The sequence below is a fragment of the Cyprinodon tularosa genome, unplaced genomic scaffold (genome assembly GCF_016077235.1).
Source record: "Cyprinodon tularosa strain WSP-4 unplaced genomic scaffold, ASM1607723v1 ctg81, whole genome shotgun sequence".
Classification (NCBI taxonomy): domain Eukaryota; kingdom Metazoa; phylum Chordata; class Actinopteri; order Cyprinodontiformes; family Cyprinodontidae; genus Cyprinodon; species Cyprinodon tularosa.
Window position 1 is genome coordinate 472,759 of NW_024039574.1, and position 129,338 is coordinate 602,096.

A 129,338-nucleotide genomic window follows, 5' to 3' on the forward strand; every position below is an offset into this window, starting at 1 on the left:
TCTTACAGCAAAGGTTGTTTGGGTGCACTGCAAAAAGCTTTGATCGCAATTACTATTTTAAACAGTTTTCAATGATATATTATTAGACTTTGTGGAGTTTAAATCCTACTTTACATTTAAAATATAATAAACAATCCTTTATTGATTCAGAGTGGGGGAGTTACAGCTACAGTTAGGAGCAAGGAGCATCCTCAGACAAAGGCGGCCTTCTTGAATACCTTATCTAACTGCCTTCTCTCAGTTGATAAGCTACTGGCCCCTAAATAAACGCAGGGTCAAAAAAGTGTACAGAAGTATCCCCTGGACTCCAAAACATTACAGCCCTCTTAGGAGGTAGATTCTGCTACAACGCTTCCTGAAAGACCTTCCTTTTTGTGTCTCCTGTTTATTGTTCAGGTGAAAACCCAGCTGGATTTATTAATAAGGCTCAGAGGTCAAAAAGGCTGGTTAGTGGATTCCACAAACATTGAGTCCCACTAAAAACATTATTACAGTGACATGGCTCAATGGCTAAAGGAAAGCCAACATGTCCTTAACTAGTTTTTTTAAGAACCACTGCTAGTGAAAGAACTGGTTCTGGTTTTGGTTTAGCTTTGAAACCAACGTAGAGAAAAAGCCTTTTTGTTTTTTTTTTGACGTAAGCGTGTACATATATGTTGGATTAGTTTTGACAACAATTGCTCAATGGGACCATTTTTTACCTCTCTTTTTCTTTTAGAAGTGTTCAAAAGGATCTAAAAAGTCTATACAGCCATATTTTCTCCATCTGACTGCACCGTTTCTTAACTTTCCGCCCTCTTCAAGGAAAGACACAAAGAGAAAGGTGCCAAGCCAAATACAACCACAAACTTCACCTAACCTTATACCTCAACTTACACCAAGTAGCTGCACAACAAAGATCCCCTTGCCAATCCGGATGTTTTGCTTACCTCATTCAAATTAGCTCGGCACATCGGGAAGAGGATTTTTGTAAACAATGTGTTTTCTGTGATTCAAACTGACTCCAGAGACATTTTTACTCAGTGAAAAGTTCACTTGCCAAAACCTCACATGACCAGTGTTGAGAATTTCCCTTTTCTTTTACCTCCTTTTTAAACACTGCGCAAAGGCAGATGACTGTCAAACTATTCAAGTTTATAATGTAGCAGATTCTCTGTACTTTTCACTCTTAAATCTTCATTTTCCTTTTGAAGGCATGCAGACACCTGCAGTTTATGAGAACTAACCTTCTCTGTTTTAATGAGCCAGACTCTTCCTATAATTAGATTATGCAAGGACTCACTGTGAGTTAGGTTGGATGTAAGGAGGGGAATGATGGATCAAAAAGTCTTCCTAAATCTTTATTTTAAAGGTACAGCTGCCCTTCCCTGATTCATGGACACACTTCCAAAGAATATTAAATGTCTAAAGTGAATGTCACTTTTATTTTGTGAAAGTACATGTTTTCATATTGATAGTTGAAACATGTGGCATAAAAGTCTAAATATGTGTCAAATAAAACTGTTTCATCACATTCTTTAATAATCCTGTGTTTTCTTATATATATATAATATATATATATATATATATATATATATATATATACTCAACAAAAATATATATATACTCAACAAAAATATAAATACAACACTTTTTTTTTAATAAGATGAACTCGAAGGTCTAAAACTATTTCCACATACAAAATTTTCCTGCAAATATGGTAAGTGGCCTGCTCTCATATATTGCCTTTTCAATTCATTAGACTTGACCACTTTACACTGCTTTCAGTCATTCACCCACTGATGATTGCAAGCTATATTGTAGCCACAGCTGCCCTAAGGCTCACAGACAGAAGCAAGGCTGCCGTACACTGGCGCCACCAGGCCCTCTGACTACCATCAGTAGACAATGTGGATGAAGTGTCTTACCCAAGGACACAATGACATTAAAAGCCAGAGCCGGGGCTTGAACTCTCGATCCTTTCGATTTCAGGGCCAACTCCTACATCTGACATCACTGTCATCCTGAGAATATTGTTCACAAATGAGTCTAAACCTGTGATATTGAGCACTTCTCCTTTGCTTAGATAATCCATCTCACCTCACTGGTGTGCCATATCAAGATGCTGATTACACACCATTGCTCTGTTCGAAAACCTAGGAGGCGTCCTTAGAAGGCCAGATTTGAAGGGCGATTACATCATAGCACGGCGCCGAGGTCTGGTCGGATTCTAAGAGTCCTCGTTATGCGGTCTTAAAATGCGTCCTTCTTTTTGCCCGATTTGAAGGACTGGTCTGATGTATCCTCGGTATCCTTGGATATCCCAGGATTCATTGCGAGACCAAGCAAGCCGGCTGTTCCGTGATCAGAGGAAAGGTTACTTGGCGCCGAACAGTGGTGAAAATTGGAAGTTCAGTTTAATATAATACAAGTCAGTGAATAGTTCCGTCTGAAATTAATGAAAATAGCTGTTTTAATGGTTAATGAGTCAGATATGTGGCGGTAATGTTTGATTTATCTAAAGGTTTTTATCTGTTACTGTGTAAATTTGTTTGGCTGTAATTTAAGGACAGATTCTAATATATCTGCAGGGTGGGGACTATAAATCTGATAGGATTTTTTATCTTTTTATTGCTGTTTTGCACAATATGCTTAACTAAGTATTTTTTGTTGTTGAATATTAGAGATTTTGCAGATATATTTTTTATACATACATTGTTTAGATTTACTTATATCTTTCTACCCCTTTTATAGAATAGAAAATCTCTTTATTGTTCCACAACGGGCAAATTTACTGTAGAAGAAAGATTATTGAAAATGGTCACACAAATGTGGACCTTAGAAAAATGTATAAGAATAACATAAAAGGGAAGAGTTAAAAAAACAAACAAAAAAAAACAATACAATTCTGTAAAGTGCTTTGACAATTTAAAACTGGAGAATAAATAACCAATATGCAGCTATGGACATTTTTACAGTGATGGATATTTGAAAATAGCAGCAACATCAGAGATGTGCAAAATGACAGCAGCAGGTTATTTAACTGACTAAGGTTTCTATCATTACATTTGATTTTATTTGTTCCTGCTAACGGTGGTTGGAACCTTTATTCCATTCTGGATTCTTGTGAGTGTAGTCTTTGTTCACGTTACAATAAAAAAGAAATAAATAAACAAACAGTTTTGAAAACCTCGGTTTTCATTCTTTTCCTGTTTTGTGTTTCAACTTTCACGGTTGCTAAGCAACAGAGCTTACAGCGGTAAAACCCGCCGAAGGGTAGACCTGTTCGAATTCACAGCCAAATCTCTTCCGGCCTCCTTATTTTCAAGGACTTCGAAGGATCCAGTCTAGGTAGACCGCGTCCTTGGAGGATGCAGCCCAGGTTTTCCAACAGAGCCCATGATTAGTGCACAGGTGTGCCTTAGACTACCAACAGTCACTGAATGAAACTTAATCCAAACCCTAAAGTAATTATTTATTCCCTACACAATTAATTAATCTATTTCTGTGTAATCTGAAAATAATTTCTGTATGTTTTGTATGTACTGAAAAAAGTGAATAAATAGGCTAAATGATCTGCATCTCGCTCATATTCAACAAACCAAAACATATAAATCTAATATAAGGTCAACTGAGTTTTAGAATCCTCTGCCTATAAATATTTAATTCTCTGTGAATTAATGCTGATTCGTCTTTAATAAGATCCTCATCAAAAGGACATGCAATGTCTGTTTTTAAAACCTAATGTGTTTTACGGACCTATTGAAAGATTTCATTTACTGTATGCACAAAATTAAGAAAAAATATCCTGGACTAAATCAGGAAATAAAACAACTTCATGAGTTTACTCAAGAAAACCTGCTGCTGACCAGGTCGGCTCTGGGGAGAAATTTACTACAGGAACAGAATTGGGTTGAGTAAAATCTCTTTGTGAAACAGAAAACTCAGTTTCCCTGATTTCAGGTTGAGAAAACTTATTGTCAGTAAAACTGGTTTTTGAAACAAACCCCAGATCTGAGCAAGCACAGGGCATATGTGAAATAATTTGATCACTGAATAGTTACAAACAGGTCATCTTAAAATTAAAAAAAAAATAATAATAATAAAAAAAAAATAAATAATAGATAAAAACAAACAAACAAAAAAACAAGCAAGTTATTTTTCATTTAGTTTTTGAACCTTCAATTCAAAAGTTTGTTTACAGCACCCTGTGCTGGTTAAGATATTATAAATGTGAAAACCAACACCAGAGACAACCAACAAACTAAAATTCAACTACAATTTTTTATTTTTTTTGACTGTTGAGATTAGATTTTACCTTCTCTGGTGTTGACTGCAAGTCAGCATGCCTGATGGGGCTTATTGGCTGAGCTGGGCTCTTCCAAGGAAACACCTTTGTGCTCCATTCCCTTATAGAATCCATTTATATAATAACAATTAGAAGCTTTATTGGCTGAGATTGTGGCCACAAACAAAAAATTTAACTCTGATTTCATGCTTAGGATTTTTTCCTCATTTTTAACCAGTACGATTCCAGGATGGAGGGAATGTCAGCCCTGATGATCCCCCCTGAACGTCCCCAATTGTTGTCGTCTGAATCTGAACTGTTTTGTAGATAAGCCAAAGCAAAGTGTGATAAATTTGAGCAAAGAAGCTTGTGGTTGTATGGAAGATGATCATCAGCTCCCGTAGAAGCTTGTACCTCTCGAATTAAAACTGAAGTACAATTTCTGCAAAAATAGACCAAACACAAAAATGTGTGTATTTTTGCACAAAATTGTATTTCTTTTGAGGAAATATTATTTTTGTGATTTGCATATATGAATTACACAAAAAGTATAGGATAATAACGAAATCAAAACTTTCAACTATTTCTCTACCTCTACTCTGATTGTTTTACTTGTTGCCATCTGACTGAAGACTTTAAACCATTCAAAGAAACCAATTATTCCCCTCAACTGCATCTTTTTTTTAATACACAAATTATTTTCCATTTTAATCAAAACTTTTTAAATACTACTTTGAAAAATCAAAGATATGAATGGGTGTGTGAATGATTATGCCTGTATGATGTGTACTTGCCATGTATTTTGGTTAGTTTCTGTGTATTTTTGCAAGGTGATGGGAACTTTTATTCATACATATTCATTAAATGATAAAGAATCATCCTCTCATTCTTGCATGTCATAGTAAAGCTTATGATATCACTAATACTCATCACGTGTAAGTTCAAACAATCTGTTTTGTTATAATTCAGCACCCAGAAAAAATATATATATATATTTCCAATCCAAATGAGATGTTAGCAAAACGATACAGACTCTGCAAGGACTGTAGCCTGTTTTAGTAAGACATCACACCCACAGTGTTTACTCCCTTTTATTTATCAGCACCATGTCCATCTGTACATGCAAAAACATTTCTTTTTCAAATTCAAACTTTCAGCCATATTTTAGTAGCTGTCATATAATTATGACCCAATATTTACAAAACATCTGCTGTCTGGTTAAAACAATGTTACTGAAAATATTAAAATCATATTTTTTTTATCTATCTCTGTTTTTAGTGCATGCATAAAACACTTTCATGATGAAAATGCACAAGGAAAGACATCAAGAGTAATATCAGTAGTAATTAATGTTTCAATATTGAGCATTTGGTTTACTGATGGATACTTTTAAATACACATTTACCCTCCTCACATGCTTTGGTATCCTTAATCTGCAGAAAACTGTTGATACAAATTTCATTGTTGTTACATTTATGTCTACCTGACTTGTTACATTCCACCACCTCTTGAGGAAAGGACAGATCTCTGATAGCAGCTTCTGCATGCAGCCAACCCAGTCAAAACAAAACGGAAATACCCAGGTGGTCGGGCATCACGTCAAAGACCTTTTGGTCACTCTTTTCAGATGCTCTTTGATCCACACACATGGAGCTTGATGAAAACTGTTTTGTCAGTTCTCTTGCTGACAATTCTCACCTTAGGCCTCCCACTGCAAACAGTGTGATGACACACATAAATGAAAGTGTGTCACAATGGGGCGCATCAAGGATGGAGACTGAAGAACGGAGTCCGTAGTGAAATGGTGCTAGAGCTGCATGGATGGAGAGAGACAGCAGAAAGAGCAACAAATATGAAAGGGTGACAGTGAAAAATGCCATCAGCATGGAAGGGAGGGCAAAAAAAACAGGCCTTAAAGGCGAATGAGTTAATAAAGATACTCCATTCTGTATATGTGACTCACAGTAGCACAACCTATATAAATTGGATTTATGTGAGCAAGTAAGATACAGTATGTAAAGCAAAAGAAGCGCAAAAAGAACACAGTAATGAAGGTACATAGCCAAAAAATATCTGTAAGGTGGTGCATGCATTTGAATTTTGCTCCCTTTACTTAAAGAACCCTGCACAAAATCCACTTCAAACTGTCTACTTTGGAAGTCACCAAATAAAGGTGGAATCCATATTTAACTGTCAGTATAAAAACAGCTGTTCTTTGAAGGCATCAGACTTTTATTAGGGAACATTAGTGAACAAAGGACAGTAAAGATCGAGGAAGAGCACAGATTTAGGTTGTTAAAGTTGTAGAGAAGTTTGATGTAGGGATGAACAGTCAATAATCTCTCATTGAAAACTGTTCAGTCTGCTGTCTGAAAGCAGAAAGAATATGACTGAATTGCAAACCCACCAAGACATGATTAACCTAAACTGGTAAAGAAGTATATTTATCAGTCCTTGGTCATTTTTAAGCCCCTCTATGGCGCAGGTTGGAAAAAGTAGTTCACAAAAAAATTCTTAGCCAGGAAATGTATAAATCTGATCATTCACCACATGCCATGTAAGGGGACACACATATAGGAGATAATCTAAGGATACTATTAAGTTTTGGGACATGTCTAAAAATGCCTAATAAAAAACTAAACATTACGATCAATACCTTTTTCTGTGTAAGCCATTATTTATAAGATGTGATATTTTGGCCCATTTTCAGATCTAGACTGAAGCACTTTCTTAAAGAAGAAAGAGTCATGGTTAACAGCCAGCCCACGACAGTTCTACAACTACCCTTTTAGATTCATTGTTTTAGAACAGCTTTATTCATAAAAATCTTAACTTTTTCACTGTGCTATTTCTGGTCTTTTATTTTATTTTGTTAAGAATTTATTGCAGACACTCATCTTAGCTGTTCTGTGTTGAGTACTCTATTATAAATAAAGAAAGACTGTTGTTTCTCTGAAACTTGGTATTGAAAGCATTGTGCTATCGGGAGTATTTTTCTTCAGCAGAAACTAGTGAGAATTGATGAAAAGATAGATGGAGCTAATTGGAGAGTAATCAATTAAGGAAACTTTTTGGAGGATGCAAGAAAACTAAGATTAAGGCAGAGTTCATCTTCCAACAGGATAATAACAATACAACCAGAGATAAAAGCGAACAATTGAGATTGAAGCGTAAAAATGTGCAAAAATTGCCTAGTTAAAGTGCAAAAACATACTCAGATTGAACAACTGTGACAAGGCTTCAACATTAATGTTCCTAAACTCACTCCATCTGCGCTTGAAAAAAAAAATGTAAAGAATGGAACAGATTATTTAAGAGTTATGTAAAGCTGGTAAAATATGACAAAGCAAAGCATTGGGTCTAAGTAGAGAAGCCCTGCCACACTTTCCAGTTTCCACTTTGCTTGCTCATTAAAAAAGAAAACATTAATGTTTTCTTTTTAACCATTAAGTGCTACTTCTTGCTTATCTTAGACATAAAATTCCAATAAAAATATTTTTAGGTTTGTGGATGTAGCAAGACAAAAAGAGGTACTACAGGGTGTTAACAGACATTCAAGACTTCAAAAGGGCTTTCAAGGGAAGCCAGACAGACACACTGCTTTTCCATTAAATGAAAACCTGACCCAGCATAGTGAAGTAAAGCATTTATTAACAGTGTCTTTTAAACAGGTCTTTTAAGGCAATGAAACAAAAGGTTAGTAAAATAAAGAAAGTTAAAACAATAAGACTACTCATAGAGTAATGAACACAAGATTAAAAGCTTTAGGTCCATATTATCTGTATTCCAGCACAGCAACTGTTTATGGTTTTTCATGTGACTTCCCTCAAACACCTGCTGAAAAAAAATATAACGTAAACAGAAAACAAAACGATTTAGTTTCATATTAGAAAAAGATGCAACATTTAATATTGGCTTACCTGTACAACGCCCATTCTGGACAGTAAAGCCGTTCCCACACTGAAAGCAAAAAAAATAAAAAAAATTAACATTTAATTCAAAGTCATATAAAGGACAGTTTCTCACACTGTTTTAATTAGGTCGTTTTAGAAATGTACACAGTATGAATAAATACTGTGATTTGTTGGTTCATTCTTTTAATGCACTTACAGAGTTACTACATATGTTCACAATTCATGCCGTGAATCCGTGCTGTGTACCTGCGTGTTATTGGCAAGCACGGACATTTCTCCCTCTTTGGGGTAGGCTACTTCCACCACAGAGTTCATTTCTCCTGCCTCAACAGTTCGTGTTGTGGTGGTGCCATCTGGCCAGGAGACCTCCAGAACTTTCACCTCATCTGTTCCTGGAAGATACAGGTGTTAGAAAAGGTTGAATGTTGTTCAACCTGAAAATGGAACGATCAATTGCTGTTTTTTCTGGAAGGATTATGTTTTCTGGACTCCAAAATTAATACAAATATTAACCATTTTGGTGCACTTAATGCTTCCTTTTGCTGAAAATCTTTACAAAGAGGCTGGTTTCTTTCCAGAAGGCCTTGGCACTTAAGCTGGTTAAATTATCACAGTGTTTGCCTGCTTTATCGAGCAGGAAACTTTCCTGACTTGAAACACGCAGATAATCTATGGCGTATTGTCATGAAGATGATGAGAGACATTAGATCCGACAATGCAGATGACCCAAGGGCCTCTTTCCAGCATCCTGGGCCTACAATACTTATTTGCAGCTCTATATTTCAAATAAATAGTACAAAAACCATATATTGTGATTTCTGGGTTCTCTTTTTTGAATATGTCTCAGACACTGGGCACGCACCTACGATGACAATTCCAGACACCTACATGATTTTTAAAGGGCTGTGTATACACCTGCAGCAGTGTGTCGCAGTTAGCTTGTTGCAGGTATGACGCAGATATTTTTTGATTTATGCCCAATTTTTAAAGCGTGGTCTGCACTATGTCCCTCAACGCCACAATGCAAGAAGGACAATCACGAATTAGCTAGGATTGTGGGTGTCTGTGTGTCAGTTTGACAAGCTTGTTCTGCATCTACAACCCCTCATCCAACGCCAGACAACACACAGTTCACCCTTGTGTGTTCCCGAAGGACTGGCCGTGGCGCTGCGTGTTTTGGCTTTGGGTACAAACCAACAGACCGTCGCACAGAGCTAAAAACTAGTGTCCTGTACGGTGTCTGGGACAGTTTCAGTCCTTGGTGTTGTGGACGGCACTACAGCCCAAGTTTCTGCCATTAGGTACCAAGCAGGAATTACGCATAATGTAGAGCGGATGTAGATTTGACCAACCAGATGCCTCCTTTCTGTGGCATTGTCGGTGGTCACCCACAAATTTGGGGGCATTTCTGCGTTAACCATGACACGCACAGAGACACCCTGGTTTCTGAACATAAACCAGCCTTTAGTAGGCGAACTTGCAAAATAGCAGGTTGTTCAAATACTTATTTTCCTCCCGGTATACAACTCTGTGAAATGAACCTATAGAATAAAGTGTATGAATGTCAATATTTGAATCTAACAAAAAAGACCATTACTAGGATAAACTGTATGCGTTAAAAAGAACTGTACCACAACGGTATATTTGAGATTTGTCCCATTAAAGTCTAACATTAGATTCTGTACCTAATCCGAAATGGGCAACAGGTTCCATCTCACACAGATATCCAGAGCCACTATCGATGATACGTGTTAGTGCTCCACTCTGAGCGGTAAAGGCTGTTACTTTGGCACCGCGAGCGAAAGCTCCAAACTGGGTACGAGGAATGACCCGCAGCCAATTGTTGGATGAACCCTAATGAAAAGATGATTAAACATTATCCAGATGGTAATCAGGTTTAAGTCAAAGCCAAAAAAACCTGCAAACACACACCTGTGTGACCTTAAAGACAGAGATTGGCTGCTGGGCACTCTCCCCATGAGCCAAGAGAAGATCCAGCTGTCCATCCCCGTCAAGGTCTGTCACAGTTCCACCTGTTCAAAACACACACACTCTTCTTTATTGCCCTGACCCACTGTGTCATGTGGTTTAAACTGGTTTAAACTAACAGATTCACCACTACAGAAAGAGAAGCAGTTAGCGTTACATCAGCTCTGAAATTACAGTCAGCTTACCTGTTCCTCGACCCAGTGGCTCTGCAGCATCTCCTACATTAAGCTCCTCAATTAAAGGATCTGCATTAGCTCTTCTTGACACCCTGCAGACAATCAAAAACTTTTAATAAAGATCCTATTTATTAATAAATCCACAGTTTATATCTATAAAATTAGAGATTTTACCTGAACACCCTGTTTGGTGCAGTTCCTCTGTAGGCAATGTTGTTAAAAAACACCTCCAGCTCCTTGTCATTATCAAAGTCTGCAGCGATGACAGTGCGGATGGGGGATGGGGAAGCAAACCCACCAGTGGCAATGTCCTGTTCAAAAAAAAAAATGTATATAAAGTCTCAAAAAACCTTTAGTTAAGCCAAGATCATTTTATGTATTAGCCTTTATTCCCTTACACGGAATTTGGAATCACTGGTCTGGAGGTAGAGTCTGTGCTGGCCGTTCCAGTTGCCGTAGACAATGTCTGTTTTCCCATCGCCATTGAAGTCAGCCAGAGCTACTCCTCTTCCATGTTGGAACCGGTCCTCCACACCTTTTCTCAAGGAAACAGCAAAAATGTTCCAATGAAATATATATATATATATATTTTTTTATCTAAGATAATAAATTATATTAGGATAATTGTAAAATCTTTAATAATGCATAAGGTGATTAATAATAGTATTATTATCTGCAGGAACACAGCCAGTAATATCTATGAATACGTGATGAATATGTCCCACATGCTTCATCCTTATTGGGAGAATCCCTGACACAATCAGGAAAAGACTGCTCTAAACTGGAAAAGGCAGCTTGAATAATTTCATTTTCAAAATACAATGATCTTATCAATAAGTCAGAGTCATTGGCCAAAACCACACATAATAACAACATGTACATAAGATTTAAAATATACTGCTTTTGAAATCAAGATGCCTGTTAGCTGGCAACACATTATGGGTTACTAATCTAAATTGTATAAATGTTTGCCTGTATGACATTAATAATTCATTTACTCCTGGACCATTGTGTCTGAGGGCACTGTCTCGAATTGATCTCTACACTAGTAGAGTTGGTTGGTTGCACAAAGCCTGGGTCTGCATGGGACTTATTACAGAAGATGCTCAAGAGGAGAGATTATTCCCTTTGTGGAGTGAAAGTGGCACACGAGTGTTACGGCTGGCGTTGTAAATTTGTATGTAAATGTAAGTGTGCAGGTGTCAGTTGCTGATTGGTTCCAGGATGATAACGACATGACATCCCATTGGTGGCTTCCTGGAAGTGACAACTATAAAAAGGCAGCTCTTCCCAACTGACCATACTGTTAACATCTGAATATTCTTGAGCTTGTAAGAAGGAGCTGCCATTTCTGTTGCTTAAGTTTTCTCCTGTTTTCTTAGTTAAGGAGGTAAGGTGACTGTCATTTGTTTACTTATACTGCAGTAGGTATGTTGGTTCATTTCTTTGTTTTAGACAGTTGCCTTTTGTGTGTTATTTTCGGCACATAGCTCTCTCTGAAGTCATTTGCTCCATTTATGATGTAACTTTAGAACTATTTTCCTTTTTGTAAATAAATCACTTTCTAAAGATGTGCTACTTCGTATGTGTGAGCTGCTTGGGATGGGAAGAGGATGGATCCACTCTTATATTTATGTCTAATATTTTATGGTCTGGCAACCCTAGACAGGTCGTAAAACAACAAGGCACGGGTTTGTAGTGTTCTTAAGGAAGAACCTTCACAAGCCTTTCCTGGTGTTGGTGGACAGAGAGCCTCAGACTTGATAAAGTGCTATATAGTTAAAGGTATACCATTCAAAGTCTGGTACTCTATTATAGTAATATCAAAAACTACATGATTTGAGTTTATCTTATTTAAAAGGTAGTATTGTGATGATTTAAATGAACTTTATTAGCATTGGTCTTGTTTTGCAGCTAGTATAAGATGGTCTTTTATAAATAAATGAAATTGAATTGGTTTCCAATACTAGTAAGGGTTCACCAATTGCAGGTTCCTGGCTGATTATCAATTCCCAATCTTTAAAAAGCCTGACATGCCGATTGCGAATTAGGTCAATACACTATCGGTTGTTATAAGATCAAAAAACCTCTTAAATATTTCAATCTTATCTTACTAAAAGGCATTAATCAGTAACTATGAAACAATAGAATATCCTGAAATTACTTTTCTCAAATGTAAATCAAAGTTTAGAGTACTGTTTTTCAGACCTTTGCAGAGGTACCGGTACTTAAGATCTGCAGAAAGGATTAGTTTAATATTTCATTATCGGCTGATCCCTGATCTCCCAAAATGAAGGAAATCAAGGCCATTGAATCGATGCACCTCTAAATGCTGGACTTTAGTTAAATAAGAAAAACACAAAAGTAATGCATTATAGATTATTTTGAATGTAGATAATTTCTATGCTTGTCAAATAAAATTTCTTATCTTCTTCCATTTTTTTGTCTCACCTGCTTGTTGGGCCATGTCCACAAAAGTCCCATCTCCATTATTCTTAAACAAGAAGTTGGCACCGTTCTCATTGTCGCAGAACACATCAGACCTCATTTGGTTCAGGATTGGTCCAACAACCACACCACGACCACCTGGATAGCAGGTAGACCATGAAGCGTTTGTTCTAAAATGTGCATGCTGCTGCTCTAGAGCATTATCTCTGACCTGTCAACTTGTTGACCCCAGCCTGAGCGGCGACGTCAGAGAGGGCAATGACTCCTTTGGACAAATCGCTGGCGGTCTCATCCATTTCCAAAAGGGCATGTGGACCAACTCTTCCTTGAGCATAGTTTGCCAGATATATGGAATACCGGCCTGTTCCCTGGAAAACACCAACAAGTTCAGAGGAATATTCCTATAGATAAGCAAATGGAAACTACAGAAAAAAGCCTGAGCAAAGACCTTTCTATCCACACATGCAACTGAACGTCCAGCCATTTGATTTGCAACACCACGGGCGATATTGAGTTCATCGCTGAGCAGATCTTCATACCGACCATTACGGAACTTGAAAAGCTTGTCTGAATATGTTGCACGCCCTGAACAAACAGAGTCATTTAGCTACCCTAAAGATATTTGCATTGATGAATCTAACTGCTTAAATTAAAATTTACCAGAGTAGGCATTGTTTGTGTTGAGGAAATAGATCTCTTCACGTCCGTCCCCGTCTACATCACAGGCAGTCACTCCAATAGCATTTCCTGCTCTGTCCCTAAGTGCGTAGTATGGGGAATTTACATCATCGATGGCGATGTTTACCAGCTTTCTTTGGTTGGGGTCATATTTCAGCACCAGATTCGGACCATTGTATCTTTGAAAGAACATATCAGGGTTTGCTTTAGTCAGACGCTTAATCCTTCACACACCATATCTTTCCTTACACATATCAACCCTTACCCTGCTACCACCACTTCTAGGTCACCATCACCGTCTACATCGGTCACAGCCATGCCATAGTTGAGCTGTGTTGGATTGTGCACACTGTCAGGCGGCAACATGGTCTGAGTTACTACTTGGAAGAAAGCAGCAGAGTTCTGGCTATCGGTCCGATGCCACAGTGTTACCAGGAGGAGCAGTAATCCTGAGCCCAACATGATAAAACCTGTTGGTAAGGAGGAACAAAGGTGATTAATCCAGTTTTTAAAGCTACTTATTTTTATTGCTTAGTTACTGATACAAAGTAGGTTAAATAACAGAGTTTCTAGTAATTGTAATTTTTAATTTATAGTGTAACATTTGTGACACTATAAATTTATATATATTCAATTGTGATTATAGCTGAAAAATCATAAAAAGGTGCAAACTGTAAAGTAAAAAATATAAAGAGATATTTTGCACATTAAACAAATGTGTTGTGTATTTCCCTGAAGCTCCCTCTGATCTTCTGAATAACAAAAAAAGCCCAACTACTTGGCTTTAAAAATATAAGAATATGTGAACACTTTTGCAAGACACTGTTTATCTGTTATTTTGATCACAAGAATACTAAAGGATTTTACATCATCTTAGTTAGAAAAAACAAACAGAACACAAACAGCATATGTTTGCAACTTCCTCATGAGCACTGTAAGATGCTCTGCTGCATAATAATTTGGTGCATCCCTGCTAATTTCTAAAATAATCCAACGGATCTCAGATATAACATTTTAAAGGTGAAGACAAAAACTCCCCAATCTTAAGCAAATACTCCATCAAACTCTCTTACCGTGTCAGTTAACAGAGATGCACTAATGTGATCCCCTTGCAGGAAAGAAGCGCAAAGACGAACTCTGCGATTTAAACCTTATACAACTCGCACAGTTTACATTTATGAAACGTGTTGTGTAATGTTTAGAGAGCTGACCAATCACAGAGCGCGTTTCTGATTGATGACGATTTTATCCAATGGCTGTCCCGCATTTCTCGGGGCCTCTATCCGTCAACCGGAGGGGTGTTCCGGTTACAAAAGATGAATAACCCCGAAATCCCACATACTCCATCTGCGCTCCGCTCCGCTCCGCTCCGCCCCGCTGCGCTCCAGACCGCCTGCACAAAGCAAAGCCTACAGCCGCCGCTGTTGCTCCGTCCCCTCCGCTCTGAGTTCCTTGGAGATCGTAGAAGGCATGCGCCAGATGAACCAGGGTTTCCGCGGATCATTAAAAATAATTACAATTCATAATTCTTTTTTTAATCAAGGCCTTAATTGGCACTAAAATTAATTAAATATGTTTATCGTTGCATTTATGATTCTTTAATAAAAATGCTTCTAAAAACAATTTCGTCAGATATTATCTAAAAAATATCCATAAATATATATAAATATCTAAAAAAAAAAAAAAAAAAAAAAAAAAAAAAACTAACACCGTTTATTTAAATGATTGGATCCAAACTATTGGTTATTCACCAACCAGGAAGCAGATTTCTCATCTCCATTAAAATATTTATTTTATACCGAGGGACTTAAAGTTTAATCAAATCCATTCAAAAGAAACTTCTTATTACAGGAATGAAAAGAGATGCTGAGTTGTAGAGAACAAGTTCATTAAAAAAAAGCAGTTTTGAATTATCCTTATCTCTGTTACAAAAATCTACAAATATATATTTATATATTTGGGCAGAAACTGAACATATGCTGGATGATGGTGGGATTTTTTTAATATGCCATATTAAATCAAGCGCTCACAGGGTTCATACAGGAGTGAGTGACTCTAATTCATGGGCGTAGGTTTGCATAGGGACCATAGGGACATGTCCCTGCCAAAATTTTGAACCGACCTAATTGTCCCTGCCAATAATTGGATGTGAGCAACATGTTTATAATTTACAGCAGTAGTTGTTGCAGCAGTGGCTTCTTTTCCTCTCGCAGTTCCTCTGCCTGGTCTCTCCTGTCCCTTTCACGCAGCAGCGCATGGAACTGTGCTGCGCTGTTTAACTCCACTCTCATTGGTTGTTCTGCCTTAGGTTCCGCCTCCTCTCTCTCTGATTGGCTGTTTTCTAGTCCTGGCGTGCTTGGAGCACAAAATTGAAAATTTATTCACACTAGAATGCTGCGGTTACTACAATAAATATTAGGCTACAAAACTAGTCCCAATTAAAAAAAATGAATATCATGTACACTAAAAAACAAAAACCTTTTTTTTTCTTTTATAAAGCGAAATATTCTGAGTCAGCCAGGAGTTCTGAAGACACAAAATGGGCAAATAAAGGCTGTAAGCCATCAACATTTCTGATTCTTATCCACAGCCAACTAAAAAAGAAAATGTGAGGGTTTCCTTTTTACCAATATTTAGTTGCTATTACTGTTTTCATTTTTTATGACTCTTTGAGAAAGTTCAGGTATAATTATTAGCAGGTGTTATTTCTCTTATAGAGTACAACAACAAGAAATCGGGCCTAAACATCTGCTGTTTTTCATTTAAAAAGCATAATTAGGGTTCCACATAATAATAGTTCTATTTTATTGACTATTTATACTTCTAGAAATAGGATAAAGACAAGAACAAAAAAAGGAAGAATATAAACATTGATTTTATCTTACATTGATTTCCACACAGTCTATAAGTAAATTAGTACAAACATTAATGTCTGGTAAAAATGCTGGAATCTGGCTGTTTATTTTGGATAATGTTAAATTACAGATAAGATAGTGTTATATTGTCTTTTATAATTGTTAAAAATTATTTTATATTTGAATACGGTACAATTAGGCTCATTCTTAGTGTTGTGTTCGTAGATGATTCCACTAAAAAAGAAAATAGACATACAGTAAGGAGCTATTTAAACAGTCAGACAGTAAGCAATATAGGACAATGATAAAAGGTTGTGTTACATTTAATCCTTTACTATTAAAATTGCACTTATACATTATATGATTATAGGAAACACAGATATCCAGTAATAATGATGCAGGGCAGCTTGTAGGTAAAGCAGCTGCCCTTCAGTGCTTCAGGTGATGTCTAAATAAACCAGGTGAAACTAAAATATTTCCACATGAGGAGTTCTGGATGGAGAATATTGACAGACAAAAATTTTTTTTAAATCTTATATATATATATATATTGTATTTTTACAATTTTGGTATAATTACTGATCTAAGTTGATTGTTCTATAGGGGAAAGGGACATTTATTTTACATTTATATTATGTTTTATAGTCTCCATTCACCAGTTAATGATTAATCACATACTAAATTAGTTGACGATTATTGAAATAATCAATTAATACGATTCATTTTTTCAGCCCTAGATAAAATACATAAAATGGGCTATACAGAGTAACTACAGCCCAGATGTTCAACTTTTATAGTGAAGTTAATATTTTATTGAATGTATTATTTTGCTGGATACAGAGAGAGCATAGTAGGTAAAATATAAGAGTGGGGTTTAACTCTGCACAATTGTATATCTTCAAAAGAAAATACTGTATTTACCTTCTCTATTAGTCATGCAAATGAAACCATTTACAAAGTGGAAAACAGTCCTAATTCCACATTCATCAGAGCCAGTGATACTTCAAACATTGATCTAGTGAGTGTAGTGCTTATAAAATTTTTATTAATGTAGCAAAATGATGCTTTTCTCTTTTAACAATGAATTCGTCTTATCAGTACGGATGCTCACATCGAGCATAAAAAAGGGCATGCATATTGCAGCACCAATGACACCCGACCAATAGTGTCCCTACCAAAGTTCAAATCAAACCTACGCCCTTGCTCTAATTTAATGCTATTTTAATGCTATTAGAAATGATTTTAATGCCATCAACAAGAACCATGTAGGCTACAAAGGTTATTAGTGTACATGAAATATGAAGGAGCTGTAAGCAGAGTTCCATGACTGTAAACACACACACACACATATATATACATATATTCTCTAGCTTTTTCTCCGCCTCGAGCTTCCTTTCCGAACATACGGCTTTATAAACAGTTCCACGCAAAGTCACCAATCTGTTGCTACTATATTTTAATTTGACGAACCGGAATTTGTCGAGGTTCTTTTTCCTGTTTGGTGCGATTGCAATTGCGGATCTTGACTTGGCCGGACCGGAGCGGAGCAAAAAATAGCTCGGCTCCGTAATTTGTCGGTGACGGACGGAGAAGACGTACGTGGACGGAGACGTGCGGAGGAGTAGCGGTGGATGTGGAACCGTTCTCATTGATTTCCATGAAAGACAAGCGCTCCGCACGACGTACGTCAGCGGGGCGGAGCGGAGCGGAGCGCTGACGGAGTATGTGGAATCTGGGGGTAAGGGGTATGGACGGATTCAGTTGTTTGTTGACACATGCAGTATACACTTCAATGGGTTTGCAAAGCTTCGGTGCATTTATGCATTCGATCAATAAAAAAACCCCCCACCAAAATGTATTTGTGTGATCTGCAAGCCAGTAAGTTTTAACTGTTGAGCTGCTGAGGCATTTCATAGGCTGGTGTGGGACCAAAATTACAGTTAAAAAAAAATCTAAGGAGATTAAGCAGACCTGCAAAAGTGAAGTAGCTGTAAAGGTTTACAGAACGCAACATTTGAAGGCACAACACTTTGATCCAATGACGTAACGACACAACAATTATCTGGGTGGGCCCCATATGAAGTACAACACCTCTGGATTACCCATAATTTCAAGTTAAGAGTAAAAAAATGAAATACTCAAATGAATCGTTCTTTTAAGATCTTTAATGCGGTATTATATGAGTGTACTTTTTTTTTTTTTTTTTTTTTACCAACCGTATAATGAACTATACATAAACATTAACATAGTAATTAAAAGTACGTCTGTCTGCTTTGCTATTGGTGTCGTTTTTAAACGGCTCACCATAATGTTTAAGTCTGGCATGTGTTGGGGTATAAATAAGGTCCAATGTGGTTATGTATTACAGTATTAGGTGAATATGAGAGGAATTTTTCATACCATTACGTCTGCAAAGAGACGTCCTAATCCACAATTGCGTGGGGGGGCCTACTAATAGGTGTCAGTCTCTACTTGCCGATATTTACGCCATTGCCTTGAACCTTAAAGCAAGCAAGAAAGAAAAATAAAAACCCAGCGGGCTACTACTGCGGAGGAATACTGACAGGCTGAAAATAATTAGTCACCTGCTGCCATGTTGGTTCTCCCCGTTCTCACGGACTCGCTCCATCAAGATGCCTGTAATTTCATGTAATTTCCATAAAAATGTAATAAATTAATGTATTTTACAAGTACATCCTTTATTTAACACTTTTGGCACATTATCAGATGATGTGTGTGTGAAATATTCTTAATATCTGACTACAGTATTATTATGCTCCATTAACACACACATTTTGTTGTGGTGGGTTTGTATAATGTGTTATATTACATGATGTATAGACTTCATAATAATATAATAATAACTGAACTTAATTGATCTCAGTGGGCTGCCATCTTGCGGCGCCCGGGGAGCAGTGTGGGGTTAAAGGTCTTTGCTCAGGGAGCCAGAGTGGCAGTCTGTGGGAGTGGGGCTTGAACTCAGAACCTGAGGATCCCTAACACAATGCCCTAACCGCTAGGCCCCCACTCTAATGGCCTTCATACTGAATATGTTAAATGATGTGCCTATTTTATAAATTACAGTAATGCACTGATGCTATGAAACAACAAGTGTATGTCAAAGTACCGAATTTATCTTTATTTTGAAAGTCTCAAGTCCCCCTGGAAATGAGATAAATCATCGTTGTTTGGTGCTGTAGCGCAATTATTGTTTACATTCCGACCAGTCTAACTAGGTAGTACCAATATGTTGGGTGTTGGCTTCACAGCACCATGTTCTACCAATGGGCTGTCAGCAATCCAGTGGTTTCCTGGTGCACGATTACCTTGTCAGGTTTAAAAAATGTTCCCACTCCACTTACTTGGGCTGTAAATGATATTAAAATAGATACATTTATTTTGTTTAAATTGTTCTATTAAATTATTTTGTCTTACAACCTAAATTGATCAGTCGCAAATCAGCATCGCTTTTATCAAGGCTGTTTCAAGCGTAGGCACATAAAAGAACAGCATTTCCCATGATGCATTGCGGTTAGCCTTGCTTACGTAAGAGGACGCGACAAAATCTGTTGCTAAACAAACCAAACCAAACTCGGGTAAGCTTAAGGTCGGAAATTTGTTTTAAATTTGAATTGAAAAAGTAGACTTGAATTTACTTTTTGTCTTTAATGGCTTAGCTACGCTATTTACAAACGTTATTTAATCTTTCTGCGATAGTAGAGGTTTAATTTGGAAAATTGACCGCGTCAAGTGATCGGAGATTGTCTAATCGGCATATTTACATCTTAATTATAACACAATTATAACGTAGAGACTGTTCTAACAAGATTTAGAAAATATAATTTTGTTGCTTCGAACGTAACACTCTCCACTTCCTGCTGCATACAGATATTGTAGTTTAAACATGGAGGTTGGAAAAGCAAAAGAAGAAGAGTCAAAGGAGGACTGCAATCCAACCCAGACCACATCTCCAGCTCCGTGTGAGGCCAAGAGGCCCAGCCAGGCTCTGTACGTCCCCAAACAAAGACGCCAGACCACTAAAGACAAAGCCCAGACTCAAGGAGAGGATAAACCAAAACCTAAACCTCGATATACAGACAAGGCACGAAAGAACGCCAAAAACAGGAGGGACAAGGACAAGGTACCCGTTGGACAGGGAGACACACAGAGCGGTGATGTACAGGAGGAGAGACTGCAGGAGGCAGAGGGAGTGGTTAATGGACAGCAAGAGGCTGAAGCAGCATCCCCTCTGGAGGAAAAAGAAGAAGAGGAGGAGGAGAGCTGGGAAACTTTATTCAATGATGATGGAGACTGTTTGGATCCCCATCTGCTGGAAGAGGTGAGAGCTGATCCGCATGTTCTTCTATTAACTATTGAATAGAACCCTTTTGCTTATTTTATCTTTTTTTAAGGTGAGATAATAACACACAATAAAAATGAGAATTTGATGCACAACTCTGATTTGATCTGAGTAGTTCTTAAATAAGGACAGAATTGCACACCTCAAATATTTAGGTGATGCGCTCTCAGGCTGAACTTCGATTGATGACTATTGTGCCCCTCATCACAATTCGTACATAATGGGTTTTATATTTCAGCACTGTCCTTTGCCATGAATAGAGCAACTAATTTGAGGTTTTTAGGTACAGTCCTTACTTTTTCTATAGGGTTAAAATCAGGGTTTTCAGAAGCATGAATTGTAAACTTTTTTTTCTGTGTGGGTCAGGGGGTGACCTAGTAGTTTAGTGTTTGAAAAAGAAGCTCAAGCTCAACATACCTACAATGCTCACAGAAGAAAAAAAGTGTTATCTGTCAAAAGTAACAATAATTAAACAATCCTATGAAAAGGAACAAATGAGGGGGAACCGAGTAGTTTAGTGTTTGAAAAAGATGTTCAAGCTCAACATGTCTACAATGCTCACAGATAAAAAAAAAACAGTCTGTCAAAAGTAACAATAATCCTATGAAAAGGAACAAAGGAAAATCAGACATTCCTTTTAAACCATGCTTCATTTTTTTTAAAAATAAATCAATGAAACTCATGATTTCCTATGGCTAAAGTTGTTGTGTAGTCATTCCACACTAAAAAAGTTCAGATTTATGATCAATATATAATCAAAAGAACTTTACATGTTTAGCTTAACTTCAGAGTAACACAGAATCCCAACAAAACTGTCTACTTTCAATCACATTTTCCCATCTCTTATTTTTTTTTAGCTGTCCTTGAGCGAGGGCAGAAAGAAGAAGTCGATCCAGGAACCTAGATTTGACTACTACAACATGGACATGGATGATGAAGAAGAAATAGACCTCACAGAGGATGAACTTTCTCATATTGTGGAAATCTACGACTTCCCCACAGAGTTTAAGACGGAAGACCTTGTAAAGTTATTTCAGTGCTATCAGTATGTACAATTCTATCTGTTTGGACCATATTTTCGGAAAAATCTGATAATATTTTGATTGGTACCAATCCTATCTTGTTATTAGAAATTTGCCCGATATCAGATAAACGAATATCAGGGTTTATCGGCCTGCATCTAAAATCTCCAATACAAGTTAGGAGATAGAAACACTCCACTTCTATCTACTTCTATTTAAAGTTTATGTAACTCATTGCAGTATGGGGTCAGTTATCCCCATATTTTTTGTGACCATTGTTCTCTGTTTAAGTAATGTCACTTGTTGAATTAATTAGCAAAGTAATAAAAGTATATATGACTCTGATTATATTTTATCGGGTCAAAATCCGTCACTACTGAAAGCTAAAAGATCTGTACTTTAGCACAAGTGTTAAAGTTCTATCAAACTCCTGGTATTAATACAAACTGACCTTAGTCCATACCATCTAAAGGAATCATACTCTTTGGATTTGCAGTGTGTTGCTTAGCAACACTGCTTTCAGGATGGTGCCTTCTCAGCCACCTTTCGAAATGAGAAATAAAATATCTTGGCATCTGCTTTGACTCAAAAATGATTTCACAACTATAATAACAGCAGATGTGCTGCTCACAGGGCTCCATTATCGTTTTCCTGCATTTCCAGGTCAGTGCCTCTTGTCATTTCTGGCCAAATGGAGCAATGATTGTTGCTTTCTAGCTCTATTTTCAAGTTATATTTCACTTGAAAAATCTTCAATGTCAACGCCCCAAAACACCCCCCCACAATAAACAGAAAAAACACCCAAAATAAAGTAAGCTTTGTTCCCAAAGCGGATTAACAAGTGGCCCTAAGGAATTTCCCAGAGTTTTCTTATTTACTTTACTGTTTACTTTTTAAAGTAATATTGGTAGAGGTAATTTCTTGCTGTGCTGGTGTTTCTTACTCTGGACTGCTTTGGAAAGTAAAGGTTTTGAAGGAACAGATTCATGGTCTGGTCAACCAAATTGCTTCAAATCTTTGGCTTATAATTGCTGCTCTATAGGTGGTCAACTGCCCCTACGCCATGTTTATTTGACAAATGGAGCATTTAATTTATTAGAGTGAGAACTTTTGGATTAAAAACTCTTAGGTTTTCTGAAATGATCAGTACTGGATTCATGTGACTGTTGGTTTGTCTGTTTTCAGACAGAGAGGATTCGACATCAAGTGGATTGATGATAAACATGCCCTAGGTCTCTTCTCCAGCCCCATAGCAGGTCAGTGAAGTTTCACCCCATTTTTAGCACTGGATGGTTGCTAGACATTTCCTCTCTAGCACTTTTTTGGGGCCATTTTATACCCAAACTTTTCAGTTAAAAAAAGTCATCTTCCAATGGTAGTTTTGTTTCATCCACACATTAATTCATACCTTCATTTGAGATTTGAAAGACTGGTTGTAACAGGCAATAATGTATCTCTGTTGTAAATAAAATTGGGTGCTTTAACACACTTACTAGTAACAAACCTTTAGCAAGTGTGCTAATAATATTGTTATTTGAGTCTGTTCTGCCATCATATTTTTTTTTTCCTTTTCAGCCCGAGAAGCTCTGAGATCCAAAAACCCACTGATGAAATTAAGACCACTGTCCAAATCCTCCAATGCAACAAAGGCTAAAGCCCGCAGCTGCTCAGGTATGAGTGTACATTACCGTTTCTATTGACACCAGTGGGGTTTAGACAGTTGAAATGAAATAAAACCATGGATTTTATACTGTAAGATTACAATCATAATTTTTATGCCTTTTTGTTCCGTAAAAATTATGCCCTTTAAGCACAGAGCATTTATACAAAGGAATATTTCCGAGAAGAGGGTAATCAGTTTGTGTAATCTTACCAACATGTGTCAGGTAAAATTGACATTTGTCTAACACATTGATTTACTTAAGGCTTAAGTGTTTTGACTGTTTGTAAGCAAAAAACTAAGGTAAAACATTGGTTCAGAGGTTAAAGTTTACTCTTGCTTTTGAGGCTGAAGGAGACAGAGAGAAACTAAAACTGATTAAATCTCTGCAAGACCAAAGAACAACAATAAGTAGAATTAGCCTGACATTTAAAACTGAACATAGTATCTGTGGTAATTTCTGCTAGTACCGTAGCAGGTTTACCGCTGTGCTACGTTGGTGCAGCTTCTACAGTAACAGCTGTTCAAAATGGGCCTTCCCAGTCAAACACTAGCCAAATGGCAGCCCTCTTCCCTCCAACACCCAGCGAAATCCCCTCCAACTTCCAGCCACTGGAGTGATGCCCTCTTGCATATTCTTTTTACTCTAACTCAACCATTTCACTGAATTATAGGGTCTGACCAGGAGATGGCGCTTCCGTTTAGATCTTAATGTTGACAAATCATGACAGAAATAATATTTTAGTACAAATATTGATATTTAAAAAGGAAATGTAGGGGACTAGCCAAGGCCCCATCAAGGAAAGTGGGGAAATTTTGAATGGCTACTACTGTGGGTCCTGAACGAGGGATTGAGAGAGGCAGTGACAGTGTCTCGGGGTCTCCTTGTTAAGACTGGTAGCGGCTGGGAAGAAATTGTTCTTGTGGCGTTAGATTTTAGTCCTGATGGACCGCAGCCTCCTGAAACAGGGAAGTGACTGAAATAGTTTGTGGCTGGGGTGCGAGATATCCGCCACAATCTTCCCTGCACGCCTCACAGTCCTGTAGGCGTACAGATCCTGGAGGGATGGAAGATTGCAGCCAATCACCTTCTCTGCAGACAGGATGACACGCTGTAGCCTACCCTTGTACTTGGCATCGGCACCAGCGTGCCGGATGGTGATGGAAGAGGTGAGGATGGACTCAATAATGGAGGAGTGGAAGTGCACAATTAGTGTACTTGGCAGGTTACATTTTTTCAGCTGCCGTAGGAAGTACATCCTGTGCTGAGCTTTCTTGTTGAGAGAGTTGACGTTCAGCTCCCACTTTAGGTCCTGTGAAATTATATTCCCAAGGAACGTCACAACAATAACCGTTCCCTGATTGGTTGATGCAGCACGATTTCACAGGAAAGTTCAAATTTTCAACTTCAGCTCTCTCCCCACGCTATGCTGCTGTTTAACAACGGCACACATCTCTCAAGCAGCACACGGTGAGTAGTGACTACTCTTCTCTGCACCGTTTGTATGGGGATACTATGGGACACCACGTCTTTGTGAATGCACCTTTATAGACAGTATCTTCATTTGTGTGATTTGTCAGATTATCTACAGTTAACCCTTCATTTGCTTCAAGTACCTCAAAGCAATAATGAAATGGAAATGGTTTTCCAACTTAAATTTCCAAAAAGACGGTTCAATTGTTTTTTTGGAGGAATTCCCTGTTTAGTTTAACCAGGGATGCTCGCTCTATAATTCTGGATCCTTTGACCCCAGGATCATGATAAGCTGCAACTATAACCATAAATGTCTCTCCACAGTATGTACATTTAAATTCACTATTCTTTTAATTCTAAGAATACCTCCTGCCTGCTAAAGAGCGACCTCAGACAAGTGCAGCACTGGCTCGGAAGCTTGTCATCGGAGCACTCGGTATGAAGAGCAACTTAACAAAAGAGCAGCGAGAGGCAGAGAGAAAGAAACTCCAACAGGCCAAAGGTATACAGACACATTAGGTGTATCTTTTTTTGGTGATACGGTTTGGAAAAGAAAAACTAAACAAAAAAAAAACTCTTTCTACCTTTATCATAAAAAAAAAACACTTCTTGAATTCCTATTTTGACAATATCTCCAACTCCCCGTTAGAGCCTTTATATCAAATAAATTATATTAGATAAGGAGCAAACCCCTCCCTTTACCTGAAAGGATCAATGCCTGCACTAGAGAGTTTCCTCCATAAGAGGGAGCAACTTGAACAGCAGAAAGTTGCAAACTGACGCCAAGAGAAATCCATCAGTTGCCATGCACATCACTGCAGCTCTATAATCAGCACAGCGGCCCTTTTCCTTCATGAAGGGAACATAAGTATATAGGCACAGTAAACCACAGCTACAGTCCAACGAACAGTCAGTTCAGGAAGCAGAGGTCCGGACTGCAGCAAGCTAAAAAAAGCTTCTTTCTTCACAGCATAAGGCACACCACCATGCTCTGTATTTAAGATCTGCAAATGCACAGTAAATGTGAGTACAGGACAGCGTCATGTGTTAAACAGTATGTTCTTGGAAGTGATACCACATATAAAAAAAAAAAAAAACCCAGAAACTAACTGTTTACTATTGGCTCCCCAGTCTTTCACCGCTGCTTAAATCCCTACTTGTGGTAAAAACGGATGTATATTTAGACCAATGATTCACCTTCACTAGATTCTTCTTTGTGTGTATAGATGCTTCCACGTCTTCATTTGTATAACATGTCTGCATGTGATTTACCTTTCAGAGCAAAAGCGTCTGGCGGCCAGACAAAGGGAAGATGCTTGGGATGGAAAGTGAATAATGAATGGATCTTTTTTTTTTTTTTTTATAGAAAAAAGCTACTTAAACTTGAACTTCAGCTCTGTTTGTCTTGTCTGAGCCAGTACTGGTTGGAGCAAATATCAGGATTCATATATATCTGTGTTAAGCACGGACACCCCTGAGTTTCAAATGATTTGAAATATATTTCTGTCCTAATACAAAGCTTTTATCTTCGTCTTTAATTTTATCACTGTAAAAAAATTCTAACTTCATTTAATGAAGGCACTGTTGAATTGGATATAAGCCAGGTTGGTTAAATACACATTTCAGTGTCTTGTATCATTCATACCTGCTTTGTTTTTTCTTTCCTGTTTTTTAAAGCCCGTTTAAAAGTCTTTTTTTTTTTATGAATTGTATTTGAATGGGTTCAAAATTCATGTCTCCCTTTTTTGGAAGCTTGACGAATGAATGACCTATTTAATGTTTTTTTCAAACACTGAAGTGTAAGATTATGAATTGCTACCTGAACCATTAAAAATTAAGTACAGTCCCAGCTCAAGGTTGAAATGTTTTATTTTTCTTTTCTGGCTGAGAAGGTAACACTTGAAAGAAAAAAGTGAGAAGATGGAAGGAAAAGACACTTAACATTTTTTCTCCAATGAAAATCTGACAAATGAGGCGTGTAATCCAATTCTGCCCTTTTATGAGTCAGTATTTTGTTAAACCTTCCCCTCGTTGTAGCTCAACCTGTTAATCTCATGTGTTGACATATTTTTTTATTTTTATTTGTATATGTTTTTTTATTACTTTTTAAGTCTTTCCACAGTTTCCCAAACAAATTAAAGACTATAAATGAAGGTTTAACATGGCTATCCTTTGATCCAAACCATTCCACTGTAGCTGTGGAGTGTATGTTTATGGTTATTGTCCTGCTGTGAGGAGAACACCAGACCCAGTTGCAGCCTGTTACAAGTTTTATTTCAGAATCAACCTGGGTTTAACTTTATCCATCTTCCCATCAAACCTAGTCAGCTTCTCTTTGTTGAAGAGAAGCTTCCCCACATTATAATGCTGCCACCATCATTTGAAGGTGTATTCCAAAGTTACCATGGGCCTTGTTGCTGCCTCTCAGATTGTTCTATACCAAACCAATCAGTTTGATGCCGTTCAAAGTAGACGGGTCAAATATAAATGTACATATCTGGTTCTAGCTTTTGTATTTTAAGAATAATGTATAAAAAATGCTATTTGCTGTTAGCTAAAATTTCTGAACAATTACCAATTTTTGTTTACTGTCATGTAAAATCCCATTTCAGAAATACTCCATTGGTCCTGAACAGAAATTTAATGTACTTGATTGAGAAAAGGTTCAATGGAGTGGGAATAATAATTCTGCCATGTACCGTCTGATTCCCCCATTTATTCAAGGAAAGTTTTCTTTTTTGAGAGAACTAAACATTAAGTAAAAACCTAGTTTCAAACCCTAACCTTTAACAATACCTATATACCTGATTCTATCCTAAACTAAATTCCCAGCTTAGTCCTAAACCTCAACCCGAAACCCAGGAAGAGAACTTTTCCTCATGGGGACCAGTCAGGTACCCGTCAGTCCCCACCATGTAGCATGAACCTGGGAAATTAACCTTAAACTATGCCCACAAGGTCCCAAATACATGGCAACACACACTCACCTCCTGAATTGGAGCATGTTCTGGCAGCTTCAGACCAACACCTCCTCTGCGGTTTCGTCTAGCTGACCACAGACCATGTGGCACTGCCGCTCACTCACTTCCTATACCCGAAATGATGTGTACAAGCTGTAGATTTGTCCTTTACTCTCAGGGCGCCTCTATATGTTGTAAAACTAAATTTAACGTGTTAACTTCACTCTGTGTTGAAATGTAAAACATAAAGAGAAAAATAATTCTGTTATGTTCCTTTTAGTTGCCTATTTGTTTAAAATATGAAATCCCCCCAGTTATGCAAAAACTGATGTTAGAAACTCATCATTTTGGTGACAGTGTGCTGTGCTGATCTTACTGTAGAAAGCAAAATTAAATGCCGCAGCTTCTAAAGAGTAATCATTATACACTCCTTAAAAAGCAATGCTTTAAGGAAAGTTTTTGTGGGAGAACTAATCATAGTATTTTAGATTTCAAGTTGCTTCAAATGGATGATATTTTATCGTCATGATCTTGTTTCTGCTGAGGTGTTAAAAATTTAAACTGTGATTCAAATCTGTTAGACCATGGACTTTCTGATTTTTAAGAGACTTTCAACTGCTTTTAAAGGATAAGGAACATGCAGTTTTTATACATTTCTGCTCAACATATGTCTGCATTTTGAATTAATAAAAATAAAAAAGTAATACAATAGCATTGTTGTATTAATATAAAACAAAATAAAGAAAATAAAACCAGTATTCCTTGCACTTTTATTCACTCCCCACAATGAGATTAGCTGCAGCATACTGATTTAAACATTGCAGATAAAGTGAAGTAAAAACTAATAAAATATTTCAGCTGAGCACTTTTAGATACAAGTTTGTAACATTATTTGGGAATATAAGTTTTGTTTTATAGTTCCAACAGAGAAAATAACTTATAATAATTTAGTTTTTTCAGTCTGATTCAGGAAAAACTAAATCTTATTTTAGAAGGATATCGACTATAATCACAGGCTTGAAACATTTCAATTATTGATAATAATAGAACAATAGAATATCATTTTTTTTAGGAAAAGAGTTTGGAAATTGCTGCCTTCAGAGATAGAGTTTTCTTATGTTTAGTAAATTGGCAAACCATATCATGGCATCTCTGTTTTGTTGATTTAAACGTCTCATGTGTTCAAAAGTACTTAAAAATCAAATCCATCAAATCTTCCACGAAGGCCTCTGAGTTTTTCTTTAGAATATTAGTGAAAATCGTAAAAACATTATGAACTCAGCTTAGCGGAGAATCCCAGTCAGGGATAAAGTTGATGAGAACTTCAAAGGAGAGTTAGGATATACAACCAAATGCCAAATTTGAGACATTTTGCAGAGCAATGTTCAATTCACCATCTGCAAAATTCAAGATTCCCAACCTAAAAATCCGTATATATATATATATATATATATATATATATATATATATATATATATATATATATATATATATATATATATATATCCGTAAATATCGTGTATAACCTGGAGAAGCAGAAGAAATGACTTACAGTAAGAACAGAAAGGGGGAAAAAAAGACAGAAATTTGGACAAATATGTTACTTCAGAGTTACACAGCCTTGGTAGGAAATCTAATAGATATATTGATAGATAGGCTTAATTTTAGAGTCATGGTCCAGTAAATATATAAAATAAGAATAAAACAATAAAAGTAAAAAAGAATAATTGAATCAAATTAGACTTAAATACAGGGCAAATCAGCTAATTAAAACTGTTAGAGGCTAAAAAAGACTGAGGAGTGGAAAAGATGTACAGTTTCCAGAATGACAGCACTCCTAAATATACAGTCAGAGCTATAATGAAATGATTAAATTAAAGCATTTACACATCTTAGAACTGGAATAGACCCAAAACCAACTGGAAATGTGAGGCAAGACTTAAACCCTAGTATTTACGAATACTCTCCATCCAATCTGGGCTAGACCTACGGTACATTCTAAGAAAGATGGATAAATTATACATTTCTTTATGTGCAAAGCTGGCAGAAAGATACTCTAAAACACTCGGAGCTACTCAAGTTCTTACTCCTTAAGATAATTAGAAAAAGGGCTGCTGATAAGATTATGTCTGTGGTGAAAGAGTGAAATTCATGAATAGAAAGCTAAAGGGGAAGGAAAGTACAGCTTTACTTGAGGGCCCATCTCCTCAGATAGCATCTCCTAACTTAGCATTAGTGTCTTGAAGATAGCCAGGGTTCTGGTAGGTAGATTATTCTACATTCAAGAAACAACACATGGAAACATCTTGATCGCCTTCTGCAGAATATGCTTCCCTACATATTTTTAGTCAACCTCCTTGTTTGTTGTTGTCTTTGGTTTAGCAACATGCAGAGAGCAGCTTTTCTTTTTGTCAACCATCATCGTGTGAGATCTGAGCCCTGCCCACAATGTCATGCTTTTTATTGCGGCTTCACAAGGAGGTGATATACCACAGAGCAGTGTGCTGAGAGACTCATGCAATCATTAGATTAACAACACAGACATAAAACACTTCTGAGCAAGTGGTGGGCACAAGTGCAAGCTCTGCTCTGCATAGAAATGTGTTTCATAAGGCAAATGAAATGAGGTAGGGTCTAAATAAAGGAATAATCTCATGCACCAGTGCACTAACTGACCCCCAGAGAAAGGGTAATGTTGTGTATCCTAGCAGCAACACTCAGGTCTACTTTACATCATCTGACTTGCTGAAATCTGAAAGGTAAAACTTTGCATTTGCATAATTGTGGTATTTCTGTCGAAGTACTTTAATATAAATATTTTATTAATATTAGTAGAAATATTTTATTCTTTTTTTTTCTTTGGTTACAGCACAAGGGCACAAAAAACCACCATAGAATTGTATCTATAGTCATTTTAAAGTATGGGGTGTTCTAAGGCAACCTGTAATTTGATATTCAATATTTATGCTAGCAATACTTATACATTCCAGTGATATAAATAAACCAACACAGAAAAAATTGTATTTTAAACTTTTTTGTAAAAATCACATAAACTATCTTAGTGCCTGAAGAGGGGAATAAATAATGACACCCACACAAATATATTTGTTAATCGTTGCTTACTGAAACATTTGCAAACACTATCATTGCTGATTTTTAAGTTGTCTTAACTTGTTTAAGCTTTAGATTTTTAATTTGGGTGCCTCTGAGCATTGAAGGCTATTGTTGCTGTTTGGTCATTAACCATGCTAATAATTTTGGATATTGAAGACCAATGTCTTGGCTGCATGGTGACTCAGTGGGTAGCGCTCTTGCCTTGCAGTAAGAAGGTTGTGGGTTTAATTACTGGCCTCGGGTCTTTCTGCATGGATTTTGCATGTTCTCCCTGTTCATGCCCTTGTTTTCTGCAGGTACTCTGGCTTCCTCCCACAGTCCAAAAACATGACTGTTGGGTTAATTGGCTTCTCTACTTTGTAGAGTGTGTGTGTGCATGGTTGTGTGTCTTTGTATTGCCTTTTGGTAGACTTGCGACCTGTCCAGGGTGTACCCCTCCTCTCGCTCATAGACTGCCAGAGATAGTCACCTTCCCCACTGCAACCCTGACAAGGACTAATGGTGAGAAGATGGATGGATGGGATCAATGTCCATACTGATATTAACTGTTATAATTGGTGTAAGAGGATGCAGTTTTTCCTCTTCTGTTGGACTCTCCTCTTCAATTTCTGCAAACCCCATTCTCGTAAGACACTCTGACAGGGACATGCTATCCTGCCCCCCCACTGTGGGACAATGTAGCTGCTTCATGTTTTTGTTATCCGCTTTTAAGGGCTGATCCTGCTGCTTATCAAACAATATTGTGTGCACAACCATCAATTTTATAATTATCCAACAAGACAGGCTGCTCATTTTTAATTACCTTTGCACAGAACTACTTGTTTTCAATATCACATCAGATATCCTGGTGCAAAATCTTGGAACAAATTAATACATATGGTTGCAACACTGATAACATTGTCTGGATATAGGCATGGCCTAAAGTTATAGCTCTTGCATGAACATTTGCTGGGTTTGCTGCAATTGACTGGCTCTGTAATGTTTTGTGACTCTTGTGTATTACAGTGGATTTTTTGTTGTCGTTTTTACTCGGGGTGGGATGTTGATAAGCTTCATTGGCTTCTGCCCCTCCCTTTTATATTTTTTGTTTTTATTGTATCTTTTTAAAATACATATACTTTTAAGATGATTTTTCTTGTTCAAATTAGTAAATCAAAATTCCAGGCCATACACATCAAAGAAACCCCATGAATAAAAAACATTCAGGCCAAAGAATCAAAAATCTGCAGACTGATCAAAGTCTAAGTGGATCTGGTGGCTAACACTGTAGTCAAATATCTGCAAAAACAGACCAATCTGCAACATTTTTCTCTAAGTTTACAGGAATCTTTGAGATGCCTGAGACTAGAGTGAAGCAGCTGCAGGCCTTTACAGTTGTGTAAGACAAGCTAACAAGATATGTTAGATGTATGCCATGCTGACCAGTTTTGATCCTTTGTTTATAAAGGTAAAACAAAATTGACTTCACAAATGGTTTAAATAGTAATATAACTCATATGCTAATCACATTTGATTACTAAAATATGACCAATCCTTTTAGAGAGTCCCCTTGTTTCTGCTAGCTATAGGCTTAATTAAAAAGGGTTAAGACCAATTCATTGATTTCTGATGAAGCAAATCATTTAATAAAATATAATTTTACCAAATGAAGTTTAATTTATCTCCTAGATTTACATTGCCAATTGAACAAATTCCAATTGCCTTAAATTAATTAAAAGCTAAAGACTTGATTACAACCTCTTTAACATAAAACTTGGTTCTCAAACCGATAATCCATGCTGAACTGTGATATAGAATAGAAAATAAAATCCCTTTATTGTCCAACAATGGGGAAATTGTGGTGTAAAGGCTGATTTTGGTGATATCATTGCGTAACTGTATTGTTTATGGTTTTCAAACATGTTTTCCTTCTTTGAGTACCTTCTTAGCTTAGTTTAGTTGAGTTTTTTAGTTTGGACTTCAGGCTTGGGGCTGAATAATTTTAGCTAATAAAGTCCTACATTTTGAAGTTATTCTACATATGTACAGAGTTATCTGTTTGACCATGATTAACACATTCTATGAAATTAAATGTGTTGTTATATCAACGTGTCTTCTCACACCTGAATATTATCTGATTAAAAACATATCTACCACCTTTATATATATATATATATATATATATATATATATATATATATATATATATATATATATATATATATATATATATATATATATATATATATATATATATATATATATATATATATAGCTTTTTCTATGTGTTTCTTTATTGATTCTTTATAAAAATTTCAGCTGGCAGTTGCAGGCTCTGCCCATAAATAACCAGTACTGAAATGATCAGAGATTTTGTCAATCTGACTTTTATTTTGTTTTTACTGTTATCAAGTACTTTGAAACGTGATGTCTTGGTACAACCAGATCTCATGTTGTTCCCTTGTCTTTAACAAGGAAAAATCTAACAAAATGGAAGTAGTTGTCATAATAAAATTATCAATACAAACAAGTTTCAACCTTAAAGTACATTAAAATTCTGCATAAATTAAAGACCTGAAGAACAATAGTTGAGAGAGGTAATATAAGACTGTACATGACAATACATTTGCAATACATTACAGTATTTATTTAAACAGAAGCAAAATAGCACCATGAGATGAAATAAAATGTAATTGAAAATAAAATATAGAAAAACACACAGTCCTAACAGTAAATCCTGGATGCTGTCAGGTGGACAGTGAATGTTCTTAAGGTCCATTGTTACCTGGGTAAATATGCTGACAATCAGTTGATCCATGATAGTTTCTCCTCATATGCCTTCATATCAATACTTTCAACTGTGATTATGATTTTAAATGAGGCATTAACATTTGTTAAAATAGCAAGACATGTATTCAAACATTGTAAACTGTTTTTATCACAAATCATGGTCCAGCTTTTGTCTCCTTTTCCTCCTTTTCTCGTCCTACATTTGTTCTTTATTTCTATATAATTTCCAAACAAAATGATAATCTTCTCTCTATCTTCTTCTCTATCTATCACATGATCCTAAACAGCAATTTCTGTCCTTTCCTTCCTCCCTCTTTTTTCCCTTTTTCCTCAGCTCTTTGTTTTATTAACTTTCCTTCACTCTTCATTACCAGACTTCTGAGGTCTGGAGAAATGTTGTACAGTTCTTAAATGTTCCCTAATTCACAAGAAGTTATTGGAAAGTTGATGCTGGTGGTCAAACAAGTCCTCCTCTTCAGCGCTGTAGGCATCAGCTGATGAGAAAAAGAAAAACATAAGAAGAAAACAATCATTTCAAACTCTTTGACAGATGGGGATGGGGTATCATGAGCAACAAGCAGCATTACCTGCATGGCAGCGGAAGAGGTAAACTCGTGCTCCATCGTACTTGCACCTGCAGCGCATCACATTGTTTTGGAAATCAGACTCAGCCATGTCCAGGGTAGGGTTCACTTCAACCTAGAGACAAGAGGAAGAAACAGTGAGTTGCTGGATGAGTACAATAAATAAATTCATGAGTTGTTATATTCCAATACAAAATTATATTTCCTCGCAAAAGTATCGATAATCCTTGAACTTTTCCTCATCTGGCTAACATCTTCTATCTGAATACAAAGTGAGGCATACTTGTGAAAAACACAATAGTTTTGAAATTGACTACCTGATAAAAATTTAGAATTTTAGTTTGTATACATTTGTCTCCTGTATGCCATGAGGCTTTACAATGTTCTCAAACAAACAAATGAAGCCTTCAAAGACCAGCTGGATTTATGGTAAGTCTATAGAAAATTGCACAAAAACTCCACAGGCTAAAATTAATTTGTGCTGATCTACAAGATCATATCCCACGAAAATATATCTGTGATTTTCACGTAATGTGAAAATATTTAACGAGGAGTTCAGATTGGTGGTGAGACCTGTGGATTTGAGGTTGATGGATATGTGGAATAAAAGAAATATGGATTTCTCTATGGGGATCAATGACTTCTTCAAGGCTCCCTGGTCACATAGAAAAACATGTTCAGCTGTAGACCCAAATAAGAAGAAAACACTGCATATGGTGTCTCTTGAAAAAAAAGCAAAGAAAAAAAAAAATTGGAACACGCTGTCTTTTTCAGACAGTTATGAAACTAGAGCCCGTCGGAAAGAAAAGCCACAGGATTATTGTTTTCTGCTTTTCTATATGGCATCTGATGTATAAACTCAGGCAATGAATGACATCACTTTCCACGGTTATCTCTGCACAGAGGAAAAAGGGGGGAAAAGGCCCAGAGATGCAGATGATGGTTTAGAGTTTGCAGTCTATCATTAGACTGCCGCCATGGTTGGTTGCCATGGTGGCTTGTTTTCCACTCTGTCTGTCTGCCTCCCATATATAAGAAAAGCACACAAATGAATTTTCCTGATGCACACATCAAACAGATAACCTGACCACATATTCATTAAAGCGGCCCAGTTTTATTTATTTCTTTTACGTACCGTTTAAAATGTGCGGTTTTATTTATATTTACAGCTTCAGATTCTGGGTTAAAAATATTCATAACTGCTATTCTTTTTACTACCTTTCAGTCAGCATTTAGTGTCATAACCTCCGTCTGTATGTGCATATGCTGCAAGTTGAGACTTGAGAGGGTTTTCAGATAAATCTTTATAGCCTTGGTGTAAAACACATCAACTTTGTGGCAGTTTATGCTTTCTTAAAAGCTGTTGTAATAATGTGAAACAAAGGGCCCACAAGCAATTTTAAGGGACAATGAAAGGCCTGTTTGCGTAAAAGACTGAGCGGTTATAGTGCTGATCTTTTAGATACAGGCCCAATCAGGGGCAATGGAGCTGAGGTGGACATGACTCATCAGTGTAAATGTATGGTGCTTAAAGTGGCTGCCCGGTAAAGTCACCGAAAAACCCAGCTGAATGAAAGATGAGACAGATTTTGGCCTTCCCTCAGTCTCTCACGCTCTACAGTCACACCGCCATTGCTGGGTCATAAAGTTAGGGCAACCCTTGTGATATAAAGTATATCTCACAGACTTTCTGGAGCTACATGTGCACAAGTACAAGCCTGATTTAAACATTTTGATTTCAACTCAAACAACCAGAAAAACAAAGACAAACTGTAAACACCGTCCTGCTGATGCTGCTGGAATAAATAGAACAAACGACAGAGATGCAAGAGGGATGACTATGTCACCGCAGCAGATTGGGTGTCTTTGGTATAGAGAGGGAAGATGTGGACAAGCTCACGTTTCAACCTGTAATGTGCTGACTGGGTTTTTTTTTTGACTGCCAGTAGGTTTGTTCTTTCCATAAAGGGCGGACTAACAGTAGGTCTGCTTTCTATATAAATCTAGACTAAATTTACTTTCCCTAAACACGCACACACCCTTTAAGCTGCATTACTGCTGTACACCTGAATGACTGGAAACTCAGCCAACTGCCATTTAGCTAAAATTACAGCCTATTATTGCAGCTTTTATCTTGTGTGCCTTCAGATGTTGAAACAAAAACTCCTCACTTGAAGTTTTTGCTTGTTGACTGTCATGTCTGATGAAGGAGCTTGCTACCAAAACCATTAATGATTTTTCAGCAAGTAGAATAAATATGGATTTTGAGTTGAACTTAGCAATCCGAGTTGATAGCAAATATTTCCCCAGTGCTAGTGGGGTGAATGGATGGAAGCTTGCAACCCATGTGCAAAGGTTTTAGTCCTCGATGAAGCTGTCACAGGTTCAGGCTGCTGCCTGGTCACCTTTGCCACATGTTTTTCTTCTCTCTGTTTAATCCCATTTCCCGTCTACTTGAAAAAATAAAAATAAATGCCAATTGAACTAAAAAAAAAGATTATTAATATAAAGATGGATGGATGGATGGTGGATGGATTGGTGATGCATGTATGTATGTATGTATGTATGTATGTATGTATGTATGTATGTATGTATGTATGTATGTATGTATGTATGTATGTATGTATGTATGTATGGATGGATGGATGGATGGATGGATGGATGGATGGATGGATGGATGGATGGATGGATGGATGGATGGATGGATGGATGGATAGATAGATAGATAGATAGATAGATAGATAGATAGATAGATAGATAGATTTTCAATTTTCTGAACATTATCTTATTTAAGTTGTTCTGAATTGACTGACCTGGAATATGTATTCACCGGGTCGAATGTCTGTGATATCGATCCACTGGCAGTCAATGTCATGGCGGTACGTGTCCCAGCAGCCAACGGAGATGCCCTGCTGACCCCAGTTGTAGCAGGCATATCTCTTATGGATACCTAAAGGGATGAAACACTCATACTTGAGTTATATCTGTGTGGTAGAGCTTTTTCTATAGCAGTGACTGTGCATTAAAAATAGACTTGAAACAGTTTTAACATTCGAATGATCCGTAGTCAAGCAAAGATTTGTGTGTTTTTCCATTAAAAAGTCCGATCGTTACTGCATAAATTTTTTATTTAAAACATCTTTTATTCCTTTAGAATGTTTTTCTAATAATCAACGCTTTATTTAACTTTTAAAGTGGCCTCAAAAAACAGTTCTCAGGACAACTTTTGAGAAGAAATCCACAAGGTTCTCTCTCTAGTAACTGACTATCGTTAGAGACCTATTGCGTAAATTCAATCTTTTTATTTGCTTTACAAATAAAATATTTTAAGATTCAAATTTTTTTTTAAATCTTTTTAATAAAATAATGTTTTGTCTATGATCTATTTATCATAAAGACATAATTAGTTTCCTTTTCTATTTGAACACATTTGCAACATTTAGACAGCCAGCAAGTTTAACAAACTTTGGAGAAAATCATGTTTTAGCCACAACTAAGTGAGTCTCAAAAAGCTATTTGCTGAAAACTCTTCATTTAAAAGAGGACTGTCTGGATGATGATGCAGCCTTCAGATCTTTTCTGTCCTGTTTCTATATCCCCTATTTCACACACTGTGTCATATGTCTTGTTCTTTCTGTTGCAATTAGAAGCCGTTTTAAAGATGTTTCTAAACGGGACCCAAAGGATCTGAATAGAGCTTTAGAAAATATTAAAAACTTTTAGTCAGAAACAGGAAAACTATTTTTTAACAATGTCTGAGATGTTTATAAAAAGAGGGATTAAATCCTTTTTTGTGAGGTCATCTTACCATCAGGGCAGTAGGTGTCCTCAAGGCAGAAACTGGCTTTGTGACCCTCAGCCACCTTTGTCCCATTGAGGGTAAGTAGATCATAGTGAGTGAATACCTCAATACTGTGGTAGTGTCTGAAAGAAATGCATAGAAAAAGCAAAAATATGATATAAAGCTACAAAAGAAAAACAGTGCAGCCTTGATTTCATTTTGGTATGAAACATGATGACCATAAATCATGTTATGTTCTCTACAGCTGTCAAACAGACATGATAAATGCTGATAAAAGCTCATGGGAAAAGCAAATTCGGTTTGATGATACTATTCCTCGCCTCACAAAGCAATACCAAAAACAAACATTACCAAAACTGTAAGTCAAACCATGTGTTTGCTGGTGGAGTAGGTAGTAATTGTGTTGTGGTTGTGCTTCTTGTTCTAGGACACAGAACCACATCTGCCGAGATAAGAAACCAGCAGGCTGAAATAAGTCCTTCCTATAACTAACAGCAGGGCTAACCAGTGAGGAGGATTTTAAATGTAAACTTTATCTGTCTCTAGTTTGTAAAATAACATACATTTAAAAGATTTTGACTATTTATAGACAAAACCTATTCTATGCAGTCCATGGGGATTCTGTTTCACTTTCTAAATTCTGTGTTTCCATTCATGTAAGACAGCAAAGCTTTAGTTTACAGCATATGGAATTACTATGTAGTTATATTTATATTGTAAAATCTTGGAGCAGCCCAGTTGTGAGAAGAGAATGGCTTATTATGTCAGATTAAAACCAAAAACTTTAATGTTTTTTATTGAAATTGTAAGTGTTCAATGTTGAAGAGGAAAGGGAATGATAGATTTACTTTTTGCTTTTATTAGAATAATCCCCAAACTGGGGTGTGCATTTATATCCATCCCATCTAAGCCTTTACTTCACCTGTAATTTCAAAGCCTTCCCACATATTCTCAGTTCATCTGCTGTGTTCCTTAGTTTTCATTGTTCTGTTTGTTCAGTGGTGTTCATGAACAACTTCTAATAATGCCCTCATAGAGCAGATATACCCATTATTAGGAAGAATACACAAATTAGATGACCTTTGAGGGAAGTTGGTTGTACTGGGATCAGAGATAGTTATAGCAGCTGTAGAATATCTCAGAAAACAAGCTTTGGGGAGCTTCCTGTCACCTACCTGTGACACTGGTGCCAGACCCAGCTCTCTCTGGTGGCTCTTGGTCTAAAGTCAGCCATACCAACGTTCATGATGCGAGAGGAGAAGCGCAGTAGTCTGCGATGTCCATAGGGCCAGTTCATCCTGGCAGCAGAGGAAGAAAGGCAGTTCTCCTCGTTAGCACAAGTCAGCAGATGGAGAGGTCGGTCCTCCAGGTAGGCCGTCTCCTGGACAAGCTGGGCATCCACCACAAGGTCAGGAGCAGCTGCATGAATCATAGAGGTTGAATAAAGTATGAAACAACCTTCTTTGATTTAACAATTTTAATTAAAATCTATCCTATATAATCCTTATGTTTGCTTGATTGTCCTTTATTACAATCAGACTCAGCATTTAAAATATTGGCCAAAGAATTTAAATTGATATAAAGCAAAAATGTCATCTTTCCTTTAGCATAGAAGAAAATAGCCCTTGAAAGGTAAAATAACAAGTAACACCTCATAATACCCGATTCTTCCTCTCAAGGGCAGTTTTTTTCCTCCACAGCAATCAAAGCAGCTCCAAGGTTGGACTAGTTAGCATTATTGTTCTACCATACTAATGACTTTTTTTCCTGTCCTCTTTAGATTAGAAAAATTCACAAAAATGTTTGTTGGAAATGTTGTACCGGTAAATAAAAATTGTGATGTTTTGCTGTAAGTTGTTGTATGGTCCTAATTCAACGAAAGAGTTAAATAAAACAAAGATAAGAAAACTTAAACATAAAAAAAGTGAAAAAACGTAAACCGAAGAAAGTTCATTTCTAGTTCTAAATATACACAGGGTGTGTCAGATGTGAGACACGTACATATACATGGCCAGTTACTCACATACTTTAACATATTTTAATGAGTTTTTGGTTCAAAACCAGCTGCTTTTATACTGAAAAGTTGACAACTCTGCATATGAGTAAACGTGCCAAACTAAGCCCTGCCAAGTTTTGCTGATCGGGATAATGATTTAAAAGTGAAAGTTGTGATAAGTAGAAGACAGCTTTGACTATCTGTCGGGTGTTGAGAAACTCAAAGGAAGCAACAACAGCAGGAAGTAAATCATAAAAAACTGTTTTTGTAAAGACATGGCTGCAAGAAAGGGAGAGAGAGCCAAACATAGAAGAGCCAGAAAACAAGAAGGGTAAATGTCTAGTAGTGCAACAATGATGCCCTGGATTATCCTTTTAAGCTGTCATCCTCCATGTGCCAGGACACATGGTGGACGTAACAATTAGAGTCTTAAGGAAATACAGAATTTATGTAATGACACATTATCTACAGTGTATAGTACACACAGGGAGACTGCTTAAATTGTCATCTGTAATAATTTTGCTTTTACTTTATGATATGAAATAATCACTGTTTTAGATAGCAGCTCAATTTCACACATCTGGCTATGTGACCTATTTAATAACTAGCTGTTCATAAAATTATGCCTATATTAGAGAAAAAAATGTGTATCCATCCATCCATCCAGTTTCCGTCACGCTTATCCCTGCTGGGGTTACGAGGCGTGCTGGTGCTTTCTCTAGCTGTGTGCGGGCGATAAGCGGGGTACATTCTGGACAGGTCACCAGTCCATTGCAGAAAATTGTGTATTTTTATCTCTTTTTTCTTCTTCAACTGAAGTTTTTTTACGTGAAATTGGAACGGACTAAATTTAGTATCAGTAACTCAGAAATCAGCTGCAAAATTCATATCAGTGCATCTCTTCAGAGATCAAAGGAAAGGGAAAGTGCCAGACTTATGGGAAAGATTTATAGTGTGGTTTGAAATAAACACTTTACCAGCCGGTGGGGGCAAACAGCTGCAAAGCTGAAATACCAGTTTCACATAATACAAGTCTCCCACAAGCCTGTAAATAAACTATGCAGTGTAGCATGTGCTGGAGTTTCCTTTAACAATCTCTTTGCCACAGATTAAGTCACCGGTTTTAGACTCACTTTCCACACAAGCCACTCCTGCAGCTCTGCCATCTCCGCCTCGGGGACAATAGACCTGGTCATTCCTGCGACACTGCTGTATGGACATCTCTGTGCCCACGCAGTGAGTCCCGCTAAGCAACACCTCACTGGCATCCGGGGATCCCGACCAGAACCAGGTCTCCTGCAAAGAGCAAGTTCATGAGTAAAACAGTTAGACTGTGTTTTTAAGCGTTTCTGGAAGAATAATGAGGAACAATTATGAAGGATTTAGATACTAACGGCACACAGTTGCCTCTACTATAAACACCAGAACACATTTTTATATGCACTATCAGTACACATTATCACATTTTCCACTCTTATTCACAATTTTAAAACTGCTTGTTAAATATTCCCAGCATCCCCCCTCAGAACACACTCGGGCTGCTGTTTCCATTCACTGTTCTATTTTCAGTTTGTTTGCTCTGTGAATTCCCCCCCTCCATCCGATCTCTCTTTGCTTCACTTTCCCTCTTTTATTTTCAGTGCACTGGAAGTGGAAGTTTGAGAAGCCTGTAATTACTTCAGGCCTCAGTAATAACACAGCACACTCATACAAACACCAGAATGGAGAGGGAGAGAGGAAGCACAGAGAGAACAAAGTTCACAGAAGGAAAAAGGAAACTGCTGGGCGACTAGAATTCACCTCATGAGCTCTGGAGGCGAATCCAAAGCCAAGCTGCCGACAGACCACCATGGCTTCGTTGAGGCCAAAGTTCTCGCTGCAAACTGAGCCCCAGCGCTTTACTCCTCCAACCTCGACCAACACCTCCACACGGCCCTCTGCACGGTCTCTCCCACCTGCCAGACGCACCTGGGTGCACGTTGAGGAAAGCTTGTTACACTGCCAGAGCAGAAACAATCCTCTGCATGTAAAAATGTGTCTTTTTCTGCTCATCTTACGGTTGTTTGAACGCCAGTGTCTGGGATGTTGCAGCGGACTGCTACATCCTGAGTGTGTTTGCAGGTGTAAAGTGGTACTGGTTTATAGGAGCAATCCATGATAGACCTCTCCCTGCCTGTGCACTGGACGCTGTTCATGTGGATAGGACCAGTACCTGAGGAGGGACAACAGAGAGACAGCTGAGGTATAACAGAAATAGATATATAGAAAGCATACATTTATTGACCAAGAGAAGTAGTTTCAAATGCATAACCTACAGTATGCTGCCTAAGTGTAAAAGAAACTTCAATCTTTGAGGAGGGAGAAATCTAAAATAATGTGGCTGCATTAAGCTAATATATTTTGGACATATGTTTTGCTGTTTAATGACGTTTTCTTGTCCCCAACTAACCATTTAAAATGACTGCAAACTGCTTGCATCACCAGTTAGTATCAATATTATCTCTGCATAGTTTTAGAGGGATGTCCTGTTGTTGGTGTGGTGCCATATCTTCCTAAATTAATGCTGACTTTCTTCCATTGGGCCCTGATTCCTCCTGGTTCATACTTTTCTAGTAGGAAATCTATATGGTGCTTTGATGCTCTCTGTATACTATTTTTTGCCTCTGAAATGATTTCAGAAAACACTGGGAAACAGCACTACCTTTAACAGCTGACATTTATATGTGGTGAATCAGAGGCACGTTAAGTGATGGTACATTACCTCCTATTAAGCAGTTATTTAAATGTATGGTTTAGTCTGAAAATAACCATATCCCTGCTTATAAGAGCATTTGTATACTTATGAAAGATTTTTCTATGCATTTATTTTCAGTGTGGTCTTCATCACAGTTGTACGTGGGATTTAGGTCACATAAAAAGTGGAACAACTTCTAGAGTTCTTTATATTGTTCTCATTTATTTACATCAAAGTAATCTTTCATCCTTAATAGGGTCTGCAGACTTTTCAAATCTATCGTACTTCTTCAAATAAGAGAAGTTTAGCATTTTAAGTACTGTAGCTGCTTTTAAGCCTCGGTATTTCCTATGGGACATTCACCCTAACTGCAGAAGTAGGGATAATGTAAATTATAGCAGGAAACTTATTCAAACAAACATTTAAACAAATTTGCATGTTTACCAAAACAAGCCAAAATGAGGCCTTGTTGGGCTTCTCTATAAATCTTGGATCTTAACGCTAATTCAGACATTTTAAAATCAGAAAGCCTCCTGAATGGGAAGTGAAACATCTTCAAACTTGGAAAACAAAGTCCAGAGTTTTTTTTTTTATTGTTTTTTTTTACTTTTTTGGAATGACTATAGCCTGGATGACTAAGGATCTCCACCAGCATTTTAAAGAAATGAAAATTGATTAAAAAGGAAACTAAATGACATGCAGTTATATAACTATAAATGATGTAAGGGGATAATCAGTTAATAAAAGGTCTCAAATTTAGATCTCTTCATGACCTCATACAGCATTGAACAGGCTATATACAAGCACACACAAGACTGAAGTTTCTCGGCAAACACTCATGTTTGTGTAGTTTTTTAAGGCCCAGACAGGAGCCATTTACAGACTCATACAAGGCATATTTTACAGTTATAAAACCTAGACTGAATGCTGTTAACACTTTACCTGTTTATTTTTGTTATCATAAATGAGACATCAGGCATTTGCGGTCTTGTACTTAAAACATGCATTTTGTATGCATTAAAAACATTACAGAATGCCCAAATCAGAACAGGAAAATGTTTTCCTGCAAAGTAGTCTTTTACAAGAACGACAAAAACGTTTGAGTGACGAGGTGCTAAACATACAGCTGATGTAAATAAATATGAGAATATAAAATAGTAATAAAAAAACATACAAAGTCGGATTACGGATAGTGCAGCTATCCGTAATCCCAACTTGGAAGGCAATGTATCTGCTTATTTTTTGATTACGAGATATAATAATAGCTATAAAAGATGTATTTCACACAGATGATCCAATAATGAGGATACAGAGACAATATTAGAGTGAATGTTATGATCAATGGAAATGAAAGAGATCCCCAAAGTAGTACATCTTTAGTGGTCCACAAAACCTTGGACATGCTACATAAATGATTCTAAAATGGCTCTGCAAACGGAAATCTCCATTAAAAGCCCAGATGTGTTCTGGACTTCTAATGTGGCTTGGAAACCTAGAACTCCCTGCATCTCAATACTAAAATAGATCCCAAATTGCTAGAAAAGGGCAAAATCTGTTAGCACCTCTGTGTTTGCATAGGTATTTGAGGCCCAGGCAGGAGCCCTTTAAAGCCCTATAATTAGGCTTTAAAAAGCTGATGATGTCATCAAGTGTACAGCGTCAGGTTGTCTGCTGACTACACAGCCATCTTTACGTTTACTCCTGCATTTAGAAAAATATCCTTAAAGATTACAATACCATTGCTCCATTCTAAAAACCTGATTATTTACCCTAGTTAATTGAATAAAGAATTTAGAGCAGCAAACAGACACTTTCCATGAATTATTCAATCAAGTAAAGTAGAGAGAAGAAAATACACCCAGATCATTAAAGAGCGGGTTAAGAGCTCATTTGGGCAGAAGGATAATGGGAGGAAATGAATGTGATTACAGACTGACTGCTGAGGTATGGCGAGAAGAACCATGACAAGTGAGTGTGAGAAAGTGGGGTCTCACTGCTGTTTGTAGGAAAATATTCAAACTCTTCAACCGCTGACTTACAGAGGGTGCATTCTCTCACCCACAACAAAAGCTCAACCCAAAACAATTACATCTGAATGTTTGCTCCTGTTTGGCACTGATTGCCTGACATTCTTGTGTCAAAGCTGAGCAAACTTTTCTCAACCATCAAGTTTATTTTGACAACAATACATGCCGTTCTTTAGCTCGCCTGACCCTCCTAGCTTAGTTTACACTTTATATAATTGGTCATGGGGAGAGTTCCTCAACAGTCTGCAGGGATCAGGCTGTAATCATTCTTGCTGCGTTTATTTGTCTGAAAAAGTGAATTGAGATGTAGAAGCAGCTTCAGATTTGGTCGGTTAAACTGGGACGCTTTTAGTCTATTACAGTTATACTATTACTGCTATGGATACAGAAATAATGTCCGGGATTTTTGGCCATTTTGTAAAAAGCTGAGCTTTAGCTATCTCTTATTATGGAACCTGACTTCAAATAATATGACTTAATAGTGAATATTATCTATGAGAGTAAAATACAGAAACTAAAAGAGAAATTCCAGATTTTCCTCTTTATCTTACCTTGTCCAAGTCGAGCGTTAATAAGAGCCTCTTTAGCCGACCCAAAACCCAGCTCTCTGCAGACCACACTGGCTGCATTCAGGTCCCAGAGGTGATCACACACCGTGCCCCATTTTCCCTCTTTCATGACCTCAACACGGCCCTCTCCGAGACGAGGCCCAGCCTTCAGGCGGACAACAGGCTAAAAGGAATATTTTTAAAATTAGATGTTCATAAAGTAGAGCTTTCAAATATTGCAATTTATTTATTTTCCTATCTGCTGTAGATAAAACTATTTTGTTAGCTATGGTCATTTAACAAAATGTATTGTTTCATGAATGATCTTTTTGGAAAAAAAAATGACCATCGATTTGTTTGAGTAGCATGATACTTTTTTATTAAGTTAGTGGAGATTAATAATAGGCACATATAAAAAAAAATATTGAGCAAATTAGGAAAACGAAATCTAATAAAATGTTTTAAAAGTAAAGGAATTGCTGATTGGATATAGTTGAACAGGGAAGCTAATCATTCAGGTTTAGTGAAGTGACCAAGATATTTAAAATGATCAGTGTATATTGCCTTTTATTTTAAATCTGAAAGGTAAACTTTGTTAGTGCAAAAAGAGGGAGAAATTGCTTAAAACTATTCAAAAATAACCTTAGTAGGAATACAGCCATTTTCCCAAATGTACTTATTTATAAATGTTTGTGAAACTGATGAGCTTTGCAGATGGCAAAAATGTCTCACTGTGAGGGTTAAGTTTAGGATGTTTTATATATATTTATATATGTTCTTTACACTTACCGCAACCGGAGGTGGAGCAGGAGCTCTGCCGTTTCGGGTGAACTGGTATCCAGGGACGCAGCGGACCACTGCGTGCATGCCCCCCCTGCATGGAACATCACTCCTGGGGAGGGACAGCTGTGCAGGACACTGCGCTAAGGACACCTCCATACCCTGACACTGCACCCTCTCCACCCAGTAAGCCTTCTTACTGATCTGGGATCTTAGCCTGGGAAAGACATTAAGCACATCACAACTTAATTCAAGTTAAATAGAAAGATTGATTATAATGTAATCATTTTAAGGATTAAAGTTTGACTTTACCTTAATGAAGAATCAGCTAACTTAGAGTCCCAAAGTTTCCTAAAGGGCACAGAGGGGTATTTTCATTAGATGGAACTAAAACTGTGTGGCTTCAAATTAAACAGACCAAAGAAACCCATATTCTCTATTTTTTTTAGTCATGCTTGACTCCATTCCTTCCTTGGGAAAATGTAATGTTAGAAACAGAAAGGAAGGTTTCAAATACCATGAAAACAGTATTTCCCTTTCATCTCTCTTTATTTCTTTTGATTTTCAAACCTTTTGTGTTTATTTGTATTTCAATTTTACTGTTAGTATATTTCTACAGTACATTTCTGGTTTTAAGGCAACCATGTAAAAAAAAAAAAAATCACGAGCAGAGTAAAATGGTACGCCATTTAGGGCTATTAAAATTGTGTAAATCCATTCACTGCATGTCAGTTTTCTGCAAAGGGGCCAAATCTAACAGGATTCTTTAAACTGTCTGGTTTCATAAATGAAACCAGACAGTTTAAAGAATACAAATATGTATTTATTTCAGCAAGAGCCCCATCCACCAGGGGAAGAAGTGTGGATAAACAAAACAAGGCCCCCGTCAGTCTGGACGTGCTCCCGTGCACAAAAACACTAGAGCCGACCGCTTGGATCAGCCAGCATGACCACAGACAGGTGCTGTGTGACTGTTGCTCTGTATGAATGAACAGTCAGAAAGCTGAATTTAAAACTAGATCCATTATGCAATTGAATATTTAGCAGCTTAAAAAAAAGATATCTCCTCTCCAGGAAAACCCAAGCATCCCAGTGTTTCCCTAATTTGTTCCCCCCAAAATGTTTGAGGGTGGGTGGTTTTATAGAAAAAAAAAGTTGTGAATCCCAAACCACAGAAACTTCTATTTTGAAAGTTTGGTTTTGTGTGGATTGTATCCAAACCTAAAAATATATTTTCTATGTCATGGTCTGTTGTACACTTAAGTGAAATCATTAGTTACTCTCGCTAAAATTTAGAACCCCCCCAAATAAAAATCAGTAAAATCTTAATCTGAATTAATATGACAAATTGTAGCACCCTGTAGTAAGAAGATGGAATGTACACATTCGGATGCTCACTGTTTAGAGATTCTCTACTCTAACACAAATCAATAGACAATCTGTCTGGGATAACAAAAAGAACATTTTCAATGCACTTCGTGGGATTAGGAATGAATTGTTCAACACCAAAAAAACAGTTTGTAAGCAAGTTTTTACATGTGAAACATATACGTTAGTAGTGGCAACAAAAAGTCAGTCCCCGTAACTCTCCTCCCATCCAGGAAACTCCTGCCTATTTCTCTCTCAATATGATGACTACTGAGGAAAAGCCTAATGGATTTAATGTCATTAAACATCTCCATTCATATGTATCATTGAAACCCTGCATTTGGGAAAATAAACTTAGCTCTTTTCATCATTGTTTTCTTTTACATATTTTTTCACAATGAAATTGTTTATATCTATGGTTGCAGGGCTTGGATTCCTTAGCGATATACAGACATGGTACAAGTTATAAATCTAAAAGCTAACCTCTGAACTAGATGCTTACACCTATTTCTGAAATTAGGTCCAAAATTGGCTTCTTAAGAGCTATTGTTTTTAATAGGACCTTAAAGGCTTTGTTGGTATTTTAAGATGTTTGTACTGCAGCTGAGCCTATCGAATTGTGGGTGGATCTTAGACTGTCATAAAATGACAATCAAAGACAAAAATGAGTCAAGCCTACATTTTAGTTGTGTGTTACAGCATCTGTTTGCAAGTGATTATGTGAGAGAACCATATCTGTGTGTGCGTGTGTGGGTGAGTGTGTACTCGCACCATTTAAAGCCTTACACAACATGGCAGTAAATCAAAATGAGAGAGACAGACTGTGTGGGGGAGTTGGTTCATGGTTTGGAGGCAGGGGAAGAGGGGTGAGAGCGCTACCCATATAATTGCCTGCTCTGCTTGGCAGTGTCTGCCTTGTGGTCCAGCAGTAGCATGTTGGTTCACACACAGCAGACAGGGAAATATGCACGTACATATCGACTCCCCCTGGCTTGTCTTCTTGTAAACAAAGCTCTTTAAAGCCAATGCCATTACAAAACGTTATGAGAGCATGCTGGGAAACGCTGCACAAGTGATGTAAGGCTGAAGTCTCCAGCTTTTATTAGAATGGTCTATCTTTGTTGGAAAGGGAAAATTATTCTATTTTGGTTTTTAGATGTATGTCACCTTCTGAGAACCAGGCGATGGTGGGGCACTCTTTGGTGGGCTGGGAAAAGCCTGAAACTGGATTTGTCTTGCTGTTTTAGTATTTTAGTTTGTGGACAACAGTTGTGAGCTGTGCAAAGGTCCAGAACACTAAGTTGACTGGGAAGCAGTCTTTTTTTATATGATCTTCAGCTCAGTGGGATTTTTAATGCAAGTCAACAGTGCAAAATGAGAAACCACATTGGAAAGAGCTGACTCTCAAGAAGTTGAAGATAACCTGTTATTACAAACCTCTGCTCATTTTCAGACCTGCTTCAATGGGACAATCAGGCTGCATGGGAACAAAGGAGAGCTCCGTTCTCTCTTCCACCATCCTTTCTAGAAGGAAGGAAACTCACAGGGGTCCCAGTGATGCTCTTTCCATAAGAAGATGGTTTTTAAGTAAAAGTACCACAAAGGCATTAAACACTGCTTTTAAAAAGCGTTAAATGGAACTGGAGAAACCGATGAAGTTACTGTCAGCTTCAAAGAGACTTAGAATGAAACAATAGAGCTGGGAAATGAATTAATTGCTTGGTTTTTGAATGCACAGCAAAGAGGGGGAGTAAAACATCTGCAAAAATGAGGAAATATAACAAAGACAAAGGGATCCATTACAAAAAGAACAAAAAGGCAGACAGGAAATTGCTGAGTACACAGAGTATTCAGCAGATTCAGCTGAATGAATTAAACAGTTTATGTTGTTGATATACACTGATCTGAAACGTTCCTATTAGTGATAAATTAGTTTTGTGGGTGTTTTTAAGTACTCCTTGTCCTTGGGAAAGAAATCATATTGACTGCTTTCTGTCTGTGACTTTAGGTCAAATAAAGGGTGATAAACAAGCATGCACTAACAAACTGCTTCCCTGCCTTTTGAAAGCTAAATTCGGTAAATTACCGTTCAGCTGACCAAAGCTGTAACCATAAACCATAATCGCTTTTAAGGTTCCTGTCTTGACTTGCAAAGGCTCCTTACAAGAAGTCTGATACTTTTTCATATTTTCAGGTAAAATGACCAAACTTGTAGAATTTTTTTTTTAATCCAATGTTAAACTAACATACAGAAGCACCAAAACAAACTGGAGTATAATTATCAAGCTGAAGAAAAATAGGAGAAATAAAAACCTGAAATATTTGGTGTACATTTGTATTTACCTATCATATTTTTCAAACTTTAACTATATTATAATGCATTGCTTTTATCAAAGACAAAGTGGTATTTAACTTGATTCATGCATCGCTGAGTTCTGCTGTCTGAGCAGCAGAAAACCTGTGAAAATTAGCGGCTAGCAGCCATCATAAGAAGGCGGGCTGTAGGAAGGAGCTGCCAAAACTGGGCTGCACAGGCACTGTAAAAAAACAACAACCCGGTTTCTCAAATTAAGGAGCAGCGATGAGATACAGTGTAATTATTCTGGCTCATATTTAAGACAAGGTGGCTCTTTTAGCAGTTAATCTGCACAGGGATGTAACCTCTGTTTTAGCCAATGTCTAGGTCAATAAAATCAGTTTTTGGGCCGTGAGAGGTATTAGACTTTGTCCAGCCTCAGGAGTATGTCATAAAATGGATGGCATCCAGAAAAGTGGCTTTATATTTATGGTAAGATTTTTTCATGGGTTTAGAAGAAAACAGCTATATTTCATTAAAAAAATAAATAAATCCCATGTAGCTCTTGACTACATTGTCTCTTATGTATTAGCTTAAATGGGAATTGGAGGGCTTGAAAAAGTTTGATAAAGGACCTTTAAAGTGGCGAATCATTTTATTTATAATCTTTGGAAAATACCTCAGCCTCAGCCAAATTTGACACAGAGCACCTCTGAACATCAGTTTCCATCAGAGTTGGACTGACAAACAGTTGTCCTCTACTCAGAGCATACCATCTATGGAGCTCTGCTGTTCCTCCAGAGGTACCATGGGGAATTTGGATGCTAATCTACAGTAATTAATGCTCTCATTGTCTAAACTATGGATCCTCTAATATGAGAGCAATGAGAGCCAGGCATGGCTGATTCACCTCCATAGCAGTTGTGCTATAACCCATACATTTTCAGACAATTAAATAATTAAAGATATAGTGGAGGATCTTCACAAACTTTTGAAAAGACCCACCCGCTCTAATAAAAAAAAAGGCACATGCATAACCCTGTACCCGCTCACGAGAGGGAACGCCTAATAAATTCATGTGAGAGCATGCACGAGCCCATTTCTCCTCGTGCTCACTCTATTTAAAAGTTTCCATTTGTATTGCTCATAAAAGCTTTCTTTCCAAAAGAAGATTTGCAATTTTTCCACTATATCAGACCCTCCACCGGTAAGTGAAAATGGAGACGAGCACACAGGACGACCTTACGTAAACATGAGAAACACCAAAATGATTGACAGTTAGGACTACCACTAATTTTGATGATCCACCCGAAAAGAGAACATCCTTCACTGTACCTTTAATGCTCAAATTTATTCATACTTGTAAAAATAATTTGTATACAAACATGAAGTTGGTTTCTGATCAGATATTAGCCAGACATCTGTAGAGATTCACAAATGGATTCAGAGCTTTCATAATTTTAATTGAATTTCATGCTCTGGTCCAACGCAAAGCTTTTAGTTACATACTTCCTAACAAGTATGATGCAATCAGTAAACTTTTAATGTGGTTTCCTTCATATATTACTGTTTGAGAGGGATCTCTTACAGCACTTCAAAGAAACTCAACTCTGAAAAACGACGTCAGCCCCAGACTGAAGAAAGATGTTTGTCCTTCATCAGTAACAAAATTGACAGCTTTTAAGATCACAGTAATATTTCACTTTGTTAATCTAGAAAAGCCTTCTTTAAGACTGAGGAATGTACAAAAAAAAAAATGTGTTAGTTAAGGTAGAAGGAAAGAGACCATCTAAGCCGCTATTCAGTCCAAGTATCTGATCAACCGGATGCTTCTTTTTCCTCTTTCCTGATGAAAAAAAAAACGGAAAAAAAAATCTTTTTAACCCTCCTCGTGTATTTACTGTTGGATAAAAATATTTGCTCCAGTCATTTCCCCAGTGGGGTGGAGGATGAGAAGAAACAAACAGGATTCTGCCCAGTTTTTATACAAGCTGCTAGATTGGCTTTTGGCACAAATCTGTGATGTTTCTCTGGGTGATTATGAGGAATTTCTCAAAGCTGATGTTGGTTATGAAACCATGTGGTTTAGTTTAATAGAAAACAAAACAGAGCCATAAGTAATATTCCCACTAATTTACCTACAAGCTGCCAAATAAAGCAAATAGAAAAACAACCTTGAATAAAACAGAAATATTTCTTCTCACAACACTCCATCCTGATCTGTTTGTTTGTTTAGCTTTTTTTTTTTTTTTAACCAAATAGGATCCATTGGGATGAAACATGTCTTCTTCCAAAGAATCCTGACCAAGATGGCAGCACAGATACAAACAACCAGCTTTATGAAACACTTTATGGGTTTTTTTTTATGGGGCAGCTGAGGAGAAGCAGCTTGTTTTCTGCTACTCAGGACACAGGGGGTAATTATTGGCCTCTCACACGGAGAGACAGATGGTACTTTGCAGACCGGCGGTCAGTGCAGTCCTGCTGTTAGCCGAGCCCTAAAAAGACCTCTGTGGGCAGACAGATCATGGAGGGCTGTATTTGCTTCAGTGCAAGTTTGTGTGCATTTGCATGCAAATTTGTGTGCATACAGGGAGTCAGTCCTGGAAATAGTTGGGGATGTCTTAACATGAGGGTGTAAGAAAGGTGTTGAGGTTTTTTAATGTATTTTCTTAAGGGCTTTGGAAGTTTGTGTAGGTGCATCAGTGCGTATTTTATGCTTAAAATCAGACAGATTAAAAAGAGTTTTACACAGAAAAATATTGACATCCCCGTTCTGTGCTATTAGTGGAGCAAATAATTTTGGTTTGAGGGATTATAGCAGAGTTATGAACTTTAAAGGCTGGCCACTTCAAGCCTCTTAGTATGTGCTGAAGCTTCTGGTGTTTACACAAAAGCATTGTTAAATTTGTTGAATTTATGTGTTTAAAGGCTTAAGGGGTGCAGAATATTCAAAAATAGGTAACTAGAAAATATTGTGGGGAAAGGAAATATTTCTGCTAGATTACTTGCTCTACAAGGGGGTTTTGGGGCCAAGAATAATTGATTGATATTAGAATTTTCATTTGTAGATTTTAATTAAATAAAATTTTGATCTAAGAAAAGCTTACCTTTTTTATATTTTACAATGTTATTATAAGTTATTTATGTTAGTAATGGTGAGGTATTGGTTTGAGGACCTGATTTTCATATCTTAGGTATGAATAAGATTAAAACTTTTCATGGTTTATGTTATTAAATAAATATGGTAGATGTTTCATTCCATTTTTTCTTTATAAACTAGTAGTTCTCCAACCTGCTTCTCAAGTACAACTGTCCTGCATGTTTAGATGTCTCTTTCTTCCAGCCACCTGATTAAAATAATTGAATGACCTCTTTGGCAGCCTCAAAGTGCTGCGTAAGCTTGTTAATCATTCATTTGCATGTAAATCAGATGTATGGTGGTGAGGAGAAATGTAAAGATGCAGGGCACTGGTAGTTGAGGACCAGGTATGAGAACCACAAATCTAAAACATTCTTTAATTTCGAAACTATCTGATCAGAGCATCTCTTATTAATGTTTCCTGTTTCCTCTACATGGCTTGTAACTAACAACAAATAGTAGATTTAAAGTGGATTTGTTATAGTTGCTCTTTCCAACAAATTCTCCTCATCTGACCTGTAATTCCCCAGATCTCCTCCAGGGTTTTTAGGTGCCACTTGGCTACTTCTCTGAGTAATATTGTTGGGCCTCCACAAACAGGTTTAGACTGATGGCCATGTCTTGGGCTTAATCTGAATACTTCAAGTTGTTGCTCCTACTTCTGTCTTTAGCTCCTATCTCTTCACCTTTGAGGGGTCAAATGTTTGATGCTTTTTAATTTGAACTTTGATAAGGTCACAGTTGCCCCACACTTTTTCCATTTTCAGGTCAGGAGTTATACAGTGCTTTATGGAAATGTTTTATGACCTCAGCCTGCTTTAAACCTTTCCATCATCCCTGACCTGTCTGCTGTCTTCCTTGGCCTTCCTGATTTTGTTTGAAAGCTAACATACTCGAACAACCTTCAATAAATAGCTTTTTTAAAAGGGATTAAATCACACATTAGAACTACTACCAGAACACAGAGGAGGTGGATCTTATCTGGCATCACATAATCTGACATGCATCATCATGCCACTTGCCTCTGTTAAAGTAAAAGACAATGGGGACAAACAAAAATGGGCGGCGCAGAGTTCCATGGTGAAAACCAAAACAAAATGTAATACAAAGGCCTATCTCACATTGTCAAAATAAATAAAAAAAATAAGATAATGACTCCCTGAGACTCTTCAGAAAAAAAATCAGCATAATCTGCACTAATTAAACAAAAGTAGAACTTTTTGGAGCATGTATCAATGGCCGGAGAAAGATCTTTACTTGATATATGATGGTGGTATTGAAAATAAGCTGCTTAGCTTATTTAGGTCCATAATAAATGGAGCAGTGAGTTCTGTTTTCTTGTAGAAAATCTTAAAGCAAAATGTGTGGCCAGTTCTTTGTGATTTTAATTCAAGTACACTTTGATTTCACAGCTGCAGAGGAATGTGAAGCACATGTGAAAGTTCTGTTGAATGGATCAAAAACAGCTATAAATAAGTATAACTTAAGAAAAAATAAAGTTTTTAATTGGGTCACACCCATCAGTCTGCACTAAATGAGTCTTAATTTGTACAAAGGGATTTAAAAGACTAATTTTCAATTATCAACAACACTTGATTTTGGCTAATTGCTGCTGCTAAGTTTCCTTTAATGAGGTTTTTGATTAAATATCTTTTTAACAATGAACAGGCCTGCTGTTGATACATTATTTTTAATTAATAAATTAAATCATGGTTTGTGTCATGTTATATTTAACTGATGCTGAAATGTGTTTGATGCTTTAAACCATTTAAGGCTAACAGAAAAGACGTAAAAGGTTTTACTAAGCACTGCATATATAAAGACATATGAGCATTATAATTTTGTTGTCTGACCCTGACATTAATTATATGCTTTAAAGAACTATTTTCAAGGTCTGAGATGAGGCCCACTCAGTTGATGAAGGAGGCAGACCTGTCGGACAACTGGACCTGAGTAATGTCATTGTGAATGATAGGGCCAAGTGTGGTTGGACTAATGACAGCTGCCTCTGTAGCATCAAACCACACATGGAGAGTAACCTGTGTAGTGATGTAAGACCCCATTCACCTTTTATTTCCTTAAAAAAACACATTTAGGAAACAAAGGAGCTGCTGCTGCTTCTTTCCATGACCTCACTTCTCTGTCGTCTACCAGGTCACACATTCTTACCTGTAAGCATTTTGGTCAAAGGGCTCTGCTGCCGGAAACCCCAACATGCCACACACGACACGGCTGCTGCTCAAGTCCCATCCCTTGTTGCACACGTGACGCCACTTCCCAGCATACTTCACTTCCAGGACTCCTTCAGTCACCAGACCACCACGGTTGCTGGATAGCACAGGCCGAAGCCGGGCCTCCTCCAGGGAAACGCTTCCAGATCCCTGTGTGTTTATAAAAGAGATAAGTAGATACTTATTTTACATCGCCATGGATTTCTTTCTCTCTCTTTTTATTTCTTTAAACTAATCTCCTAATAAAGAAACTTTTGGTGGAGCCCCATGATGAGGTAATAAAACCGGCTTCCCCTCTCACGCAAACCACCGTGGCTTTGTTTGAGTAAATTGCTGCGGACAGCATGCAAGCGAGGCTATAACAAAAAAAAGATAACATGCTTTAATCATCACCCTCTCTAATCATGCACAAGCTGGGCTCTGGGGAGCAGGAAGGAAACTAACAGTAAAGGCAGAGTTTGGTAAATGTGTCAGGATGCTTACAAACGAGTGAGAAAATGTCATGTCTGCAAGTGGAAAGGAGGAAGAGAAAAGCAAGCATGAGTGACAGATGGCTCAATTTCCTCTGATCCAAGATGTTTCCTTTAGAAGATGAGCCACCGGTGGTTAGGCTAAACTTCAGAACATCTTGGTGCTCAAGTCTCGGATTTGAAGCAGCTTGAGGTTTTAGGTACGTCTCTAATTATATATATGCTTGCTAGCCTGTGGCATTGCAAATAGTATTTCAGTTCAAATCTGTACCAAAGCAGACTGGGTGTGTTTCATGGTTGTGTGTGTTTTCACCTGTGTGTATTGTGCATCTGTCTCCAGATCCACATCTGGATAAACTAGGTCTGGTTCTACATGGTTTCCGGTAGGTTGCTGATGCCTGTCACTCCTCCTCTCAGAGTGGATCTGGGCAGGGGGCTGAGGTTGGGGCTGGCTGTTCACCTGCGATACAGACTCCTGCCTCTCAGCCTGTGAACTACTTCTCGACGTTTCCTGCCTCTGCCTGTAGGCGTCACCATTCACCAGGCGTGAGGGCAGCTGATGGCCTCGCGGCAATGCAGGGCTGGCTCCTTGGTTTCCTCTTGAACCACCTCGATTTCGTCTCGAGATCTGGATCTCATGGCCATTTTCCCGTGGAGAGACACCTCCGCGACGGGCAGGGGAAGTGTTGCGATGGAGGGCTATCTCATGGCCTCTTGCTGAGTAAGAGGGAGGGTTTGCTGGGGACACAGACTGTGTTTGAGGTGATGCTGGGTTTCTTTGTCTCTGCTGCCTTGGCTGCTGACCTGATGATGATGGGGTCTCCTCTAAAGTGACAGGGGGGAAGCCAGGTCTTCTTTCTGGGCTGCAAATGACACCCAGGTCCTCAGCGTGGGTGCAGTCATTGATGCCCCAACCGCTGAACTGACACTGTGCAACAGAGACCTCTGAGCCCTGACACCGCACATTGTCTAACCAGATCTGACCTATAAAACAAAGCACAGAAAGTAATCAAAGTGCTTGGCTACAACTTTACATATGCAACACTTTTTTGGAACACTGTTAAAAAGTAAGATTCTAAAGTGCATGAAAAACAACTCATGGTTTTCAGGACTTTTTTTTTTTACTGATGATTAAAAAAACAAAAACATCTGCAACCACATGAGGTTGTCTAGATAGCACAAAGAGGCCACCAGTGTGGAATTCAGTCTCAAATTGCATCAAAATCCATTTTATTTTTCAAGGCCTCTGAGGTATGAAAGGGAGCAGTGGAGAACAATTTCATGAAGAACATTTGACATAACACACAGGTTGGGAAGACATTTGTACAGTAGATGTATTTAAAGCAGGGCTGGGTTATAAAAAAAATGGCAGTTCAATTAGACACTGATCAATCTGTATTCTGAAAATGGGAGGAGTATGGCATAACTTAAAACCTGCCTAAGGTAAAAAGTAGAACATTAATCTAAGAAGATTTCGAAAAAAGAAGAAAGCCATTGATAAAAGAAAAGCAGAAGGAATATTTGGATGATCCTGAACCACCAGCCAGCTTGGTATACTTTTACAATGGAAGGATCAAAATGCACAAAAGTCCAACACTTCATCCAATTAGAATTAAGTTTAAGATTACAAAAATAATTATTTCAAAGAGTATCTAGGTGACCAAATGCTCGTAGAGACACACAAATTACTCCAATATTTTCAGTCCTACCATGTGTCATTTTTCTTTCACCCAACAAATTTCCTTTTTTTTTTTAACAGACATAAAAACAAAATTAAATCCATTTAAATCTATAGTTATTAAGTGACATCTATGTATTTGCTTCTAAATACTTTTGAAATCACTGCTTATGAACAATTTACTGCATTCTTATTGGCTCTACCTTGCCCTTGGCCAAACTTGGCACTGTGTGCCCAGGTGAAGCTGCGCTCGAAGCCTAGCTGCCGACACAGCACGTTGGCAAGTTTAATGTCCACCTCGTCGTCGCACACAGTGCCCCACACGCCGTTGTAGAACACCTCCACACGTCCCTCATTTGCATTTCTCCGACCCACGCCTGCAAGACGTACCAGCACATCCTGCGCATACAGCTGTGGAGGATGGAGGAGAAGCAGGACAAGGAGGATGCAGAGGGAGCTGAGAGACAGCATGCTGGCTGTAGAGACAGAGAGACAGAGTCAGGTGTGAAGGAGGGCTGATGGAAGTGTGCAAATAAAAAAAGCTGGGGACCCCAAATAAATATGAATAAGTAACCACAAAAATCCTGAAATAATGCACAGACATGGAGCTCACATTCCACACCCTGCAAGCATATAATTAGAAACTTTTCTCAAAACCTTGATGAGATGCTCCACAGTAAGTTGAAAGATTTATGGATTGTGTTTTTTTTCCTTTATTTAAAATAATCGGTCATTTGAAGGACAGAAGCTCTGAGAGGCAGTCTGGACCAGTCAGGGTGCAGGGTGTAATAACCAAAGCTAAAAGTAGTCTCTTCATCCAGCCAACGGAAATTCTGGCTTGCCACAAACCCTCCAGTTTAGCTGCTCGTATTTAGCCAACAGACACAAAAGCAAATAAATACTGTCATAAAGATTTTTTTTTTTTTGTCACACACTATAATAAAACTAAAAACATGCAGCCTATAAAGAAATGCTTTGGTTAATTAGAAATTATGTACTTAATGATGCTCTACCTTGAATGATATAAGGACAAAAACTGAAAAAAGAAAAGAAATGAATGACTAATGAGACTCTAAAATGCATCTGATTAAATGCATCAGTTAATTGTTATTTATATATTTTTTATGCAAAACTGCAGAAATAAAATCTAGTCCAAATTTATGAAGAGAAGGGTAGTTAAAAAGCTGTCATTAAATCACTTAAACAGATCCAAATCAATAAAGCTAAAAACATTCGACATTTATAATTTTAAAGGTTAGATTAGACAAAAGTAGAAGTAAAGACAATAAAGTGCACCATGCTGAGGTGTAACTCACCTATCTGTAGATCTCACCCTGGAGTCACTGGGAGAAAGAAGGGAGAGAAAACTGGGACTTTGGTCCTGCTTGTGTTACTGTTCTTCTCTTTCCCTCCCTCTTTCTTTTTCTGTCACTCCCTCAGATCTTGTAACTTCATCAATCCCTCCTATTTTTATTCATTTAAACAGTTCTGCCCCCTCATCTTTGCACTGCAGTCACGTTTCTCCTTTCCATTGTACACTGCGCTTTAGAGGAAAATCTGTAAAATAGAAAATAACCATTTACTTAAAAAAAAAAACCATAAATATGCACAGGGAGTATTTTTTTTAATCAAAAATAATTGTACAATAATTAAATAATGCTAGTATATTTACATCATTTGAATAAAGTTTTACACCAGCCACCTGTGAGTTGGTCACATGGCTGGAAATGTACATGTGAAGCAAATCTATAAAAGACTACACTTTTTGTTTTATTCCTTTATTGAAATATTTCACCACCTTTTCTAAGCCATGGTCAGTCTTAGTCTAAATAAACTTTTAAAGTTTTTACCACTGAGCCTCTTCAGCTCTTTAATCAATTCCAAACCAGTGCATCCATACGCACATATATCCACCGTTATAAATTGTGCTCACTGTAGGGGATGTCGTAAGATGTGCTAAGCACAAACCCAGTGACTGCCCGGTACATGTGTGCATAAAACGGAGTTTCATAACATCCTCAGTCGTGGCACCTCCTGACTTGCAGCAAAACCTTTCTAAGAATAGAGAAACTTTCTTCAGGATTTCTTCCACTGGGATATATAATCAGTGCTTCTATGTGTTAAGTATTACCTTCAGACTAAAAGTTAATTCAGTTCTAATCTATTTTCAACCTGCGAACAAAACATAAATTGATGATTCTTCAGCCCCAACTGTAGATTAGCAGAATTCTAGAAGTAGCAGTTAAGGTATTATTAAAGTTAGATTCCCTGAAAGACACTGAAATCATTTTGATCAAATAGAAAAATCTTTCTGTCCAATATTACAGTTATGTTTGTTTTTAGATTTAGACAGCTCTTCTCAATTTTATGGTATCTTTAAAGATGAGGAAAAGATGACCACGTTGAGGAAGAGAAGCAACATTGAAGCTGAAGATCTCCCTCTAGTGGAGTAAAAGATTTCTGGGGCAATCATTAAGGGTTCTGTGCTGTTGGACTTATCCACCAAAGATAATCAGAAAATTTTTATTTCTAAGAACTTTGCTGTTAATTTCACATGTCTTTTTTACAGTGGACATGTGAAAAGTGATTATCAGTGCAGTGCTTGCCTTTCTGTCATTTTCTATCACACTACAGCTTTGTCTTTCACAGGGTCATGTTTGAGTCTCTTCTGCAGAACATAGTGGTCAACAACACTTGATTTTGATCGTCCGTGCACTTGTGAGAGAATGCCTACCGAAGCTTGGGTTCTTCACAGTGCAATTGGACTATTTTTAGGTTTCAGCTTCAGCTGGTCACTTCTGTAGAATTACTGATTCTTACTACTTACTGTTCTGTCACTTGACTTGCCATCATTTTTTATGTTGATGACATTTACAAAGTACTCCCTATTTCTCCTTTTTTTTCCCTCCAGTCTTCTTGACATATAAAGAACTGTTCAATACACCATAATTGTTGTTTAAGAATAATTTCTATTGTGAAAGAACATTTAACAGTAATTATTGATTAAACAAATGATGAGTAAATTGTGGCAGGTATAATATAAATTACTTTCCAAAATATGTTACATGACAGTTCAGTTTTAAATCACCTTATATATCTGTATTGCCAAATATGATACACAGTTTAGCACAACTAGAATATGAGCAATCTATTTGGATGTAAATGTGTGTTTATTGTCTGAAAAGATAAAGCATTGATTTAAAACTAAGAAACTAACTGACTAACTTCTCAAAAATTTGGAAAACTTTTCTTAGGAAAAAAAATAGTTATCTCACAGGAGCAGATATTTTGAAAATTGGGAAAATAAGCTGTCCATTGCCTACAGTACAACAATAATCCAGAGGACAGAATACATGCAGGTACTATAATTATCCGGTCTGTGTATAGACTGAATATTGTTCCATTACTGTTGCGCACGTTGACCAATAAAGTAGTTTCCATGCACACAAATAGAAATTAAACTTCGCTCTCATGCCAGAGGAAAGCCCACTACAAAAAGTGAAGAAAGTGATCTGTTGTAATCCGAAAACCTGAGATACAGAAGTTTGCATACAAAACTCAAAATATATCATCTGTAAAAAAGAAATATAAAATGATAAAAAAAAAAAAAAAAAGTTTGGCAAAGACAAGAAGAAGGGAAATTTAGAAAACAAAGTTACCGTAAAAACCTGGGATTAAAATGTTTGTTAAGGTTTTATTAGGGATTTCTTTCCTTTCTTTTTAAATTTCAATGTACAAAATCTGTAAGGTTTGGTTGAGGTTTAAGAGGACCCAAATGCACAGACGGAAGCTAAAGTGGTTTCTTGCAGATATAATAATTCAAAACGGTGCAACTGCAGCTAAAAACCAAAGATAAAATACAGAAAACCAAAAACTAGAAGATGTCAGGGGAAACACACATGAGGGTAAAGAAACAAGGAACCCGCGAACAGTAACTGAAGAGGAGCTGTATAAATGGGAGAGATAGAACCAATTAGCAGATGGGGAACAGGTGTGGACAGAAGCAAGGAAAAGGAGACTGACATAGGACACAGAGGCTAAACAAGAAATATATAAGAACTCAAATACAACTGGAAGAACACAAAAATGGAAATAAAACCAATAATAACTCAAAAATAAAACTTAAACAGAATCAAAACCATGACAAAATCTGTTTTTACATTTTAATATTTTTATTTTTTATATTTCACATCTTACAACATTTTTAATTATATGAATGAAATAAATCCTTTAGATGCTCTGGTCCCAGGAGAAGACTTTGTTGTTCTGCACTGACATTTGCTTGAATGAGGACCTAGGAAAAAGATTAGAATAGTCTTCCCCCACAGGGCTTGGACACTGGTAGTGGATCAGCCAGAGGATAAGTGGGACTGAGAACAGCCTGAGAGTGACAGAGGTGGGAAGAGGGAGTCTTGGCCTGAAGGTAAATAAAGGAGATCTAGAAAGATGATTGGTCTCAGAGGAGGTGCAGCATCAAGTTGATTGGCTGAAGCTTGATTGAAGGATATCAGCCGGTTTGTTCAGGTGAGGCAGAGAAAAGTCTTCCAGATTTAATTTTCACCTAAGCTACACGTTAGCAAGATACCTCGCTGCTAACTAATGTCAATAAAGTGACTTGCAAAAGCCTCTACTGCGTAAGGTAAACTTTTTCATAACAAAATACCTAAAATAATTTCTTCTCTGGCTACTTTAAAAAAAAATTGGTAATTAAGGCTGTTTGTCATTAAAGTTTAAATAACTGCGCGATGCAAAATGTACTGGATGATGCTATAAGGTAGACTTTCTGTTCTGCTTTGGCCAGTGATTAAATATAAATCCTGACTTAGAAAGAAGATAAAGGTTAATAATTCATGTAAAGAAAAACATCTCTTCTGGAAGACTGTATTTTGTACTTCACTACCATGATAACAACATGTAGCAAAGTGGAGGAACGATCTGCAAGTAATAGCAGTTATGTTCAGTATCCTGATAGTGCTGAGATAGATGGGTATCGTTTACGGTGAGTCATGCACTTTTCCCTATCAATAAACAGCAAATTTATTTTACAGTTGATGTCCTTTTGAAGAGCCATCCTTGACTCTTCCAGATGGGAGAGAGAACCTCTGGCTTCACTCAGTTTCTTCTTCAGAGACTCCAAGGTAGCATCAATCAGCCTCACTTCTCCTTCCAAACTGCAGAAACAGATAAAGTGCGGATATGGACACAGAGGAAAAGAATATAGAGGTATTTGCTGTTGGTGTCCATCTACCTGAGCTGGGCTTGATCCCTGCAGAGTTCCATGGCTGGTCTGAGAGAGCGCAGATAAAGTCTGGACTGAACCACTCTCAGTGGTGCCTCTTTGTTGTGGATGGCCTGCTGGAGAGCTTCAATGTTCCTCTCCTGACCCCCAATCTGCGCCAATATCTACAAGAACAATAAAGCAATCAATTACATGTAACCAGCCAGTCAATTTCCTGTGTGTCTATTCATGTACCTGAGTTAGCTTCATCTCCAGCTGGGTCTTGGCCTCAATTAGTTCATCGCAGTGCAGGCTAAAGGCTCGATCCACATTGGAGCATTGAACGCTCAGATCCTCAGTGGTGTCCTGCAGCATTTGCTCCACAAGCATTCTGACACACACAAGTACAGTCACATTTCTTTTTTTCAACAGTGGATGGAAATCTGAGTGAACCAACGCAACTCTGACCTTAGACTGTTGGTGGCCTGTTCCTCCTGCAAGGCCTGAGACAGGTTGTCTTGAGTAAACTTTGTCCATGATGAGGGGTTAGACACCCTGAAATAAACCAAAAGAAACCTTGTGTTTGTTAAAGTTGGACATATCTTTGACATTTGGTCAGAGTTAGACTCACTGCTTCTGCATGGTGGCTGAGCTTTGGTGATTCTGTGTATCTGGACTCATGTTACTATGTCTTCCACTGGTGTCGTCAAAGTTATAGGCCTGATATTTATCAGACCAATCCATCTCCAGTGTTTGCTGTGCGGATCTGTTCCTCCTGACTCACAGAAAACAATGCATTAAGCTTTTGCTCTTTAAAATCAATAGGCTATAAACTAAGGAAGGAGCCAGTATACTCACTTGATCTGAGCAACAACCTGAGCTGCAGTTTTCTTCAGAAGAGCCTGAATGCTCTTGATCAATTCCACCTCCTAAAAAGACACGTAAAGCAACATGTTCAACTTGCTCTTGTTGTGTTATTTCAGGATTTTCAGTAAGGATGTCCAAACCCAAACTGATTTGTTCTGATGTGATACCAATATTAAAGCTTTAAGTATTGACCAATTCCGATGTTGACTTAAACTGATACCACAAATCATTCATACATTTATTACACTTTTTGTATTTTGGAATCTTATAAAAAAGCTTGATCAAGAGATATAAATGAAAAAATTAATAGCAGTCAATAATATCAGTTATGAGAACAACTGCCATGGATTACACATCAATTGGCTGCATAAACTCTAAACTGAAGCACAAATATGCAGTGTATCCCTACCAGTATGCTGATATTGGAAATGTTAGCTGCTTTCTGATATATTCTGATTTTGTTTTCTTTTATCAGGCTGGTTTCTGATATCAGTATTGATCGGGACATCCCTGATTTTCAAGCTTAATTATTTAGAGAAACTTAGAGAAAGTTGTGAAGAAGTGGAAAGAAATAATTAACTAAATATTTTCAAGACAACAGATTATTTTATCAAAATATAAAAAGGGTTTAAGTAATTGAAGCCTTAAACTTTGAATTACTGTTTGAATTTTATTAAAAAAGTGAATAACCAAAAATTTATCCTAAAAAATATTGGGCTAACAAGGCCACTAGGAGCGCTGTAACTTCCAGGTTGTCAATACCTGATCCGTCCCAGAAGCACGATCCGTACCATCAGCTCATTGGTGCATGCGAAAACAGATAAACATTTTGGTCACCCTCAATTTTATGTAAAATAGTAAGCGTAGTAACTATAATGTGTTAAAGGTTAATAATGTATTTCTTGAGATAATAAATGCCTTAAAACTCTTTCTGTTTTATCACACATCTGTGCCTGATCTGAACGGGATCTTACGCTACTTCCCGGAGCTAATTTTTTCAGCTTTGGATTTAAACATAAATCTAGTCTTTTTGACTTTTATGTTTTCCTTTCCTGTTAACATTATCATATATATTGTGACCTAAAGAACGAACCAGCTAAAATGCAGATAAATATGGCTTAATCATATTTTGCAGGACTACTCTGAACATGTCTGATGATGACGTCAGACAAGCAATTTGACGAAGATTTAAAAATAATTAAAATTGTCTCAGAAAAGTAATAAAACATTTTTAAAGATGCATACTAGCATTCATTAGTGAGTTAAGGACATAAATAAGTATTAATGTTAACTATTAATTAATTACATTATTTATGGAATTACATTATTTATGTATATCTGGTTGCGCATGCGCAAACCAGCTGATGGTACATATCATGCTTTCGGGACGGATCGGGTTGTGATAGAGGTCTAGCACTTTAAAGTGGCACACTGAATCACATGACTAATTCAGTGACCTATTTGGCCCTCTCAAGTTACGTTTTTTGAAGTGTAGCCTGTACAGATGCACCAAGCGCTGTATATTGACTCAAAAAATGAATTTATTATATCTCAAAGTAAGGTAATACTTGGGTCAAAAGTGTATCTAGTGTTACTTTAAGGATCACAGACTTCATATTTGTTTTTCTCATTTCCATACTGCATTAGTAATAAAAAGGTTAAACATGTAGAATTATTTAAGAAACATCATGTTTATTTGTATGAGCCAGTTTAATTATTGATATATGGGCTCTTTTTTTACTAAAATAAATCTTAAATGTAGTAATGTTAAGAATCTACTGACCTTGAGCAGTTCATCTTCCACTGTGTCTCTGACCAAGGCTGCTCCAAGTCTTCTTGCTCTGCAGGTCAAATTATCAGTGACGATGGCATAAGGAACCTCAGTAGCATCCAGTGCCCTCTCCAGCCGCCTCTTTAGGATAAGCAGTGAATCTGTGTTGGCCTGCAGGTTCTCGATGTGCCGCTGCAGCTCAGACTTCCAGTAGTGGATCTCTTGGAGTCTTTCTCCAAGAAGACGTGTTCTTTCAGCCTGGGTCTTGAAAGCATCAGCCGTAGTTTCCTGGCATAAAGTCCTGGACTCCTGCTGAATATTCTGGGATTTGTGGCAGTTGGTACCGGCTTGTTCAAGGATGATTTGGTAACCAACAGTGGCTAAGTCTGAGGAAAGCTGCAAGTTGTTTGACTCCAGAGGAGAAATTTTTTCCTGGACTCCCTGAGCAGCAGCTCTGGTGTCATAATATGGCCGAGACAAAATAATTTCTGAATTCATTTTTGCCAGTTCTACTGGAGGAAAATTGATCTACAGGAAAGCTTTAGCAGCTTAAGACTAGATAAAAACCCTCCTTGGTAGTCGTGCAGCCAGTTTGTTTGCTGTTGCCTAGTAACACATGTTTGTGGGAGACACTCAAGTGACTGGTATCACATTAAGAGTGGAGGGGGTAGCAGCTTTATTCTGTTAATACACAGATGACATTACAGCCCCATAAGAAAACAATTAGAGTTTTAACGTTTTAACAAATGTTACATTAAAATTATAATACCACAGTTTTCTTGAAGAATTACAGCTTTATCTAGGATGACCATATTTTCATTTGGGAAAACCAGGACACCTTTGAGCGCGGGGAGGGTAATCTCTGTTCCCATGCATAGAGATGTCTGTGGCATGCACTCACTTAACATAGGCCTACGTAATCCTACAATAACATTATATTTACAGTTGATTTATTAAAAATGCTTTTCAGTAAAAGTCAACAGCAATAACTCCAATAACAAATGATAATTTTATTCAAGATGTATTCATTAAAAATGCTTAACAATTACTGTAATGAATGAATAGCACAATGAAAGAAATAATGTCTCATCATCGGGATTTGCTCAGTGAAGAGGAAATGTTACTTGGCGCCGAACAGTGGTGAAAATTGGAAGTTCAGTTTAATATAATACAAGTCTGTGAATAGTTTTGTCTGAAATGAATGAAAATAGTTGTTTTAATGGTTATAGAGTCAGATATGTGGCGGAAATGTTTGGTTTATCTAAAGGTTTTAATCTGTTACTGTATAAATGGGTTTGGCTGTAATTTAAGGACAGATTCTAATATATCTGCAGAGTGGGGACTATAAATCTGATAGGATTTTTATCTTCTTATTGCTGTTTTGCACAATATGCTTAACTAAGTTTTTTGTTGTTGTTGATTATTAGAGATTTTGCAGATATATTTTGTACATACATTGTTTAGATTTACTTATATATTTCTAACCCTTTTATAAAATAGAAAATCCCTTTATTGTCCTACAATGGGCAAATTTACAGAAGTAGAAAGATTATTAAAAATGGTCACACAAATGTGGACCTTAGAAAAATGTATAAGAATTACACAATAGGGAAAAGTTAAAATATAAACAATACAATACTGTAAAGTGTTTTAACAATATAAAACTGGAGAATAAATAACCAATATGCAGCTATGGACATTTTTACAGTGATGGATATTTGAAAATAGCAGCAACATCAGAGATGTGCAGAATGACAGCAGCATGTTATTTAACTGACTAAGGTTTCTATCATTACATTTGATTTTATTTGTTCCTGCTACCGGTGGTTGGAATCTTTATTCCACTCTGGATTCTTGTGAGTGTAGTCTTTGTTCACTTTAACTTTAAAAAAAATAAATAAAATAAATAAATAAATAAACAAACAGTTTTGAAAACCTTGGTATTCATTCTTTTCCTGCTTTGTGTGTCAACTTTCACGGTTGCTAAGCAACAGAGCATATGGCGGTAAAACCCGCCGAAGGGTAGACCTGTTCGAATTTACAGCCAAAACTCTTCCAGCCTCCTTATTTTCAAGGAATTCGAAGGATCCAGTCTAGGTAGACCGCGTCCTTGGAGGATGCAGCCCAGGTTTTCGAACAGAGCCTCTGATTAAGAACAGGGCTGCCCGCACTGACGCGGCTCAGGGATTACGTCACACGGAGCGTCGTGCACAGTGCCCTAGTGCCCAATTAAAGTAATCGGTCTCTGCCAGTCACGTGACATTTGTTGCTAAGACGCCATTTTTGGTGGAAAAGGCGTAGTGTAAACAACCGCAGCATAGCTAAACGAAGGACTAAAGGATTGAGTTTGTTTCTCTGACTATATGGAAAAAAATAAGCAGAATGCGAACTTAGCGTACCGGTGTCGTGCCAAGGTAGTTATCCCTGCGAAAATTTGTATCCCCTCGTCGGGAGCGCGCACGGAGTAGGAAGATCAACCGGAGTTAACTTCGCGTCAATTCCAATGTGCAGAACTTGAAATTTGAAAGGTTTTACGTGTATGAAAGTTGAGCTTTACTGTTTTATTCTTTACTTCACATGTTATAGCAGAATATGGCCAGTGATATTGATTTAAAACTAATAATAAAACACAAACGTTTGCTTGAAAGCTGGTCGCTGACAGCAGTGTCTACTCCTTCCTCTGAAAGCAAACAGATCCTTGTTCTTTTCCACACGTTCATTAAAAAAATCTCTCATTGTTTCACAGTGTCCAAATGTTCTCATCCCATTGAAAACTGTTGTAAACTGTATACTTGTAATAAAAATGAAATAGAAAATGGAGTGCACGTGTAATCATTAAAGACTATATGCAGAAGGAAATAATTCTTTCCTGGTTGAAATTTAGTACTTAAATCTATATCTGTGTTCATAGTAACTTACAATTTATCTATGTTGTACTATCCTTAATAAACAGTTTGTGTTCTTTAATCAGCCGTTTTATTTCATCCAATTTTGCCACAATTGGCAATATGGGATGAAATAAAACCTGCTGTAATCTGTTCCCCCTGTCTAAATCAGGCAAAAAAGGTCCCAGCTTTTTATTTTTGGCTTATAAGCATATTGGCTTTCTGTTGAATCAAGATTAGAATTTAAAATCATCCTTCTCACATATAAAGCCTTAAATGGCCAAACTCCATCTTATATCAGAGATATGATTGTTCCTTATGCTGATGAAGATTCTCAGTCATCCAGGTCATGGTAAAAGTTTTAAAAAACAATCCACTGGACTTGGTTTCCAAAGTTTGAAGACATTTCGCTTCCCCTCCAGGAAGCTTTCTCAATTCAATGTCTGGATCCGCAGTGAGTTTCAGGCTTTATATAGTATTGTCTCCTATACATTATATATATATATATAGCCTTAACATCTCACCCCCCCCCCCCCCCCATTAATGGCAACCCCCCCCTTTAACGACCTACCTTCAGAATCATAGACAGGTTTCAGATATTAAAGGCTAACAATGGAACCAAATAACCCACTCGTTGGTTTCAATTTGCATGTTTCCAAGCAATACAATGCCTTGCTGTATAAAGCTTTAAACTCACTGTGGATCCAGACATTGAATTGAGAAAGCTTCCTGGAGGGGAAGCGAAACGTCTTCAAACCTTGGAAACCAAGTCCAGTAAATTGTTTTTTAAAACTTTTACGGAAAGATTGTTCCTTATGTCCCTAACAGAGCACTTCGCTCTCAATCTGCAGATTTACTAGTGGTTCCTAGAATTTCTAAAAGTAGAATAGGAGGCAGATTTTTTTGTTATCAGGCTCCTCTCCTTTGGAACCAACTACCAGTTTTAGTCCGTGAGGCAGACACCCTGTCTACTTTTAAGGCTAGGCTTAAAACTTTCCTTTTTGATCAAGCTTATAGTTACAGTGGCTAAGGTTATCCTGAGCTATCTCTATAGTTATGCTGCTATACACTGTAAGCCTTTGATGTAAATTTACAGTTAAATCTGAACAGTATTTTACTGTATCACTGCCATACAGTATCATACTGTAAACTGCAATGCAATCTGGGAGAAAAAAAAAAGATTACAGCAATTTCAGAGAATGTCATTCTTTTTACAATATTACTGCACTTTTACTGGAAACTGCTAAGCATTATGGGAAGGTGAAAGAAAAGTGCGGGAAAACAGGATTCTAGACCATCGGTCCTCAGAAAAACTGCTCAGCCAACTGCAGATGCCTGGAGCTGCCCAACGTCCTCCACACTGTTCACAGAGTAAGTTCACATTATTCACTTTTTTGTTCCTGATTTAGAAACGGGATTTGAGGACTTCTCTCTTTTTAGTTTTCTGCTGTTTATAAGTTTTACAAAAACGCTGTTGAAAAATGTTGTTTTTGTAAGATAACATTAGATAAAATTGTGTCAGCTTTGTCTCAATTTAATGTTAAATCAACATTAAAACATCAGGGGAATGGATAAGTAACATGGCAGGTCTGAGTTAGCATGTTATAAGTTTCCTCTGTTGTGTTAAAGTGCTCTATAAATTATTTCAGTTGAGTTTCCACATCAAAAGAGAAACAAAACAGGCAAAGTGCTAAACTTGGCCAAAATTACTAAGAGTCAGCATTATGTTTTCTGTTTAGTTTTTTTTAAATGGTGGATTTCACCATAGGCTTCTTTTTTCTCTGCATCTAGCAAAGGAGTCTTGCGAGTTGCGACTTCCCCTTCACCCCAGACTTCTTCACAGCCGAAGTTGCGGCTCTGCTGCACAAAGCCACTGTGAACCGGTCACAACCGAGCTGCATCACAGATGCCCGGAGCTGCCTGACGTCCTCCACCCTCTCCAGAGAGTGAGTGAACATAATTCAATATTCGCCTTTTTTTTTCCTATTTAGATATGAGGTTGTCGCCGGTTGCGTTTTTTTTTTTTTTTTTTTTCTGAGAAAAGTCAGAATTTAGACTTATTTCTCAGAACATTTGAAGAGATTTTTTTTTTTTTTCAAATTCTGAAAAGGCAGAATTCTGACTTTTTTTCTCAGAATTATTTTTCTTCTGCAGTAGCCCTAATCCTCTTCCGTAGAAACATAATCAGAAGAGACTGATTCCATTATTTCTGGGATCTCTGTTTATTGTTTCCAACTTGTCTTTTTCTTAGGTCATATGGCACAGGCAAACCGATGGATGTTGAGCATCGAGAAAGAGGTGTTATGTGATGGGACATCCTTTGTTCTTGGCCTTGCAGTAGTCTTCTCCTCCTACTACAATTTTAACCTGCACTTCCAACATGAAGCAGCATGCACATTGGAGTTCATTCAGAGGTAGCTTCTCTTTCAAATATAGTGTTCCACAGAGCTTGATTTGATTGACTTTTCTTCATACAACACCATAAGCCAATAACCTAGACGTTATAGCCAATGGTCCTTAGGCTCTGACACAAGTATAGCAACCACAAACACTACAAATGCTACCTTTGTAGTAATGTTACGTCTGAAACTCCTTTTTGTGGTTCAACATACTGGATCACTACATTGTATATTGTTGACATGCTACATTCATAGACTGATAAAACCGTAAGGAAAATTTTTTTTTTTTTGTCGATGTTGTTTTACAGAAGCTGCATTGACATCAACCCGGAGAGAGGCACAAAAGCAAGCCATGAGATGGTGAAAAGCAAGAAGAGCGGCAAGATGGTCCAGAAGAAGTCAACATCTGTGAATCCGCATGTCAGCACACTCATCAAGAAGATCAGTGATTTCAAGTGGGACTTTGTCTGATACACACGCATACATATTAGGGGTATGACAAAATAACGATGCACGATGTTATATGTTGCGGTATCATATTGATATTAAAAAAAATGCTGTATTGATATTTTTTCCAAAGGAAATCTCACAAGATTTTGTAAGAGCATGGTGAGATCTCGCAAGATTTAGTTCTATTTGCAACGGTTCAGCATGTAGAAAAGTCCCCACATTAGCACTTAAATCTATGTGCAGTCTGCAAAATATTGTTAAAGGAATAGTTCACCCACAGATTGATTTAACTTCATTTTCCACTTACCTTCATGGTGAGCAAATATTTCAAATGCAGCCGGAGATCAGGACGACTTCTCGTTTACCCCAACTTTCATATAATGGAGTTCGATTGAGCCCGAGCCAACAAGGTCCTTAGAAGTCCACAAAAACTTGTTAATATTCCTCCATACTGCTCGTCCAATGTAATCCAAATGTCCTGAGTGGGTAGCGTCCAGAATTTACTCGAAACGACATCATTTACGATATTTTTAGAGCCTAAAAAGAATATATTACTCCATGGAGCGCTCACCTGCGCATTCACGAAACTACGGAAGCCTCGGCGTTCAGAGCCTTTGCTGCCGAGATGCAAGAGATGCAATGTACTTCTATTTAGGCTCTAAAAATATACTTAATGGCGTAGTTTTTAGTAAATTATGGACACTACCCACTTTGGACACTTGGATTACATTGGACGAGCAGTATGGATGAATATTGACAAGTTTTGGGGACTTGTGGAAAACGAGTAGTCGTCCTGATCCCCGGCTGCATTTGAAATATTAAAAAAGTGTTCCAGAGTCTTGCTCACCATGAAGGTCAGCGGAAAATAAAGTTAAATCGTTCTGTGGGTAAACTATTCCTCTGAAGGTAACTTTAAGGCCTTTCCTCACAAATGAGTCATTTTGAGTCTGTTGATTCAGAAAGTGTATTTACAGTTATTGAGTTCTGGAAGGTATGTCTTTACACAGTACCCTGTCTGAATGTAGGAATTAGCTTCTTAATAGTCTCGAGAGATGCCACAAAGCACAGTGAAGAAATTCAAGAGATCTCTCTGTTTGACAAGTTCTTTCCAAATATGATGGCACAAATTTTAAAGGTTATTAATGTTTAGTTTATGATGCTAAATTGTTCGTGATTATAATGCACTGACTAAAATGTTTATTTTACATATGGTACATTAAGAAGAGGCACTGTGCGCTTTGCTTTACTGTTTTGCTCATTTTATATGAATTGCAAAATATTGCAAGAGGCACCTAGTGATTCCCAGCCCTAATATGCATACAGTGTTAGGGAAAATGCTGGGGTATTTGTATAAGAAAGCAAGGTTAGCTCCAGTATGAGAGTTTTAGCATTAGAATTGAAAACATTTAGTGTGAGCAAAGTTTTTCTGTCCATCCTTTACAGTATTCAGATCACACAATTTGACAATGTTGTAATTTTCATGAGGCACTATTTTTCAAATAAATATTTGAAAAGAAACTGAATATTTTCCAGCTTTCATTTATTTATATAATTTATTTCTAATAATTGTATTACTTTTTTTAGTAGTTGTATTATTACAGTAATGAACTGTAGAATTAATGTACTGTAAGCAGAACTGCAAAAATACAGTAGTCTACTGGCAAAGCTGTTGCCTGTAAATTACTGTAAATTTACATTAAATGAATATATACGATCTGTTGTAAATTTACAGTAATTAACTGTAGAATCATTTACAGCAATATACTGTATTTATATATTACAGCAAGATACTGTAAATAATACAGTAGTTTACTGGCGAAGCTGCTGCCAGTAAATTACTGTAAATTCACAGTGAAAAGTCTTACAGTGTAGGCTTAGATTTCTGGAGGACATAGGAACCCCTATTTTATCCTTCTGCTCCATTCTATATCTATTCTTCCACTCTGCAGAATCTGTTAGTTCAATCTCTAACGTTCTGCTCTCTCTGCTGTTTCACATAGTAGCTTTGCCACGTCTGTTCCTGGCTGTGACACCATCCTGGAGAGAAATATCAGCTGTGCTGCTTCCATCAACACCTTGTTTATAGATGTAGGACATCGGCCAGTTTTTCAGTGTAGTCCTGTTTCGCTGACTGGGACTGGCTAGATGTGCTCTCTTCATCCTCTGACATGGGAGCTGGCTGGGAGCTCATCCGCCTGGCTGTGTGTTTTTTGGATGGGGCCGCCTCTTACAGTTGTCTTTTGTATCTCTGCTTCTGTCTCCTTGAGCCTGGTTCTGCTGGAGGTTTCTTCCTGTTAAAAGAGAGTATTTCCTCTCCACTAAAAGCATGCTTAGTGTAAGGGATTGCCGTTGAATCAATGAGTCGATGCATCAACTGGTTTTCCTTAGATTGAAAACTTTAAATCTATTTGACTGTATGATCTGGTGAACTGTAAAGTGCCTTGAGAAGACATGTTGTGAATTGGCGCTATATAAATAAACAGAATTGAGTTGAATTGTCCCTTGCACCACTACTGGCATTCCTTAATGACATTAAAGCCTGCACTGTAAAAAAAAAACGGCCTCATTTTACGGTAAAAAACTGGCAGCTGAGTTGCCAGAAGTTTACCGTCTTTATACGGTAAAATTCTGGCAACCAAAACTGCCAGTTTTTTACCGTATTTCTAAAATACGGTAAAATTCTGGCAACCAAAGCTGCCAGTTTCTTACCGTATTTCTAAAATACGGTAAAATTCTGGCAACCACAGCTGCCAGTTTTTTACCGTATTTGCCAAATGCAGGATTTTACCGTATTTTTAATATACGGTAAAATTCTGGCAACCACAGCTGCCAGTTTTTTACCGTATTTGCTAAATGCAGGATTTTACCGTATTTTAATATACGGTAAAATTCTGGCAACCACAGCTGCCAGTTTTTTACCGTATTTGCCAAATGCAGGATTTTACCGTATTTTTAATATACGGTAAAATTCTGGCAACCACAGCTGCCAGTTTTTTACCGTATTTGCCAAATGCAGGATTTTACCGTATTTTTAATATACAGTAAAATTCTGGCAACCACAGCTGCCAGTTTTTTACCGTATTTGCTAAATGCAGGATTTTACCGTATTTTTAATATACGGTAAAATTCTGGCAACCACAGCTGCCAGTTTTTTACCGTATTTGCTAAATGCAGGATTTTACCGTATTTTTAAAATACGGTAAAATACCGTACTTCCTAAAATATTTAAAAAAAAATCAAATGTGGTTTTGCCGTAGTAAATACGGTCATGCTGACTGAGGCATAATATCTCCATGAGTGAAAAACACATCCAGACTGGATGATATATTGACATTTTATTGTAAACTCTCCCCCCCAAAAAAAACTTATGGTAAATTACTGGTCTCTGTTCCTACCAGAATTTTACCATACAAATTATAGTACAACACACAAGGAAGTGTAACTTGTCAAGCATTTCTATACAGAAAGTTATAAAGAAAATAATTTCTAATTAAACAAAAATACAGATTACGAGTAATCCACTTAAAGAAACAATTTCTATTTAAAAAGTCAAGTTAAAAAAAGAACTGATTCTATTTTCTGTCCAGTTTCCTCACGGTATTACTGAGATCTGGAAAACAGAAACAAAACAAACAGTATGTGTCCACATAAGAGATAACATATTGTAGAAGACAAAATGGTGATAAAAGGATTCTTGTTCTGGGTTGAGAGTCACAAGTCGCTGAGATCAGACGTTGCTCAGGATGGTTGTAGTCTTCCCAGTCACAGGTTGAAATTGAGACTCGCATGTTGTCAATCGGGTGTTTCCTCTCTGCTGGAAAACAAAAAGAAAAAGTTAGAAAGATGCACTACATGAACATCTTATTCGCTTAAATGTTTGTTTCACCTTTGTTGACTTGCATATGGACACAGGTACTTCAACCAGGTGGTGCGATCATTTCTGACTGAAAATTCAGTAGTTAAACCTTTGTTTGTTGTCAACAGGTGTGATCCTCTGGTCTGCAACCAGACAAAATACACAAACAAAAAACAAATAAAAACAAATATAACTGTTTTAGGCAATTTATGAAATAGATACTCACCATTTATCTGAGTCTCATGAAGGCCAATAGGTTGTCTTCAACCATTTATGTAAGTTACATTTCCTGCAAGCTAGCAGAAACAAAGCTGTAAATGTGAACACTTTTCATACAGGCAAACAAATTGATACAGCTGAGACAATTTATGCTGGGTTAGTTTTTCTCAGTCACTTTTGGTGCATTTCTCAAGTCATTGTTGGCATTTACAAAACAGTAAGCGCATTTCTCAAAACAATTTGTAGAAACAGGAAAAATAGCATTTGTTTGCTTTCAAAATCCTTAGTTCAGCTCTTAAAATTCTGTCTGTTAACATATCAGTGACTCAAAATAATAAGTTATAGTCTCTCTATGTACAGATAAGACAGTCAAATTGATTAGTCATGAGAAGAGACTACAAAAGGATCATTTACGCCAGTGTTTCTCAACCCTGCTCCTCACCACCCCCTGCTCTGCATGTTTTAGATGTGCCTCTACTCCAGAACAGCTGATTCAAATGATTGGATGACAATCAAGTACTGCAGAAGCTTGTTAATCATCCAGAGATACAATTCAGGTGTGTGGCAGAAGGGAAATACCTAAGCCTGCAGGACAGGGTGACGCTGAAGACCAGGATTGAGGAACACTGATTTACGCTTTTGCTATAATTTATTCATGGACCATGCCTTGGTGATTCAGAAAGAAAAAGACAGAAATGCAGAGAACAAAAAAAGTAGAAAAGGAGCCACAGGACAATCTCCTCAAGGAAAACTGTACAGTGCTGTAGAAATTACATTACATTTTAATTTCCATAGTCACTTTGTTCCCTTTAAAACTCCTGGGGGTTTCTTTTTTCCTCTTTTTTTGGGGTTTAAAGGGGGAAGATAAAACAGTGGGGGTGGGAGGCCTCCATCAGCGTCATGTTGTGGGTTTTCACCCATGTTGGTTGGATGAGGGAAAAATGGAGATTTTCCTCGCCTTTCTGCTCTTCTTTGTTTTCCCCTCCCAACTTTTTCCTTTCCTCACCCCTCACTCCTCTTTTTCTCTCGGGGCTGTTCCCTTGGTCCCAGATATTTTGTTCATCAGTTCTCAGACATTTTAACATTGTGTTGTTTTTGGGACTATTAGACCCTAATGTTCCCAAACTAATGGGTTCACAAGATGCCCCTCCAAAATCTGTTTCAGAAAAATGGTTGATTTTGGGTTGGGAGTAATGGTTCATACACTGACCTGTTAGAAAAAAACTCAGGATAAATTGGGAGAAATTTTAAACCAATTCAGGTTAGATTTTGAAAAAAAAAAATAAAATTAATTAATTATGTTTTCACATTATGACAACTTTAAGACTTATGCAGGGTTAAAAATTACAAATGAACTGATGTTTATTTTGGGGAAGTTGAAAAATTCAACACAGACACGTTTTGTCTGTTTTTTTCCCCCATTTTTGTATACACCCTTTTTTTCCTCCGGGTCAAAATGCCCCGTCTTCACTAAACCCCAAAATAAGCAGTTTAAATTTAAATTTTAAACACCAAATTTATTTGTTTATTGTCACTAAACCACAAAATGTTTTAAATTACTTGAGTTTTCCCTCCCCAAACTTGAATTTCTATGGCTTAAGAAAAAAAAATGTGCAAAATGAGTTTCGTGATTTTTATCATCAAAAGTGACAAATTTTCTTTTACTTTTCTCCAGTGAAAAAGAGGATGTACAATACAAAAATATGAAAAAAAAATAAAACCTTCAAAATAATTGGCACATGTAGGGCAGTATGCAAGGGGGCACAGTCTTTGCAGTTTTATTTCTTACACCTGCAGCACAAGTTGTGTTTTACAGTCTGGGGGGCGAACTGACATCTCTTTCCCCTTACTTGGTTAGTGGGGAAAATGGCTGGGTAGTGGATCCTCAGGTTGATCAGGAGGGGCTGCACTTGAAAAGCTTACAAAAAATGCTGTGAGGCTTTTGTGCGGGGGGGCATGTTCCCTTTTTTCAATGAGTGGGTTACAAGTGCCTTTCCTAGCTGTCCCGGGGAAAAAACCCCCCTCTTGTTGTGTTATGAGACCTCCAGGTTGGGTTGATCTTATTTCCCAAATTTTCCCAAAGGGATTGAGGAGGACACATCAATGTTTTTTTGGAAGATGACCGGGGCCAGCGGGCAGTATTCTTCTGCGCTATATGCTCCAATTTAACCCTTTTTGGTTGTCCACACCCCCTTTGTTTGGTTGGAAAATTTCCGGATAAAATGGCTTCCCGTCCTCCCCGGGCCCCTTGTGTCGCCGTCTTTGTGCGTGTGTTTAGAAGAAAAAAAAATTCTTGTTTTTCTTTGGGAGGTAGGGAAAATAGGGTGGTTTGGGGGGTGGGAGGCCAAAACTTTGAGGAGAAGACCTCTCTCCCTTTGACCCCGCAGTGCCCGGTGGGAGTCAGGCTTTTTCTTTCGAACTGTACCCAACCCTGGTGATCTTCCTTTCAGGGGCTGCTGGGCCGAGTTCTAAGAGTTGAAGAAAAATTTACAGGGACTTTTTGACCCCTCAGTCCCCCTGTCAATCAAGCACAACTCGCAAAAACCCCGGTTCTTTTTCTGGGATCCCCCTGGTTGAATTTCCCGTATAGGTTGGATTTTCCAAGCATTTGCTTGATTTGGGAAACCACCCCTGACTTGATCCCCTATTTTGCTGGCTTGCTGGGCTTTTTGCTGGGAAAAGGGCAACAAAACCCTTTTGGGCAAAAGACATTAGCATCAGTGAAATTTGTATCAGTGTCACAGAAAAAAGTTTAAAGAAAAACAATAGTGAAAATTTACTTTATTACAAATATGAAAAAAGATTAACTCCCAAAATGGGGAAACCCGTTGCTTTATCCACTGTTACATCAGGCTCTGGATTGTAGGGTAGGGGGAACCCCTCCAACCCCCTTTTCCCCTACCTTTTCTTATGGCTGCAAGTTTGTCTGTATACAAATTTTCTGGTCTTTTTTCACGGTCATCAAATCGATCAGTCTTGAGTAGGTGTGAAAAAGTTTTAGTGGCAAAATTTTGGCTCGGAAAATTGGCCTTCCAAATCTTGCTTTTCTTCTGCTACTGATTGATTTTGAGAAAACAACTTAAAAATTTGTTTAAAATTTTATGGTTTGTAAATAACTCGTGGGCCCGGGTTTTTTCTTTCCCTTTGCCCCAGGGTTTATTTTGACCCGAAAACCCCTCTTTGTACCTTTTTTTTTTACAGCTTACATGGAAAAAGAGAATTTTAAAAACAACACTGGGAAATTTTTTTGTTGGGGGCCCAAATTGGAAAAGTCTTAAAAAACTCCCAAATTAAAAAAAATTTCATTTTGGGGATTTTGGGGGGGGGGGGGGGGGGGGGTTTAAAACAGTGGCGGGTCATTTTGACCCGAAAGGAAAAAACCCCCCCCCCCCCCCCCCCCCCCCCCCCAAGGGTTTGTTTCTTTTCCTTTCTTTTTATAAAGTTTAGTTTTTTAAAAATGGCTTTAAAAAATTTGTTTATAACGAAAAAGCAATTTTTAATTAATAAAAGCAAAGATTTTTTGGTTACCCTAAAAAACCAAGCCCCCAAATGAATGTACCAAAAGCAAAAAATTGCCCCAAAACCCAATTTTTGATGTGGGAGATGGTGACCCCAGGGAATTTGGATTGCCCCGGTAGTTTTAGGAATTTTTAATTCCTGTTCTGAGAGGGTGCACCCCAAAATGAGGGAAAAACTGTAAAATATTTATATTTAAATTTTTTTATTTTAAAAACCTTCAAACCCGTTGGAAACCCGTGACTTTAGTGCAAGTATTTTGGGGGGGAGGTCAAAACGTCAAAAGGGAAAAAATTAAAATTTAATATCTCTGATGCCAAGCTTTTTTACTTCTAAATATTACCAAAATATTGAAACAAAAGCCCAAAAATGTTCTTCAGAAAATTTAACCCTTTCATGCCTGAACATTTCCACTCAAAGTAATTTTAAAATTTAAAAATTTTTGGGAACCCAAAATTGGAAAAAGTTGCTTCTGCCAAATTTAAAAATAACTTTAAGCACATGTAGTCTAAAATAGCCAGAAAATAATCTATGCAGCCGTTCCTACAGAAAAAATTTAAAGGAAAATGTTTTCATCTGTGAAGTTTTAAAAGTTCCGTATAGTAAAAATATATTTGCTGGGAGTGCATTTACATAAACAGGTGGGTCGAAAAAAAAAAAAAATTTTTTTGTCAGTTGGTTAAAGTTAGCTAAAATTTGTTTTTAAAAGTGAAAGGGACTCACCCGTGATGTGTTGCCCTTTCCCCCTGAACGGGGCAAAAATTTGCCCAGAAAAATTTTATTTCAAAGGGCAGTAGCAGCATCTTGTCAAAGGGCCAGGCCCACTGGGCTCTCAGCACCCTTTGTTAGCAACCTTTTTGTTAGCACAGTGACCCTTTTTGTGTTTAGTTAAAGGGCACCACTACAGGAACAGAGTTAAAAGAATCTTGTGCTGATGCTGAAGGATCAAGCAGCAATTTCAAACTAGATAATTATTTTTTTTTCTGACAAATAACAGTTCCATTTCTGTAAAACCCCGCTATTTTTCACAAAAAAAAATGAAAAAAATCTTAGAAAGGGGTCCCCCAAATACAGGGCCCGTGGGATTTGGGTTGGGCAATTTCTGGATCCGGTCTGCCTCCTCCCTTTCCCGGGGAGCATTCCCGGGGTATTTTTTTTCATTATTGTTTTTTTCTGGTTTGTGGATTTTTTTCAACCCCCAAGGGGGGGCCCTTTTAGCAGATGTTAAAAATAACTTTCCCTCAAAAAATATACAGGGCAGTCCCAGTCACCATTTCCCCTCACGGTTTTTTTTCCCTTTCCCTTCTGGGTAACTTTGGGAATGGTTTTTGTAGTAGCAATACCCCCCCGTGAAAGTTTCAAAGGGGAACAGCACCCCCCCCCCCCCCCCCCCCCCCCCCCCCCCCCCCCCCCCCCCCCCCCCCCCCCCCCCCCCCCCCCCCCCCCCCTTCCCCCCCCCCCCCCCCCTCCCCCCCCCCCCCCCCCGGGAACCAAAAAAATTTTTTTTAAATAAAAACTTTCCCCCCAAAAACAAACCCCCAAAAAAAAAAAAAACAAAAAAAAAAAACCCCCAGGAAAAAACCCCCCCCCCCCACCCCACAATAGCAATATTTAAAACCAAATGTGGGAAATTTTTGAAACTTCAATGTGGGTGACTTTTCAACTTTTAGGTTTTTTGGAAAAAACACTAGAATTGGGTTTTTTTAATTTAAAGGGTTTTAAAATCAGATAAAGGGTTTTAAAAACCCCCCCCACTTGGTTTTTAAATTTTTTTGATTAGAGTTGAGAATAATCTAGGGCCCGATTTGAAGAGGGTTTGGTGTTGTAGTTTTTTTTTTAAGAGTAAATTAAAAAGTGTGTTTTAGTGAAAAATTAGGTGGGAATTTCCCTTTTGGGCCCTTTCCCAAATTTGGGGGAAACGCAATTTTGGAAAAACCAAAATTTCAGCTCTTTCAAGAAGGGGGCTAACATTTAGTTTTAATGTTAATTTATCAAATTTAAACATAAGTGTTGGGGTTGGGGTGGGGGTTTGGTGTTTTTGGGAACGGGGGGGTCCGATCGATGGGCCCGGTTTTTTTTTCTGAAAATTTCGTTTGGGGTTAAAGGCATTATTAAAAAAAAAACCCGGAAAATTCACAAACCGCTTTTTGTTCTTTGGGGAAAAAATTTTTTGCAGGGCTTTTTAGCTTTTTACATTGTAGATCTAAAAAATCCCGCCCAAAAATTTTTTAAATTTTTGGTGAATTTCTTTTGTTAAAATTTAGGGTAATTTTAATGCTTTGGGAATATTTCCATTTTTTAAGAAATTTACAATTACTTATATTTTTACCAAATATATTTATGTAATTTTTTTACATTCGTGACTGTCACAATTATTTAGGGGGTATATATTTTTTTAGTTATGATAATGCCAAAGTATTTTCTACGGCAGTATAATGCCCCGTGAAAATTCTGGTCAGTAACTGCGGATTTTTCCATTTCTTACCGTAAAAATTTTCTGACTTTCTTTGCAGTTTCGACTTAGTAGTTCCATGTAATTTTTACCGGGTTTTTTGCAAGTTTTTGGGTTCGGCGGTCAAAAACTGTTGGTCTTTTACCTTTTTTTACCGTAAATTTACTGACTTTCTTTGCAGTTTCGACTTACGGTAGTTCCATGTAATTCTACGGTAATGCAACGTTTTTGGGTACGACGGTCAAAAACTGTTGGTCTTTTACCATTTCTTACCGTAAATTTACTGACTTTCTTTGCAGTTTCGACTTACGGTAGTTCCATGTAATTCTACGGTAATGCAACGTTTTTGGGTACGACGGTCAAAAACTGTTGGTCTTTTACCATTTCTTACCGTAAATTTACTGACTTTCTTTGCAGTTTCGACTTACGGTAGTTCCATGTAATTTCTACGGTAATGCAATGTTTTTGGATACGACGGTCAAAAACTGTTGGTTTTTTACCTTTTTTTACCGTAAATTTACTGACTTTTTTTACAGTGTGGTTGACTCTGAACTTTTTACAAAAAAAAAAAAAAAACTGAAGTGATGGTGTTTGGTCCCAGTAACCTTGTTCCCAGTAACAGTTGTCCGAGCAGTTAGCATTCTTTGCTAACACGCTCACCACAACAGCCCTCCTGCTCTTTATAACATAACACTGGAGGCTCCTGCTGCCAGCATTCAACATTTAACTCGAACAAAACTCCAAACTCCAGCTATAGCATAACATTGATTACTTGCAAGTGCTTTGCTACTTACATTTATTAATGGGCGAAATCCACCTAGGATCTGGAGACGACGAAAACTTGGACTTGATAACATGTTCTGACTGCAGCGCGCAAAAGCGCAATTCACATATGACTCAAACAAGCAAAATAATACCTGCAGGTCATAAATTGATATATATTAATATTGAGAGAAATCAAAAACTTTGTTTTGTGTCCTTTGTATATGTATTTAGTTCAGGTTACCGTATTTTCACGACCATAAGGCGCACCGGACTAAAAGGCGCACTCTCAGTTATGTGTCCCATTTCTGTATTTAACACACACATAAGGCGCACCGGACTATAGGGCGCGTTTTTTATATACAGGTACATGTCCTCTACTACCTTTAAATACCTCTACTGCGTATTTAAAAATACAGTGGGGGCAAAACTGAGTATGACTGTGCTTTATTCATGTATTTATTACAAAGTATTAATCAAACCTGGCAGCTGGCCGTGAGACAGACACATCGCAGATGACACAGCGCTGTGATCACTCCTAAATTAACTTAAAATCCTGAAACCTGCCGACGGAATATGTTCGCTTTTATTACCGGTATCCTGGTGCCTGCAGCTAAAATTATTTAGATGAAAAACACCTGCCAGCAGCCGCGGTGAACGAAAGGATTTCTCCTGTCGGTGCACCGCTGGTATGTGGGGGTCTGAGCGCCTCCGACAGAAATACCGTAGATAATCTGGATGAACTGACTGCAATTATTAAGTTTTCAGGTGGCCTTTCTCACTTAAAAACATATTAAAACTACTTTATTCCCACTGATCACAGCAAATATAGCTGCAAGATTTAGATTATTTAGATGAAAAAACACCTGCCAGCCACCGCGCTGAAGAGGAGGAGACGCGCCCGCTGCTGTTGAATTAAGTTTTCAGGTAGAAAAATAGAGCGGGAGCAAAACTGAGTATGATTGTGCTTTATTCATGTATTTATTACAAAGTATTAATCAAACCCATCAAAGTCATCATCCTCTGTTATCCTCAGCATTCCTCTGAATAAAACAGCTGCGCTAAATCAGACATGCCAGTTTCCCCTTCTTCGCTGTCAGTCACTTTCCGTGCAGCGCAGCTCCTCAGAAATAATGCCGGCTTTTGCGAAAGCTTGAACAACAGAGCCAGCAGACACAGTCCATCTACAATCCATCCGCAAACGGTGGCGTAACTTGCATGGCGCTGCCTTCCATTTATCATGAAACTGTGGTCTCCGTCTGTCATCCATCGCTCCCACGCCGCTCGCAGCCTTACTGTGAACGGCCGCTTCACACCGATGTCGAGCGGTGGAAGTTCCTTTGTCAGACCCCCCGGGATAACGGCGAGCACAGCGTTCATTTGATTCATCTTTTTTTCACATCGGCTGTGAGATGGGCACGCAGCGATGGTGATGCGTGGAAAAAACCACCTAGTCTTCTCACATACACCTGTCTCAGCCACGCATCCACCCAGCCTTTTCATTTGCGTTAATATCATATGTCATCAGAGCGCTGTCTGTCTCGCTGTCAGCTCCCAGATCAGCTTCTCTGATTGGTTGATGTGGCGCGTCCAGCAGCAAAACTTCAATTTTTCCATCTGAGCAGCAGCAGCGCGTTGGCGGTGCATCAGATGCTTAAACGCTCCCGACGTGCTGCACCAAAACGCGCTGCGGGACCTTTTGCTGCACCTATATGCGCGTCAACCATTGACTTTGCATGTAAACTCGCTGCTTCTGCTGCACCTGCTGGGTCCGGTTCACACCGATGTTGAGCGGTTGAACAGCGAGCACAGCGTTAATTTGTTTCCCCATGTTTTTCACATCAGCTGTGAGATGGGCACGCATGGAGTTACAGATTAATGGTGATGAGTGGGAAAAAAAACAGCTGGTCTCCTTACATTCAGCCACTCTTTCATCATCTCCTCAATGAGGTGGTCTCAAAAGTCGCAGTTACAACACACATAGGGCACCATAGGGCGCACCGCACATTTTGAGGAAAAAAAAAGACGTTTAAGTGCGCCTTATAGTCGTGAAAATACGGTAAGTCAAACTTGATGTCTCAAAATCTAAAAAGAATGAGTTACACAATCAAATCAATAATTTTATCCAGTTTACAGTAAAAGTCATTAGTTTGAATGAACAGCCACATGTTACACTTTTTTCAGTGTGGACTAATATAATGCACTTTATTGTTGGGTGAGCCAGTCTCCCCTCGCATGTCTCAAGTTGTTGCAAAATGCAGGCGCAGGCCTTTTAACTTGAGAACATAAGAGGGAGCACATTACCCCATCCTGGCTTCCCTCCATTGGCTGCCTGTGCATTTTACAGTTAATTTTTAGATTCTTGTATTTGTTTTTAAATCTTTGAATGGCTTGGCTCTGCCTTATCTCTCTGAGCTCCTCCACCCCTATGCGCCCACTCAGTGTCTCAGGTCAGCTGAACTGCTGCTTCTGGAGCTACAGAGGTGAAAATGGATGCACAGTTTTTTCAGCTGATACTCCTAAATTGTGGAATGAGCTCCCCCTCCTCATTAGACAAGCCTCTTCACTATCTGTTTTTAAAACTCGTCTTAAACCTATTTTTATTCCTTGGTTTTTAACACAGCATGAGACTTTCTGTTTGTATGGTTTTATTTGTTTTAATGCATTTATTTTATTATATTTGTTTTAATCCGTTAAACTTCTATGTTATTATACAACTTTAACTTTACTTGGTATGTATAGCACTTTGTGGCAGCTGTGGTTGCTTAATAGAGCTTCATAAATAGAGTTGGGTTGTGCTTCATCAGTCCAACAGGAAGCCAGTGAGTATGCAGTCCAAAAAGTGGTAAAAGGGGCTTATTTGTTTTCTTTTTTGTCAAGGCTTTGGAATATTTTCAAAACCCAGAAAGATACTGAGCATATAAAGAAGCTTGTGTTGATGTAAGTATTATTCAAATCCTGATAGAAAAGAAATGAGAAGCAGAAGTTTATACTAAAACAACAAAAAAAGAGACTCCTTACTTTTGCAAAACTTAACATTGAAATAATTGCATTTTTTTGCATAATTCATACATTCACAAATAAAAGAACAAAAAAACATACACATCACAACCTACTTCCCGCTTCTGTTTAAATCCATCTATGCCATCATGTTAACAGAAAGACACAATGATAGCCTCTTTTTCACTGGCCCCATTCTACTATACCTTCTTTGTGACTATTTTTACTGATACATTTTTTACCCTGGCTCAGGAGGCATTAAAGACAGGCCAAACAAGGCCGCCATATGATGTGTATGGCCTGCTGTTTGCCAATTGGCCACAAAATATTAAGAACCAAAATGGTGAGGGTGGATCAAACTGAAAACTGTGCAGATAGCTCAAAGTTTATGTAGGAGGACATGCTTAGCATAGCTGTTTCTGTTTTTTTTTTCTTTTTACTTTGCAGAGGCTTAGCTTCATGCCACAACTCCAGCTATAAGTGAATAAAATGGAAACAAAAGTTCTATAAAAGGGCCTATTGGAGAGGTACTGTGAGGGTTGGTGAAGTCAATAAAAAAGGGATGTACATCATACTTGATTATGATGTTATTCTACTGTTCCACTGTCTTCTTATTCGTTGGCAATTATTTCAAAAGCTTCACACTCCCGATCAAAGGTATAATTGCAAGTTCTCTGCCTGCTTTCACATTTACAGTCCATTTAATGGCACAGCAGAGTAAATAAAGCTCCAAGCCGCTTTGGTCCCGAAGTAAACTGATGAGACTTCATCTTATAACTACAATCATGTTAAATGGATATACCAAACAGCTTTGCTAAAAAAAATTTTTATATTTGAAGGTTGCATTTGAGCTTTCAAATTGGGTTGTTGTTTCTACTAATCTCTTATTTATGAACACATACTGTATTTGTGTTGTTTATAAAAAAAAAAAAAAACTACCAGTTGGGCTACAGTTGTATGATTGCAAACTTTTTATACAACATTTGCTTGCTTGAGTTGTTTTAAATAATATGTTCTCTATATCATAGAAAGGAAGCTTTAGCCAGAAATTCCAAATGCTCAGGGTTAAATGACAAATCACTCTTTATGAGGTGCCCTGCATTACATATAAACAGAGGAAATATCGTTTTCTGTTTTGAGGTTTTCATAAACTTGTTCTTGGAAATCCACAGCTTTATAATTGTGACTGGAGCTCTTGTAAACGTAATCTTCTGGCCTTTCAGAAATCTAGGAAATATAATCAAAAACAGAAAGGTGTTCATCATAAATGACTAAATGGAAACACCATAGTCAATACAGGCACCTACCGTTTGTAGAGCTTCGAGCTTTCTCCTTTTCTTGTCTTTTGTGGCTCCTTGAAGACAATTTTTTTGGTAACTTACAATTGCGGCTTACAGTTACAGTATGTCTGTTTAAAATATTTATTTACCTATGGATGTAATGCATACCTTTTTGTGTGCATTTATATACTGCAATCACTGCAATAAATAAAAGCACAAGGAGGAGAGCAGGAATGATGTAAACCACAATTTTAAGAGTGGAAGGACCTGAAAAGAAAGAAAAGAAAATTGAGAGACTTACATGTGCGTCCGTTCAATCAAAAGCACCTGAAAAACGGTTGGCATGTAGTCTGCATTTGTTTTAGCCTTCACCTCATCTATAATCATGGATAAAAATAAAATTACTCTGAAATACTAGGTAGCAAAATAGCCAGATATATACGATATATACGACATATATCTGACTATTTTCTATTGTGTTACTTAGCGATTGTTTATAATTAATAATTTCAATATTTAACAAAAATCCCAAATTTAAAAAAGAAAGCAGCCTGAATATCACTATGATACTCAATTTTTTTGCATTCAATTTGTTTTTAATATTTGTGTTAAGGATTTACGTATATTTCCTAATCATACATTGCTTATACTGCTTTACCTACTGACAGCTCAATCTTGGTGTAGTTTCCAGCTCTCCAGTTTGGATCTGAACCACACCAGTATGTCCCAGCATCACTTTCTTCCAGCTTTGTGATCTTCACAAATAAAGAACTGGCGGACTCATTAGCTTGGAGAGTGAATCTGCTCTGATTCAGCAGCACATCAGTGCAGCTGTTGCGGTGTTCTCCTTTGCAGAGAAATTTCTCATCATTCCAATGTTGTGGTGGATATGGGCAAGACATATCAAAGGCATATCCCACAATGCCACCCATCTTTTTTGTCTCTACACAGCACCACTCTGTCAGAAAGATATACAATTTAAAAAAAACACAGATCTTTAACATAACAACTCTGGATGCAATGCAAAAGGCAACTAACAAAACCCAAAGCAATATTTTCCATTAAACACTATAAGAAACAGGAAAAGAAAAATATAGGAATAATTAATTGACATCAATAAGAAATAAAGATTAAAAAAGACTTTTACAAGTATTAAGCAAAATTAGCAACAGTATTTGACAAAAAATGAAAACCAAAAAGAGGGATAGGTTGTCCCATTAGAAATGTGAGGACATGATTAAAACAAATGGATAAATAAAAACACTGCTCTGACATCAGACCAACCATGGTATTAAAGTTCTTAGCTTTAGCTCCTGGAAATCTTGTTTAAGTTGTTTTTTTGTGTAAAATGTCTTAAAAGAGAACAATTAGTTAAGGTACACTGTTTTTCTGCCATTTTAGTGAAATAAGCTCAAGCAGACAGTGACGTGTTTGTGCAAATTGGGCAATAAGAGAAAGTGAAAAGTGAAAGTCATTTTTATTCAAAAATAATTTCTCCACAGTTTTTGGTTTTAATCAGGTTGGAAGTTATGCAAATTATTATCGCAACTTTCAAATGTATAAGATCGGGCTCGATCCCAAAACCTCAGGAATGGTAGTCCATGTCTCACAACTGACGCCACTAGCAATGGTACAGTAACTGCTCAGTAGAAATTAATATTACTTAACACTAATGTTACAACCATAACCAGTGGTTTGCTTGGATTTTGATCAATACGTTGTTTAATCTGACCAAAACAGTTTTAACCAACTAAATTGATTGTTTTTCCAATCAATCTATTCTTAGAATATATCCAAACTCTATCCAACTGATAGCAACTCTCCTACAAACTCCCACATCTTGACTCAGTGTATTCTCATTATCAGTTCGTACGAAATCGTACGAAAAGTTATGCACCGTAATTTCGTACGTTTTGGACGTTTTTTATTTCGTTTGTATTTCGTCGTATTTGTACGTCTTGCCTCGAGACATGATATCCTTGTGCATGTGCCTGTTACGCACCATTCAATAACATATACTTTAACATACAATTAACCCTAACCCTGACCCTAACCCTAAGATGCAATCAACCTAGTGAGAGACATCAAGAAGTAATTATTGCACTCTTTTTCCCAGTTTTATGTCCGTCCGTGGATCTGCTTTTTTCGTCTGTCTGGCTGCGCATGCGCACTGATCTGTTTTTTCGAGGAAAAACGTCCAAAACGTACGAAATACTGTGCATAACTTTTTGTAGGATTTCATACGAACTGATAATGAGAATATGTTGCTTGACTGCATACTAAGGCTGTTTAAATGCCTGTTGATATTGTTGCGCTGTCCGAAGCACTTCCTGAAGTGGCCACGTAGTATTACGGTAGAGAGGCTTCAAACCTCACGCCTCGACACACGCATCGGGAAAACGGCCCCTCCGTTTTTTGACACACACCTTGAAGCCTCGGCTCATCTCATAGCATCACTCCTGATTACTCATTCATCTGCATAGCTGTTGCTGGATCTAATTACAGTTCATCTGATCCACCTACTTCAGCCTCTATTTAACTAGCCCTCAACCATTCATCAGTGCCAGATTATCTGTGCCTTTAGAGAGAGTTTTTTAGCGTATCTAAGTGATTCTGATTGTCTGATCCTGACCCGTTCTGTCTGTGAACCTCTGAGCCTGCCTGTACCCATTCTGATCTGTTTGCCTGACCTGTCCTCAGACTCCTTCTGGATCCATCTGGATTTCCCTTTGGTACCTCTTCAGATCTCTTTTCTCCTGGCTCTGAATCCTGAACACGTCCTCAACACCGCCTTTGGCTTCGCCTCTGTATTATCCTGTCTTCCTTTGTCCTCCGACCTCTGGAACTTCAGCATCTGGGACTCTCTGGGCAACATCTGCCACGTCTTGTTGAGCCAACCGGCTGTAACTAACCCCTCCCTGTGGCCATGGACTGAACTTTAAGACCAGGTTAGTGACTCACACAGTCATAATCATCCTCTGCCAGGTTGACGTGGTCACTAACCTGTGTTCTACCCCTGCAAAGCTTCCTGCATTAGGAACCGACGCCGTTCTCTACAGTTCCATCTTAAATAAAAATTTTGTGAAACCTAACTGTCTCTCCACCACGAAAACTGAGTCCTCTTTTTCAGAGCTTGAAATATGATTGAAACGTTTGATTTTAAAGGGCTGTTTTTTTTTTGTGACTCTCCTGGTTGTCCATAATTTCAGCTGGAGGGTTTCTTTTGGTTTTAGGTGAGAAATTACAAAAAAATTACACCACCTTATTGCATGATTCAATTTTATACTATCTTCTTAAATGCAGATTAAAATACAAAAAAAAGTAGCTGGTAGAAACAGAAGACAAAGAATGAGAGACAGTCGAAGAAATAACATTAATCATATCACATACATGTATGTTAACCATATATCACTTTCTTGTTTTGGTTCTCTTTTGTGTGATAATACAGTAGTACTTATTAGAAATGTTAATAAATGCTTTCCTATATATTTTTTTTCTATTAAACCCCATCCAGTTATCACATAAATAAGGTTTTACATGTGTGGTATTTAGTTTCTTATAAAGTGCAGTGTTTCCAAAATAATAAACCCTTACCTACGGACAGCACAATCTTGGTATAATTTCCAAAACTCCACTTTGACTGTGAGCCACACCAGTATGTCCCGGCATCACTGTCTTCCAGCTTTGTGACCATCACCAAAAAAGAGCTAGAGGACGTTTCCTCTTGCAGAACGAATCTGCTTTGACTCCTTAACATTTCAGTGCAATTGCTGCGTTGATCCCCCTTGCAGAATAACTTCAGATTTTCTTGATGTCCTAGTGAATGAGGGCAGGAAAAACTAAGGGGATATCCCAGATTGCCCTTTATGTTGATTGTCTTCCCACAGCACCACTCTGTAAAGTGGAAAGTGCAACTTTATGAATAATCGATTTTACATTGGCTTAAATCAATTCAATTCAATTCAGTTTATTTATATAGTGCCAAATTCACAACACATGTCATCTCAAGGCACTTTACAGTTCAACCAGATCATACAGTCAAATTGATACAAAGTTTTTTATCTAAGGAAAACCAGTTGATTGCATTGACTCATTGACTCAAATACAATCCCCCACACTAAGCATGCTTGTAGCGACAGTGGAGAGGAAAAACTCCCTTTTAACAGGAAGAAACCTCCAGCAGAACCAGGTTCAGTGTGAGCGGCCATCTGCCGAGGCCGACTGGGGTTCAAGGAGACAGAAGCAGAGATACAAAAAGCAGCTGTAAAAGGCGGCCCCGTCCAGGAAACACGCAGCCAGGCAGACGAGCTCCAAGGCAGCTCCCATGCCAGAGGACGAAGAGAGCACATCCACTCAGTCACGGTCAGAGAAAAAGGACCACACTGGAAAACAGGCCGATCTCCAACATCTATAAACAAGGGTGTTGATAGAAGCAGCACAGCTGATGTTTCTTTCCAGGATGACGTCACAGCCAAACAGGAACAGACGAGGCAAAGCTACTCTGAGGAAAAGCAGAGAGAGCAGAAGGTTAGAGATTGAACTAACAGATTCTGCAGAATAGGAGAACAGAGAGAGAATGAAGCAGAATGATGAAATGGGGGTCCCTATGTCCTCCAAAAGTCTAAGCCTATAGCAGCATAACTATAGAGATAGCTCAGGATAACCTGAGCCACCCTAACTATAAGCTTTATCAAAAAGGAAAGTTTTAAGCCTAGCCTTAAAAGTAGACAGGGTGTCTGCCTCACGGACTAAAACTGGTAGTTGGTTCCACAGGAGAGGAGCCTGATAACTAAAAGATCTGCCTCCCATTCTACTTTTAGAAATTCTAGGAACCACTAGTAAACCTGCAGATTGAGAGCGAAGTGCTCTGTTAGGAACATAAGGAACAATCAGATCTCTGATATAAGATGGAGCTTGGCCATTTAAGGCTTTATATGTGAGAAGGAGGATTTTAAATTCTATTCTTGATTTAACAGGAAGCCAATGAAGAGAAGCCAGGATAGGCGAGATATGATCTCTCTTTTTAATTTTCATTAGGACTCTGGCTGCAGCATTTTGGATCAGCTGAAGGCTTTTAACTACAGTTTGTGGACTTCCTGATAGTAAAGAATTACAATAGTCCAGCCTTGAAGTAACAAATGCATGGACTAGTTTCTCAGCATCACCCCTGGACAGGATATTTCTAATTTTTGCAATGTTCCTCAGATGAAAGAAGGAAATTCTAGAAACCTCTTTGATATGGGATTTAAATGACAGATCCTGATCAAAAATAACACCAAGATTTTTTACTTTATTATCTGAAATCAGTTTAATCCCATCCAAATGAAGTGACTGGCTAATCAGTTTCTTTTTCAGAGACTCTGGTCCAAAGACTATAACTTCTGTTTTGTCTGCATTCAGGAGCAGAAAGTTAAGAGTTATCCAGGTTTTTATGTCTTCAAGACATGCCTGTAATCTATGTAATGGGTTAGCTTCATCTGGATTTATAGACAGATATAGCTGGGTATCATCAGCATAACAGTGGAAATTAATCCCATGCTGTCTAATAATTCTACCAATTGGGAGCATGTATAAAGTAAAGAGAATTGGTCCTAGCACTGATCCCTGTGGTACTCCACAGGTAACCTTTGAGCGTGTTGAAGATCTATCATTAACATGAGCAAACTGAATTCGATCAGATAGATAAGATTTAAACCAGTCTAGTGCTGTTCCTTTAGTTCCAACAAAATATTCAAGTCTTTCTAAAAGAATATTATGGTCAACTGTATCAAATGCAGCACTAAGATCCAACAGGACGAGCACAGATACAAGTCCATTATCTGAGGCCATGAGAATATCATTAGTGACTTTCACCAGAGCTGTTTCAGTGCTATGATGAGCTCTAAAGCCAGACTGAAACTCTTCAAAAAGTTCATTATGGTGGAAGTGATCGCAAACTTGTTTGGCAACTACTTTCTCAAGAATTTTGGATAAGAAAGGAAGATTGGATATAGGTCTATAATTGACCAAGTCATCTGGGTCAAGAGACGGTTTCTTAAGCAGAGGTTTAATTACAGCAACCTTAAAAGCTTTAGGTACATATCCCTGTAACAGAGATAGATTAATCACATCTAAAATGGAGGAGGAGATCAAAGGGAATACCTCCTTAAATAACCTGGTTGGAACTGGATCTAACATACAAGTTGAAGGCTTAGATGAAGACAATAATTTTGCTAATTCAGAGAGTTCAACTGGATCAAAGCAGTCTAAACCCGGTTCAGATTCCATGACTACCTCAGGTACAATCGCGGATAGAGGAGTGCTTATGATCTTATTTTTAATAAGATCAATCTTATTTATAAAGAATCCCATAAAATCATTGCTGCTAAGAGCAGGTGGAATGGACGGTTCAACAGAGCTATGGCTCTGGGTGAGTTTGGCAACTGTATTAAAAAGAAATCTAGGATTATTCTTATTCTCCTCTATTAATGAGGAGAAGTATGCTGCTCTTGCTTTACAAAGGGTCCTCTTATACAGCAGTAAACCATTTTTCCAGACTAGGAAGGACTCTCGCAGGCCTGTGGAGCGATATTTTCTCTCCAGTTTCCTAGCATTTTGCTTCAAAGTACGCAGCTCTGCATTAAACCAAGGAGCAAGCTTTCTATTTTTAACGGTTTTAATTTTCAAAGGAGCTGCGTTGTCTAAGGCAATACGCAGAGAACTAGCAACCCCATCAACAAAATCATCAACCTGTGAAGGGGAATAAGCTAAGCTTTTGCACTCTGCAGCACTGCTCAGTGACACAGAGGAGAGAGAAAGTAAAGCAGATTCTTTAAAATTTATAACTGCACTATCTGATAAAGATCTACTAAAATTGAACCTTCTTTTGGGGGAGGAGAACTCTGTTAAAGTAATCCTGAAGGTTATTAGAAAGTGGTCAGAGAGGACAGGGTTGTGAGGAAATACTGTTATTTCTTCACATTCTATGCCGTATGTCAGCACAAGATCCAAAGTATGAAGATGAGAATGCGTGGGACTATTCACATTTTGAACAAAGCCAATAGTGTCTAAGATAGCATTAAAGGCTGCTCTTAAGCTATCGCCTTCAATGTCAGCATGGATGTTAAAATCTCCCACTATGATGACCCTGTCAGTATTTAATACCAAATCAGAAAGGAACTCTGAAAACTCATCTAAAAATTCAGAGTAAGGACCTGGTGGACGATACAAAGTTACAAAAAGAAGAGGTTTTCTTGCCTTGAAATTTGGATCAGGGAAATTAAGGGTTAAATGTTCAAAAGAGTTGTAGGTATTAATTGTTTTGGGAGTAATCAGTAAGTCAGACTGGAAGATTGTTGCTACTCCTCCTCCTCGCCCAGAACTTCTGGGGATGTGAAAATTTAAATAGCTTGAAGGAGTTGCCTCATTTATGCTCACATAATCCTCTTGCTGCAGCCAGGTTTCTGTAAGGCAAAACAAGTCAATGTGATTATCACAAATCAAGTCATTAACTAGTAGACTTTTAGAGGAAAGCGATCTTATGTTAAACAGACCGCATTTAATTGTTTTAACTTTTTCCCCAATTGGAGTTATTTTGATTTTAATTAGATTATCATGATTTACTCCTTTGGGAATCTTTGCTAATTTATTAGATTTTGGTCGTGGGCAAGGTGTTTCCAAGGTGTCTTGCTAATGACAACATTGCCTGCGATGTTGATGAAATTCTCTGGCTAGATCCAGCTAGGCGAAGAGACAATGTCTAGTTTTGGTTTTGTTTTGTTTTTTTACAGTAAACTTACAGTACAATACGTAAAGTGACATTTTGTTACAGTATTATGAATCTCCATGTCAACATTTTGGGCGTGTTGAGAAATAAATGAGTTTCTTCAGTCTGCAACATTGGTCTTGTGTAGTGTTTGGTGAATTTACATTATATTTGTACTTTGTTGATGGTAGCCAACTCTAATCATAGGGAAGTAGAAGTGCTAAAAGTGTTTTAGGTTTATCACAGCAGGGTGTAACTTGTGCAAACAGAGTATAGTAATGTGAAACGTGTGAGTTTCATATGGTAACAAAGTGTGGTTTTTATTGTAAAGTGTAGTGTTTAATTATGCAAAGGATCTGTAGTGTTTTGCTAATTGGGTGTGGTGGTGCTAATTGTGTGTAGTGTTTTGAAAACACAGGCCCTGTTTTGAAAATCTTGCTTAAGCAATCCAAAAAAAACTGTAAAACTTCTGAAGTATTCAAGACAATCTACCAGCTTTTGCAAAGTAGGTATCAACAGAAAAAGCTGCCGCTGGATTTTTAGTCTCTTTGCAGTAGTCGTGCATGACACAGTAGTTTCACAAGTCATGCGGTATGATCATGATACTGATATGTGAACTAAAGTGAGATATTTAACAGCCTACAAAGAAACGTGACCAGATCACTGACTAAAGAGCTGAATAAATGTCTTTACACAATTTGCAATCAACTTCTCAACCTCCTGAAGAGAATAAAAACAAAACAGAAACTTATTAAAGTCGTAGGGAAGCGGCTGTTCCAACGGCTGCAGTTCCGAATTCTCCAGAGTGATGACCAATTTTACACGAGTGAATAAAGTGAATGTGATGGGTCGGGATTGTTGTGGCGGAAGGTTCGCAAGCAAGTTTGGTTGTGGCCACTGTCTCGAAGCATCTTGCTAAACAGTTAGCAACTTAGTGCTAGGTGATTCCTAATGGGAAATTACATTGGGACCAAGTAGCACTTAGCAATGACACTGTCAAGGAACGCTATGGACAGTGGAAACATGCAAGAGGAGGATAGTTTTGTGTCGAAGGTCGTGGATGAGTCTCCTCTGTCATACATTTTTTATCTAGAGGAGGAAAGCGCGGACGAAGTTGTTGTGGAAGACCATGCCAGGGCGGCAGAAACTTCGTTTGGTGTAGAAGGCTTACAGCCGTACATGTTTGAGCCCTTGCCTCGCAGCCCTGCCAGTCCTGTTAGCTCTACGCCTGCCGAAGACACAGACGCCCATCCTATTGATGTAACTCAATGGTAAAGTAAATGATTCTCATTTCTTATTTCAACCGTTGCCTATACTAACTGCAACATATGAATCAAGATGCTATGCCCAAAAAAATGTTATTGACAGATTACCATTGATATATGATTGGCCAAATTTAGGTGTACAAGCTGACATATACTGTAACTAAATGGCCTGCATTAAATAACAAAAACAACACAGATTTTAAGACAGGATTTTTTTTTTTTGTAGAGATATTCTAACTTTTGGGACAATATGGTCTGATAAAGAGTACATTTACATATTTAAGCCAGAGTGATTTAAATCTTAAATATGACTTCCCTAGGACTTTAAATTCTTATTTATCTGTTGTGGTTTTTTCTTTCTTCTGTTTTTTGGTGTCTTACCGACTGTCAGTTGAATATTAGTATAATTTCCTGCAGTCCACTTTGCGTCTGAACCACACCAGTACATTCCTCCATCCCCTTCTTCCAGCCTGGTGACCATCACTGTGAAAGAGCTCGAAGAGACGTTATCTTGCAGAGTGAACCTGTTTCCAATTATCATTACATCAGCGCAGCTGTCACGGTGATCTCCCTTACAGATGAACTTCCTATTATTCTTGTGTTGTGTTGGATAAGGACAAGAGAACGTAATGGGACTTCCTATAATCCCACTCATATTGTTGGTCTTCACACAGCACCACTCTGTTAGAAAGTTAGAATTAAAGATGAAGACAACTGCAGCTTGTTTTCAGGTTATGCTTAGAACATGAAACTTTTCCCATAGAGAGAAAAAAGCTTCAAAACAAATCAAAAGACTTATTCTTCATCAAACCCTTATAATTCAATTGAAGGCCTTCATTACCTTGTTTTACTTTCAATGATACCTCTGAAGGGAAGTGGTCATATCCAACCTTGGTCACGCCACACAAGTATTTACCGGCATCCTTAGCACTTAGATAAGAAATGGTCGCCACGAAAACATGCTTCTGTTTATTATCACTGATGGAGTATCTACCTCTCCGTGGTTCAGTGCTCTTGACCAGAATATCTGCATCATAGTTACAGTCACCTCTACATAGATACTTCTCATGGCTCTCATATTGGGAATTATAGTGGCAAGTAATATTAACTCCTTTGCCTTCATATCCAGATTCATGGATCACTGCTGCTGCACTAACTACACAACAAGAAGCAACTGCAAGAGAAAGAGAAAAAAAACATGACATAAGAAACATAGCAAATATACTGTAACCTTTGAAGATGTATGCAGCAAGGTTCACCAGAGTACATGTATAGTTCAAAGAAGAAAGGTATAAAACTATATCGTTTTGGCTGCACTTGTGGTTTACATCTAAACTATTGAGATAATATGGCTCAATATTGCTCAATCAAATAAAAACTAATCTCAGTCAAAAAGATGAATTGTATTTAGAATTTTAAATAAATATTTTACTTTGCCTGAAAAAATATTTTTTTGTTAAAAATAACTCAGTTTATTGGTTAAGATTCTCTATTATTAAAAACACAATAGATCTACATAAAAAAACAACTAATGAATAGAAAAAAAGAAGAAAAGCTAGGGTTCACCTTCCAACCTTCCAAATAAACGGCTCTAAATATTTTGTAGAAGAATATTTACATAAATAAAATTTTCATATAGAACAAGTTGTCTGGGCCAAAATTGTTTAGAGCTTTAAGTAACCGTGCCTTTCAACAATAAGATAAAACAAAATAAATCTACAATTTATAACAAGAGATCTGCGTTCAGTGTTGCTATGTTTCATCACATTAGAAGAAAGATTTTACTTTTAATTTTCTTTGCAATTATGAACTTACACTTAAATTAAAAATTAAACGTAGAATGTTTAGCACTAAATAAAAACCAATATAGACATGTGAAACTTTACATTCTAACTTTTAAATTTTATTCTGTTCCAGAAGATTAACTTCTCAAAGATTTCAAAATGTACTCATACTGTATTAGCCAACTGGCAAAAACTATTTGTGTTCAAGCTTTTTCCTCACACTTCAAGTGAAATACCTCTCTTCAAATAACATTCTTATTCTCCTTGTACATTAATATCCAATACTTTAAAATATAATTTCTTCAGAGGCATAATTGTTAGACAAAAGTACCATTTGAAATTAACTTTTAAGTTGGTAATAAATATAATTTTCATTAAGCCCACATTTTCCATGTATCTTTCTGATCTTAACTGTTGTGTTTTTAAATTTTTTTTGTGGAAAATACACATAACACAAGTCAAGGCTTGAAAACACCGTTCAGTGTTTAATTCATTTGTATAACTTGTTTTGATTGGTGAATTAAGTTGCTGAAATAAACTTAAGAAAATATTCTGTATATTAAAGATTATTGTTTATTTAGCCAAAACCTCATCCATCGTTTTTGTTTAACTACATGGGATTTCCTGAATCACCGTTTACGATTATAACAACTCATCTTTCTCTTTTTTTTGATGAAAGCAAAATAACAGAACACATCTTCGTTTAAATAGTTCTATATCCTTTGAATAGAGAAATTGCTTTGTATAATTCATTCTAGATTTTTTGTCTCCTCTGGTTGTATGTTTTATTTGCTGCTGTTGATAGGGTAATATGTCCAAGCCCTTGTCCAAGCTATTATTATTGTAGGTTTAAGTAGTAAGTTTTATTACTAGTGTCATTATTATCATTAATATTATTAGTAGCAGTGGTAAATTATAAAAAGAAAGTTTTTGCAAAAATAATTATTTTTCAATGAAAAAATATAAAATTGTTAAGGTTATGTATAAAATATGATAACATTTCTGGCTTTTGTTTGAAGTTACCCAACCTCCAGATTCAAATTCTAAAACATGCTTGATTGCATTTGCTATATCAATCAGTAACACAGCATTACCAATTAAAACATATTTTTATCAACCCCAAAGGTCTTATGAAATTTTCTAAATCCAAGTAAACGTACAGCAGAGGCAGATGCAAACGTTACCAAAGCTCCACGACATCATTCAGCTGTAGCAGACCTGAAAATACAGAACTGATCTTGATCTTGCTATGATGAAATTGAGGTACAGGAAGTTGCGGTGGTTTAACCAAGTTATGCATATGTATGTTAATATATCAACTTATAACATGGTTCACTTAGGATATGGTTATCTGTATATAATATGTGTGTATACATTGCTTGTGATTAATTGCTTGTAATAAGCCCAAATTATAAAGTCAATTTTAGAATTATTTTTTCTTCTATCAACATCACATAAACTTGCTGCAAAATATTCAGAGCCATTAGAAAAAATCTCCAGCTCAGCATCGTAAAGCATTGTGGTGTTTCACAGTACAACGTTTTATGCTCAGAGGATATGACCTGTTTCCTGTTGAGAGCATAGAGCCAGATCACTTGTTTTCAATTGTCATATGTCTATTGTCATATCATTCACATGCATCCTTCACATGCTGAGGGTCAGACTTTGGCTCTGTTCGAAAACCTAGGACGCATCCTTAGAAGACCGGATTCGAAGGCCGATTACGTCATAGCGCGGCGCCGAGGTCTGGTCGGATTCCAAGACTCCTCGTTATGCGGCCTTAAAATGCGTCCTTCTTTTTGCCCGATTTGATATCCCAGGATTCATTGCGAGACCAAGCAAGCTGTGATCAGAGGAAAGGTTACTTGGCGCCGAACAGTGGTGAAAATTGGAAGTTCAGTTTAATATAATACAACTCTGTGAATAGTTCCGTCTGAAATGAATGAAAATAGTTGTTTTAATGGTTATTGAGTCAGATATGTGGCGGTAATGTTTGGTTTATCTAAAGGTTTTAATCTGTTACTGTGTAAATGGGTTTGGCTGGAATTTAAGGACAGATTCTAATATATTTGCAGGGTGGGGACTATAAATCTGATAGGAGTTTAATTTTTTTATTGCTATTTTGCACAATATGCTTAACTTCCTATTTTTTGTTGTTGAATATTAGGGATTTTGCAGATATATTTTTTATACATATATTGTTTAGATTTATTTATATCTTTCTACCCCTTTTATAGAATAGAAAATCTCTTTATTTTCCCACAATGGGCAAATTTACAGCAGCAGAAAGATTATTGAAAATGGTCACACAAATGAGGACCTTAGAAAAATGTATAAGAATAAAATAATAGGAAGAGTTAAAATATAAACAATAAAATACTGTAAAGTGTTTTAACAATATAAAACTGGAGAATTAATAACCAATATGCAGCTATGGACATTTTTACAGTAATGGATATTTGAAAATAGCAGCAACATCAGAGATGTGCAGAATGACAGCAGCAGGTTATTTAACTGACTAATGTTTCTATCATTACATTTGATTTTATTACTTCCTGCTCCCGCTGGTTGGCACCTTTATTCCACTCTGGATTCTTGTGAGTGTAGTCTTTGTTCACTTCACAATAAAAAAGAAATAAATAAACAGTTTTGAAAACGTCTGTATTCATTCTTTTCCTGCTTTGTGTGTCAACGTTCACGGTTGCTAAGCAACAGAGCATACGGCGGTAAAACCCGCCAAAGGGTAGACCTGGTCGAATTTACAGCCAAAACTCTTCCGGTCTCCTTATTTTCAAGGACTTCGAAGGATCCAGTCTACGTAGACCGCGTCCTTGGAGGACCCGTCCTAGGTTTTCGAACAGAGCCTTTCTATGGTTACTGCGTATCTGTTAAACATGTGTGGTTTCAACTTTTACATTCAAAATATAGCAAGAAAACATGAAATGATTGTAGCTGTAATTCCCTTTTTTGTACGGCCATTGCTGTGAAACTTAGAAGTAAAACATTCTTGTAGGCACGCTTTCACTACATCACTGGCAATTTTAAGTATGTTCCTTTTGTGCCCGAGAAAGTACAGTTCCTTTTTTGCTTGTTTTCCTTTCTGGGCTTCCATCTTGTCCTCTCAACTACAAAGTGATTAATACAGATAGCATATCAAACATTAAAAAAACATTTTTGTTTCTTGAACAAAACCTTGAAGTACTTCGTTGTGTATTTCAGGAACTGAAACAACACTTAACATCAGCCTCACTGCCTGCTCAAAGTGGTAACCGTGTAGTTTAGACCATTTACAGCTACGTATTCTGAAAAACATTGTATTGTTTTTACAGTCTTGTTTTTACACAGATGAAAATGAACTAGTTCATGTTTATAGTTCACTTTTTCAAAAGATTAGCAAGTTCACAAACCTATAAATAAACTAGCTGAAGATCATTTGGTAAATTAAGACACAATAGAACCTAATATTTCACTCTTTAAATGTATGATTGTAATACATAGAAAGAAATAGAAAAGACCTCATGTAGTGAAGGTTTACTGTATGTGCAGTGAAGCCTTTATTTAGCCAAATTACACCAAACTTCAGAAACATACAGGTACATTCAGGCTATGCTGAAAACATCTCCATCAATAATTATTTCTTACGTTCCTCATTCAGCAGCACATATCTCCCAAGATCGCTTGGATGTTTTAACTCTGTCACTTTAAATTTTAAGTGGAAGTGGCTGATGTACGGACCTGTCTGTTAAGTCCCAGATGGCAGAGTTTGCATAGAAACGTTTCTTTTTTTCTGGTCGAGTTTGCCTTTGTTAGTTAATAAAACTCAAAATGTATTCAACTATACACTCCAGGTAAATAAACAGATTTACAGTCAGCATTTTATTTTACTTTGCAAAGCAAGATGAGAACAAGACATTATACAGCCCTTTCAGTGTCATTGTGTCCTTGGGCAAGACACTTCACCTGCATTGTCTACTGATGGTGGTCAGAGGGCCTGGTGACGCCAGTGTACGGCAGCCTTGCTTCTGTCAGTGAGCCCCAGGGCAGCTGTGGCTACAATGTAGTTTGCCACCATCAGTGTGTGAGTGTCTGTTTGTGTGTGAATGGGTGAATGTAGTGTAAAGCGCTTTGGTCAAGTCTCCTGACTTGAAAAAGCGATATATAAGTACAGGTCATTTACCATTTTACCATTTACCTTATGGAATGGTATTCAGTCCTACTCTGAAAAAACAGAATTTGTCTCTCTCTAATTAACCCTGCAGAAAGGCTGTGAAGGTCTGCACTAGTCTCTACCCCCCCAAAAAAGACAGACAGTTTGGAAATAACACATAATGTTATGAAATAATTCCTGAGAAATAGTCTAAATGTTATATATATTTTTTTTACTTTTTTGTTTATTGTCCTTACACTATCACAAGTACAGAGCAACAGAATTTCCTCTCTGCATTTAACCCAGTAAATGCAGAGATGCCACTGTGGGCTGCCATTGTACGGTGCCCAGGGAGCAGTGTGGTTGCTCAGGGACCCAGTGTGGCATTCTGTGGGAGTGGAGTCTGAACCTCAGGATTCCAAGCTCTATGCCCTAACCAGTAAGCCAGGGGTAACCAATTAAAAATAAGTGGTGTCTTAACAAAAAAATCCCAAACAACCAGTAGAGGTCCGGAGACATTTTTAATTATAATCAGTTACTTTACACAGCATTTAACACTGAAATAAAATCCGGGTGTTTATGCATCCATGTTATACATTGAATTTTTTAATAAAAAATATAAAAAATAGAAAGTTTTTCCATATTAAAGTTTAAATTGGTTTTGAAGTAGAGAACAACAGTCTTTCAGTTTGGTATATAGACAATTTCCTGCCTCACTTTTTTTTTTAATACAACGTTTTTTCTTTCTTTTTATGGCTTAATGAGAGCAGTGGGCTTTAGGCTGCAATGCAAGGCTTTCAAAACTGGGTTTGAATGGCGACAAAGCCATCCTCAAGCACATATCAAGCTGCTCATTTTGAGCCTGGGTAGATATTTATTTTTGATTATGTTCATAGTGGAGAATCCTGCTTCACAGCAGTAGGTTGAGCAAAACATACTCAAAATGTGCAGGGTCATCTTTGAGCACGCCGTTTCATGTTTATTTATCTAGTTCATTGCGCTTCTCCCAGCAGTCCACACATTCTCTACTCTCTTTTTGTCATCGTTTTCTCCTTCTTTTCCATCGCCCGGCTTGCCACAGGTTTGCCTGCTGTGTCTAAAAGTAGCCAGCAGCAGTAACCCTGACTGACAGCAGCTCATTGGGTAACTTGTATCATGTGCAGCCTGGCTTTACCATACAAACAGAAGAAGTGGTGCAAACATGCAGAAATGTATAAATGCTTTAAATTAGTTTGGGTCCGGATTAGCCAGCAGGTGGGTCTAAATCTGGACCCTGGTCTGCTAATCCGTGACCTCTGCAGTAGGCCGTCATATACATTTATATACACACATATATGTATATATATTTATATACATATAAATGTAAAAAGGAATTAACAGGAGACAGATTTTGCTTCCCACCACACTGTCAAGTGCTCTGCAAAACTAGCATCAGAAGTACCAGTAGATTAGTCTGAATTGCACACAGTAGTACTAGTAGTAGACATGCTGGTCTTTCATGCTGTTTGCCATAATAAGTGGTTTAAAAACCTGACTTTATCCATTGAAAAGTGTTATCAATTGAAAGCTAACGTGAGCTTAGTGTGCCGCTTATTATTCTCAGACTAAATGTTGCTCTCGTTATGCTCATTACTTCATAACAGATCCTTTCAGGTCACTATTCACAAAAAATATCAACGTTTCAGAGAACACTGGTTGTGCCTAAATTAAATGTTGCAGTAACTCATAAGGTGTTGTAGGGTTAATAGCTGTGGACAGGAAGGATCTTCTTTATCGGTCTGTCTTGCACTGGATCTGGAGAAACCGGTTACAAAATCTTGTTTAAAAATCTTCTGAAGAGAATGTTCAGTGTTGTCCATACTTTTGCTTACTTTATGAAGAATTTATCTTTGTGAAATAATCTCCCGAGATTCTAGAGGAGTTTCCATAACAGAGTTGGCCTGCTTTAAAACAGCCTCTCCCCACTTTTACCTGCTCTATCTCTCTCTTTCCCATTTGAAACTGTTGTTCAGCCTTCCTCATCTACATCTACCTGACTTGCCATTTTGTACCATGCAAAAAAATGTTTTTTACAAACAACTTGCCCAAGTGTGTCTTTGCTCTGAGCAGCAGCTATTCAACTCACCCCAAGGTCCGGCTGCAACATGGTTTTTATTAGTTCGTCTATCGGGACGGAACCAATAACGGTTACAGCTAGCTGTTCAGTAAGTGTAAAAAAATATATATATAGTCAATTATTTGATATGTTTGATCTATCCATCCATCCATTTTCCATCATGATTATCCCTGCTGGGGTCGTGAGGGGTGCTGGTGCCTATCTCCAGGTGTCAATGGAAGAGAGGCAGGGTACACCCTGGAGAGGACGCCAGTACATCAGGAGAACACAGAGACAAAAAACATTCAAGGACACACACCTAAGGAGAACTTAGAGAAGCCAATAAACCTAACAGTCACATTTTTGGACAGTGGGAGGAGGCCAGAGTACGCTGAGAGAACCCACGCATGCACGCGGAGAACATGCAAGCTCCATACAGAAAGACCCCAGGCCATGAATCAAACCCAGAACCTAATTGCTGCAAGGCACTGTTACCCACTGCTCTATTGTGGAGCCACGATAGATTTTGAAACACCTCGCCATTGCAGCTTGAACACATCATCAGTGAAGCAACCAGTGTCATAGGGTGTTTTGAGTCTTTGATCTTCAGACACCCTCTTCTGGGTGACCCAACTGGGGTTGATCAGGCCCCAGTTTGTGTTCAAGCAGCACTAATCCACAGCCACCTTGAGGCTCTTTCAAGGTCTCACTGATGTTTCTGGTGGCTCTTCTCTGAAGCAACCCTCTGATGCCAAGGAGCCTGAATGCCCGATGCACAGTTTGACTAAGGAAGTCTCTGCAGCCCACTTCTATTGGCTCACAGCGGGCCCTCCATCCAGCCTCTGCATGCCTCAATCTGCTCAAGATATTTAGCTTTCTTCCTTTTATGAGCCTCCTCCATTCTGTCTTTCCAGGGGACTGTAAGCTCCAGTAACAGAACTTGCTTTGTGGAGTCAAATGTTACGACCAGATCTGGCCTTAGTGTCGTCCTTGGATTGTGCTCTGGGAACTGTAACTGACTTCCAAGGTCCACATGCAACTGCCAAACCTGAGCCATGGCTAGCAGTCCAGTTGTGCCTTTACCTGCTCTCTCAGGTTTCTCTCCTGCCCTGACAAAGAAGATATTGTGCCTCAAAGGAGACCGTTGCTTTAACTCATGGATTCACGTGCAGATGGTGTCTGCTACTGCCTTTAACACCTGGTTATGGCGCCACATGTATCGTCTCTCTCCCAGCACTTTAGGGCAGCAGCTCAGCATGTGCTCCAGGGAACCATGAGCTGGGCACAGTGGGTATGTTGGCACTTCTGCAAGGCCACAGGTATAAAGGTTAGATGGACTTGCGGGTGGGGGTTGGGGGGGGGTTCAATTAAAAGCTCTCCTAAAAAGGTGGGTTTAATGCCACATTTAAAAGCATTCACAGTCTGTGGGGTCCTCAGGTGACCAGGGAGAGCATTCCACAGGCTGGGAACTGCTGAAAAGAAAGCCTGATTTCCCATTGTATGAAGCTTTGTCCTAGGTGGTTTCAGCAGATAGGTAGATCGGAGGTTAGGTGTTGAGGTCTGTGGGGTATCACCATGAATGCACTGGTGGGTAAGGAGGGAGACTTTGTACTCAATTCTGAGTTTGACAGAGGACTGCCAGAGGACTTCCCGGTCTGCTCGTTTTTTTCCCTGATCAACTGGGTGATCACTCCTGTATGTTCCAAACAGCCTGGCATGCCTTGGACTCAACCCCTCTGCACTTAGGTGTCAATGTAGGAATTTCTCAGGAGATACTCAGATAACCTGTTGGCAAGGATCTTAAAGAAGATTTTGCATTCCACACCGAGTAGGGAGATGGTGCAGAACTGCTTGTTGTCACTAGCGTTCTCCTTGGGTATCCAAACACCCTCTGAGGTACGCCATTGTTGGGCTACCTTCCCCCTGCTCCATACTACCCTAATAAGTCTCTAGAGCCTCTCCGGAGTCTCGCACATTTTTTGTAGACTTTGTAGGGCACTCCACTTGGGCCTTGGGTTGCACTGGGACGTGCAGCTTGTGTGATGTTCCTGACCTCTGCCAGCATGGGTTCCTTGATGTCAAATTGGACAGAGGGTATTGGAGGTGTGGGTAGCTCACTGAAGGTAGGCAGGTTTTCCTCCCTCCTGCTATCACTGTATGTAGCACTAAGGCTCTGGTTGATCTCATTCTCTGAGCATCGCATGGTCCCACTCCGCGTCTGTCCCAATAGCCACTTAATAAATCCAAAAGGATTTATGAAGCGCTATATTTTTCAAATATAAAAAGAAAATCAATAGTAAAATAAATAATCCTCATGTCCTCCCTCAATTTTTAGCAGTAAACAGTGAAACAAAGCATGAATATATTGACAACCCCTTCTTGTGAAATTGCAATACATTTTTGGTCCTCATGTCATGGCATCGTGTCAGGTCTCGCCGTCTGTCATTGGCAGTTCGTTCGTACTGGGGCTTAAATGCTACGCACGCGTCTTTTGACATAATGACAAGGAAACTAACACATTAGTAAGAGCAATGTGTAAATAAGCAGCAGTGTGGTAAAAACATCTGTGGCTGAAAAATACAGCGGCCCAAAGTCTGGGTTTGAAAAAGGAAGAGAAAGAGGAGAGAGAGAAGGCGTCCATTACCAGTTTTTCCGCCCTCTCTTTTTTTTCAGAAAGGGTTGTTAATTGAATATTTCAAATTAATGATAGATTATTAACCCGTTGGGTAAAATAAAACTGCTATCTGCAGGGTACAACTACGTAGTTATTCTTCCCCAATGTCAGAGGGGAATTATCATTAATGATGCTGCCCAGCTGGGTGCTGTCTGAAACGGAGAATGATTGCAGTTTTTAAAATTATTTTGTTGATTTGTTTTTAATTTTTAAGAAAAAACAGGACGAATCCAGCATTTATTGAGCCTTTTGTGTGTCTGTAAATAACAAAAAGGCCAAACAACTAAGCCAGAAATCTCACAGAGCTGAGAATTTACCTTTACCAACCAGCAAACAGGAAAACACCATAGTTATCAGAGGTTAACATCAGTTAAATGCAATTAGATGATTAACATGATATGTAAATTAAATAAAATCTGTGTCAATATTAAAAGATTTTAGTTAGATTTGTATATTCAGATTAAATCACAACAATTAAAAGACATCTATAAATCTTGATCATTCTCATGAGCTGCCTTAAGCAGCCACATTAAAAAACATGTTTTGTCATTACACACACAGATGAATGAAGAATAAGCTCTCAGGGCCAGCATAAAAATAATCTGTCCTTCAATAAAGTTATATTGAAACCTAATAGGAATATATGTTCTCCATCCTAAATCTATTTTCTATTCATGTGTACATAGATACAGCTGTGTTTTATGTTTTAAATATCACAACAAAAATTACATTGACAATGTAAATTATAATCTTCAGTGCATCTTTATAGCAGTTTAAAAGGGGGGGGGGGCAATATAAATAACCTGACACTGTACTGATGGTTTGCTAGGTGTAGCATGTCGAGCATGGAGGTTCCTGCTCCTCCTCCGTCTTCCCAGATTCAGTGCTTGGCACTGGCTCTGTGCGTTGCTCTACTTGCTTCCTCTTTATGCAGCCCATCATGGCATGGTGGATCCTCAGGCCCCTAAGGTTCTTACAGACCTTACCGCAAAGGCAGGTTGCTGTCATTATCGAAAATCCATTGCCTATGTCTGGTAGCGGGTAATCTGTCCGTTTGGAGTGCACGGCCAGTGACTTCCGATATGTTTGATATGGATTGATATGGATTTAAAAATTAAATCCTATATATGACGTGGTAACAACTTTAAGACTGATTGAAGACATTTTAATACCAATTAGAGCCTTAGTTTTATATTGAAAAATGTAATGCCTTGTAAGACTTTTTAAGGATCTGCAGGAACCTCGTTATAGGCAATTTTTATTTCACTACAGATTTTATTATGTTATTCACTGTCAAAAGTTTTCATAACTTGAGAAGTTGTAGATTATTAAAACAATGCTTTTGTTAGCTTTTGTACATTTAACATAGAGCATTTGAGTCTAATGGAGGTCCACTTTTGGCTTTATATAAGCTTAACTGTTAAAGACATTACATCATTTGGTTACATAAAGTTAGATAACATCAAAGGAAATCATGGTAGAAATTTGAGGACTTCCACAAATTTGGTTTGTCCATGGGTAAAATGTTCAGAAGTCTTAAGGGGCCACACTCCTTTGCTCACTTATAAGCAAGAAGGTACAGCATGGGAATGTTTGGCCCTCATGCCTTTATAGGAATAAGACAGATTATCTGTTCGAGGATGAAAACATTTTTAAAGGAAAATCTAATAAACCAAGGACAAAATTTAAAACACTACAGTACGTGAAGAAAATGGCTAAAACTAGTGAGAGAGCATCATTATCCATAATAAATTTTATTGTCTACCATCATGCTCTAAAAGACTGTATGCAAGAAAGAAGCTTAGACTCTTACTCCAACCAAAGAAATTTAGACTGAATTTTTGAAAATGCAGTCTGGCACAGAGAACTTATTTTAGAGATATGTCCTGTGGTCTTATGGTGTTAAATTTGAAGCATTCTGTGATAAGCTCTGATGCCTTTAAATAAAAAAGGGGGAAGTTTGCAAACCAAAGAAAACCTTCCAAGCTTTGTAGGATGGATGTGGCAGCATCAGCTGGTGTGGGTGTTACGCCGCAGAAGGGAGAGATGCATGATGCAAAATAGATGAAATCGTAAAAACAAAAAAATCAGTGGAAACCCTTGTGGGATCAGCCAAGAAGTTAAAACTGCAACCTGAAAAAGTTATCCAAACAGACCGTAAACCTTAATCATACTGCTAAACTTGTTCTCATAAAATTCCAATGGTACTGGTCCAACAGGCGGGAATATGTTTGCAAGAAAATGATTCAACACATTTGACCCATTTACACAAGTCAAGAGGAATAGGCCAAAAATCAACCTAATTTTTGGTAAAAACATCAAAGATATAGTTTAAAGGTAAATCTACCAAATGCTAAATATATCCATTAAAATTCAGAATTTTAAGAAAGCTTTAAAAAAAATGTCTTGGTTATCCTGCTGGAATTCACTAAATAGAAATAATCTTAGTGGCAATAAACTGTTCCTGGAGACTGATTTAAAGCCAGGAATTGTTATATTTCCTCATATAATGCTGTGTATATTGGGTTTTAACATTTGTAGGTCACTGGTCTTCATCTCCTTTGGAATGCATGAAAGGCCTCGTTGCAGTAGATTTCCTCAGGTGCTGTGATACTTTCACAATCTGCTTCATTTTCGTCTTTGTCATCAAAGTGATAACTGTTGCTCCGCTGTTTGAAGGTCCACTGCTGTGCGTACACAACCACAGCTTCATGGTTTTCGTAAAGCTAAAAGTAAACATACAGTTAAAACATCATTACAAAGCGAAGACAGACTGATTTGGTATGTTCGCTCAGTTTAATGTGAAATCTAGGTTTATATTTAGTTGGCTTCATGTTTTAATTCAGCACATCTCAGCTGTAACATCTTCTCAAGCTTCTTGCTAATATTAAACATGTTGTAAACACAAAAGCTTGTTTTTAGTAAGTCTATAAATGAGAATTATTATTAAAGCTTCAGTTTGTATAACACATTTGTGTATGCATAATTTACTGACAGGGTAGAAATTGAGGAATTGAGGAATGAGTTGTAAGAGCCATGTCAGTGTAAAAAAGCTTTTTGGGGTGGGTCTATTAAATCAGATCCTTCTGTTTAAAAAAAGCATACAAATATTCAATGATTTTTATAGATTTCAATTTAAATGTTCTTGCTTTGCTAAAAGAAGAGGGTTAGTAGTTTCCGATTCAATTAATAAAAAAAAAATATTTGGGAATTTCAATAACTTGTAAAAAAAAAAAAAAAAAAACTATCTAGGAAAAGTGCTGATGAAGGTTCTCAGTCATCCAGGTCATAGTCATTCCGTAAAAATTCAAAAAAAATATCCACTGGACTTGGTTTTCAAGATTTGAAGACGTTTCGCCACCTCTCCAGGAAGCTTTCTCAATTCAAATGTCTGGATCCGCAGTGAGTTTGAGTCTTATATAGACAACGCCTTGTATCGCTTGGAAACATGCAAATGGTAACCGATGAATGGGTCGTTTAGTTCCATCGTTAGCCTGTAATATCTGAACCTTTCTATGATTTCTAGGGGTCGTTAAAGGGGGGATTGCCATTAAGGGGGGGGTTGTCTCCTGTAATACCTGAAACCTGTCTATGATTGTTAAGGGTTGGTCGTTAAGGAGGTATTTTTCACCTGCTGGAGCGGGTAGGTCCCTCGTTCCTCTGTGATGGGGTGGGGGGTTTGGTGATATCTGGAAGGGATCATGTCTATGATTGAATTGTAGGTTTTTGGAAGCTGGAATCTGAGTCCACCACCTCTGTTTAAAGTTGGGTTTTCTCTCTTAACATAGATGGCTTCCTTAACGCCCCTCTCAAACCACCTATTTTCTTTATCTAGAATATGGACATTCTGGTCTTCAAAAGAATGTCCTTTGTCCACAAGGTGTAGGTGTACTGTGGAGTCTTGTCCAGAGGCGGCCGCTCTTCTGTGTTGGGCCATGCGTCTGTGGAGAGGTTGTTTTGTTTCGCCAATGTAAAGATCAGAGCATTCCTCGCTGCACTGAACAGCATATACCACTCCGCTCATATTCGGTCTGGGGGTTTTATCTTTAGGATGAACTAGCCTCTGTTTAAGGGTTTGGTTTGGCTTGAAATGTACTGGGATCTTGTGTTTGGAGAAAATCCTCTGCCCGGTGTTGTAAGGTCCTGATGACTGAGAGTTTGTGTAACATTGAAGTGTATAGGAAACCTACTCACACAGACCAGTATCTTCTTTTTGACTCACACCACCCACTGGAACACAAACTCTCAGTCATCAGGACCTTACAACACCGGGCAGAACATGTCCCTACTAAAACAGATGGGAAGCAAAAAGAACAGAAACACATTAAAGATGCTCTCCGAAACTGTGGATATCCAAACTGGGCTTTTATCAAATCAGCAAGGAAATCCAAAAGACACGTGACAGAAGACAGCGATGGGAAAATTAAACGCAAAAACGTCACAATCCCTTATGTTGCTGGAGTGTCTGAAAAGCTCAAGAGGATTTTCTCCAAACACAAGATCCCAGTACATTTCAAGCCAAACCAAACCCTTAAACAGAGGCTAGTGCACCCTAAAGATAAAACCCCCAGACCGAATATGAGCGGAGTGGTATATGCTGTTCAGTGCAGCGAGGAATGCTCTGATCTTTACATTGGCGAAACAAAACAACCTCTCCACAGACGCATGGCCCAACACAGAAGAGCGGCCGCCTCTGGACAAGACTCCGCAGTACACCTACACCTTGTGGACAAAAGACATTCTTTTGAAGACCAGAATGTCCATATTCTAGATAAAGAAAATAGGTGGTTTGAGAGGGGCGTGAAGGAAGCCATCTATGTTAAGAGAGAAAAACCAACTTTAAACAGAGGTGGTGGACTCAGATTCCAGCTTCCAAAAACATACAATTAAATCATAGACATGATCCCTTCCAGATATCACCAAACCCCCCACCCCATCACAGAGGAACGAGGGACCTACCCGCTCCAGCCGGTGAACAATACCTCCTTAACGACCAACCCTTAACAATCATAGACAGGTTTCAGGTATTACAGGAGACAATCCCCCCCTTAATGGCAATCCCCCCTTAAACGACCCCTAGAATCATAGACAGGTTCAGATATTACAGGCTAACGATGAAACTAAACGACCCATTCATCGGTTACCATTTGCATGTTTCCAAGCGATACAAGGCGTTGTCTATATAAGACTCAAACTCACTGCTGATCCAGACATTTGAATTGAGAAAGCTTCCTGGAGAGGTGGCGAAACGTCTTCAAATCTTGAAAACCAAGTCCAGTGGATATTTTTTTTTGAATTTTTACGGAATGACTATCTAGGAAAAGTAAAAAAAAAGCTTAGATTAAGTGTATTTACCCTTGAGTAGGTAAATAAGATGGTTTGCCAATGGAATTAGCATTTTTACTTTTAAAATAAGATGATTAGATATTATGCACTTGAAAAAAGACAATGCAATAATTTTTTTCTCATTTTAAATGTATATGGTCTTGTTCCATTGGAAAAGGGTCTCACTTACCTCCTCAAGTCAATAAAAAATGCACTTATTTTAAGAAAATTATTATTTAGATTTATATGTTTTGTAGCGTGTGGATTTCAGATTTTTACATGTGCCCCTACCTCATTGCTATTCATCTCTTCCTGTTCATCCGCTTCTTCCAGTTTGTGAGTGTTTATGATGACCTTGGTTTCTGAAAAACAAGGTGCAGAAAAACAAGCACTTGTTAGCAGACATGTCTTTGCTTATGTCGGAGACATATTTAACTCACCTTTAATCATGTGACAATGGTTCTTGCGAACTTTCACCAAGACAGTTATTAATATCAGCAGCAGAATCGGAAATAGAGCCCACAATGGATAAAGAACATCATCTGAAAGCCACGTTCAATAAAAGAAAAAAAAAAATGAACAACCAGACAGCAAAGTCACTTCCTAATTCACAGCACCTTGTAGCACTGCTTTAAGAAATAGTAATATCAAAGTTAAAGCTTTGTAAAGTATCTGAGTCAGATTTTTCAAATGTTTTTTGTAAATGTGGTCATTCTTAATCGGATAAACAGACAGACAGAAAATATGTATATATATATACAGTATATATACCTTGAATTTTTTTTTCAGAAACATTTAACCAAGTTGTTAAGTCTGTTTCCACTGTAGTGGTCCTGTGCTGATAAACTGTCAAAGAGAATTACTGTTAGTAGTGTTTTTTTTCTCCTTTTTTTTTTTTTTTTTTCACACTATGCTGTGTTTTTTTTTTATTAAGGTGGGTATTGCATATTCAAACATCTCAGCACCTTTCAAAGCCAAGGGCATAAAATGTTTGCGATTTTGCAAAAATTCATGATGATAAAAAAAAGCAGTTCTTAATAGGGGAAGCTATTACTTGATGTTTTGTAAAAATATAATGTTTTTATTTAAAAAAGCTTTTATGTTGTCATATAAAGTAAGACTGTATTTTAGCAAGATTTGATCTGCTATAATTGTGCAGTGAAAGAATAAATAGAAGTCTTACAATAGTAGCAGGTGCTTTGTATTTAATCAGACAAAATTTGATACCCTAAAATAAAACGAAGTGTAGCCAATTGCCATCAGAAGTCAGCTAATAAGTAAACAAGATCCTGTTGTCATCCTCAGGATCTACTCAATATTAACTCAGGATGAGAACATATTAAAGATAAGTTTAAAAGTATTTAATCAATTTACTTATCTGTCAAAAATATTCACTTTTCACAAACTTGCATAATTTTTTCAAGTGATTAAAAAAAAAAAAAATCTGTAATCACCTAGTGTCGGTTTACCTTTGACATCCAATTCAACAGCAGAAAAAAGGTCATAATCTGAGGTTCTCTTCACTCCACAGAGATATAACCCTGAATCCTTCAGGGTCAGTCTGGAAATAGTCACTGTGAATATTCTTGATTTCCTGTCATCAGTGAGTCTGAATCGTCCTTCTTGTGGGCTGTTAGAGGTGATAACTGCCTGCTTTAGACATACGGAGGGCCGGTTTCCTCTGCAGAGGTACTTCAGGTTGTTGGCGGACTGAGAGTCATAGGGACAACTGATGGTCACCGAACCTTCTTCAATACTTTGGGTTTTACTCACAGTTTGACAGCACCTGTCTATGAGGATAAATATTTACATTAGCGGGAATTTTTTTATATGAAAAGAACATCTAAAATTAGTTGATAGATTGTAATATAATTTATATTTAATTTTAAAATGCTAACTAACATGTTTATATTCTACTGAACTTATATTTGAATACGTTCTCATTTTGATAAACTGTAAATTAAATATGTGCTGATTAGACTTTATTTGTTAGACCTAAACTCCAACTGTAGTCTAGTTATTTAAATAAAATTGGTCTTTAGAATGAAATACTGAAGAATAACTCCTAAGAGTAGCTTTGGTTTAATGATGGCAAATTATTTAGGAAGGGCTAATTTTACCTTACCTTGGGTTACATGCAGCTTTACTTCAGTGTAGATATCTGTTCCTGGTCTAGTCACTCCACACCAGAATTTACCAGCATCATTAAGATGAAGCTTAGAGATGATTGCTATGAAAACCCTTTTTCTTTTCTCATCATAGGTGCGATATTTTGTTGTATTCTTTTGTAATGTACTAATAAGAACATCATTGTTACCACAGTTATTCTTACAGAGGTACTTTTCATAACCCTCATATCCCAAAGGGTATGAACACTGGATGTATTCATCTCGTCCCTCATATCCAAAGTGATGGATCAAACCTGGAACAGTGGTCAAACAGCTCAGAACTGCAGAAAACAGAAGAAAACCTAAATTTACCTGGTATATTTTCCTTGTTGAACAAAGGGACTATGTGAAAAAGTAGACCTTCAAATACATGTAAAATGCATTTCTTAAAGACAATTAGAAAATTTCCGTGTATAAAAAGGATATGCCGAGATGATGGTATACTAGTACAGCATCATGTACAAACAAACATCAGATGTGTCATATTCTATCATTGATTTATAACCTTCAGTTTATGCAAAATAAAGCAACTTACCCCACAAGATGAACATCAGGATCTTAGTCCTCCACATCTTTATGTTCTTCAGCAGTAGAACTAAGCCAGAAGTAATTGCTTTGCTGCGTGAAAGGGTCTGAGGAAACCACAATGTCTATTTTGAAATCCAAAACGTGTAGCACGTAGCAACAGGCCATAAAAGTCTTTTTAATGTCTGTTCTAAATGTTCTCAGTAATCTTTTATTGAACATAGCTGCTTACCATTTAGGTTGGTGTTTTTATGATAGAAAAGGTAATGTAGCCTTAAATTTATATGACTGAATGAAAAAGTTGTCTGTTGGGGTTTATATGTGTCGGTGTGGAAAGTAGGGTGGGCGGTAGTAGCTTTGTTCTGTCATTTTAAGATTTTCAGGTTACTTTTTAACAGGATAATGCTATTTAATTTAAAAAAACACTGGATTAATCCCAATTAATCCCAAAGGAAAAGTAAAAGCTCCAGAGCCGGCTGTGTTGACAGGCATCGCAGGCAGTTGCCTGGGGCATCATCTGCTGGACAGCGTGCAAAATTGCAGAATGAAAAATGAAATCTATGTATTATGAATACATGGATATATTTGCTGCTAGGAAATCCAAAAGACTTACGTTTGGAACAACACTAGGAATGATAGGGATGTTTTGGTGATTTAGATTGTCTCTCTGTGGAAATAGGCCACAATGTTTTCCAACATGGCCCAAACCTAAAATGAAGGTATTAAAACTAATTTATCTTGAGAGGAGATTTCAGTGCCTCAATGTACTTTGATTGCACATTGTGGTACAATGTCAGCATCATTGTAGACACTGGAAAGCAGCTGTTTTGAAGGATGAATGTCCAACAGAAGTCTCTCTAGGAACTTCATGATGTGATATGTCAGACAAAATGTCTACACTGAAAAAAATCTAAATAATCAAAGTAATTTTTTCTTAAAATAAGTGCATTTGTCCTTGAATCGTGGAGATAAAAGAGACATCCTGCCAGTGGAACAAGACAATTTAAATTTGAAATAAGAAAACACAATTGCATTGTCTTATTTCAAGTGAATATTATCTAATTATCTTATTTTAAGAGTAAAAATACTGATTCCATTGGCAAACTATCTCATTTACCTACTCAAATTAATGGTAAAGACACTTAATTTAAGAAATTTTTACTTATTTCTAGATTGTTTGTTCCAGTGTATTGTCACTGAAGACTGTTGGCTGAGTTTTATTTTCGTACTGGAACAAGGCAGGAGGTCTTCCACATCACTGGAACCGTTTCCTGGGTCAGGCTAGGTTCAAAGATGTGCTGTATAATCCCACAAAGCTGCTCTGCACAGGCCTTCAGGACTCTGGGGCTGACACCATCAGGACATGATGAATTATTACAATTCTTTCCAGATCCAAAAAAGTAAAAAAAAAACAAACCACAGGACTTTGTTTTTCAAGTTTGAAGACGTTACATGCACTTCCCATCAAGAAAGCATTCCTGGATGGGATGTGAAACGTCTTCAAACTTGGAAAACAAAGTCCAGTGGTTTGTTTTTTCACTGTTTTGGAATGACTATCAGCTGGATGACTAAGAATCTTCACCAGTCTTTCAAGTTGTCTCTTGACTTCTAGAAATAGATAGCTGAAATGCTAAGAGAGCAGCACCATCTTCTAAATTGGCTGACATTAAACTCATAGATGTAGGAGAAACAATGGCAGCCTTAGAAGATAAATGATTTGCTTCTGTATATTCCTCAGTAATTCCCTGTCTCCCTTTCTAAGGCTTGCTTTTTTTTCTTGTTAAGTGGTTCCTTCAGAAAACTAGTGATCCATGGTATATTATTTGCATTTTACTGTTTTGGTAGGGATGGTGTTATCTACATAGAAGTTTATGAAGTCAGTCACACACTCAGTCATTGAATTGATGTCCTCTCCATATGGCTAATGCAGTGCATCCTAGTTTGTGGCTTTGAAACAACCTCAAAAGTGATGAAGGCAGGGGAGAGGCTACGGTTTAGCCAGTAGGAGGACAGCAGACAAGGCCTGCCAAGGAAACAGAGGAGGCAGGAGTTATGGCTGAATGAGGTTAGGCTATAGGCTAACCGTGGCAAATGAAAGGAGCACAACATGAGAACAACAAAGCAAGTAGGCAGACAGTGCATGGGAGCGGGGGAAATAAGACATCAACTTCCTGGTGTCTCTCTAGGGCTACGCTTTTTGAAAAGCCAATCACAAACCTTTTAAGAGCACTCCCCACTTCCTCCTTTATCTACATTACTTTCTCAATCTTCCATTTGTTTCAAAAAAGTTTGTCTCCACTGCCTCAGTAACTAAAACAGTGGTTAATTCATGATACTTTCTCATCTTCTAACTTTTAGAATTAGTAATAAAATGCCAATGCCTACTACACACATAGGTCCACTTTGACTTTGGGCTCCAGGTTTTGCTATTTTCGCCAATCCTTTGTAAAGCTAGCACCCAAACAGATCTTTTTGGTGGTTTCTCTGTTTGAAAACTAAAGGAAGGTGTTTTATCTATGCCTTAGCCAAGACTACTGCATCCACCAGCAACACAAGACTTTGGAAACTGGCTAAATATTACTATAAACTCAGCACAGCAGTCCAGAGTTCCTTTCCTAGGCTGGATATTGTTCTTTCTTAAAGTTGACCCCATAAAATTTGAAGGGATAGCAGCTGGAGCTCAGATCTACATTTTTCTGTATTAGGTTTGCTATTATATTTGATGTATTCAGCCATTGAATTGTCATGCTTCGGCAGTCAGCTTGGCTGTGTGCCACTCACTGAAAGTATGATGGACTGAATTTAAATGATGTGAGCATACTCTACATGAACAAGAGGAATAAACTCACCAATGGAGCTCCTAGCTCTCAATATAAAGTTAAGGGAATCTGAAAATAAACTATTTGAATAATGATAGGTGTATTGTGACATCCACAAGGGGGCACTGTAGCCCTGAGTATGTTCGTGACTAAAAGTTGCATGTGTAAGAACAGAAGTGTTCATGTGGGCAGAAAGATAATAAAAGCAGGCTGATAGCTCAAGAAAAGCTTTCAGCACAACAAGTAATGAAGTGCTTTAATTCTTACAAAATAAGACAAAACGTCAACAAACAGTCCATTTGTTTATGTATATACTCATTCTGATGACAATACATTGTATTTGTGTACAGTTTTTTGTAAGAAAAAATAAATATAGATAATAAGATTGAATTAATAGCCATCTATTATTTGGAGGTGCTTATGAACATTTTAGAGGGGTTTAAGCCCCCCCTTAACTAGGTCTAGTAATGCAATGGATTGCCATTAATTTTTATTTAATTGGTTAGGAAATTAAAGACATCCTGTTTTGCAGAAATAAGAAGAAATTGAGTTATTTAATTAATTATTTACTTGGCCCATAAAAAAGAAAATGCAATTGAAAGTAAATATCAATCAGTATGCTAAGGTTTTCAGATTTATTAATCGGTATATAAAATTACAAATCATCTATATAAATGACTGATCACAGAGCAAATTAACTATCTAAAAGCTAGTTCTATTATCAGCTCAAATTGTATAGCTCACTAAAAGATTTTAAAAAACTGTGAATGACCCATTTTTTGCCTCATTCTTCATCTCTTTTCAGCTTTCTAAAATAACTTGCTGCAATAGATGTCATCAGTTGATGAAATATTTCCATGCTCAGCCTCCTCTTTGTAGTCATTGCCACCAAGGTGGTAATGGGCAGTGTGTTCTTCGCAGGTCTTCTGCTGTGATCGCATTAAAATACCATCATGATTTTCAAAAACCTATAAAAAAAGAAAAGATCAATACACACAAAAAGCTATGGCGGAGCTTTTCACCACTCAGATTATGCCCTAAGGTTAATTTTATTATTAGATCAGTTTTTCAACTGAGCCCACTTTAGGTGAGCCATTGTCTTGAATTCCATGCCAATAAGCATTCTAGATATTTTTTAGTGCTTTCACAGTCTGTTTCCACAGTCTATTTAGTCTGCATAGGTTCACAAGGAAGGAACAAGATTAAAGCTCTGCTTAACAATATGTTTACCCAGCAGGTCTTGATTCACTTCCAATTTCTTCCCGAAGCACAATCTTATGTATTTGTTCATTTATGCTACTAATTCACACACATTTATGTATGAATGTTTGGTGAGAAACCTGCAAGTGCAGAAGCAGATTTTAGAGATTGTCAAACAAAAAAGCACTACTGGTTGAAAAGGTTACTAGAAATGTTTAATAAAGCTTTAAAAAAAAAAGAAAATATAATGGTGGAGGCGGGTGTTTTTGAGTTATTATCAATCTCTTGAGCAATGGGAATCAACATTATCATGATCACATTACAGCATGATGATGAAAAGTGAGAAAAAAATTCTAATAACATCCTATATTGAAGCAAGTGGTGACTGCTACTGCTACTTGTGTGAAGGTTAGCGGGGTGCCGGGACAGTGATCTAAAATTCTGATGAAATGTGACCTTTAAGCCTGCTGATGCTTTATAAATGGTATGTTTTTAAAGATCTGATATTTATTTGTTTTAGTAACACATATGGAAATAAATCAAATTACATAAATGAGATACTTTGGGGGTGAAAATGTCACATCTAGGCTCTTTAGATCCATGAAAAAGTTGGGCAAAAAGTTTGGATTAGGGTTGCACTTGCCTACTGTGTGATTGTGACCTGTCATTGTTATCATAGTCAATAATTACCCATCTAATGCCTCTTTCCCACTAAAATTAAGTTTAAAGGAATAGTACACCCAAAACATGATTAGCCTTCATTTTCTACTCACCCCCATGCTGAACAACACTCTGGAGTACTTTTTTGATATCTCAAATGCATTTGGAGATCTGGGAGGCTTCTTGCTGTCTGCTGACATTCAAATAATGGAGGTGCCCAGCGCCCGAGGCAGAAAGGTCCATAAAAGTCCACAAAAAACGTGTCAATATTCCTCCATACTGCTCGTCCAATGTATTCCAAGTGTCCTGAGTGGGTAGCATCCAGAATTTACTCGAAGCGAAGTCATTTAGAATGTTTTTAGAGCATAAACAGTAGTGTATAGGATTTCCTGAAAGCGCGTTCACGACGCTACGGAAACCACGGCAGACCAAACCAGATGAAAGTGCGCATTCAGCTCGGCAAAGAACTCATGCTCTTTCTCAACACTGAAGTACTCAGACATTTTTCTTTCGTTGTTTCTTTCTTTGCACAGGTAAACAGCACATTTCTTCTTCTACGCTTGCATTATTGGCAGAGCAGACGCTGAATGCGCACTTTCATCTGGTTTGGTCTGCCGGCTTCTGTAGTGTCGTGAACGCGCAGGTGCGCGCTTTCAGGAAATCCTATAGCAAGAAGCCTCCCAGATCTCCAGATGCATTTGAGATATCAAAAAAAGTACTCCAGAGTGTTGTTCAGCATGGGGGTGAGTAGAAAATGAAGGCTAATCATGTTTTGGGTGTACTATTCCTTTAAGGTGGGTTTTTAAAACATGGGTCAACTCACTAATGGCATTTGGCTCCCTTGCCATTGCCCGAAAAAACCTGGGTCTGACCACTGCTGGCAAGCTGTTTGTCCTTTGTCCCCTCACCACTGTGTCTCTGGCGACAGCATCTTCCTGGGTTAGCTTTGATTATGTCTCCAATGTGACAGAAATCAGGAAAGTAAACAATGGAGAGCAATATTGAAGGGAGCCAGAGCCTAGTCTGTGGGCTTTATTGTTCATCTCTGTTGTCAGTCCAAATCTCTCTTAGCGGTGCTGGGCCATGTTTTTGGAATGTCAGCAGAGTTGTTTTGGCTTCTGATGCAATGTTGTGAAGTATGTTTTTTGTGCTCAATGGTAGCATGTAAATTAGTGGGTTGACCCGGATCTTATGTCCCACTGTATGTCAATAGGATCCATGCCATTTGACAGTAATTTTAACCTGGGTCGTGTGCCGATTCCTTTGACACGGGTCAACGTGGGTCAGTGAGCCATTCCATCTGCAGCTAAAAGCCAATTGTTTGCAGGTTTAAAATGAATTTTTGGCCACTGTTAACTGATTTTTAACACTGTTAGATTTCATTAGAAAAACATTAAGTATGAGTAAGAAGCAAAAGTTGTTTTGTCTCAAAAAGTCTTCTAGATTTAAACAGACTTGTTGTAAAAACATTAAAAGTTACAAATTTTGATTTTTACTTGACTTACTACTACTGACTAATTGAATCATTTTTTTTTTTTTTTAAAGCTGAAGTTATTTAATTTTAGTTCAGATCCATGGTTTAAATAGTACGGAAGCAGATTAGGGCCACTGAAAAAAAAAAAAAGTTAACTGATTTTTAAATTTTATTTCAGTTTAACATGGGAGAAAAGTCAGAATTCTGACTTCAATGGTAGAATTCTGACTTTAATCTCAGAATTCTGACTTTTTTCTCAAAATTCTGACTTTAGTTTTGGTCCACTCAAATCTACTTACATCACCACCACCCATGTCTTCCTCTGAGATATCATCTTATTATTGCTTCTGTTTTTCCACTTCTTCTAAAAAAGCAAAGCATGAAAAACCAAAATTAGAAAACAGACAAATTAGCATTTTATGCCAGTAGAGGAACTAAACTCACTGCAGACTTTGTGAAACTTTTTCTTGCACACTTTAACCAGGACGAAAATCACTATCATAAACAGAACAGGAGGTATAGCAAAAGGCACATAGAGACTTTAAAGATGTATATCAAAATAGAGTAAATGCCAAGCTAAATCCCCTAAAGAAACAGAAATATGAGCCCCTACTCTGCATCTAAGTCAGGCTTGTTTGCAAGTCTTTATTGGGCAATTCTAATTTGCTGGAAGTAAAGATTTAAATTTAATGCAAATGATTTATTGTTTTTTACTCAAAATTTAAATGAAAAAAATGCTCTACCATGAAATATTTCAAAAAGCTACTACTAGAAAATGGACAATAATGTAAGAGAAACCTTCATAATACCTGATTCAAGTCATTATTAATTTGAAATAAAATATTTAAGTTACCAAAATATTTTAAGTTTTGTTGTTCTATTTTAAAATATTTTTAATTGATATTCATACAAACCTGATTAAAATGATTACCCAAAAAGTTTGGTGCTTTTTGAGTACTGATAGCAGAGAAAGATTTCACAAAATTGCTATGTGTTGCTAAGAACCTACATGTTTATCATAATTTGCATAACAGAATGTATAGGCAAAGTTTGTTATCTTGAATTTTGGGTTACTCATGCAAATATAAATACCTTAATGTGTTTTGTGTTGTATAATAAAGAGCTTCAGCTGTTTGCTACATTTGTGTAAATGGTGTGTTTTTGCAGTGATAGCGCGACAAAAATCATTCATGTATGTTTCTATTGTTTAATGATGCTCCAAAGGCTAATGGCTGTTCAGATTCAGCAAAGCAGTCCAGAGTTCTTTTCCCACTGTGGATAATTTTCTTACTGTTTGGTCCAGAAAGGGTAAAGAAGAAGGAGCTGGGAGAAACCATTTACAGCATTTGAAAAAAGGATTTGTCTTTTCACATTAACCTTGATCTATTTTTCTGAGACATTGGATGTAACCTGAGGTGTGTCATGGTCTTGTTTCTATTGTGCTTTACTTTGCTCTATGTTTCCTAGTTTTATTGGTTTAATTCCTTTTTTGTTGTAATTTCTATATTTATGTTAGTTCTCTGGTTTTTCTGCTGTCCTCTGTTGCCCTCTTGTGTGTGTGTGTTCCTTTCCCCTTGGCTCCCTCGTTGTCTCCTCACACCTGCTCCTTGTCAGCTTGTTAACCCTGCCTTTGTCTCAGTCAGCTATATATGCTCTCCCTCTGCTCTCACTCTTTGTTGGTTCCTTGTCTTTGCTGTCCTCCCATGCTGTTGTCCACCTACCTCATTTCTCCCTGGCTCCTTGTGTTTGTTAACCCCAGATGTCTCCTTAGTTCCGGTTTGCTTTTCATTATTAGTTGGATTTTTGGATTCCTGCCTTTGTTTTCTGTTTTGCCCCATTAAAACTCCCAGAAATCTCCTCAGCCTCTCTGCCTCTGCATTTGGGTCCTCCAAACCCAACCTTGACAAGGTGTAGTTCTAATGACCATTGATACTGAGGTGGTCTGCAGCTGATACACTGACGGACAAGAAGTACATTTTTAGTACACTTCATCTTGCTTTTAATTTTACTGTCAGTCAAGTTTAAAGCATCTCTAGAGTGTTTACATAAAAAGGCAAACATTCTATAGTTTTTTAAGGTGGATCCAATAAAATGACAAAATTTCAGGTAATCAGTCTATCAACTAAATAAGTGAACCCTTGGAAACCAGATATGTTCATTTCAATGCTTTGAAATCTCAGTCAAAATCATTCTAAGCTGATCATGTCTATGTATATCAGACTTTATGACAAATTAAAGCCTGGCCTAGAAGAATCTTAAATGTTGCATAAATAGAATATTTCAAGTCCTAACTTGATAAAGTTTTAAATAGTTAAATGTTTTTTTTACCCACAAGGGAATTATTGTTTGCACGTTTGTGTGAGTCAAAATAGTACTTTGTGAGAGCTCACTCTTGTTAGCTTTTCACATTTGAACAGAGTCCTCTCAAAGAAAAAATACTTTCACATGCCAGATTGTTCAACAGCTTTAAATTTAAGCTATATACACATGCTTTAACAAAAAAGAAAAAAAAAAAAGAAGTCTGATTCTTGGTGATTTCACCTTTAAAGAACTACTAGCAAGTAAGATTTAACATAAGTAACTCAAAACATAACATAACTCAAATATTATAGAATAATAGATTATTGTATGATACAATCATATAGTATTCATGGTATTATACAATATAATTTATAATACAACTAAAAATAACTCATAAAAGTTGTGATCATGGAGTTATTTTTTTCAGTAATGTTTGCTAAGGTTCATTTCTGAGTTATTGTTTTTCTCTTTTTTAGGTTCCTGCCTAAGGGCATTTTCATGAAAGCCCAAGAAGATCAATATGCCTTAATTTAGTGTGTTTCACTTTTACAGTGCACGTTTAAAAGAAGGCTAAACGGCCTGAAATATGAACATGACCTTACATGGTCAACAAAGTGTAGTCTACCCTGAGGCTCGGATGTGTTAAAAGCTCAAGGAACAAGCAGCTATTCTTAACCCATCATTTCTTTAGGTGTGAAAACTATGTAGCAAGTTAGCAGCTTTTACAGTTTTTTTTTTGGATTGCTTAAGCACGATTTTCAAAACAGGGCCCGTGTTTTCAAAACACTACACACAATTAGCACAACCACACAACCAATTAGCAAAACACTACAGATCCTTTGCATAATTAAACACTCTTGTAAAAACTATACACTTCTGTTTAAAAACCACACTTTGTTACCATACGGTATGAAACACACGTTTCACATTACTATACTCTGTTTGCACAAGTTACACCCTACTGTGATAAACCTAAAACACTTTTAGCACTTCTACTTCCCTATGATTAGAGTTGGCTGCCATCAACAAAGTACAAATATAAAGTAAATTCACCAAACAGTACACAAGACTAATGTTGCAGACTGAAGAAACTCATTTATTTCTCAACACGCCCAAAATGTTGACATGGAGATTCATAATACTGTAACAAAATGTCCCTTTACGTATTGTACTGTAAGTTTACTGTAAAAAAACAAAACAAAAACTAGACATTGTCTCTTTGCCTAGCTGGATCTGGCCAGAGAATTTCATCAACATCGCAGGCAATGTTGTCATTATCAAGACACCTTGGAAAGAAACGTCTTGAATGACGAATCCATCCTTGCATTGCTGCTACCTCCATCTGGTCACAGGCCCCCTCCATGGCTTGGATGAGGGGTACCTCAGCCTGGAGACGGAGATCATATACCTTCCACCGCCATGCCGAGAAAAACTCTTGTATAGGATTTAAAAATGTAGAGTATGGTGGAAGATATAGGACGGTGAAATGTGGATGTTGCTGAAACTAGTTCTGAACCAGAGCAGAGCGGTGGAAAGACACATTGTCCCAGACAACAATGTATTGCATATAATCGATTTGATTTGCTGCCGTTATGTTGTGCAATTGGTCCAAGAATGTAAGTATGAGTGCTGTGTTGTAAGGGCCCATATGGGCATGGCGGTGGAGGACCCCATTCTGTGTAATGGCTGCACAGAGTGTTATATTACCCCCACGTTGCCCTGGGACATTGACTATAGCCCTGTGGCCAATGATGTTTCTTCCCCTCCTTCGTGTTCTCGTCAGGTTGAACCCAACCTCATCTATGTAAATGAACTCATGCTGGATCTCCTCTCCATCCATTTCCTCTCCAACTCTCTGAAGAACAGTGTCAGGCAAATTGTGTTCAGTGTAGATCTAGTATACATATTACAGTACAGTAAAAGATTATGAGACAGTACGCAAGATCACAATGCTTAGGTGAATACATACCTCTGCATAATCATGCCGCAGTCGTTTCACCCTTTCGGAATTGCGCTCGAAAGGCACTCGATACATTTTCTTCATTTGAATATGTTTTTTTATTACGATGCGTGCCAGTGTTGATGTTGAGACCTGATGGATATTGTTGAAACCGACGTGGTTATTGACAATGTTAGCTTGGAGCTGATTGAGGGTTATAGCATTGTTGGCCAAAACCATGTTTACTATCTCCCTCTCTTGCTGTTCTGTGAACATAGGAGGCCTTCCCCCTCGTCGTTCCTGACCCTCAATCCTATGTAGAAAAAAAAGCAGTAAACAATAGTACAGTAATTTCACAGGAAAAGGTAATAGAAGTGCTGATAGTGCATAGAATACAGTACTGTAAGCAGTTGCTGAAACCGTGCAGATGTTTTTGATATGATGATATTTTTACAATACCTATTTTCCAGTCGAAATGTTCTTATCACACTTGCGACTGTGTATCTGCTTAGATTTGGCTGTACTCGCAGTCCAGCCTCCCTTAGCGTCAGGCCGTGGTTGACAACGTGGTCAACCAGTGTTGCGCGGATCTCATTTGTCAGATTCGGTCCTCTTTGAGCACGTTCTTGTCTTCCTCTTCCTCTACCTCCAGCATGGCCTCCATCTCTTTCTCTTCCGTTGATTCCCCCTCTGTTGATTCCTCTTCCTCCCCTTCCTCCTCTTCCTCCTTGTCCTTCTCCTCCTCCTTGTCCTCCTCCTTCTACTCCACCTCGTCCTCCACCTCGTCTTACTATTTCTCTGACTCTTTCCATTGTGCTTGAAGACCGATGAACTCACCTGCTGCTTTTAATAGTGCTTATACACCTGATTGGTGTGTCTACAATTACAGCTTTTTCTGATTGCTTAAGCACATTTTTTGTTACTATTGGCTATTTTTGCTAAACTACACACAAATAAGAAAACCTTTCACCCAATTATCAAAACATTGCAGTTCTCTTGCAAAAGCGAACACAGCTAGATTAACTCTTCACACCTTTGTAAAAATTGTGTTTTCGTATCAAACAGTAAACACAAGCAATCATTTACTAAGCACACAATGTGACAACTACACGCTGATGGTATGAATACAAAACACATCTGGCTTTCTCTTTCTCTGAGTACAGATGTCAATTTGAGGTCATACTTTTGTCAAAGTTTCATGTAAACATACAAGGATCCAAATTTCAAGTATTGCTGTTTATTCACACTCATCAAAACCAAGACAAAGTCAGAACACAAAATAGTAATTTCACAAAAAAACAATCAGCCTACATCATGTCGTCTTTCTGGGTCCGGCCACAAAATTTGGTCCACATTGCATGTGATATCCTCCAATCCAAGGCACCGGGGAAAATATCTCCTTGAATGCCGTATCCAGGCCTGACATGATGCCTGGTCAATATCTCCACATGCCTCCTCCATTTCCTGTGAAAGGGCTACCTGTTGATGAGGATGACGGTCGTACACTTTCCAGTGCCAGGCAGAGAAGAACTCCTCGATGGAATTTAAGAATGGAGAGTGTGGAGGGAGGTTGAGTGCCATGAATAATGGGTGGTCTGTAAACCAGTTGTGGACCAAAGCAGCCCTATGGAAACTAACATTGTCCCATATGCTGACATATCGGGTATGCTCTGGTCTCTGAACAGTGAGCATGTCATGTAAGGTGTCCAGGAATGCAATAATGTGTGCAGTGTTGTATGGGCCTATGGTTGCATGATGGTGAACAACACCATTTTGGCTTATAGCTGCACACATAGTTATGTTACCACCACGTTGTCCTGGGACATTGATGATGGCGCGGTGTCCAATAATGTTCCAGCCACGTCTCCTGGTTTTACTGAGGTTAAAACCGGCTTCATCTACAAAAAGTAGCTCATGTCCCATGGTATCTGCTTCTAGTTCCATCACTCTCTGGACAAGACAAAACAAATCCATCACATCAGGCCCATGCACAGCACTACAGTATGCACTTGCTGATAAAGGTTATCAGTCATCCAGGTCATAGTCATTCCGTAAAAATTCAAAAAAAAAATCCAATGGACTTGGTTTCCAAGATTTGAAGACGTTTCGCCACCTCTCCAGGAAGCTTTCTCAATTCAAATGAACTTCCAAAGTCAGAACCAATGACACTATAGCTTACCAGCACATAGTCATATCGCAGTTGCTTTACATGTTCTGTGTTTCTCTCGAAAGGAACTCTGTAAATTTGCTTCATTCTTATTCTGTGACGCGCAAGTACATGACTTAGTGCAGAAATGCTTACACTGTGTATATTTTGAAAGATGGTGTCATTATCAATTATCCGCTGCTGTATTTCTAGCAGTCTTATTGCATTATTGGCTATCACCATGTTCACTATATGGGTCTCTTGCTCTGGAGTGAACATTCTTCTTCTGCCCCCAACATCTGGACGTCTAGCAATTCTGTAAAGTAACAATTTCAGTATTTTTGCATGTATGGTACTATTGTGTTTCTCATTATAGTATGGTGGTGCTACAAAGTACTTACCGATTCTCATTTTGAAATGTCCTAATGATGCTTGCCACAGTGTAGCGGCTCAAATTAGGCCGAACCCGTTGGCCAGCTTCCCTCAGCTTCATTCAATGATTGATGACATGGTCCACTATTGTAGTTCTGATGTCATAAGTTATTCTATTTCTTACTCTTCTTGCAATTCCTCCTTCCCCTCCTCATCTTCTTCTTGCTCCTCCTTGTCTTCTTCCTCTAACTCCCTCTAACCCTCTTGCTTCTTCAACTCCACGTCCTCTCCCTCGACCTCCTCTTATTCTCACTCTTCTCACTCTTACTGCTCCATCCATTGTACTCCACACAGACAGCTTACCTGTGGCTTATTTACAGTGCTTAGACTGATTGCAAAGTGAACTAATTATCTAAAACAGTTTTCATATGTGAAAGTGTGCCAGACAGTTGGCAAAATAGTGTTAATGATAGCCATACTTGCGTATAATTTTGCTAGGAGTGTGTTGGAAATTTGGAAATAGAGTGTTGTGCAGTGAATTGTGCCTATAGTTTTGCAAAATGCTTGTTACAAAATTGCAAACTGAGTGCAATGCAGTGTTTGTGCTTTTAGTTTTGCAAACTCAGTGAGTGGTTTTGCTATAGGTATTACAGTTTTTCTGGATTGTTTACACACATTTCTGAAAACATGCCTCGTATTCTCAGAACTCTACACACAAATCCAACAAACACACACAATGGGCAAAACCCTTCAATTCTCCTGCAAAATGAAACTTTACATTCAAAACTGTTTTATCTCTTCACAAAAGGCCATTTTGTGTTCAGATGACACACACAAACTATCATATGAACAGACAATTAAAAAAAGCATTTAAACACTGATGTGCTCAGTGTAAAACACCATTCTCCATTCATCATAATGACTTTTTGTTCAGTGTTACACTTACTACAGACATTAAATACATAAGTGCGTTGTAAAATATTTTAGAATATTGTTTTTATACTCAGAACACACAAATATACTGTAACAAACATGTTTTATTTTTCCCACAAAACAATGTACACAGTGTACATCCCAACCGACACAAAGTTGCACATAAAGTGCAGAAGATTTTACTGTATACAGTTACAGTAATAATAAAAAAACAAAACAAAATAAACTATGCTGCATCCTCTCTTCTGTTTCGGTCTGGCCACAGCACCTCATCTACATCACAAGCAATGTTTTCCCTGGCCAAGCAGCGGGGGAAATATCGCCTAGCATGGCGAATCCAGCCATGAAAAGCATCAACTGCTATATCTCCACATGCGTCTTCCATAGCTTGGAAAAGGGGTATACGCGTTTCTGAATTTAGGTCGTACAGTTTCCATCTCCAGGCAGAAAAAAATTCCTCAATAGGATTGAGGAATGGAGAATATGGAGGGAGATAAACAACTGAAAAGCGTTGGTGGTCAGTGAACCAGTTATGAACCAGAGCAGCCCGGTGGAAGCTTACGTTGTCCCAAATGACAACGTACCTGAGCTGCTCTGGGCCGTCTATCTGATCTGGTGGAATGAGTGTGTTGTGTAGGGTGTCCAGGAATGTGATCAGATGGGCAGTGTTGTAGGGGCCAAGGGTAGCATGGTGATGGATGATGCCATGGTGGGTCATCGCTGCACACATTGTGATGTTCGCTCCGCGCTGGCCAGGGACTTCAACAATGGCACGCTGGCCGATTATATTCCTTCCCCTCCTTCGTCTTTTTGTGAGGTTGAATCCAACCTCATCAATGAAGAAGAACTGGTGCTCCACTGCATCCACCTCCAGCTCAAGGACTCTCTGAAACACACATGACAATATCAGAAGTAGACATGGAGCGGTCACTATTGTGAAGCACAATCATTATGATTACAATATAATAGAAAGAAATATGTATGATTTATACAATGTTGACAGTATGCATCAAGGGTGGGAATGTATAGGACGTACTTGCACATACCGTATTTTCACGACTATAAGGCCCACTTAAACGTCTTTTTTTCCCCTCAAAATGTGCGGTGCGCCCTATGGTGCGGTGCGCCCTATGTGTGTTGTAACTGCGACTTTTGAGACCACCTCATTGAGGAGATGATAAAAGAGTGGCTGAATGTAAGGAGACCATGTGAAAAACATGGGGAAACAAATTAACGCTGTGCTCGCTGTTCAACCGCTCGACATCGGTGTGAACCGGACCCAGCAGGTGCAGCAGAAGCAGCGAGTTTACATGCAAAGTCAATGGTTGACGCGCGTATAGGTGCAGCAAAAGGTCCCGCAGCGCGTTTTGAGCCGCAGGTGCAGCACGTCGGGATCGTTTAAGCATCTGACGCACCGCCAACGCGCTGCTGCTGCTCCAGATGGAAAAATTTAAGTTTTGCTGCTGGACGCGCCGCATCAACCAATCAGAGAAGCTGATCTGGGAGCTGACAGCGAGACAGACACAGCGCTCTGATGACATATGATATTAAATGAAAAAGGCTGGATTGATGAGGAGATGATGAAAGCGTGGCTGAGGCAGGTGTATGTGAGGAGAACAGGTGTTTTTTTCCACGCATCACCATCGCTGCGTGCCCATCTCACAGCCGATGTGAAAAAAAAGGTGAATCAATGAACGCTGTGCTCGCCGTTATCCGGGGGGTCTGACAAAGGAACTTCAACCGCCCAACA

At 37.8% G+C, this 129,338-nt stretch overlaps 6 protein-coding genes and 1 long non-coding RNA gene across 13 annotated transcripts; 1 reads left to right on the forward strand and 6 right to left on the reverse strand.

The window, feature by feature from the left end:
* Positions 1–5,491: 5,491 nt before the first annotated feature.
* On the reverse strand, positions 5,492–14,701 carry crtac1a (cartilage acidic protein 1a). 3 transcript variants are annotated; one of them, XM_038271917.1, is made up of 14 exons: positions 14,546–14,701; positions 13,738–13,942; positions 13,455–13,651; positions 13,243–13,379; positions 13,006–13,162; positions 12,798–12,932; positions 10,745–10,881; positions 10,521–10,657; positions 10,356–10,438; positions 10,114–10,214; positions 9,867–10,035; positions 8,428–8,573; positions 8,188–8,227; positions 5,492–6,080 (listed from the first exon to the last, which is right to left on the reverse strand). In XM_038271917.1, exons 2-14 carry the CDS (start codon positions 13,932–13,934, stop codon positions 5,962–5,964), a joined length of 1,755 nt encoding a protein of 584 aa, XP_038127845.1. In that variant the 5' UTR covers positions 13,935–13,942; positions 14,546–14,701; the 3' UTR covers positions 5,492–5,961. The 3 variants fall into 3 exon arrangements, with proteins under 3 accessions (XP_038127845.1, XP_038127847.1, XP_038127846.1); XM_038271919.1 differs by lacking the exon at positions 5,492–6,080 and adding an exon at positions 7,899–8,101; XM_038271918.1 differs by lacking the exon at positions 5,492–6,080 and adding an exon at positions 7,899–8,104.
* Positions 14,702–19,836: 5,135 nt separating this feature from the next.
* On the forward strand, positions 19,837–26,692 carry r3hcc1l (R3H domain and coiled-coil containing 1-like). Of its 2 annotated transcripts, none has more exons than XM_038271907.1 (7): positions 19,837–19,923; positions 20,216–20,666; positions 21,545–21,732; positions 22,895–22,965; positions 23,285–23,380; positions 25,205–25,345; positions 26,123–26,692. In XM_038271907.1, exons 2-7 carry the CDS (start codon positions 20,232–20,234, stop codon positions 26,173–26,175), a joined length of 984 nt encoding a protein of 327 aa, XP_038127835.1. In that variant the 5' UTR covers positions 19,837–19,923; positions 20,216–20,231; the 3' UTR covers positions 26,176–26,692. The 2 variants fall into 2 exon arrangements, with proteins under 2 accessions (XP_038127835.1, XP_038127836.1); XM_038271908.1 differs by having other exon boundaries at positions 19,868–19,934.
* Positions 26,693–33,267: 6,575 nt separating this feature from the next.
* On the reverse strand, positions 33,268–58,800 carry LOC119774379 (lysyl oxidase homolog 4). The gene is made up of 15 exons (XM_038271862.1): positions 58,659–58,800; positions 57,546–57,818; positions 55,978–56,648; positions 55,133–55,344; positions 46,470–46,508; positions 46,167–46,374; positions 45,381–45,561; positions 42,126–42,280; positions 41,869–42,036; positions 41,202–41,364; positions 39,248–39,491; positions 38,079–38,194; positions 37,084–37,220; positions 34,274–34,385; positions 33,268–34,180 (listed from the first exon to the last, which is right to left on the reverse strand). Exons 2-15 carry the CDS (start codon positions 57,811–57,813, stop codon positions 34,110–34,112), a joined length of 2,745 nt encoding a protein of 914 aa, XP_038127790.1. The 5' UTR covers positions 57,814–57,818; positions 58,659–58,800; the 3' UTR covers positions 33,268–34,109.
* Positions 58,801–61,495: 2,695 nt separating this feature from the next.
* Positions 61,496–65,782, reverse strand: tekt4 (tektin 4). The gene is made up of 7 exons (XM_038271864.1): positions 65,211–65,782; positions 63,419–63,489; positions 63,192–63,335; positions 63,029–63,115; positions 62,816–62,951; positions 62,591–62,745; positions 61,496–62,513 (listed from the first exon to the last, which is right to left on the reverse strand). The coding sequence occupies exons 1-7, from the start codon at positions 65,694–65,696 to the stop codon at positions 62,300–62,302; spliced, it is 1,293 nt and encodes a 430-aa protein (XP_038127792.1). The 5' UTR covers positions 65,697–65,782; the 3' UTR covers positions 61,496–62,299.
* Positions 65,783–74,285: 8,503 nt separating this feature from the next.
* Positions 74,286–75,622, reverse strand: LOC119774396. The gene is made up of 3 exons (XR_005279531.1): positions 75,015–75,622; positions 74,819–74,931; positions 74,286–74,746 (listed from the first exon to the last, which is right to left on the reverse strand). It is a non-coding gene; the product is annotated as an uncharacterized LOC119774396 (long non-coding RNA).
* An 8,766-nt stretch (positions 75,623–84,388) lies between these two features.
* LOC119774354 (polymeric immunoglobulin receptor-like) lies at positions 84,389–98,024 on the reverse strand. 2 transcript variants are annotated; one of them, XM_038271816.1, is made up of 9 exons: positions 97,971–98,024; positions 95,868–96,200; positions 95,603–95,707; positions 95,408–95,509; positions 89,612–89,911; positions 86,676–86,975; positions 86,186–86,284; positions 86,045–86,091; positions 84,389–85,964 (listed from the first exon to the last, which is right to left on the reverse strand). In XM_038271816.1, the coding sequence occupies exons 1-9, from the start codon at positions 98,011–98,013 to the stop codon at positions 85,839–85,841; spliced, it is 1,455 nt and encodes a 484-aa protein (XP_038127744.1). In that variant the 5' UTR covers positions 98,014–98,024; the 3' UTR covers positions 84,389–85,838. The 2 variants fall into 2 exon arrangements, with proteins under 2 accessions (XP_038127744.1, XP_038127743.1); XM_038271815.1 differs by having other exon boundaries at positions 95,408–95,707.
* An 8,504-nt stretch (positions 98,025–106,528) lies between these two features.
* LOC119774336 (CMRF35-like molecule 5) lies at positions 106,529–114,652 on the reverse strand. Of its 3 annotated transcripts, none has more exons than XM_038271791.1 (7): positions 113,755–114,652; positions 113,177–113,500; positions 112,521–112,841; positions 111,823–111,897; positions 111,492–111,593; positions 111,343–111,413; positions 106,529–108,452 (listed from the first exon to the last, which is right to left on the reverse strand). In XM_038271791.1, exons 1-7 carry the CDS (start codon positions 113,789–113,791, stop codon positions 108,279–108,281), a joined length of 1,104 nt encoding a protein of 367 aa, XP_038127719.1. In that variant the 5' UTR covers positions 113,792–114,652; the 3' UTR covers positions 106,529–108,278. The 3 variants fall into 3 exon arrangements, with proteins under 3 accessions (XP_038127719.1, XP_038127717.1, XP_038127720.1); XM_038271789.1 differs by having other exon boundaries at positions 112,506–112,841; XM_038271792.1 differs by lacking the exon at positions 111,823–111,897 and having other exon boundaries at positions 113,755–114,651.
* Positions 114,653–129,338: the final 14,686 nt, after the last annotated feature.

Coding starts and splice junctions, on each gene's coding strand:
- crtac1a (XM_038271917.1), bottom strand. CDS start 13,934: ATGTTGGGCTCAGGATTACTGCTCCTCCTGGTAACACTGTGGCATCGG. Junction 13,652..13,737: donor CTAGAAGTGGTGGTAGCAGG/GTAAGGGTTGAT, acceptor GTTCTTTCAAAG/ATACAATGGTCCGAATCTGG. Junction 10,036..10,113: donor CTGTCTTTAAGGTCACACAG/GTGTGTGTTTGC, acceptor TCTTTTCATTAG/GGTTCATCCAACAATTGGCT.
- r3hcc1l (XM_038271907.1), top strand. CDS start 20,232: ATGGAGGTTGGAAAAGCAAAAGAAGAAGAGTCAAAGGAGGACTGCAAT. Junction 21,733..22,894: donor AAGTTATTTCAGTGCTATCA/GTATGTACAATT, acceptor GTCTGTTTTCAG/ACAGAGAGGATTCGACATCA. Junction 25,346..26,122: donor GAAACTCCAACAGGCCAAAG/GTATACAGACAC, acceptor TTTACCTTTCAG/AGCAAAAGCGTCTGGCGGCC.
- LOC119774379 (XM_038271862.1), bottom strand. CDS start 57,813: ATGCTGTCTCTCAGCTCCCTCTGCATCCTCCTTGTCCTGCTTCTCCTC. Junction 41,365..41,868: donor TCGCCTCCAGAGCTCATGAG/GTGAATTCTAGT, acceptor TGCTCTTTGCAG/GAGACCTGGTTCTGGTCGGG. Junction 34,181..34,273: donor CCTCTTCCGCTGCCATGCAG/GTAATGCTGCTT, acceptor TTTTCTCATCAG/CTGATGCCTACAGCGCTGAA.
- tekt4 (XM_038271864.1), bottom strand. CDS start 65,696: ATGAATTCAGAAATTATTTTGTCTCGGCCATATTATGACACCAGAGCT. Junction 63,490..65,210: donor TGGAAGATGAACTGCTCAAG/GTCAGTAGATTC, acceptor GTGTCTTTTTAG/GAGGTGGAATTGATCAAGAG. Junction 62,746..62,815: donor TGGAGATGAAGCTAACTCAG/GTACATGAATAG, acceptor TTGTTCTTGTAG/ATATTGGCGCAGATTGGGGG.
- LOC119774354 (XM_038271815.1), bottom strand. CDS start 98,013: ATGATGTCGTGGAGCTTTGGTAACGTTTGCATCTGCCTCTGCT. Junction 96,201..97,970: donor CGTTTGCATCTGCCTCTGCT/GTACGTTTACTT, acceptor TTTCTCTTGCAG/TTGCTTCTTGTTGTGTAGTT. Junction 86,976..89,611: donor CAAGATTGTGCTGTCCGTAG/GTAAGGGTTTAT, acceptor TCTTTCTGACAG/AGTGGTGCTGTGTAGAGACA.
- LOC119774336 (XM_038271789.1), bottom strand. CDS start 113,791: ATGTGGAGGACTAAGATCCTGATGTTCATCTTGTGGG. Junction 112,842..113,176: donor AAAGCTGCATGTAACCCAAG/GTAAGGTAAAAT, acceptor TTATCCTCATAG/ACAGGTGCTGTCAAACTGTG. Junction 111,594..111,822: donor TTCTGAAAAAAAAATTCAAG/GTATATATACTG, acceptor CGTGGCTTTCAG/ATGATGTTCTTTATCCATTG.